The 144,179-nt window shown below is 39.0% G+C and overlaps 4 protein-coding genes across 4 annotated transcripts; 3 read left to right on the top strand and 1 right to left on the bottom strand.

Annotated features, from left to right (window-relative positions):
- The first annotated feature begins 13,618 nt into the window (after positions 1 to 13,618).
- Positions 13,619 to 18,312, top strand: GTF3A (general transcription factor IIIA). The gene is made up of 9 exons (XM_053456397.1): positions 13,619 to 13,852; positions 14,436 to 14,536; positions 14,969 to 15,065; positions 15,560 to 15,648; positions 15,943 to 16,016; positions 16,703 to 16,786; positions 17,243 to 17,472; positions 17,649 to 17,702; positions 17,901 to 18,312. The coding sequence occupies exons 1-9, from the start codon at positions 13,619 to 13,621 to the stop codon at positions 18,075 to 18,077; spliced, it is 1,140 nt and encodes a 379-aa protein (XP_053312372.1). The 3' UTR covers positions 18,078 to 18,312.
- A 24,146-nt stretch (positions 18,313 to 42,458) lies between these two features.
- On the bottom strand, positions 42,459 to 81,855 carry LNX2 (ligand of numb-protein X 2). The gene is made up of 10 exons (XM_053456396.1): positions 81,719 to 81,855; positions 59,996 to 60,479; positions 57,219 to 57,466; positions 51,731 to 51,930; positions 50,828 to 51,196; positions 48,642 to 48,779; positions 46,484 to 46,661; positions 46,000 to 46,228; positions 44,870 to 45,028; positions 42,459 to 43,599 (listed from the first exon to the last, which is right to left on the bottom strand). Exons 2-10 carry the CDS (start codon positions 60,394 to 60,396, stop codon positions 43,464 to 43,466), a joined length of 2,058 nt encoding a protein of 685 aa, XP_053312371.1. The 5' UTR covers positions 60,397 to 60,479; positions 81,719 to 81,855; the 3' UTR covers positions 42,459 to 43,463.
- Positions 81,856 to 97,918: 16,063 nt separating this feature from the next.
- POLR1D (RNA polymerase I and III subunit D) lies at positions 97,919 to 101,242 on the top strand. Its single transcript, XM_053456402.1, has 3 exons — positions 97,919 to 98,043; positions 99,703 to 99,777; positions 100,801 to 101,242. Exons 1-3 carry the CDS (start codon positions 97,961 to 97,963, stop codon positions 101,051 to 101,053), a joined length of 411 nt encoding a protein of 136 aa, XP_053312377.1. The 5' UTR covers positions 97,919 to 97,960; the 3' UTR covers positions 101,054 to 101,242.
- A 36,648-nt stretch (positions 101,243 to 137,890) lies between these two features.
- GSX1 (GS homeobox 1) lies at positions 137,891 to 139,309 on the top strand. The gene is made up of 2 exons (XM_053456400.1): positions 137,891 to 138,318; positions 138,790 to 139,309. The coding sequence occupies exons 1-2, from the start codon at positions 137,937 to 137,939 to the stop codon at positions 139,137 to 139,139; spliced, it is 732 nt and encodes a 243-aa protein (XP_053312375.1). The 5' UTR covers positions 137,891 to 137,936; the 3' UTR covers positions 139,140 to 139,309.
- Positions 139,310 to 144,179: the final 4,870 nt, after the last annotated feature.

Genomic DNA, 144,179 nt, shown 5'->3' with positions numbered 1-144,179 from the left:
CCTCAAAATATTGTTTTCTTTTTTTAAAACAACTCTAATTTGTTCTAGATGTGTTCTAGCTCTGTTCTCATAATCCAATCTACTAGACAAACACAATACAACGACCCAGTGTGAAATCACCCAGATGGACACTCTGACTAATAAAACTCTCTGGAAGAACGGACAGCACCCTATTTTATGTTTCATTTTTTTTATGTGACTTTTCTCTTAAAGCCTGCTAAACCGAGGCACACTGCCATACTGTAAAGTCATATATGTCCCTCTTTTACGAGATTGGTGTTTTATAAGCACTGATAAAATGTACAGTTTGCAGATGCGTCACAAACTTCAATTTATTTTTATACATAATGTCTGGTCAAAGTATGTACTTTACTCTCTTTGACAGATTTGGAGAGAAACCTCTGTGAAAAACACACTCTTGATGAACTATCAGTGGGGGAGGCGACACACATTTTTTCTTAATGAGGAACACAATGTTTTCTAAAAAAAAAAAAAAAAAAAGTTTTGGTTCTATAAACAAACATGCATTTCAAGAGCCTTAACTTTAAAAATAACTTTTCCTTCCATAATACACATTACTGGAAACACAGAAATTATCCTCTTTCCACTTACAATAAGGCCAACGTAAGAGAAGAGAGACATCTAGTGTACTCTGCGAGAAGCAAGTTTACTTAAGATGTAGTTTTGGCAGGGACGGTTCTAAACAACAGTGTCTCGATCTGCCAGGATTCTGGGCTTGCTGGCGCATGTTCTTATTCTGGACACAACCTGCCTATTTTTTTGCAGACGTATTCTGTTCTCTGGCCATTCCCTCGCTTTCTTTTGTCTCCAGCGGCTCAGCTGCCGGTTATTGCTTAATGAGCCCTTGGGTTATATAAACCTCATCGTCCCAAAGAGAAATCACTCATATAAGAGGTGGCACCATATGGCATCGGAAGGCACGACTACTTTGGGAACATCTTGATGTTAACTGACTAGATAGTACGTGTAACAGGGTTACCCATCTTCTTCTGTTGCTTAATAGTTTTGTTAACAATAAAAAGATGGCACTCCATACCAGACAAGCAGAGAATCAGTTAGGAACAAATCATACATACATACATACATACACATAGAAAACACATACATATATCTGTGCGCATGCAGGACTATCTACCTCTGAATCAGCTACAAAGAAAAATATACTACCATGTTTGTATTTACACAACTGCAGTGCATATAATGTCCACTAGATGTCACCATCCAATAAGATAAAAGTGTTAAGGTTCCTGTAATTGATCATAAAAAAACCTCAAACTTTCCTCTGTAACAAAATATTAACTTTTGCATTGTGTCAAAAAATATAGTTACTTAATTTTTATTATTAGACATCAGCTATAAAATAATGCAACTCATTCTGCTTTCTATACATTGAAAGCATTATTATATAATTACCTTATACCCAGGGTGTGACATCCTCAAACTTAACAATACTTAAGGTAAAGAAAACAAATGCTGGTGCTGCTATGGCTTTTACAAATCAAGATTATTACATAAGTAATCATTACCAATGCTCAATTCTACAGGATATCTTTAGAACTCCAGCGTGCTCAACGCTGTAACGTCAGTTATTATACTAAAATGCATAAATAAAAAACATAAAAAAGCAAATGTGTCAGAAATATAAAAGGGATGGCTCTGTTTAAGATGCTCCCTGAACTTTATTTTAAATGAGTTCAGATATTTTAGAACCTCTTGACAAAATAATGATATATTTTTTTTATCAGCAACAGTTGTTACATGCGTGACACAACCACCCTGTGTTATAGGACTTTCATTGTTTATATGTCTCTCTGTGTCATATAGAACTTTCCATAGACCAACCCTAATGATTTTCACCGAGACAAGCTGCCGTCTCTCGTATCTTGAACAAATCAAATCCCCAACTTAATACAAGCAAAAAGGCTCCAATCTTTCTTTTTTTTTTTAAAAAAAATCAATATAAAAGTAGTCAGCAGAAAGGCGTTTAATAATTAATGACCAGTTGGCCGACTAATAGTATTTACATAAGCTTTCAATAATCGTTTTCAACACAAACATCAACTTGTTTGCAGGTGTATGAAGACATCATAACTTAAGACACAATATGATTTCTTGCTGCCTTTGTCCCTGATTTTACCCAAAAATAATCACATGATGTAGCAGCAGCCTGCTTGAAGCGACAGCAGGTTATAAATGTTTGTAGAATTTAAAAGACATGTAGAAATGGCGGGAGTACTCCATGTACATGAAGCTATTCTAAAGAATTAAAATCAAAATGTATTCAAAAAGGGCAGACCAATTGGTTGTTTCCATTATCTATGCACCATATTGAAAAGATTATTTGAAAATACTGCTGCAACCACACAAAAAAATCTTAGTCATTGTATCCCAAACTCTTTAATGAATTACCCTCATTTGGTTTCCAGTGTTGCCAATCCGTGCACATATCGACATATTATCTCCATTATTCTCATGCTCGGAGTTACAGAGGTGAGCTCAGGTCAGTCATCGCTGTGCATCTCGATGGCCACAGGTAACCGTCATACAGCAGAGTGCAACGAAGGCTAAGAGCAGGTGCAATAAAATGGGAACGACCGGCCATTAAAATTATTTCACATGAGCAATTACTAGCGGATTGGTGCTTTTCAGAATCCATCTTATCTAGACAAGTGAACCATGATAAGACGTCCATAACATTTCATAAATGACATCCTACGCCTTGTGCTTCTACACACATGGACCACTGGGCCACACGAAAAGAGACACCTGCCCCAGCAAGACCACTAGATCCGGGATCATGATGGGTACAGGTTGCCCTGGGATGCAGCGCTGGAGCTGCAGCCCCTGTGAGTTATGTACTGATGTCACTGTCAATGGTTGTACATGGCATTACTTTTAATGCAAGAGACATGACATCACATGACAAAGTAAAACAAGTTAGTTGACTCGGTATATGTTAATGGATTTCAAATCTATTGTTTTTTTGCATACTGTGTATTGAAGTGTGCACCACCTGACCACAATTATCTCTTTCCATGTACAGTAATCATACCAATATTTGCCCAAATTACAGCTAGTTTACTGTGCAAACTGATCTTTCCTTGGCAGGCGCAGGACATCTGTGAGCGTCCGGACTGAGAAAAGGCTCCTGTTTGCACAGACATTTGTAGGTAAATATACCACCCTAAGCAAGCCACTCACCTGCACTTTACACGGCTGATACCGAAGCTGCGGGCTCGAGCTGACGCCTCCTCTGCTTCGAGATTTCATTAACAAGACATGAGCTCAACTTGGCGCCAGTCTAGTTACAAGCGTAATCAATTATGTCAACGATTTAAATTGTGAATTGCAAATACCAAGATAAAAGATTATTAATTCCGGTTTGTTACAAAAAAATAAAAAAAAAACGACAGAAGCTGCGATTGTGTAAATCTCTCACAAGTTATAAATCTGTAGATCATCATATTTGCCAATAAGTGACATAGCAAATTCCCCACACCTAGAGAGGCACAAAGAATAAGATGACAGAATACCGCCCGTAAAATGATGTCACTGCGTTTGTTTTATAAAACCGGGATTAGCGGAATGATAATATCCAGACAGATTATAGCGATACCTTTTATTGCACTAGCATTCACAAAACTTCCATGACCTCAGAAGTCCCCTCCTCAGATGAGATCTGAATTGGTTAATAGGTTCACTGTCTTTTTAATTCAAGTAGCGATGGGTCTTATTAAATATTTTTTTTGTTAGGAGGTATAAGGTTGGAGAAATGAAGGGCTGCACGGCACAGACATTGAGCGGTAACATATTGACATATATCATAAATATTAAACCATGACATGGAGGAGCTATATATTCTGCTATAAGAAGTCAATCCGCCAGCTCAAGTCCCAAAATAAATGAAGTTATCGGGGTTCTTCAACGCCAGTAGGACTCAGTTCCAGATCCCAGCGAAAGACTTTATAAATATACAGTGTAGCACCAGCTGACACCAGATGAACACAAGGCGACGTCCACGTAAAAAAGGAACAACTTTATTTTAATCCAGACAGTCAGCACACAGACCCCAGATTAGATGCTTGAAACATTTTGCACAAATGTGCTTATTCCTTAACAGTCCCAGCCCCAGGCTGCCTAGGAATAAGCACAATTCTTTTTTTTTTTTTTTTTTTTACTTTTTAATTTTTTTTTTTAACAAAACATAAAACACATAAAATACATTCTTAATTCATCTTAATAGAATTAGAATTATTGCAGTACAAACATGACCCACAAACATAAAACATAAAGGGAGGAAAGAGAAAAAAAAAAAAATCGAAAAAAAAAAATAAAAAAAATTAAAAATGAATAAATAAATAAATGTGGTCTGTGGGGAATTTGGTCGGATGCTTCTTTCTTTTATAGGTATTTTTATATGGATCACAATATTATTTTTTTAATATCCTTTTACATTATGTACGGGTTTGGTTTGAATAAGTACAATTCTGTGCAAAAAAAGGTCAAACTTCTAGCCTGGGGTCAGTGTGCCGAGTGTCTCTCAATGCTTTTATTTTGGTCTATGGGCTGCATTAATGTTTTTGGCTGGACGTCCTATTGTGTTTATCTGCTGTCAGCTGGGGCTACATTGTACTTTTATCCCATTTATTCTACTACCCATTTTTTTCTTGTAGTTGTTTTCCCTACTTGGCTGCTCATGTATGTAAGGGTATGAAATGGCCAGCAGGTGGCACTGTGTAACTACTAATGCAGGAGGGGTCAAAATGTTTTTAACTGCTTCATTATTAAGGGTATTTTCAAAAAGTTTTTTCTTCATTTTTACCATGTGTTTGTTCAGCCATGATTCCTCTTTTTCGTTTTTAGTGTATTCACAGAAATGTTATATTGTTTTTTTCAAAAAGGAATAGGGCTTTCTTTCAATACCATTCAATACCATACTATTAGATGTTTAGTCCAACATTTATTATGAATAAAAAATTCAATTATTTGGAGAAAAAAAGCATTAAAAATGTTATTTGGATTGTATCCAGAAAACTTATATATATGACTTTCTTTTAATTCCATTATTTGATATATAGTCCAACATAAACATTTATTTATGACTTTATAAAATGTATGATTTGTGGGGAAAAGAAACACTTACATTTGTTATTATATCTGTTTTATTTTGATATCAATATATATGTAACATTTAGTATGACTATATTTAAAAGATGAAAATGTTAGAAAATAAAAGCATTTATTTATATAAACTATATGATTTGGGGGGAAAAGAAACATTTACATTTTTTATTACATAAAAATTTTTACAATTTTATTTTTAGTGTAGCAACACAAATTATATATTTTTTTCCAAGGACAGATAGGGCTTTCTTATGATACTATTTTTAAATGTATAACAAATATACCGTAAATTCTATATTGAAAAACTAATAAAAACATAGCAAATTTCCACACATCTGGAGAGGCACAAAGAATAAGATGGCATTTTTGAGTTATTTTGTGGTCGCTAAATATTTTAAATATTAGTACTTAGAAATATTGTGTTATATGTGTTAACACGATGGAGGACAATTAAAAGAAAAGAAAAAAAAAACACACTTATAATGACTATTATGGTTCTGTAATTAAATAGGTAAATTAGGTTTTTTTACACTTCCCAAATTTGTTACTTCTTTATGGATGAGAGCCCAGGTTTTATCATTTCCTATTATAATATTATTTTCTTATTACATACATATAACACATTGGAAAACAAACATAGGATCTAGAGAAACTAAAACACAAATCTGATTTTTTTATGTAATTCCAAATACAGATGAAATAAAATATGATAGATTTGCTGTTTATTTCCTCTGCATATTTCAGAGCACAATTATTGTTTTGTCCAAAAGGAACAGCAAGTTTATTGTGTAGGAAATGCTGTGGAAACAAATGTATTATTCTCACACTATATTATATCAAAATGGTGCATGTACTAACTGGACTTAACCCTTTGCGCCGAAATTGGTATCAAACATGAGGCTAATGGGACCTCAAGCCAATATTTGCTGGTATTCTGCATTATGCAGGGTCAATCATCACGAGCTTTTACTTCTGTAAGGGCTCAGCCGCCCCTCGAAAAAGGATGGTTAATGAGGAACTATATCCTGAAAGAAATCTTAAAGCTTTTCTATGCATAGAACAAAGTAACCCAACAAACCCCTGGTGCTATATTGTTGGCTCAAGCATCAAAAGGAGGTTGTCTATAAATTACACTATACACCGCTAGCAGGGGCGGGCTGGGCAATTCACCTTTCACCCCTCACGCTGCTCCCATCACTATGCGGCCATCAGATTGTTAGAAATCGAATCTAAACGTCCGCTGGGTGCTGATGCCACCGGCCGGAGCTACTTTAATACTTTATTTATTTATTTTTAATATGGCAAGCCGATCTGGCGTATTAAATAAATAAAAAAGGATTAAAGTAGCTCCGGCCGGTAGCATCAGCACATAGCGGCCGTTTAGATAAGTTTTCCAGCAGTCTGATGGCCGCATAGTGATGGGAGCAGCGTGAGGGGTGAAAGGTGAGTGCGAGGGGGCGGAGCCACTTCACTTGACTTGCCCCCCAGGCCTTAGGCTGCCAGCCCTCCCCTGACTGCTAGACACTCTTACAACTAGGAAGGACTGATAACAATCAGAATACTGAGCAAAAACCCAGTAATTTAGATGCCAAATAGACATTTAAATGATAGCACACCCAATATACCACCACCACGGGAAGGCAAAGGGGAAGCATGACCTGGCAGAGGGTGAGGTCTTTACCATACGAGAATTAATAATGGGACAAAAAGGACAGTTGCCCCGGGGCCTCTGGTGTCAAGGGTCCCCCACTTGCTGCAGTGCAAATTTGTTGTGTATAAGAGTATAACTGAGGTTAGCAGTGACTCTGAGGCCAGGGGATTTGGTTATAATTCAAAACAATGGTAAATGTTTGCTTTTTATGTTATTTATAAAAAAGAGAAGGGGCTCCACGGCCCAGGGAGCTATAAAACCAATGGAGGCTGAGTGCTGCGAGGGGACACGTTGGGTAAGGTGGGTGGTTGGCCATGCTTTCGGGAAGCCTCCTACTCATATATATGGCTGACCATGGAGTCATCTAATGTAATTGGACTACACAAGTCTTGAATAGCAGCCATAGGCATCTGCAGGAGGGGTCTCTTACCCCTTGTCCCGAGAAATTCCTTGATTCCATTGCACCATATTCTCCAAATGCCCCCAACCCCTTGGATAGGGCTAAGATTTTACAGAGGACAGGGAAGAAGAGAGACCTCAATTATAAAAGAGAAATAGGGAATCATGTAAAGCCTGTGTGTTTATCGTTTATTAAAAGTGCTTCAGAGGGTTGGCAGACTTATTTAACCAGTCAATATTGACAGGACTAGTTCCATAAGATAGGAAGTTGGCATTTATAATACCACTCCACAAAAAAGGTAGCAGGGAAGACTCAGCCAAACATAGACCAGTAAGTCTTAAGTAGTCGAGAAGTTAATAGGAACCGTGGCTTGTGATTATTATATATCTCTATTTTGCTTGTTTACCATATCTTTTAATTTCACTCAATTCAATTTGAAAGCAGAAATGTGATAAAATATTTGTTAAATCCCTGTAATTTTTGTATGTGCACTTTATTATTATTATTTTTATATTTATATTATATAGAGCCAAGAATTTCCACAGCACTTCTTACAGTACATATATCCAAAGGGTATGACAAAACTAGAATAGACAGATGAAGGCAAACTGATACATTAGGTAAAGAGGGTCTTGCTCAGAAACTTTTCAAACTTGCACGACTATCATGTCTTATAAATAACCCCTATTGAGTTGATGTAACTAGTTATTTTGGGAATTTTTTACTGTTATTATTCTACGTAACAGCTGACAAGCTTTACAGTATTTCCAGTTTCTAATTTATAAACCTATGACATAAGGTTATATATATAATATATATATAATATATATATATATATATATATATACACATATATATATATACCCATCTTAGTACCTTCAATATTTTTAAAATGTCAACTGACTATTTTCAGAAATTGATACTTTTTAGCCTCTTAAATGACAACTTTATAGCATTTTGTTCATTGTATAGTATACTTAGCATAAAATATAAACAATAATCAATTTCTACAATACTATTCTGTCAGGATCTTTTAGCTCTCTGTTGGATTTTTTTACACTTGCTAGTAAAACGACTCGCATTATCTAGAAATGCTGGTATTTTAAGTTAATGTGAAGAGACACCGAGTAATTGGTATTAACCACTAATCTTTCATTTCCTAAATAGACTCCATTTAAAGTCTGAATAATCACATTTAAAATGTGAATACAGTTATTGATGATATTCAGCTAGCAACGCAAAGGTCATCACTTCCCTGGGGATATAATCACTTAATTATTCCATCTACATTATGCACTGAAATCTATTTACATGGCTTTATTACTTATATTAATGGCACCGTAGTCTTTGTAGCAGGCATTTGAAGTCAGACTGTTGCAGCAATAATTAGAAGGCATTACTGCAGATTAGTGCCATTCCTCTAACACATGCCCGCCAAGTTGTAAATTAATCTGAGCCAGTGTATTAGGTTATAATAGTTTAGTGGCACAGAGAGCTTGTTGATATAATTGCTGGTGCCACACAAACACTGGTAATTACCATATTGGATTAATAACTTAATTTTACCTGTTGATAATGTCTCTTCTTCTCAGTTTGCTAAAGCCTGTAACTCGCCTTGATTATTTTAATTTACTGTTTTTTTTGTAATGTCAGATATTAAACATGGCTTACATTGATGATCTGATTAGCATATTAGATATTCTGCACAGGACAGGGCATTAATCTTTTCTTAAAGTCTCTTGTGACATTTAGGCCCGCGGAACTCTGTAGTACACTTGTACTCAACAAACCTTCTAGGAAATGGAGATATCAGGAGAGGCGGAATGGGATTTGGGCTCTGAGGAATGGTCCTCCTAAACAGAGACACTTTGGAGGTGTGGGTTATTTCTTTTATCAGCAAACATGTATAGAGGAGGGTGATAGAAAAAGCAAGTAGCTCTAGGGGTGGCACCAGTTATCAGTAACTTTAATTGTACCTGGGAATTGTAGATTAGAAAAGGGCTTGTTTAGGTCTACCCAAGTGGAACAAGAGATGTACAGTGGTGGAAGATGTCCACGTCATGATTCCTAATACAACTATACTAAGAACAAAAGAGATGAGTCTGTGTTGGCAGAGGTCTCTTTAGCACATATATGTGGTTATGTGTTGCCTCAGGATGCCCTCAGTCTTTTACTCCTGAGTAAGAATAAGTGAATAGTGCTTCTAAAAGCCAACTGTGGAACAGAGCTTTTGTTACCTTCAGTAGACCAAACTCAACAAGCAGGAAAAGCCACCAACTTGCCAGGCAAGGTTTGCAAGTGGGGACAGTAAGATCATTTTCATGGGTTAAGGGCCAGGGAGAAGAGGGAGAGGGGTGAAGGGGCATAGAGAAGTGAAAGAGAGAAAAGGGGAGAGGATGGGAAAGGCATAATTTGGCCACGTCATTTCAATGACTGGCACCTACCCAATTGTAATTATATATTGCATTCTAAATACATGGACATTAATATGGGGTTTATAGCCTTTTGCAGCTTCCACTCTTCTGGGAAGGCATTGCTGAAGATTTTTTTTCTACCCATTCATCCATTAGGGCATTTGTAAGGTCAGGCACTGATGTTGGAGGAGAAGGCATGGCTCAAAATCCCTGTTCCAGTTCATCCCAAAGGTGTTTGATGGGGTTGAGGTCAGGGCTCTGTGAGGGCCAGTCAATTTCTTCCACACCAAACTCAGCCAACCATGATTTTAATGGCCTTGCTTTGTGCACCACTATATGGACAAAAGTATTGGAACACACCTCTTCATTATTGAGATCAGGGTTTGGGCTAGGCCCAGGGAACACATAACCTTATCTTTCATGGGAAGGGCCGCTATCTTTAAAATGAGAAGTTTCCCAAGACTACTATACCGGGAAAACCCCTTAGTCCACCTTCCACTACCAACTTCCTGGGTTCACCCATCAACATCTAATCTTTTCTCCATAATCAGACACAGCATAGATTTTGAATCACTCTGTACCGGCCCTAAACATTGGCGAGCCCTAGACCCCGCTCTCACCACAAGACATACAAAGGCCCATCTAAAAATCCCTAAAACTATCCCGTCCTCTTTTTACGGTGAAATGTTCTGCAGAACCTTCCATGCCTCATACATTTCTCAGACACAAAGCTATAAAATGGGCATCTCTGAGCAGCGGCGTGAGGTCACCAGCCAGGTCTCTCAGTTGCTTTGACCTTACAAAAGTTATTGGCAGATTCTTCTGTACGAATCTGTTAAAGAGAAGATGGCATTCATGACCTCTGAGGGTCTACTCTTTATCAATATACTGTGTTGCCATTTGGTTAGCATGGGGCCCCTGTTACCTTCCAAAGATTAGTGAATATGCTGTTAAAACCCCATGCTGCAATTGCCTCTGCTAATCTAGATCTAGTCATCTACAGCCAGGATTGGAAATCCCACTTAGACAAGGTGGAAGCTGTGTTGGATACACTGAGGGTTGCTGATCTTGCTGTTAACCCTGCCAACTGTATACTAGCGAGTCCGGAGGTTAAGTATTTGGGATATGCTATAGGATGGGGCATGCTCAAACCCCTATATAATAACGTAGCTGCCATTGAAAACTGGAGAAAAAAGACAGATTAGGGCTTTTCATGGTATCGGATACTATAGGTTTATACCACATTTTGTTACCCGAGCTGTCCCCCTAACAGAGTTGACAAGAGCATGGGGACCAGATAGTATTCAGTGGAGTCAGGAAGCCGAGGTGGCATTTACTGACTTGAGGACAGGCCTATGCTGTCACCTGGTCTCGATAGCCCCGATTGTCCCAGGTTGTGAGGTGAGGAACATCCTGTACTCTATCTTAGCCACAGACTGCTGCCTAGGGAGCGGAAATATGCTGTGGTAGGAAAAGATTGCCTGGCCATCAAGTGGGCTGTAGAGTCTTTGCTCATTAGCAATGGATGCAGAGGACCAAAGAAAAAAAATGCAAAGATCATCAGATGGTTCCTTTCCCTGTAGCCTTATACGTTTACAGTGACGGACCAAGCTGGTCTCTTGCATGCTAATGCAGATGCATTATTTAGAGTGCATAGTCTCCACGCAGCGCCTGCTGCACTCTGTTGTGTTCCACCGGGGGGAAGGATCCGTGGCAGCGTGAGTGAGCAGTGCTATACTTTTAGTACTCCCTGACTAGAGGGAGTTAACGATCAGGCTGCTCTTATAGCACTAATCTAAATGTATATAAACCCCTGTTCTGGTGCCACTATCTCTTCCATTTCTCATTATCTCCTCATTCTCGTGTTGGGAGCACAAGGTTGGTTGCCTCGTCGTGGTGCACATGGCTTCGGTGCTGAGCGCTGGGAGATCCAGGTGCTCAGCATCAATAGCTGGCATACTTCGCAAGGGAGGAGCGAAACCAGACGAGTTCTACATAGACTGTGTGCTCCCTTTTATTTAAGGGCGATTTAAAAAAAATTAACCTGTCAGTCGCCAACCAGGCCGCAAGCCACAGCAGAAGCCTTGGCATGCCGTTGAGGCACACGTGCCATAGACACGCTATCAGTGCTATAAGATAAACAAGATAAATGAGACATAAAAAGTGACGGAGCAGTAGGGTCATGGCTAATGATTTAGGAGAGGGACAAATTTTTTTTTATTAAACGTGTAACCATAGCACAGGAAAGCTTCTCGCTGAGACGCATACCGGGGAATTGTACCCTGGGAAAATGGTTTTGCTCTCAGTGATTTCACATGATTAGCGTTGCTCTTTTTGCAGGTTTAACAAGATTAGCGTTGCTTTGCTCCCTTTGCTTTCTTTCTTTCTCTGGCTACCTCCTTAGTCTCCTCCTCAGTAATGTGATTAGCAGAGAGCCAATGTCACAAAGACCTCCGGCTACATTACTTTATCAGGCTGCCCAGTAACTGTGGTTTGAAGGCGGCTGAGGGTGACAGGAGTTACAATCTGACAAACCATGGAAACATGCAGGGTAATAAGAGGGATTGTTATGTTTTATTACCCTGCCCATAAAATTACTTCACAGAGATGCGTTTTCCCTTAAACACTAGAGATCTTCTATTCTTTCCAGCGGGTAATTACATTTTCTGCTTTGTTTGCTAATATTTTTCCAAGGCCGTAATTCCAAGCGGGAAATCTTCTTTGTCTGACTTTTGCAGTTACGGAATTCTGTGATTTGTGACTGAAGACACCGTACAATTTACAAGAAGCTCTTTTTGAAACATGGCATTTTCTAGATGTTTGAAGTAGTTTGCGGTAAATACCGATTCTATCAGTTCTCCGACGATGCTACGCGATGCTTTTTGTGATCCGTTATAACGTTAGCTCCATTTCCAGGAGTAGCGGCTGCACTCCTCATTCTGCAGCTAGATCCATCACCATAGAAGCCTAAGTGGCACACATCCGCACCCGGGGTAGCACCCATCCGCACCCGGCATCGCACCCAGCGAAGCACCCGGCATTGCACCCAGCGTTGCACGCACTGCCAGAAACATTGCAAAGTCCCCAGTGCCAGGATCTACTACAAACACACTTCCGCTGGTCTGCGGAATAATCACCCCACCTTTCTCTACTTTGAACCTGTCACCGCCATGCGACGGGGGGGGGGGATATTACCACTATTACTCATAGTATCACAGAATTTGGGGCAGATCAGACCCATTCGCTCCATCTAGTCTGCCTGTATTCACCGATGTAAAGACTCGGACCTTAATCAGTCATTGATCTTGTCTTTATGCCTATACCATACATTATTATCTCACTGTATTAGCCTCTGTCCCCTTCTGTTGGGATGCTGTTCTAGTTATCGACTACCTTCTCGCTTAAGTAAACTTTCATTACATTACATCTCGGTCTCTGATAACTCCTTTGTAACAGCTCTCTAGCAAACTATTTACGTTCTACGTAACTTTTACAATGACTGATAGCCCGGCCATTATCGCAGAGCATTGCACAGATGCAAACCCCCTTCACTCTACTAAAGAAAAACCGCTAATCAACTTTCCCTTTACAGTCGATCACGTGACCTCGCCCCGACCATCAAAAGATGAGGGAAGTTGATACTAACTACTTACATGTTCAACAACAGCTCACATTTTTGTTTTAATTTACAAACCGATACGAAATATTTCAACAAAAGAGCCTCGTAAAACTATTCGGCTCTGGGTAGCTGTGTTCGGTTTAAAGGGAGCAAATATGTAGCCACCCCCTCCCCTTAATGGTTCATTCTGTCGGGTTGTTGGATTTCTTCCTCTCGCAGGGGTGTACATTTTGTCGTCAATACAATTTATTGTCACAGTGCAGGTTTATACATAGCTCTACATATTATATTTGGATATAATTAATAAATAGTGAGATTAAATCCATATATTATATGTCGTTTGTGAGTTGCAGGCGGCTGTGAGTTCTTACAGCCAACCCCCCCCCCGTATGTGCTTATTCATCCCTTCCAGGACGATAAAGTTGCACATGGCGGCGCTTATGGCTCCCTGGGTTTGCCAGGTTGGTGTAGGAGTCTCTGGAGCCGTTGATTCCGCGCTTGTGATGGGTGAGACTACGGTGCCTCCCGTGTACAATAAGTTTATCTGCTCTTTCCCGGACTGCAACAAGTCCTTCAACAAGGACTGGAAGCTGCAGGTGCACCTGTGTAAGCACACGGGGCAGGTAAGACGGGCTCGGTAGGGCTCATGTGTCCCGGCGCGGGTGGGTGACAGGTGGGTGTCCCAGGGGCACGGGGGACGGTTTAATAGCATGTATTTAATGGCTCCCGCGTGTTTAATGTGTCAGCCAAGTTTAACCTCATTGGTGAGGCTCGGGATAGGCGTGTCGGGGCATGTTTTGGGGTCATGTTTGATTGGTGCATCACACTTTGTCCTTAAGTGGCAGATTGGCTAAGTACGGTGTCGGACACATACACACATACACCCATACATACATACACACACATGCATACATACTTCTGGCCATACAAAAATGCCTTTGTAGGTGACAATTATTACAGGACCTATTTTATTAAGGGTAGTGCATGTTGGTATTTGGGGGGGGGGGGTGTTGATGAAATCAGTATGTACGTTGCGTCGGGCACCCTCTTATGGCTGTACAGCTGATATTCTAGTTTTAATGGTGTGTGTGTGTGTGTATATATATATATATATATATATATATATATATATATATATATATATATAATTAGCACTTAAAGAGGACCTTTGCGTGTGAAGTGCTAACAAACCCTTTATTGTCACAGAAACCTTTTCGCTGTGAATATGAAGGATGTGATAAAGGCTTTGCCACAATGTATCACTTGAGTCGTCATACAGTAACACATACTGGAGAGAAGAACTACAAGTAAGTGGATGTGAGCGATGCTCTTCGAACAGGTAGCAAAGAATGGCACCCTAGAGAAGATCTCCTGATTTAGGAGATCAGGAAGACACAATGTCACCTGTGTGTTGATGGGAGGTGGGGTGTCTGGGCCGTGGGAGAAGATGCTTGGTCCCATTTCTGATGGCTGCTGTTCCAAACTTCGTAAAGAGTTGTGCCGTGAGCCATAGAACAAGATAAAGCAAACTTGTTAAAATGGTACATTTACTGGCTGACTGGCGTGTAATGGCCAATAAAGGCTTAATCTTTACCAAATCTGACTCTAAATCTTGGAATGCTCTGCACTGTGCATGTAACACTGCGGTACTTCCATTATCTGAGAAAATATACTCGTCGGAGGTAAAGCGTTCGAATGGTAAACGGACTCCAGTCTGTTAACCTGCATTATCCTTGCAGGTGTGAATCAGAGGAATGCGACCTGAAGTTCTCTACAAAAGCTAACATGAAGAAGCACTTCAATCGGGTTCATATGGATCACGGTCAGACGTATGTGGTAAGTTCATGGTGACTTTGTAAAATAAGCCTGAGGTGCTTGGTGGATACTGCGCTACACTGGTGGCAGTTTGTGTATCAGTTGCGAGTTCATGTGTAACTTGAATGGTTTTTGAAGGGGTACCCTTTGGGCTAATATCGGTTTTAGTCAAGTCCACCTCTAAAGCATGCTATTTTCATGGCCTTCACGACATATTCTGCTAATCTCGGTCTGTTTAATGCTGTCAGATGAATTTTATGGCTAGTGATTTTTTTTTCCATTTTGGAACAGTTTGAGACCTTTATTAAAAACATAATGACCCCATAAAACCTGGTGCAGAGTAACGTCTGTGATGGGGAAGCTATCTCTGCCTTTACTGAAGCCTAGTCTTCAAAGGGTAGGAATAACTAAATAGAGGGACGCCATTCCTGATGTGCAAATGTTTAATTTTGTATTTTAACGCAATTACATTTAGTATAAGTAACTGTATACTGATGCTAATCTACCCTTTTCAGTGTGAGTTTGCTGACTGTGGCAAAAAGTTCAAGAAACACAACCAACTGAAGGTCCATATGTGCGTGCATACAAACGAGCTGCCGTTCAAGTAAGTAAGTGTGCAGTTAAGCTGCATATACTATTGATATATCAGCCAAGTGAATAAAAGTGCATATTGCTAGCACGGTACCTTAAATGCAGGTAAAACTGGAAAATGCTTTCTAAACTACTGTTAAAACTGTAACCTGGAGACTAATACAGAGCAATGTGTAGCTGACTCGTGACTTCTGCTCTTGTAAAATGTTGTGATAGGCTCTTGGTTAAAGTGATCCTTAGTACTTGTCTTACTAAAAGACCTTCCGTCTGGTGCTTTCTGTACTGACTTCTGGTTTCAATCTCCCAGGTGCACTTTTGAAGGATGTGACAAGAGCTTTTGTGTGCCTTCCAGGCTAAAACGTCATCAGAAAGTACATGCAGGTACTTCAAATACAGCTTAAAATGTCTCAAATTAGTGAAGGCTCCCTTTTTGTAGATGTAATACGGTTTCTAGTTCACTTCCAGTAGCCTTGACTCATATCCTGCCATACTTGGACAGGCGAAAACTCCTGAAACCTCCCCTCTTCCGTCTTTTGTTCTTGCTCTATCCTGGGTAGGAACTTCTGTTATCTATGGGGCTTGTGGGAGAGCCTGGCTCAACTAGCAGGTGAGACTATCTTTGGTGTCTGCCTCGACTGAGTACGTCGACACTGGGGTGATGCACAACACCGCTTAAGTAGTCCAATCTTTATTTACCACTAGCCCATGGCCAGGTAGATGGAGGTGCCAATAGTTTGTGCATACATTGGGCTCCATGGACTGACGAGAGCAGCAAGATAGAGGTGCCCATAGTTCTTTCTGCATGCTTCCGTTAAGAATGTAAAGTCCTTCCTGGGATATAAATTTGCTTCTGACTGGTGCTACTCCCTGGCAAGACTGTCCTGCTAGTGAGTTTAACGTCATCCAGGAGAGCCTACAAGGCAGCTGGAGGAAAAACTCCCCAGGGAAGTACAGGTCACTCCACAAGGTGTTTTGGAGGATGCTAAATTTAGAAGGTAGTATGATGAAATAAACAATGTCTCCCTTATTAATGAATTTCTAACAGTTTTGTCACATGTCCATTACAGGTTATCCATGCAAAATAAGCACATGTGAGTTTGTAGGGAAGACTTGGTCTGACTACCTGAAACATGAATCTTCTACCCATAAAGGTGAGCTCCATTTCCTCTAGAAAGTCACTGCCTCGGGTCATCTACTGAACTTTTCGCTTTGTTACTGCCTTAAAGGCAAACCTACTTTAACAGTTTTTAAATGCATTGTGATTAGATCAAACTAAGGGATCATCAGACTGAATCAATGTTCTTGCTGATCTAGGCAAATACCTATGAGCCCTCAGGGCAAATGACGACAATTTTTTTTTGTTCTAAAATTTGATATTCATGGAAATCCCTATCCATTAAACCCCAAAAATTATGGGTTTGTAGTTTTCTGGGGACATAGTGTTAAAAAATGTTGTGCTTGGAGGCTGTGGCCAGAAGGTTGGTATTTTTGCTGTGGTTTTTGTTTTTAGGGGCATCAACATAGAAAGTTGCATAATATTTGAGAACCATAGGTCTCCAAATATTGACAATGACTGAGTCTCTATAAATCTATTTCATTCCCGTCAGAACCTTCTGTCTGTGATGTATGCAACAGAAAATTCAAGACTAAAGCCTACCTGAAAGAACACCAGGTGGTCCATTCTGAAGAGCGAAAAGTGTATAACTGTCCTAGGGAAGGCTGTGACAGAACATATACCACGCTGTTCAATCTCAAAAGCCATATCCTTACGTTTCATGAGGAGCAGAGGCCTTTTGTCTGTGAACATGCTGGTTGTGGCAAGACATTTGCTTTGAAAGTAAGTTTCAAATTTGTATGCTATACCTGAATATTTTACATGCATTCACACTGCAGATTTTTAGGTCTTGGTTTGTTTTGGTTTTTTGATCTCTAGCCATTCTAGAACTTCTGCAGACTTAAGCAGTCGATGTCTTATGTTGGGATGATTTTAAATTATTTTTTTTCTTTAAATAGTTAAGTCTGGAAAGGCATGGTGTTGTCCATGATCCAGCACAGAAAAAGAAGCAAGTAAGTATCTTCTAAACTGTCTGTACATGCAATACTATTCCCAAATAGTTCCTCACTTTTTAGTGGACCACTGTTATAAATTTAGGACTTTATGGGACCAGTATAGCAATATACCCCCCCCCCAACCCAAGTTAAGTGGTTTTTGTAATGGCTATCTAGCAGAATGTGAAATGGCTTAACTTCGTTTTCAACCCACAGAAGGTGAGAACTCGTCAAAGAAGGAGTCTTGCTTCACGTCTTTCTGGGTACAAGCCTTCAAAGAATGATTTGGCTGCGCTTGCGCCTACAGTATGTGACACTGAAGCTGCACCTGAGAATAAGCCACAGGAGTCTGAAACAACTCACGCTCTGCTGGACCAATTAAGCCTTAAATAAGATTAAATTATGCAAAGCACATCTTTCATGTTATGTCAAATTACCAAAGTATAGGTAGTCTATTTTTGTTTTTTAAGTATATTGTTTTGAAAGCAATTTGATTTGGCACAGATGTATTACTGTGTACTTTATTTTATGTATTATGTGCTATGGTAACTGTAAAAGGAATATGATACAGGTTTTGGGGAGTGGCATCATTACCTAAAGTAATGATTAAAGATGGAGTCACAGGCAATCAATTTTGGTCTAGTTGTATCACTCTTACAGCACACAAACTCTTCCATGTGGGGTGATAAATATTTTCTTTACCAGGAAGAATGGGATAATCCTTACAAATATCAAACGCCTATCTATGGCAGTGTCTTGGATGGATTTGACTTCTGCCATGGCTCTACATCATATAGAACACAGGCTTGAGAGTATCACAATTTAGCATATGGGACAGACAAGCACACACCATGCATACAAGTGTACTGTTAATCAAAAACAGGAAACTGGTGAGTTCCATATTACATGATTACCAAAATCAAATGGTCACAGGTTGTTCCTGGTACCTTTACAAATAGCCAAGTCTCATCCTTGTCCTCTATAATGCGAATCAAGTAATCCTGATTGCCAAGCTGTGAGCAGTGAACAAGAAAAGGGTCCAATGCAACCATCATATGCATCCTGTATAAGTCACTGGGTCATGAGCTCTATGCTTCCAGAAAAAAAAATCCTGTTTGTTAAATATCCATCTACAAGATTTTTGGTAAACGTTCTCACCTTGGGCTCTAAGTTTGGCCCTAAGCAAAAGCCAACAGACTTCATCAAACAACTAGAAAATGTTTGCAATATCCAGCGGGTTGGGTTGTAAACTAAAATATATTTTCAGACCCTCCATGGCTTCAGCAGAAAGAGGTGCGTGAATAGGCTGGGTGCTCGGGTTAACTATTTGGCCCATTGTGTAATACCTACCTAAACGGGAGCCTTGTGAGTCTGAAATTAAAGGAACCGCATATCCTTTCTGTGTACCTCAAGGCAATATCAATGGAGTCTGAATGTTATAGAGCGCTTCAATGCAGTCTGATACTTCAGTTACAATTATTGCATATTAACAAGCCCTGGGTTTTGGTATTATTGGCAAAAATAATTTGATCTGTACATCAGGTTTCCCATTCTACTGGCAATTCATATATCACTTAAAATACAAAAGGGCCCAAATGATCTTCTAGGCTGACGTATAGTAGTCGGCATGAATTAAATTTTTCGGCCTGTTGCCATTTATCTAGACAAGATCATGCAAAAATATGTTCCCCTGCAAATGTCCTTCACTAAGGATTCCAGTTTTCCATGAATTTTAGATGGTTGTGGGTCCAATGTTCCTAAAGAAGAGATATTGGTCACTTGACGTCCAGTCCCTGTACACCTCAAAAGCCCCTGAGGTTGGTATTGAGGCAGTGAAATGGCTAATAAGAGATGGCAAAGAAATATATAATATGGCTTTTAAGGATTGTACTGGAACATATATTTTCCCGGCGTATAGTGGCAGTACCGATGGGTTTGCTCTCTTCCCCGGGACAAACACTAAAAAAGATAGAAGGGGTTAAGCTCCACCCCCCCCTTACCCTATAACTGCACGTACCGGCGACCAGCAGTCAGTTCTTTTTTGTCCCGCAGGGACGAGCACTGGGGATTCTGCTCCATTCTTCTGCCTCGGCAGCTTGGATCCGGATCGGCCGGCACACGGGTTGTGTCCGGCGAAAGGGGGTTCCTGCAAGTCCGTTCGCTCCCCGGGTGGGAACTCGGCTTATCTTTGCAGCACTGCGTTACAGAGTGAATCTGTAGCGGTGATTTGTTTCAAGCAGGGGAGGAGCATGCGCAGTACAGTGGAACGCACGCCCGGGTGGCTATGCGTTCCACTGATGATCCGGCCGTGCTACAGCGCATGCGCGGCTCGGATCATCCGATTTTGGCGCCAAATTCAAAATTGGCTGCCTATTTTATGCTGTGCAAACCTGTCTGACCACAAGAGTGTGTGTCAGGACAGGTTTCCGTGTTGTCTGAACCCCCCACACGGTTTTTGGTGATCTTTTTATTGATACGCCAAAAAATATGTTAACTTCATCTCCAGAGAAGGATAAAATGCCTTCGGCTCCTCCCTAAAAGGCTTCATGCATGTCTAAACAGTTGGCTTGCCTTGAATGTAACTCCTCTCCCAAACGGCTACAGGAGGAGATGTGCCAGCAGTGTTTAGCAGATATCCGGGCAAAAGAGAAACAGAAGGATATGCTGTCCTTTCTATCCTGGTTCCAGGATAATTTGTCTCAAACATTTCAAGCATTTAAGGAGGCTGCCAAACCAAGGGTGCACGACAAGCGAAGTTCATCCACATCAGAGTTGTCATCTGGGGAATGTTCGCGTTCATCTATGGATGTGTCCAGTTCTGAAGGTTCAGAGTCGGAATCCGGTTTTCCTTCGCAAAAACTGGGGAAATTTGTTACAGGAGTAAACCAGATATGGTTGAATCCAGAAGCTAAGAAAAAGGGTTTTCTAATTTTGCCTCGCCTAATGGAATTTGCACAGCGTGAGTGGACACATCCAAGTGATGTGTGTTTGTTTCTAGAACACTTTTAAACATATTTACAGCTTTAAGATGACATCATGTGGGGAGAGCTTCCTAAGGATGATGTCCAGATTGCTCAGTTGTCTAAGGAAACTACGTTGCCGATCGGAGAGGTTTCCGGCCTAAAAGATACCTTGGACATAGGAGCTGAGACCGCTAATAGAAGAATCTTCCAAGGTCATCAAAGCAAAGCAACATCAGCTGGAGCAGCAATAGCGAGAGCTCAAGGCTTATGGCTCCAGAAATTGGAAGACCACATTCTGGAGGATGCAGATAAGGATCTTTTTCACAACTTTTGGAGAATTTGAAGCTTTGTAATGAATTCTTGATGTCTAGCCTACATGGATCCGCAGGTATCCCTATTATAGGCAGAGATATTCCACGGCAGCGTTATCCTCACCGTAGGATAGATCTTTCTTTCAGAAACATAAAGATTCCAGATTTTACCCTTAACAGCTAGACAAGATAGGGCAAGACGGTTCTGTCAAATTGGGAGGTCGCCTTCAGACTACCAGCAACCCATGGATCCGTCAGATTATATCAGAAGGCTACACCATAAAATTTTGCAGGTCTCCACGCAATTGTTTCCTAGTATCCTCTTACCCAGCGTTGAACAAGTATGCAGCGTTTATTATAGCAGCATCTACACTCCTCGAGAGGGAGTTATAGAAAACGTTTCAAAGATACAGGTTCCTGGTCCCATAGCCGGGGCACTCTTCATCCTGTACCGGATCTGAAGTCCATCAACCAATATATTCCATATCAACACTTCCGTGTGGAAACCATCTCTTCGGTTACTCAAATGATTCAGAGAGAAGATTATGTGGCTTCCCTAGACCTACAGGACGCTTACCTGCAGGTGCCAATAGCAGTAGAGTCAAGGAGATTTCTGAGATTTGCAGTGAAGACAAGCAAAGGTTTCCATCATTCGGTTCAAGGCGCTACCCTTCGGCCTATCAATTGCTCCAAGAGTCTTCACCAAGATTCTCACTCCGTTGGCGACAGAACTGAGATTGAGGGGAATAGCTGTGGTTCCATATCTGGACGACTGGCTGATAAAAGCTTCATCCGCTGCACAACTTTTAACAGCTCTTCAAGTGATGATCACTCTTCTCAAACACGGCTGGCTTCTGAATGTAGCCAATTCACGCTTGACCCGACCACAGAGATCAAGTTTCTGGGGTTTCAGGTAAACTCAAGATCTCTACGCCTCTATCTTCCAATAGTCAAGGCCATACGCATTCGGCTAAGTGTCGCCGAGCTACAAGCGTATCCTCTCTGCTCTATCAGAAGGGTAATGAGCAGCTTGGGAGTTATGACTTCCACCATGCCGGCGATAGCCTGGGCACAGGCAAGAATGAGGCCTCTGCTATGGCACGTTCTGTCACACTGGTCCGGGACCGACGAGGATCTAGACAAGTACATTCTGATATCTCAGGATGTACTTCAACAACTAGAGTGGTGGAAGGTCAAAAGAAATTTGACAAGCGGACTGTCCTTCCAGCCCAAGCAGTGGCTGATAGTTACCATGGACGCATCCCAGACTGGTTGGGGAGCTCATTTCCAATTTCCCACAGCACAAGGGACGTGGTCAGTGCAGGAAGCGCGTCAATCGACAAACTTCAGGGAACTAAATGCCGTCTTCAAGGCTTAAGTACTCTTCAAACCATGGATATTGAGCATCCCAGTGAAGATTCAATCCGACAACGCCACAACACTAGCCTATATTAACAGACAAGGAGGTATGAGAGTAACCAGTCTCCAAAGTTTGTGCACAAATATCATGCTATGGGCACATGAAAATCTAGAAGCTATCTCGGCGGTCCACATCAGAAGTCAGAACAATGTACTGGCAGAAACAGATGTCCTCAAGCAGATTGGTCCCTTCATCCGCCTATTTTTCAAGGGTTGGTGGCAATAGTAGACCTGCCGGAAGTGGATCTCATGGCGACAAGACTGAATCGGAAAGTCCCTCTTTTTGCCTCTCTATACAGAATGGTTTTCCCTCCTTTTTTTGGATGGTCTGGAGATCAAGTGGCGATTCAACCTGGCATACATCTTTCCTCCGGTGTCTATGATTCCTCGAGTCTTGCTCAAAGTCAAGATGGACAAGAGTACTGGCAGTTATCCCGTTCTGGCCAAACCGGAGCTGGTTTCCCACCTTTGCCAGCTTTCGGTAACATATGGGGACCTTCCGTTGTCCACAGACGTTTTGGAGACGAAGGGAATTCCACTCCACATCCTTCAAATGTTCAGATTGACGGCTTGGTTGCTGCAAGGCTGATCATGAAATATCAAGGTATAGACCCAGTTATGACTACTCTCCCCTTGGGGTCAGTAAATCTCTCTACATCAAGATTTTATCTATGAACCTGGAGGAAATTTCTTGAATGGTGTCAGTCTCAAGGCCTGCAGTCTTCTCCTCCACCCATTCCGGTCATTCTGCGTGTTTTACATGTGGGATTTAAAGCGGGCCTCAAAGTTGCAACATTTAAAAGGGCAGATGTCTGCTCTTCGTCATTTTCTGCTACTCAATCTGGCGTCGGATCATTTCATTCGGAGTTTTTTTAAGGCCATCACGATTAGAGACCTCCTGTTGCATCGTTTTTTCCACCGTGAGATCTTACCGTTCTGCTCAAGGCTCCATGCTCGACTCCGTTTGAGCCTCTCCAAGAGGTTTCACTTATATTCCTCTCCCTGAAGACCGCATTTTTAGTAGCTGTCACATCGGTACGACGGATTGAGGAACTCCAGGCTCTCTCAGCCTCAAAAGGTTTTTTCTCCTCTTTCATCAGGACGACGTACTTATGTATCCTAGGCCGTCATTCCTGCCTAAAGTCTTATCTCAAGCTAATATTAGCCAACCTATAGTCCTGCCAACGTTTTCTCCAAACCCTATGACACCAGAAGAAAGGGACTGGCACTGTCTAGATGTTAAGAGAGCTCTTACCATATATTTGGGGCGTACCGCTTCCATTTCGCTCATCTGACCATCTGTTCCTTTAGTTCCATGTAAGATCTTCAGGTCAAGCTGTATCTAAATCTACCCTGGCCAGATGGCTCCCATGCCATCCGGCTGGCATATGACTCCTGTGGTGCGACTATTCCTCCTCCGATTAAGGCTCACTCCACACGATCCTTCTCTGTCTCTTGGGCCTCCAGGTCTTCAGTCTCTCCGGAGGAGATTTGTGAAGCAGCAGCGTGATCCTCATGGAACACTTTCATTAAACATTACAGACTGGACATTTCCTCTGCTTCGGCAGCTGAGTTTGGACGTCAAGTCCTGCACGCTGTTAAGATCTAACTCCCTCCCTTTTTGGGGGGGATCTTGCTATATCCCATCGGTACTGCCACTATACGCCGGGAAAAACAGTAATTTTACTCACCGTAAATTCTCTTTTCCCAAGTATAGTGGCAGTACAGGTTTCCCTCCCTAATTTCGTTATAAGATAATGTTTTTCCATCCTTTGGTCCTCTTGTTATTAACTGACTGCTGGTCGCCGGTACGTGCAGTTATAGGGTAAGGGGGGGGTGGAGCTTAACCCCTTCTATCTTTTTTAGTGTTTGTCCCGGGGAAGAGAGCAAACCCATCGGTACTGCCACTATACTTGGGAAAAGAGAATTTACGGTGAGTAAAATTACTGTTTTTTAATTTCAAAATCAATTTTATTTCTCAAAGTATGGGAATGGGTTCAAATGTTTCACACACACACACCAACATTTACATGAATAAATTGGAAATGGAATCGATTTTTCCCGCTTTTTATGCATTGTATTATCTGGCAAAGGTATAGTCGTGTGAAAAAATTCATTTTTGAATTCTATGGCTTTCAAAAAGTTTATTTTTATGAGCAAGTGCTAAAATTAATGCTTTAACTTCCCAAAAATCCTGGCATAGAATACATTAAAATACTAGCATTTCAATTGTGGGTTGTCTAGCTTTAAAAAAATAAATAAATTATGGTTTGATGGGGTAAGTCGAATATGCCAGGCTCAAGGATGTCCCAATTAGGACACGGGTGCAGACTGACCAGATGTCAAAATGAAAAAACAATGTGCGTCTCCCAAAAGTGGCCTTCTAGCCCCAAACAACAAACCTATGAATGACTTTAGTCAGGAGATGTCAGTTAAATTTACCCCATGAAACTATATATTTTGGAAAACTAAACACCCTAGAGTATTTCAAATTGTGGTATTTTAACTTTCCATGCACTAATTCTACCACCAGCCTTTATCAAAGTTTGTTGTAGTTATTTTTAAGTTTTTTTTTTTTTCCAAATTGTAGTTTAGGTGTGAATTTACAGCCCTTTGTATATATCACTGTCAATCAACACCCCAAAGATTAGAGCAGAAGAGAGAAAATAGATGGAACAATTGGTTTCTGGTGTATAGCCGGACTCAGCACAGACAGGGGTCACGTGTATTAGGTAATTTAGAGTTCTTTTTATCAATAGTAATGTTACCATTTTGATATTGTTCTTGTGTTTAAACATCTGGATGTTACATCACTACTTGTTACGCATTCAAAGTATTGAAAACAAACTGACAGCAGAAGCAAAAGGATAATAAAACCGTAACATTTATTCAAACATCTTGGATATCTCACACATTTCTGTGTCACATTTCTGCTAGAAGTCTCTTGGGTATATTTTCACAGCTGGCATGAATTAATGCAACCACTTATCAGGTTTTGACACAAGCGTTATCTCTTAAGGGAACTCGGGGCTCTACAACAGACCACTAAATTAATCTTATCATCTTATCATTTTTGGAAATTCAATTTATACCTTTCCCTACCTATTTTTTTTTCACAATATTACGTTTTATCCACTTCCTAGAAACATTTGAAGTGCTAACTACCCTTATAATATAACATCTCACAAATATATCTTATATCACTATTTATGTTTTTATATAAAGAATGTAACATATAAAAATAAAATGCTCGTTAACATTTGTTCTAAGTGGATGATTTGAAATTATTAATAAAAACATCTTAAACAAAAGGCATTACAGAGAAATCCAGGAATAAAAACAGATGTTTATACCATAGAACACTCAATTCCCTCTGATCCGTCCATGATGCACCAAATAATATGCATTCTATGTTTTTTTTTATTGTACCAATATAACCTCCCATCTAGTGCTACATTGTTAGAAATAAGAGCATTTAGTATGTTCAAACTCTTTGACATACAGTCTCATTTTGGATGAAAAGGGTAAAAAAATCATAATTATATGAAGTAATTTTCTGGGTTGCTGAATTCCAAGCCCCATGGTGCTTTAAAGATGTGCACAATGATACACAGCGGAGGTAGAAAAGAACCAGCTGACCCATCTAGTTTGCCATTTTTTTAATCTCCTTGTAGTTATTAATTCCACAGAGAATTTGATAAGCTTGATGATTAATTCTTTAAACAATATACAGTTATTCACCTTTTAAAAATAACTAAATGAGTATTAAAATAAAAAAATTGTGAACTCTATTATTCATATAGGACTGGCACTTCATTTTTAATAAAAAATTAAAAATTTCCTATCAGTGCTTGCTTCAATGCTTTGTCCAAATCAATCTTGAATATAGGTAGCAGGTGAAGTTGACCAGGCCCAGACAATGCCCCATACTCATTCACGCCAGCGCAAGACATATTTAGTCGTCAGCAGCACGTACAAGCATTAAATGGCCGGAATGGGGATGATGAGGTGGCCCGCTTCATCATCCTCAGTCTGGCCCTGCTCACTGGCGTAACTACAGGGGTACCCCGAGACCCCTTGTTCCTGTCTACTCATACCAATTCAAAATTGTTTAGAAAGGACCCCTCTAACCTGGACTGGACCACTCCAGGTCGGAAAAGGGCCCTTTCTAAACTATTTTGAACCGGCACGGGGAGACAGGAGTGTATCAGGGTCACGTGACATCACATGACCCTGCAGTGAAACCGAGGCTGCTCCCACAGAGTTTGAGCAGCCGCAGAGGAAGCTGCAGGAGCAGTGAGAAGTAAGCGGGGCAGGGGTCGGGAGGTGGGATATATATATATATATGTGTATATGTATGTATGCATGGAGGTGTACATGAATGTGTACTTGTGTGTGTGTGTGTGAGCATGGATGTATACTTGTGTGTGAGCATGAATGCGTAGGCATTTGTGAGCATGTTTGTGTAAGTGGGGTTAGATGGAGTATGTGTTAGTGAGTATGAGTAAGTGTTTGTAATTTATGTAAGTGTGTTTACATTTTTTGTATGTTGGAAGGGGGCAAGGGTCAAAGAAGGTACAGACAAGTTGTTTGGGGGCAATGATGGCACTGAGTAGCTGTTGAAGTAGGGGGGCCCAGGGACAATTTTCGCATCTATAAACCATGTAACCTTTCTATGTACAATGTATATTGTGCATTATATCAACATATTATTATTCAGTAAGCCATATATTCACCAGCCTCTTAAATATAATTTAGCCAAAAATGGTTATAACAAATATAGTTCGCATTAATATTTATTATAGTTAACCTTATTCCATATATCTGGAGCCATTCATTTGAATTAACAAAATCCCATCCTTTTTTCCTTTCTAATGGGAAGAAAGGAGTTGTTTACTGAGCACAACTAAGGCACGGATTTCCCATGAAGACGGACACTGGCTGTGTACACGACAATGCAAGCGTAATACTGTGTGTTCTGTGATAGTGGCGCCATACAATTAAAGTTACAACTCCCTGGTGGTTAATGTTATTTTAAAAATGGGTAACTCCCGGCACTGCCCCGGCAGGGGGGAACACAATTTCACCGCAACACTGAAACGCTGGATGCCTGCCTCTACAACTTATCAACTTCAGCTGCGGAGTTTATAAGAAGCGGCTTTGTGTAGCCACCCAGGACATATCTATGACCTTATTAAAGGAAGGAGACTCTTTTTTGCAACAGTAATTCTACTGATTTTACAGTCAGTTGAACAGCAATAGATGAAGCTGTTGAAAGTCTTCCGCACAAAGAAAATCAGCCCGATCCTGTTTTGATTGCCCTAAACCACATTTAGATAGTCCGGGGAAAAGAAACTATTACAAGAAGCTCTAGAATAGGGTACACGATCTCCATCACCTGCTTTTAAGCACAGGTGCTGACCCTACCGCCTATTGCGGGCTTCCTGTCATAGTATAGGCCAAGACAGTCTTTTGTGTGGCGCATACAATACTTTTCCAATGACTGCCATGCATGGTTTCAGCAAACGTGGCAAATGAATGAATGAAATGAAACGTGAAGCAGAGGATAAGGGCCAACTCAAGGTCAGAATGGGTTAAATTTAGTTAACATCAGAGGTTGTAGCTTTTAACGAGTAACAAGGGAGCCGTCTCTAAAAGATGCCATTTGTTTCTTCTTTGTCGGCTATTATGGTTTTCTCGTTCTATTGATGGTGGCAGTTTTAACAACGTTTTTATACGTTGGGGTCCTTTTCCCTTTTCAGCCTAAAGAAAAGTGATTTTAAAAAGAGATGCAGGTGGGAAGATACATGATTTTTACATTGAAAGTTGAGAACTGGCCTCCTGCCAAGATAGATAAAAATAAATTGTTGGGGTTACTGCACTGCAATCCCCCAACGCCACCGACTGATAAATGCATTCAGGTTCTAAGTGGATCCTTTGTGTTGCTTTACGTTAAGCAAATGTATTTCCATTTTGGCAGCCTACGCCACAAAACCCTACGTTCTAATCACACACGCTACATAGTAATAATTGTACTCACCTATGTACCAGTTTTACTCTTTATTTACTAAATGATGATGGTAAATAATAACTAATTATAATAAAAGATTTATGCCTAATAGAATTTAAGAAACAAAGATATATTGTACAGGACTCTGAGATATAATGACGGTGTATAAAATAATAAATAATATGTAATAATAACTGTACAGCACTGTGAGATATGATGACAGTGTATAAAATAATACATAATAAATAATATGTAATAATAATTGTACAGCACTGTGAGATATGATGACTATAAAATAATACATAATAATAAATATGTAATAATAACTGTACAGCACTGTGGGATATGATGATGCTGTTTAAAATAATACATAATAATAAATAATATATAATAATTGTACAGTACTGTGAGATATGATGACTGTATAAAATAATACAGAATAATAAATAATATGTAATAATAACTGTAATAATACATAATAAATAATATATAATAATTGTACAACACTGTGAGATATGATGACGGTGTATAAAATAATACATAATAATAATAATATATATTACTAATTGTACAGCACTGTGAGATATGAAGACAGTATATAAACTAATACATAATAAATAATATGTAATAATAATTGTACAACACTGTGAGATATGATGACGGTGTATAAAATAATACATAATAATAAATAATATATAATAATTGTACAACACTGTGAGATATGATGACGGTGTATAAAATAATACATAATAATAATAATAGTATATATTACTAATTGTACAGCACTGTGAGATATGAAGACAGTATATAAAATAATACATAATAAATAATATGTAATAATTGTACAGCACTGTGAGATATGATGATGGTGTATAAAATAATACATAATAATAAATATGTAATAATAATTGTACAGCACTGTGAGATATGATGATGGTGTATAAAATAATACATAATAATAAATATGTAATAATAATTGTACAGCACTGTGAGATATGATGACGCTGAATAAAATGATACATAATAATAAATATAATAATAATGATAATCATTAATAATCTGTTATATGTAAATATATATTGTCCATTTAAATGTATTTCCTTTGTTTTTAGTCTTCATTATTCACATATTCATTTTGCATGGCTTTTGCTGGGGTTACACGTGTCAGTAATTAGATAAATTTACTAATGATGTCCTGAAGGGAAAACACAGACTGGTCATTTAGGGGTTGAATTTCATTTTAATAAATGCTTGTGCATGTTTCCAATGCAGATGGCCCTATTCTGACAGACGGCGTAGATCCACTTTATGTTTGAAGTGGCAGGGAAGTGGTTCTGTGTAAACCCTTCATGGAACTGTTTAGAAAAAAAATAGACCTGTGTGTTCCTGAATTATTCATTTTCAGTAACTGAGAAAAAGCTTGAAATCCTTACATGAATGCTAAATATATTAGGAATATTAAAGGGACGCTGGCCGTCATATGCACATTAGTTTACACGGTGTTCCTACACAGAGGAGGTGGGGAGCTGCAGCTTCTACCTAAGGTAAGTATTTTTTTATTAAATGCATTTTAAAAAATTGTAAGCATTTAATGTATTTTATTTTACATAAGTTTACACTTTTTGCTTTGTTCAACTATAATGTCCCCCCCCCACACAAACCATATATTGTTTTTTATTCAGGACAAGTAGCTTTCTTCTAAAAACATTCTACTTTATGTACGCTATCATTTAATATTAAAAAACAAACAAAAAAAACACATTTCTTTTCAGTATCGCAGTGGATTTCTCAAATGTTATTTGCATCCAGAACATTCCCCGGATAAGTCCATTTTTACCCATTGATTTAAAGGCTCCATGTCTCATTTTGGGCAATGTGGTGGCCCCAAACTTTAAGTTAAGCCAAGAAATATATATATATTAAAACAGCATCTTCGAAAGTTGTAAAAAACCGCATTTTTCTCAATTTTTTATTTTTTTATTTTACCAGTTTCTTCTCTAACCCTCACAATTTGCATTTGGCTACATCCTCTAAAGTTCAGCAATGTCCAACATGCTCAGGTTTAGGATTTGGCCGTTTATGCAGCCCAACTAACAAAGAATGCATATTAAAGTACTTTATACATACTTTAATTTGCATTGTTTACATGGAAAAAAAATTAAATTCAATCGAGGCTCTTTCTGTGCACGTCTTGTTAGACCCCTCGCCACTACCGCGTGAGCCAGAGAGTCGGCTGGCGGTGGGTATAACGTGAGCATGCGCTGACAAGCAGGGGGTCTGTTGGCCGAATGCATCTCCTGCAAGCCAGGGAATGGATTCTAATGAATTCCTCCAGGCATCTGCAATGGGGGGGGGGATGATAATTTAACAGGACACTTAGCTATTATATGTATGCAATTATATCGGATGGCTGGAATGCCCCTTCTAAAGTGCACATGATGGCCGGAGAGTACATTTAATGAGCTACATAAATGATACATAAGTGAAAAGACTTGAACCGTGCCTTATTGCACTATGCAGTACAGCGAGGGGCATCAGCGGTTCTGCCACGTTACAGATCTCTGGTGGGACCTCACATAGAATATTGGGTGCAGCGCTGGAGACCCCCATCTTCAGTGGGATATTGACGTTCTGAAAGAGTTCAGAGGAGGGCTACAAAAATGGTGAATGGTTTGCAGGATCAAAATTATTAGCAAAGACTAAGAGAACTCAGTATGTATGGCTTGGAGGAAAGAAGAGAACGAGGAGATGTGATGGAAACATTTAAATACTTACAGGGATTTAACTCCAATATCTCCTTACCTCCTCCCCATTGTCTACCTTTGTTGGCTCAGAAGAGGGGTTTCCTGGTGGGAAGCAAATATTAGTTACCCCTTAATAGGAATAATGATATGATCACGGTTGTAGTAGCTACAGACCATCGTGTACCTGGGTAACGTGGTTGCGCAACTTTAGTTTGCAATAGCTGGGTAGTAAAGATTAGCCACAACTACCCAGTATAGATCACAAGAGCGGGGCCCTCTTCTCCTTTTGTACCAGTTTGTTTTTGTGTGTGATTTGTGTGTGTTTTTGCTGGTGCTTTATAATAAATGTAACCACAACCCCAGTCTATAATCCCCATGAAGTCCAGCCAGAAATATAGCTGCAGAATATAATTGTAGAAGCATTCACCAAATGTTAGTGTTTGTACTGAAGACTTTGTACCCCCCCTGCCATGCCCAAGTTACAGTTACAGCTACTATTCCTACTATTGCTGGCTCAACATCATGGGAGTTGCAGTCAGGAAAAAATAATGTTGTGTAGTGTAGTGTGGCATTCTAAAGTATTACAAAAAGGAGAGTAGTAAATAAAGGAAAATAAAGGCTTGGAACCAAAATAGGTAGTTTGGTAGTTTTGATACTTAACATACCAGATTGGCTGAGAGTCATGGAAGCTGGAGTATTAACTAACCCTAGCAATAAATTTGTGAAATAAAACTACCTTGCGTCTGCAGCCAGCAAACTGTGTCTTTGAGGAAGCAGTTACAGTACCAGGGTGCCGGGCAGCAGACCAGCTAGAGGGAGAGGAGGAGAGCACAGCAGAGGGGTGTACAGAATTAAACGTTTTTTTGACCACTACCCGATATTTTTTCTGCCTCTATTATAGTTAACCGTCTCTAACCAGCCCACTGTATCTCCTCCTCCGCAGGTTACTCCAGTGGGCCTCTTTGAATTTACACAGAGGGCGCAACTGCCTCCTCTTATCCCCCCCCCTCCGGAAGCCCATGCTTACACCTAATTTCTGTAATATTCAGCAGACCATTGATAGAGGGCCTTATTCCATAAACACTGTGCTTGCGTTATATTTGGGGTGAACTGACAGTAATGGTAAATATGGAGGTTCCCCCCCAGGATACCTGAAAAAGTGGTTTTACAGTACAACATAATCAAATCCGGAACTTGAACGCTGAATCATCGCAATGTCACGTCCGGGTTCCCCGCAATGTCATTTTTGGGTCAACATCTAAACAAGCAGACTGCAGCGATGTTGTGGAAGAGAGAGGTGTTGGTTATAAAGCTAATGCCCCCTCCGCAACTACAGGCTAATTAAATTAGCCTTAAAATTTGTCACAGTGTTCAATATACTCTTGCCTCTTATCTCCATGCCTCTGTGTCTGTGTCTTTATTTTAATATAATTGAATGACCATATTGACATTGCAGCTGTCAAGGAAAGTCAGTGGGAGTTCTTCAATATCATCTCACCAATTTAACCCCTTAATGACAGGGCTCAAAATGCATTGTTTTCAATGGGTTTAGGGACTGCCCATTGTCCTTAAGGGGTTAACTATGCCTTAAATTTCACCTTTGAATCCTAGGCGTTGGGGGGGGCTAATGATCTACAGCAGACTGCTCTACACCAATAAGAGGCAAATGTGTGGGCATCTTCTTTTTCAGCCATCCTAACTACAGTATAAGTGTGTGTGAGCATGCATATGTAAGTGTGTGTGAGCATGGATATATAAGTGTGTGAGCATGGATATCTAAGTGTGTGTGAGCATGGATATGTAAGTGTGTGTGAGCATAGATATCTAAGTGTGTGTGAGCATGGATATGTAAGTGTGTGTGAGCATAGATATCTAAGTGTGTGTGAGCATGGATATGTAAGTGTGTGTGAGCATGGATATGTAAGTGTGTGTGAGCATGGATATGTAAGTGTGTGTGAGCATGGATATAAAAGTGTGTGTGAGCATGGATATAAAACTGTGTGTGAGCATGGATATGTAAGTGTGTGTGAGCATGGATATAAAAGTGTGTGTGAGCATGGATATAAAAGTGTGTGAGCATGGATATGTAAGTGTGTGTGAGCATGGATATAAAAGTGTGTGTGAGCATGGATATAAAAGTGTGTGTGAGCATGGATATGTAAGTGTGTGTGAGCATGGATGTAAAAGTGTGTGTGAGCATGGATATAAAAGTGTGTGTGAGCATGGATATGTAAGTGTGTGTGAGCATGGATGTAAAAGTGTGTGTGAGCATGGATATAAAAGTGTGTGTGAGCATGGATATGTAAGTGTGTGTGAGCATGGATATGTAAGTGTGTGTGAGCATGGATATGTAAGTGTGTGTGAGCATGGATATAAAAGTGTGTGTGAGCATGCATATATAAGTGTGTGTGAGCATGGATATAAAAGTGTGTGTGAGCATGGATATAAAAGTGTGTGAGCATGGATATAAAAGTGTGTGAGAGCATGGATATAAAAGTGTGTGTGAGCATGGATGTGTAAGTGGTATGAGATGGAGTGTGTGTTAGTATGAGTGGTGTGAGAATGAATGTGTGTATGTTAGTAAGTATAAGTGTGTGTTTTAGAATGTGTAAATTGGTGTTTGTTTATATATGTATGCCAGAGTGTATGTTGTGCCGGAGAATGCTCAAACAAGCCATTTGCCGTATGGACATATGAAGTTCTTAATGATAGAATTCTGCAGAGGGCAGTAACCACTAAGAAGACTTTTCCCAGACTTCAATCAATAGATCCAGCCAGAATTCACTTACATCCTTAAGAACTATTTCTTACTCTAAAGACCAGAGCGTTCTGCCACTACATGTTTGTTCATAATTTTCCTCTTTCTAATATACCGTATCCACACAAATGAAATATGTTTTTAGAACAAGTAGGGTACCTCTGCACCAGGATTAAGCATCCTGCAGCCCCTATGGCCACATGTTTATTGAATGATGTTTATGGACCAGTATTTTCAGGAGCCATAGAACATCCTGATGCAAGAGGTTAAACAGAGATGGATAAGATAAGGGGCAAATAAATGTCTGTTAACCCCTTATCCACAAGGTGCCTCTGTGTATGGACAGACTGCAGCACTGGGAAAATGCCAAGTTATTTTTTTTGCGGTTTACACAGATTTTTAGAAGACATCCATGTGCCTCAAACCCTTCGCCAGACTTCTGATTTACTTCACTGCCCTCTGTATCATAATCCAGAAAGCATTTCGACATCGAACAGTCTCTTCACTGCACGGCGGTTCATCTTTACCCCCCCAGCTCTCTTGAGGACTAAAAAAATCCGAAACCCGCTTCCTAATTGACCAATTAGCGCTAATGCTGCATAGTGTTGACTGTTTCGTTACAGCATATTGTGTACAGAACTAATTGTGGTGAAAGCAAATGAACGGGCATGAGACAAACAAGCTACTAGAAAATAATTATCTGGAGTGTCTCTTTCTAGTGCCTGTACTGTCTGTTTTATTTTAGTCAATAGCCTGTGGTGCATGAAGAAAAAGTGGTATTTGTCATTTTCATAGAAACTTGATAATGACATTAATTTATCTTAATGGTCCGATCTATTGTTATAAATAGTAAAATTAGCTCAAATTGTCTTGCTTTTGCTGGTTTTAGATGGCTCCAAAGGGCCCCACATCAGCAGATGAGTAGATAATTTGGTGTGCTTGACAGATTTCCAATAATTTGTTATGTGGAACATGAGTAATGCGAGTACCATTAATGTTCATTTTCCTCTAAATTCATTACTGCCCTTTTCCCTTTTATCTTTTTTAATGCCGAGGCCATTTTTCTATGTTTCAAGTGGAACCACAAAGCCTATTCATATATTCAGCCGGCTATTAACATTCTGCACATAGTGAACTTTTTGTGGAAAAACATCTCTTTATGGTATGATTAGGTTGGTGGCTGTTTATTACGGAGAGTGGATGAGACGGTTTTGCTTACAGGTATTACAGCATTTAGTTTAGCATTAAATAGGCAGACGCAACTTAAACTAAATTTAAATATTTTCACCGCAGGGAAGCTAATCACTTCCTATTCAGAATAATTCAATTCAGTATCGTGCTCCCCAAAAATAAATCTTCAGGATTTTCAGATTTGGCAGAAGATGCCCATCACAAAATCCTGCTTAGTTAGGACAGTGACGTTCTTGGCGACCCACAAAAAAACATTATTTAGTAGACCTGCCCAGTCTAAACCCAAACTTTCCACCAAGCTTCACACATCTCCTCCTCCTGTCTCTTGTATACTCTGAAGTGGGGCATTAGGATTGTGTAGCATGTTCAAGGAACTCAGGGAAGAGAAATAACGACTAACGGGACTCGGTTGTAAGATTCGGGTGGCATGGTCCTGTTCGCAGTGCCGGGGTACACTGTGGAGATATTTTGACAGCTTTGTGTCAGTCTTGAAAAGTCTCCCTTTTTTTCTACCCTCAGCTGACTAGAACTAGAACTAGAAGTGGATCCTGGTTACTTCCCAGGTTTGCGGTTGGAGCGCCCCCTCTATTAAGAGGGTTGGAAACATATGTAATATTTTTTCAGTGGGGGCAGTAAAGGAAAGAAAAATGTTTTTTATTTAGCCAATTGAATTTATAAACCTGTTTTCTTGTATTTCTATACACTTTATTGTAAACTTTAGGGCCACAGAACACAGAGATACACTCATACACTCCTTGAAAGGAGGGACATCAGAGGAGGAAAGATGAAGATTGGGAGACGTTAGTGCGGGTTCCACCTTCCCTCCTTTTTTAGTGCACCCCCCCCCGAGACTGGAAGTGGCGGGACCTCATCCAGGAAAGTGGTGCGATGCGTGAGATACAGAGAAAAGTGGAGCAAGTAAAAAAATAATATGGTTTCAGGGATGCTCCTAGGAAGGTGCACCTGGTGTGCAATGGGGCACCTGAGTGTGATGCACCTGCCTCAGCGGGGTAATTACCACCAGTCTTAACTATACTTAGTGCATCTAAAAACATGCTTCTTTGCCCCGTGTCATACTGCCCCTGTCTCCGGCACGCAGCAGCAGGGTAAAAGCAGCTCAGGCAGCAACAGCAATGAAGAGGAAGACTTGGGGTGTCAGGGGTTTCTGTTAATTAAGAATTAGCTCCTCAACTTCTGCTATATGAAAAGAGCAAAAGTAGGGCAAACATAGGGACAGAGATGAGCCTAGGGCCACGTGTGTCTGGGCGCAGTATTTTGTTAACCCATGCACCTATTTGGCACACCGTATAATCCGTTTCCATGATTTATTTTTATTTGATTTCACACTTCACTATTTCTAGTAAGCCCATGTTGTTTCCACGTGAAAATAAGATTCAGAGTGTTTTAATAAAATGTTTTTATTATACCATGGTGCACTTTAGGCAAAAGTCAGATTTTTTGTTGCTTTTTTTCTGTCGTTTTCCTGTTGGATAGAACGGCTCTGGACGATAGATGAATGGGACACAATAACCCCACATTATTTGGACGGACTCCCTGTCCTAACCAGTTGCCTGCCAGCCAGCCTCTATATCTTATATCTGGTCCTTCTCTCTGTTATACACAAATCCTGTTTAATAAACTCGTTTTAAATATATTCACAAATGTCTTTCTCTATCGTTATATCAAAAAAAGAAAAAAAGAGAGGCATAGCATTAGGAACATTATTTTTCTATTTCAAACAGAGATTATCTTTCAAACTGCTCTAAAAAGCTGTATTGCACTAAAGTATCCTGTTTTGTTCAATTAACTGCACTCTGAGTCAACTAGGCTACATCTGTTATTAATTTCAGTGGGAAAATGAAATGCAGTTCATCATCTGTAATTGCTGGGTGACTACCTGAAGAAACAGTAAAAGCTTTTAATCTAACGTATTCTCTGATAGATTTGATCAGAAATACATTTAATTTCTTATGAAGGTAACCAATCACCAAAATATATAAACTATATAAAGACATATCAGTGAACACAATCTCTGAATACTTTAAAGAATGAAACATATACATAATATAATACGGCGCATTGTTATTTCACTGGTAGGGAAGGTATATGGATCAGATACTAATGGTGCATAGATAAAGTATTACATATTAGGGATTTTTAATAATATTTTATTTATTGTGAATTAAAAATAAAACCCCCAGGTGAATTTCATTTTTATATCCTGAATTATAGCATATATTTTATTATTTTGCCTTTTTATCTTCTTCTCTAAATGAGACTCCCAGGTTTAAATAAATAGAGAAACAGAATTTGATGGCAGATAAAAAAAAACTATTTGGCCTATCTACTATTAGTACTAAATCTTCACAGCAGGAAAAATGTTAGTAGATAGTACTAAAAAACGAATTCATGGAGCGTATAGCGGGGAGAAGAAAGAAAGAAGACAGAAGCACAGGAAGAGGCACGGCAGGAAGCAGAACTGAAGTAAGGGAGACCGGACACAGAATCGGTTAGTGGACATGCTAGGGAGACCCTGACAGAGAGCTTGAGAGAGAGTGAGAGTGAAAAAAACAACAAAAACTCAGAGATTTCTGCTTTGTTTTTGTTGGTTCCGTTGGGGATCCCTTATTTTTGGACATTTGTAGGAAATGTGCCTATTTTTTGCCCAATTCGGTGAAAATTAAAATATGTACGAATCGAAATGCACAAGTCTACTAGTGAAATTAAACTGTAGATGGTGCCTCTGAAGAAGACTAAAGTGGCAGCAAACAGCTGTCAGCATCCAGGTGCACCGACTCCTGCCTGCCCCACGCAGGGTTCTGATCCCGAACCTGAACTCTGAATGCAGGGACTCCTACCAGACCCGGTACCTGAAGTCGTGACAGTGCCACTTTGTAGCCGGTAGTATTTCACCTACATTGTGGTAGCCAATTGGCTAGGAAATATACATGAGAAACAATATTTGAAATTTTAAATATTCCCAACCCATTACCTTTTATAAAAGCTGACATCGGGGGAAAAATGGGCGGGGAGCAGGGTGTGTCCAGAACAGGAGATTGCTGGTCAAACCCAGAGAGTTCCCAGGTATGGTCATAGAATGCTGTGCTCGGCCTCATGTGTACAGAAATGAGCAAGAGGCAGTCTGGCTGAGAACACATAGCACCTAGACAGCAATATTGGGAACCAGCATTGACAGTGTGCATCTGTACAAGATTTTATATATAAATTTGATAGTGACTTAGCTAGCACAATGTATAAATAATGTGTTATGCTTACCTGCCGTGGACTACAGATTTCTGGATGACAGGTCCACCCTAAAACACCAGAAAGCGCAAGGTACCGGTCCCTAGACGGTTATTCCTTTTCACCCTATGTTATGGACTTATGTCAGAGTTCCTGACTGTTCAGTGGAGTTAAGGGTTAAGTGAAAAGTGACAACTGAAGGAAGGCTCAGACCTCAAGCTGTCCTCACCCCACATCCCATTAAGGTGGGGGGTGTGTAGGGGGGGTTAAAATCATCTAAATGCCCTTTGGTGAGACATCTTAAAGATGTCCCCTCAAGGGGTGGTTAATTTTAACCCCCATCCTACCAGGAACAGAATGAGGTGCTTGGGGTCTATGCCTCCTTTCAGTTCTTTTTTTTAGATATTTTTAACCCTCCCATCTCCATTAGCAGAGGGCCGTGCACAGGTTGCCTAAGCGGAGGGGGCCTTGGTTAATATTAAAAGGGGCTCCATTTTCTTTAAATGTAATTATTTTCATTTTCTTTACTGTGGCGGAGGTTGGGAGAAGTCACCTTGCAACCCTCTGCGTTTAAAGTCACATCTTTTTTTTTTCAACTCGTGTACACTTTCATCTCCTGCATGCCAGCGTATCCAAGTTGTTTTTTAATAATAATTTACAAGTGCTAATGTAGGCCGGCTATAGTAAGTTTGCGAGTTGGACTTTAGTTTTACTGAACGGACCGCTGTGGGATGCTGCACCTGGGGTTGTGGCCATGTTGCTGCAAGTGTTTATTTTAGTACAATGAAAGGAGAGGCAAAAGAAAAATAAGAGAAGAAAAGTAAAAAGAAAAACAGAAGAGAAAATAGACAAAAGAGAGAAGGGACAGAAGAGAGAAAGTAGATCGCAAAAAATGAGTCAAAAACGGTGAGAAAAGAAAGAAAATAGATTGGTAGAGAGTTGGAAGAAAAGAGCAAAAGGATAGAACATAAGGAAAGAAAAGGGAGAGGAAAGTATTTTACTTGCTGACATTTCTGCCCCCAGCAGCTGCACCAGAAAAATAGAAATGTATCTATTATTTATTTATTATCCAGACAATGCCAGCCATCATCTTCTTTCCACAGGATCTGCATTGACCGGACTGTGGACCATCTTCTCAGCTTACAAATCTCCAGCGCATGCACACATCATTCACCATTACCCTCCTCTCACATGAATGCATTGAGCATCAGTAGGGATATTGCCCTCTTAATTATACCTGGACATTACACATGGGTACATAAATGTTTAGACAGTGATTTGGATACCACAATTTTCATGATTATGGCTTAGTACAACACTGCAATGTATTTGAAATGAAAAATCCAGCTTTAATGTAAGGGTATTTACACCCAAATTGGGTTAATAGTTTAGGAATTACTGCAATTCTTATATGTAGTCCTCAATAGTAATTGTAGAATTGGCTTGAAGTGTGGGCTTTACCCTCATTATTGTATTTACACAGTAGTTAATGGAGTTGGTTCCAAATGTGGGATTCAGGGGGGCAAACAACTGGTAAGTCCCAAGAATCGGAAGGTAAAAGACTTTGCTAGAAAACTGCTTCCCCAGTCCTGAAACAATATTCTTTGGAACAGCGCATGAGCTGAAACATGGTGGAGACAGCGTTATGGCTGCTCAGTTGAGATTCAGGATGGAGATTCGTAGTACACATGGATAATAACCCGAAACATACTGTGAAAGCAACCAAAGAGCTTTTCAAGGCAAATAAGAGAAATATTTTTAATGGCTGAGTCGCCTGAATTCAACCCAAATAGAATATGCATTTCACCTGCTGAAGACAAAACTGAAGGCAGAAACAAACAAGCAGCAACTTAAGATGGTTGCATTAAAGGCCTGGCAAAGCATCACTAAAAGGGAAACCCAACATTTGGTTCCAGACATGAGAAAGGATTTGCAGCCAAGTATTAAGAAGTAGCATTTTTTAACGATTATGTTAGTTTGTCCAATTAATTTATGAAGGAAAGTTGCTTTAATTCCTAATTCATTGAATTAAAGATGAAAGTCTGCATGCCAATCCATTGTGGTGGTGTAGAGCCAAAATAATGAAGTGTCACTGTCCAAATATTATTATATTACCGTATTTGCTCGATTATAAGACGACCCTGATTATAAGACAACCCCCCAAATATGAATATTAATTTAGGAAAAAAAGAAAAAGCCTGAATATAAGACGACCCTATAGGAAAAAAGTTTTACCAGTAAATGTTAATTCATGTAAACTATTTTTTTTTTAATAAAAGCTATGATTGAGAAAAATATTTTGGTTTTATTTCCTTCTATTTTCCAACCTGCCCCCCCAGTTATGCACATCTGCCCCAGAAATGCCTTATACCCCCTATATGCCACTGTGCCCCATGATATGCCTTTTAACCCTCTAAATGCCACTGTGCCCCATGATATGCCTTTTAACCCTATTTGCCACTGTGCCCCATGATATGCCTTTTGACCCCCTATGTGCCACTCTGCCTCCAGAAATGCCTTATTATGGGGCAGAGTGGCAACAGAGAGAATTCCCCGCACCGGTGCCAGGGAACTCTGATCTCTGACAGCCGGGGAAGGTCTGCGCGATGGACGCAGACAACCCCCGCTGCTAGCCACACCTCCTTCCGGCTGTAGCGTAAGTTGTCTACACGAATCGCGTAGACATCTACACACTGCCCCGGCTGCACATCGGGGAAGCACCGGTAAGTGGGACGGGGGGGGCGGGGGATGGTACAGGAGGATCCAGGTCCCCTGCAGCTGCGGGGGATCTGGATCTTAGTTGTCTCATAGTCAGACCTATTTGAGGTCTGATTATAAGACGACCCGACTATAAGACGAGGGGTATTTTTCAGAGCATTTACTCTGAAAAAAACCTTGTCTTATAATCGAGCAAATACGGTAATATTTACTAATAAAACTTTTTTCTTATAGGGTGGTCTTATATTCAGGCTTTTTCATTTTTTAAATTAATATCATAATCAGGGTCATCTTATAATCGAGCAAATATGGTATATAAAGACTGGGCTTTGTAACTTATAAGTCAGTACTTGTTTAGCCACGCTTCTTATGACTAGTTGTCTATTTTATTTGGTGGGAAAAGCTGATATCAAGTCTCTGCAAAGGAGCTATATTACCTTCTCCACTACTAAATATCACTGTTTATACCCCTGAACAGGGTGCTTCTGCCTGGGTGCTTCATGGGATCTTTACTGAAGGACCTCAGAAGGACACTGGTAATGACCGCCAGGGATCACAGTTTAAGACCACTTGTGGAAGATCTAATGTGTCATTATTTGCAAAATAGGGGTCTCCAACAAGTATTCTATGAGCTACACTTCAGCGGCAGCTTACCACCTGCCCCAGAGTACAACTCACTACTACTACTACATGTCTGAAGAACGTGATGGCTACAAATCTATTCTAATGCAATTAACCCAAGAAGAAAATAAAAGTAGAATAGTAAATGCTTAAAATCCAATAAACCCTAAATCCCCAAATACTGTGTTTTAAATTTGTATTCTTCATGAGTATTTCCATTAATCATAAGAAAAAAACTGGAGACCCCTGTTGTAGAACCACTTGAATTCCTTTATTTTTGGTTTCTACAAAATGTGACAGTATCCACTGTTACCATTCCTAAGCAAAGCCCACTTTGTGTGAAAACATCTATGAGAAAGTCTTGGTATTAGTTCGCAGCACTGGGATGCTCCTCACGAAGCAGAATGAAAATCTAATTTGCTATATCTGGCCACTCTCACACTTTAAATTCTACCAATGCACGTTACTCATTTGGATCTCATCGCCACAGCATACACATGTCCATGCTTAAATAACGCTACAGGCAAATATTTAACCCTCTGGGTGCCAGTGATGTGATCAATACATAGGAAGCCAATGCTTTGATCACCCCAGGTCCTCAAAGTGTTAAAAAGACTAACCGAACTGTTTTGCAATGATAATCTGTAAATCGTACTTTTTTACTTAAACACACATTACTACTGGATACCGTGTTACTTCGTGGTCTGAAAATGGAATTAATTATTCAATTATACCACCAGCTGACTAAGAAAAACACATTTTGATATGGTTTGTAATAAATCGCTATTACTTGTCCTGCAAGAAATGTCACTACAAGCTAGCACAATTTATTAGCGAAATAGTAAAATTCTGCAGTAAAAATATCAAAAGTTGTTTACAATAACAAAACATTCATCAGGAAGGTAAGCCTACACCGCATAGGAAAAAAAATCCCTGTCTTTGTACAGTCTATATTCGTTATTATTAGTGACAAAAAAAAAGCAATTATTGCATGGTACAAAAACCTATTTACTAAGATTTAGCTTTGGCCCCTTGTATTGTGTGGAATTCACAAATATAATGTAGGATGGCTGATATCTTTCCTTAGAATGTTGCTTATTGGCAACATTCTTGAGAGGTAAACCAATATGATCCTTATAGCAGCACGACATTTAAACACACTGGAGGCCAGGAAAAGTAATCCACGCTTATACACAACCGGATGAAATATGCAAGTTGTTAAATTATTCATTACTGCCAGAGATGCAGAGGCCAGCTACGGCATACCAAGGCGGCACGGAAAACCCAAGCACAACATGGGTTAACAGAGTCTTAGCGGTGAAACTTTATTCACGTATGAGGCATATGCAGCATATTGTACACAATCTGTAGAATGTATGTTTGATGATGTAAGCAAACGGGTGTCGCTGTTGATGGGTCGAGGTTAACCAAGGGTTTGGAGTGGAGTGTTGAATCAAGTCCTTGCACTTTAGACAGTTTTCTTGAGGAAGAGCGAACAAGCCTTATCCCACTTGGTTTTGTGGAAGTAAAACCCACATCAGTCACGCCAGTTAAGGTAGTTGTAGTCCAGATCAAAGCAGAATGCTGAAGTCCGTAGAGGTGTGATCCAGTCTCGTGCTCCGTAGGTGATTATGCAATGATACCAGCAGAGTATGGGCAAGATCTGAAATCATGACGCCGGTATGGCAAGTATTAAAAGTATGATGAGTATTGAAATGAGCACTGTAGTATTTTGGCCCAGTTTTTAACCAGCTATTAACAGCAGCATTGAGATATCAAGGAGGATCTCATAAAGAAGGGGTTAAACTAGGCTTCCAGGCCAAGAGATAACACTGAGAGTAACTTTGCTTCTCTGCTCTTTAAGCATCGGCACTAGTGCAGAATGGCTCATTCCCACGGTGGAGAGCCCGTTTACAGCAACGATCATATCTCCACACCTGGAAATACATTAATGCATGATTATTAAACAGTATCATTCCATTGTGTAACCCTCCCAAAGCAAGATACTTTTTCATGCTTATGAAGCAATTTTACATTATATCGTACACATTTCAGGAATTATGAGTAGGAATCAATACCAAATGTTTATTCTACAAGGGCAAAGATGACCCAAGAATGAGACAGCAACACATTTTTTACAACTTTTAAGTCTGGGCAGTTTCTATAGCATGTTGAGTACTGCAGGTAAAGTCATAACCAAGGATATGTTCATCGGGCTACGCATGAACAGAACTCACTCAACCAATGGCAAAATGCCTGAAGCTGGTAAGTTGGGTCAGCTCTCGATCGCGCTTTTACCAAGGTTGTGAAGCATGGTCCTCCTAATGGCTTTCATGGCTCTATCGCAGATCGACTCTGCCTTGTAACTAGGAACCGATCAGCAGCCCAGTGCATCATAGCCTTTTATGCAAGTAGTTTTAGTTATGACAGAGATCTGACCTACTGCAATGCAGGGCTGCCATCCCCTAGACCTGCCTTTTTAGAAAAGTATAGGCATAGGTATTGTCGGGTCTAGGCCAGAATATGAATCATCTTCTCAAGATATTGAAGCATTGGTATTCTTCATTAAATTTTGCTATCATTGAAGTCTATTGATTTTATGTACATATGGAATAAGTAGATGGCTAAATGGGGAGGCCATAAAAAGCTCTCTATGGTGCAGTGAGGCTGTCGCTTGTTTGCTCCTCAATAGCCACACAAACTATCATCAGCTGAAGCCTAACTCTCTTTGTGGCTAGACTTCACAAATATGATATGGAGCAGAGCCAGCGTAATAACATTAGCCCTTTTGGCATTTGTTGGATGAGTCTTGTTTGCATGCAGCTCGATGAGCTTATCTGGAGGTATCGTTCACATTTACTTCCTTGTAACTGACCTGTTAACACTATGGAGCCCTAAAAAGGTACAACCTACATATTACTTCTTCCTGTGTCCTCCTGAGGCAGAGCACTAGGATATGATATCATATTCAGGCGATCTGCACAAAGGATGCGTGGCACAAGAGACCCTCCTCAAGGCGATTCTAGAAGGTGGCTGTGGATGGTACCCTAGGGCAGTGATCCTATAATGAAACCACATTCATGCTCCCAATACTATTCACATAAAGTGGGTTTCTTATTTAGATATTATTAAGTAGAATGAACACTAAAATGCAATATATGATGAAACCATGAGAAATAGTTTTTTTGTGCTCTGGTTATAACTTACTTCAGTCGTCCATCGTAATAGGCAGGAGTCCCGAGTACAATCGTTTTAATGAAGAATGGTTGGTTTGTGTGATTTTCCTCATAACCACCAACAATACTGAAGCCCCAACTCCCCAAACTACTTCTCCGAAGGATTACATCATGGCAACTATGAAGACAGCTGAAACAATAAAAGAATAAAGTGAACACTAGGTTAATGTTATAAAAAAAAAAAGCACAAATGTTTTTCACGGTATTGTGCAAGATTTCTTAAAATTGTTTATAATGTGTGTATTTATAAGTATGAACTTGTGAATTAAATGTATAATTAAACTGGTCACATTATCATACCGCCATCAATACAGGTATCTAAATAAGGATACCTGTGTTGGGGGTGTGGTTAGAGGTGGGAAGGGGTGTGACTGTCCCCAGGAGGGGGTGTGGTCAGAACCACCCATCCATCATACCAAAGAGCCTACTCAGCCGCACAGCATCACAAGGTGACCACATGGGAGCTGCGACAGCACAGACCTCCATTGATTCTACAACCCCATACTCTGCATTTATAAATCCAAAGGAATACAGATAAGATGCAATTTATGTAAATGTTTACTGTGTGCCTAAACAGGACCCTTACGTAACGCGTAACGAGTCTCCTATTAGTTCAACCCTGACCCCAATTTTTTTCTGCTGCTTAGTAATGCTGCCACGGATATCTTTCATGACAGTAATGTGGCTAGTTGCCCTGTCATAGCTGCCTCCAGATGCCCACAACACAAGATGATTCCTCCCTTCCTCTCCTTTGTGTAGTAAACCGACAATGAACATGTCTTGTGGGACAAATTACAAAATTTTTGTTGAGAGATCCAAGGAAAAGCTGCTATGCTCTCAGGTAAGCCTGGGGGCCTGGAGGAGCTTCCATGTTTACCCTGCATTAAAAATGAACCCAAATACTTAAAAGGTGGCAGAATAAAATATAGGGAGTCATTATTGTGCATGTTCCCCGTCCTCATTTCAAATCCAAGGGGTCTGTTAGTGGTCAAAGTGTGTTTAATTATGATGCAAAAATGTTGCAAGCTCTGACATCCGTTACATCTAGGATGCAATATATCATGGGGTGTATAAAAGTCCCCCACATTAGAAAATACCAACCTGGGAAGTCCCAGCCACATGACCCATGATGGAGACCAGCTGGCATCATACTCATTTTCACTGATTGTGCTCATTTCTTCATTGGTTTGTGATTGTTCTTCAACAACTTCCACCTCCAGGGCTTTCAGTGTGATTACTGAGGAGGTCGCACTGGCTTTCAGCATGGTCACCGCCTCACTGTGGCTGAGATTGGTCAGGTCGATACCATTAATACTCAGTAGGACATCCCCTATTAAAAAAAGGTTTCAGTCATTGTATTAATATGATATCCAAAAACTGTTATAAAAGTATGGAGACATGGTTTACCTAGAAGCTACAAAACATAGAGACACTCCTGAAAAAAAACCTATTTTTTTCATTAATGTGCACCCAATTTCCGGCATCCTCAATGAATTCAAATTTAGGACTAGAATGAATGGGATACACAAGAACTTGTAAAGTAAGTTAATTACTGCAGTTAACTATTTTAAGATAGGTCTCAAACCTCGTTTGATTCTGCTGTCTCGTGCAAGGCATCCATGAGGCTGCACACTCGTCACAAAGATTGGTAGCTCCCCACTCTTACTTCCTCGGCCCCCAGCCACAGTCATTCCCAATGACTCCATGGGTGCTTTCTTTACAGTAATATGCTTCTCCTGGCATGTAACACACTGGGAAAGATCCTACAAATTAAAACAACATTACTTGTTGGGTTTCTAAAGGTAGTTTTCATAAATATTTAGAGGCTGTAATAATGATCGTTATGTATTACATATATATGCATACACATTCCAACGCCCATATAATCGAATTGTTTACAATTTTGACATTTTGTAATGTTTCTGTTCCAACTGCCTTAAGTTTAATACTGAGAATTTTACCATTTCTCTACCTATCAAACTGCTAAAGTGACTTGGTACATTATATTTATTATTATTACATTTTATTTATACAGGGCCAACACTAGAGCTGCAATAACTAATCGACTAATCGATTTGTTCAAAGATAAGATGAGGTTTTTTTTAAGAGGTTGAACTATAAGAGTAAGATCCAGATCCCCCACAGCGCTGCAGGGAACTTGGATCCTCCTCTCTGCCGGTAGATGTCTGCACGATGCCTGAAGACAACCTCCGCTGCTGCCGGCACTTCCTCAGGGGCTTCTATGATGGAGTGCCAGCGTGACATGACCTTCTGGAGCTCTGTCTCAGAAGCCCTGGCAGAAACGGCGGGCAGCAGCAGAGGTTTTGTATGTGCATCGCGCAGACGCCCACCGGCTGCCCCCACTAGACACCTGGGGGTATAATGCATATCTGGGGGTATAAGGCATATCTGGTGGTATAAGGCATTTCAGGGCAGGTTAGCAAATAAAAGGAAATACAAACAAGAAATGCATTTTTCTCGATTGTAGTTTTTTATTAAGTATGAAAAACTAGTTTACATGTGGATTAATATTTACTAGTAAAACTTTTTTAGGTATTAAAACCTAGTTTGAGAAATATTGTGTTTGGGTTTTTGTACCCTTATTAATGAGCTTAGTGTTATTAATAAGCCATTCGGGGTACCAAAATCCATGAAACTTCTAGGATAGGTCTGGGAGTTTAAAAACTCAAAAGGCTGTGCAAAGTTTCAAGATAATTGAGTGATGTGTGTGCACATTATACTGTTCACATTAAAGGGTTAAAAAATGTAGCTTATCATTATGTCAGTAAAATAAGAAGGCGATTAGAGAAACGCCATTGTGATAGAGATAAAAGTGTTGTGTGTTGAGTACGACACAGGTGTATGTACATAAAAAAAAAATCTGCTGTTTGTAACACCCAGTTTGTTCATTAAATTATTTAAAATAAATTACAAATTTGCATATTATTTTTTGCCCAAAAAATAATCGGTTAATCGTTAATAATAATCGTTAGTTGCAGCCCTAGCCAACGCACTGTGCAGCATTGATACATTAGGTAAAGAGGGCCCTGTTCAAAAGCTTACAATGGGGTATATTACAATTATCTCTAAAGAATCAGCAAATTCCATATAGCTGTTACAATATGAGACATTTAAATGTTTAAAAAAGGCTATTTATAGTTCTCTATAGGTATCCAATGTATAGGTTTACAGGTAGACGGTACATTTGGGTAACAGTTAGTGTCACCTGAGCTGGTCTACCATTGGTGTTCCAGTGAGTCTTCTCTCCTGGTCCAAAGTACAGACACAAAGCCCAGATTTCCCTGCTATTTGCAAATAATGTACGGCAATTTCAGTGTCAGGAAGAGAGGTGGTTCTGCCACGTTACAGATCTCTAGTCAGACCTCACCTAGATTGTTGTGTGCCGTTCTGGAGACCCCCAGCTCCAGAAGGACATTGACATTTTGGAGAGAGTTCACAGGAGAGCAACTAATATCAAAAGGGAGCTCAATATGTATGACTTGGAAGATAGAAGCGAGAGAGGAAATCTCATACAAAACCTTATATTTTTAATTAAAATCTGATCCAATTGTAAAGAAAACACATTGTAGACAGATTAATGTATAATCCAAACCTAGCATGAAGGAGCCTATTTTTCATTAAGATATACTTAGAATATCAAGCTGTAATTCATACCTTATTTTGCAACAAAGTAGTCTATATTGCATTTAAAACATATTTAAACAATGTTTTATAAGACTCACCTTATGCGCACTGGGTCTGTGATGATAGAATTGCTGCATGTGATGGTGAGACTGACCATTACTCGTTTCCCTAGTAATGCTGCCGCTCTGATGCTTTCCATGTCGGAATACAGTCATATGAACACGTTCTCCACTACCCTTTAAAAAATAATAATACAAAAAAGGTAGACAGCAGTACCATGAGATTGTCCATCAGCTGTAGCATATTTTACTTCAATTTAATAATTGAAAAAAGGGACACTCCAGTACTTTAAAATGCATTTTTAAACCAATACTTACCTTTCAGTAGAAACTCCAGCACTGAAGTTCTCCAGCTCCTCCATTAACCGACAATTTGGGCTATAAAGAAGGACAACTCTCCCACTGAAATCAACGGGAATGCTTTCTGAGTGTCTACACGGAGGGGCTCGTTAGATCCCCCCACAACGCTAGAGCTGACTGACGACAAGTATACCGTGTGTCAGGAGATGTGTCCTGCTGAAAACGTCTCCCGTACGGTCGCAGAATCCCTCCATGCATTTGCAAGGGGGACACCACATACACTTAAAGGGACAACTATATATGGCTGAAATGTACTTGGTTCACAAATCTCTTATAATAAATATTCTTGCCCTGGAGCCAGAGGATAGGTAGAGGTTTTGCTTTTTTGGGGTGGCATTCATGTAAAACAACAATTCTGTTAGGTATTATATCATTGTCCCTGTAAATCACCACTTCTGTTCTAGTATAAAGTCTTTAGATACACGCACCCCTTCTAACCTTTGAGACCGCCAAATGCTGACGGTCTTCATGAGGTTTCCCATTGCTTAGAGTTCCAAAACACCTACCATGCAAGTGACCTGTCGGTTACAGGCTGGAAATTAAGCTATAAATTCATACTGTCTCGTTGCTCACTCAAGGTACTTCATCTGCATTGATCGTATCTGGCGTTTATTCGCATAAAGTGACATTTTAGTTTCTCACTGTTTAGAACGGATAAAGCCTTGACAATAGAAGCAGTCATCCATTCATTGTTGCAGAGATGAGATGACAAATTGTGGCTTCTCTTGACAGCTGTAACTTGAAACAAAGGCTTAGCTTTAAATCGTCTTCTGATAAGAAGTGTCATGGGGACCACAAATCATATTTCTCCTATATTATAACTATACAAATGTATTTTCATGGGGAAAAAAAAATTGCATTTAGAACAGAATATTTGCGTGGGTGTATAAAATTGATTTTTTTTCCCCAGCTCAAATAAAGTCTTATACAAAAGTTGGTGAGATCAGATTATTTAGTAGACCCATCTGTCACAAAGATTAATTTCTGTATTCACTGTATTATTTAATCTACTGTATGCTTATGAACCCATATTTCATGATTTATTAATGAATCAAGTGGTAGATTGCCCAAAAGGCTGAAAAACAGAAGCGCGAGAAACCAACGCGATTCCAAATAAATAAATACGGTGTATTATCATTTAGAAATAGGAGCTTTTTCTGGTTTGGTTAACATTTTTTGGGGGTAAGCCTATAAAAATTTAGATCAAACATGGCGCTGTCATAGGATTCCACCTGTGCCAGAAGTCAGTCGGTGACATTTTTGCCCTAGTAGATTTGCCCCAGCGGAGGCATCTAAGAGCCACAAATCAGTAGACCACGCACACTCAGATAAATTGTATCTGGAAGCAAAATCAGGGCAGGCACTGTGTGTTGGGCGCTTCATGAAATGGGTTTCCATGGCCGGGCAGCTGCATACAAGCTGAAGATCACAATGTGAAATGCCAAGAGTCGGCTGAAGCGGTGTAAAGCACATCCCCACCGGGCTCTGGATCGGTGTAAAGCACATCCCCACCGGGCTCTGGAGCGGTGTAAATGCGTTGTCTGGAGTGATGAATCACGCTTCACTATCTGTAAGTGAGCCAGGCCTTCTCCTACAACATCATTATCTGGCCTTAAAGATGCTGTTTTGGTTGAATGGGCAGACATGCCCGCAAACACACTCTTAAACCTTGTGTAGAGCCTTTCCATAGGAGTGGAGGCTGTTGTAGCCCCAAAGAGCGGGGGGAACCCTTTTTTAATGCCCATGGCACATACTTCCTTACTGTATACGATTTCAATACAAACAGCTGTCTTAGACCAAATGACATACCAGACGAGAATACTCTGACACCACCCTACCCCATTTTTTATTTTATGGATAAATACCTGAATAATCTGAGCAGCAAGTTCAGGGGTTCCGTGTTTCAAGTCAAGCCCGTTGATAGCTAGAACTCTGTCATTGCTGTGAAGTCTCCCGTCCTGAGCAGCCAATCCTCCTTCCAAGAGGTCCAGAATAAAAACTCCCGATTCATCCGTCCTACGGACAAGCTTAATACCGAGCTGTTCGTTGGAGCCTCTCTTGTTCAGGGTGACGTGAAAACTCTCATCTCGTTGTGAATTACTGTCCACGTGGCCATGTGTCCTGTTCCCAAACCTCCGCTCCCGCAGGACAGTGAGATGCAACAAAGAACATGGTTGCGAAAGGACCATCCTAGCATAGTTATGAGACACATTGCTGATATCAACATTATTAACCTAGGGAAAAAACCCAATACATTTAGACATCAACATGTTTTTATGTACCAAGAACATTTATTGCACTATAATAACAAACACAACAAAGAGAAAGAATTTAAAAAACCCTCTAGACATTGTAATGCCATGTAGACCTGGTGTGAGCATGCGCAGAAACACCTCCAGAGACTTTCAATGACTTCCACTGATTGGCTGCTTTAAGCAAAAAAATGGGGCCACAGAGGGTAGTGTTCTGTAGCTCTGCAGCTGCAGCTTCTTCTGAAGATAAGTGCTTTATTCCTATTTAACATGTTGCTGAATGCATATGACATTACTTTCATTTAATTAATTTACTTTAGTGTGCATTTCTTCATTGGTGACACTGCAAGGGACACTGGGATATCTCTTAAATCTGACCTGAACAACAACTCGGGACTCTCTTAGTAATACATTTCTTTTGCGTGCCGTGATACCGGCCCCCGGAACAAGACACTGATAAGTATGGGCCTTTCTGGATGAAATGTAGTATACTACGGCAAGATTCGATTATCTTACTTGAAGGACTTGGTCGCCAGCAAGAAGTCTTCCATCCCGAGCGATGATGCCGTCTCGATATATCTCTTGGATGACAATATTTATTAAAGGAGTCTCGTTGCCACCAACTATGCTGATTCCCAATTCTATGTAAGGATTGGAGCGGTGAATTTCTATCGCAGTGATTTCCCCCTCGGGCAGGGTCGGCGGTAGATGCGTAGCTGTCAAGAGAAAACACACAACAGTGCCAATAGCATGTTTACGGTTCTGTGGATTTCCAGATCAATACTTTGCAGAGATCAATACCATTCTACATCCAGCAGCACAACAACATTATTTATTAAAAGATGTTCCAAAGGCCCGTTACCGAGAGCGTACGTGACCAGCAGCCATCTGTTCAAGGCAGAAACAAGCTGCACCAAAAAGTGCGCATTTATTTTAAGCCTGAAAAAGAGTCCTGAAGAAAACCTACGTTGGATCGCAGACAACATAGAATAGAAGGACATTCGCAAAGTAACCAGGGCAACGGTGAAATAAAATGTGTTGAGCGCAATTATTACTGTCAAGAGAAAACGTATGTTCGTGTCACTCATTGTGCTGTCACGTACAATTTAATAACATATACAAAGATTATAAAACCTAGAAAGAGTTGGAAGAAAATGAGGGGGTGAAGCTGGGATCTCGGGTGTCTTAGTTTTGTGCCGACTGTTGACTGGTTGGATAGGATAGGATTTGAGTCTCCTCTTCCAATTCATATCACCTTGCTTGGTACCCAATAGCAAATCACTCAATGAAACACCAAATGAGGGATATATATATATATATATATATATATATATATATATATATATATATATATATATATATATATATATATATATATATATATATACATACATACATACATACATACATACACACACACATACCCACACACGTATCTACACTACCATCCAGAAGTTTAGCTGTTTTCATGGAAAACAAGAACATTCCTAGCTGTTACATACTTGCAAAAACGTGGTTATTAATGATCAATTAGACTTTTAAACTTAAACTTGGATTACCGATAGGATAGGAGTGATAAAGGTCCACTGTACACCTATTCATTTTTTTTTTTATTCCATTAAAAATCAGCTGTTTCCAGCTACAATAATTATTCCCCCCAAAAAACAGTTGACCCCAAACCTTTGAAAAGCTGCATTTATGGTAGTAGTAGTGTATATATTTTAAAATCCCAATGGTTTAATGAAATTGATTCAATCTAAACAGCTTTTGGAGTATGTTGGCACACACAACAATAATATATAATATCAATATAATATAGGAGTGCCAAAGGTCACAACAGCCTGATAACAAATTTATGCACCAACTTGTTTTGGCTCTCATCTGAGTTACAACCTTGACTACATTGTGACCTGTGATACGAAAAATACAATCTCACAAGCTCAGTAAAAGTCTATGGAATATTTATTAGACCCTAAATGAAACCCCACACATTTTGAAAACCTGTTATATTAATAATAATAATATTTTACACATTATATTTGCACAAAACATAAAAAATGTAAAAAGAAAGCAAAACTTCTGAAAAAAAAAGTACATTCTTGCACTTTCCTTTGACAGTGCGTGTCGGGGATATCATAGTATCTCAGCTGAACATGGATGGAAAAGCTGCTTTTATGCATATTTTAATAACTTAGTGTCAGAATATAAAGGGCTTTAAATGAAATATCATTAAACACAGCAATACCAATTCGTTCCACATCAATTGCACTTTACAAATGTATTATTTTGTTTTAGACAGTGTGGCACCGCCTGTGGGATTCAGTGGAATTGTCAGATTGAGTAAATAAATGGGATTGGGAGGGTTTAGGCCATGGCACCTGAGAAGCTGAGAAATGGCAGAGGGAGAGGAGACGCACTCAACAATACCAAGGAGAAAACCCACAAGGGGAAGGGGACAAAGGACCAGAGATGTGCCAGTTGTGCTCGAGGGAAGAAGGAGATGGCAGTAGGTCTGGGTGAGGGTGAACTCACAACAGGCAGAGCAGATAAGGTCTCAGTGTCTTAACCCACCTCATGACAGAATGTTGTGAAACAAGAGACGGACAATGAAGACTGCAATGCAGATGATGAGAGGCTGGAGAGAACATGGAGAACATCCAGCTTCATGAACAAGTCTCCTTCCATGGGACAAGGGTGCAAGTGCTCAGAAGAGACAGACTAGTGGTGGTGCTTGTTCTTGCCTTACATACAGAATAGCCTAGTGCCTATTCCATGCAAGCTTAAAGTTGTATTTGTATGTGCTATTTCCATCTCCATATAAATAAAACCCATAATCTGCTATAATACAAGAAAGATTGCATTTTTATGTGTCCTTTGTGGAAAACAGATGGGACAACTAGAATAAAGCGGAATATAATTTTGGAATTGTCTGAACACACAAGCAGTAATAAGTCAGTCGAGGTAAAACTAGACTGCAGTCAGACACTTCATAAAATCAATCAGAGGCATGTGTCTTCCCTACATACGTGTTGTATTGTCTGTAAATATATCATGGCTATGAAAACATTATTTTCACTGCTTCCTATAATCCGCATAATTAAGACAGATGTGCATAATCAGTCTTATTATTGATTTCGTAGATGGGAGAAGCTAGTAGGTTATGCAGTGAATCCAAGGAATAAAGGTTGCTACAAGCGAGAATCCTTAAATATAAGCAGAGATTATACAGACAAAAAGGCACTTAAATCTACATTTACATTACATTACATGCAACATTCTAGCTGTAACATAACACTGAAATGATTATATATAGTTTAGATCTTTTGTAGATAAAGGGAAGGTGGGTTATGATGATCAAGTTTTAGCTTTTATTATTGCTGCCACCATACATAAAACAAATGTAGTTTTTACATATGTTTATATATATAAAAAAAAATAACTACACCAAAATAATTTGCAGTCTATTGGGCATTAATCACATCAGATTAACCAGAAAGACATGTATGGCTGTGTGTGAAATGCTGGTTTTCTTGCACAGGGGACAATGATCCTGGTTTGGACTTTAAAGTCATCTATTAGGAAAGCTTCCCGTATATTATATCCCTGATCGCTTCATCTCTACTGACCTGTCCCCCAACTATTCATACCTCTCTCTCTACCCCAACTTTTCATACTTGAAATGTTCTTTAAGAACCCAACTTTGCCACTTTTCATCTTTCTAACCACTGCTAGAATTACAATCAAGTAGAGCATTCAAGAACCCCCGTCATGCCCAGGTGTCTCTGTCTCCTCTCACCCGGCGTGGAGATGGGTTAGGAGATGAATGGCTGTGCTAGACCACTAGAAATTGGTAGGAAAGAAAGGTGTAAACAACCTCAAGCTCCTTGTAATGCCACTACGATCTGGTACAGTCCTCCATATTTTTCTTCCACACGTCCTTTAAAAGTAGGGCGCCAGGATTTGACGTCATATCCGGACGCTCAGAGATGCTGCCTTGAGTTAGGCCTTGGGGTGTACCGAACATAAATACATCACTGCTTAGGAGTAATGTCCAGTGTCCCAGCTACATTCAATAACATGCCTATTTCATAAGATGAGTTCTGTACATTAGCAATGTTGTAAACCTTTTGATCACACTTCTATCCTATTCTATTTTTTTAACCCCTTCTGTACCGGTGACGTACCAGGTACGTCATTGATGATGCGCGATCCAGCATTGCTATGGATGCTGGGATCGCGAGGGGCGGCTGCTACTGACGGCTGGGTGTCCCCAGTGATCCGTAGCGGCCACCCCCCCTCAATTCTGTGCACGTGATCGCGTTGAAGCGAATCACAAGCACGGAATTAAAATATTTAAATAAAACTGCGGCCTTCAAGGGAAGACGCAGTACGAGAACGCCGGTCGTGAAGGGGTTAACTAACTAGTTTGAACCACCATTACAAAGACTGCCAGAACCAATCAACACTAATAGGCTTAACAATAGGAAAGAGATAACATAACCGGGATAAATAATCCATCAGATCCTTAAAAAAAAGAAAGTTAAGACGGTTGTCCTCTAGGTGGGTTTTAATATTAGCTCTTATTCTGTAACTATCATTAGATAGATTTATTTAATCTACTGCAATAAGCCGAATTTGGGAAATGTGAAAGATCCACACTATCATGCTTCTCCTCATACAAGCTCTTTGCTTGGTCACCTGCTACAACCCAACGTAAATGTAAAACTGCAAAGGAAACAGAGTTGACCTTGCAGCTTGTAACACATGGTCCCATAATTTAACCCCTTAATGACGAAATGCATTGTTTTCAATGGGTTTAGGGACCGCCCATTGTCCTTAAGGGGTTAAGGGACTGAGAACCGCCCTTACAACTTCATCTTACTTATCACGTATCACAGAAACAATGCAATCAAGTAGAACCATTACTACAAAAGGATACTACATAAAGGATACTGCTTAATCACAGGTTCCCAGGGCAGGGGAGGAAAAGGAAGAGGGACACATTCCTTCCTATTCTTATCTGCATTCTCCTTACTAAACTCCTGGTTAATTGGTCCCTGGACTATTTACTTTGTACTGATACATTTGGGAGCTATTCCGATGCTTTTAGATCAAAAGCAAGAAATGAAACTGGAAAGTTTATAAGGAAGTATTTAGAGCAACTAATGTTTAGTTTGTATCAGTTGAAGCTTCTGTTCAATAATTAACCATCTTAGCCAAAATGACCCTACTAACAGGGGGCAAAAGAAATCAGGATATGTTCAGGACTGCCATGGGGCCTAAATATTCACCAGTAGACAATACAAAAGGTGAGGTCAAAAAAAGTAAGGACCTAGATCTATGAAATAAGTGTAGAAAGAAATGAAAAGGTAAAAATTGCACTGATGCTTTGAACCAGTGGTATATCACGGCCTAGGCCGACTAGGTAAAGGCCTAAGGCGGGAGGTCCGGGGGGGGCAGGAGTCCGTCTGGTGCAAAACCGGGGGCAGATGATCAAGCCCCCCCAGTGTCCCACAAAACTGTGGGCCAGTTACAAGGGAGATCTTTGATGTCCCCAATCCACTTATTTCAACTATGGAGGCTGTGCCAGCTCGTTAAAAAGGTGCTCCACCCTCGTGCCCCATTTCCCAAAGACACACAACTTAAATATAACACTTCCAGCATTATTTTCCTCCACTGGAATCCTCCGAACACATGTGCCAGTAGGACTACCTACTTTAACAACCACATAAGGATTTCTGCCATCTTCCTTGCTTACTGGAATGCATTGCATGATATTCTTTGATTACTGAAATCATGATGCCCAAATATTACTATTAGAAGATGTCAGTCCTGTACATTCAATAATAAGATCCCCTAACCTTACTATGAATTTATTATATGACTGAAATTACATTTTCAGATACTTGGGGCTATAGACATCATTTCCATAATAGACAAATAGAGGTTGCATTTGCAATGCCACATTTATATCCCTTGGAAACAAGATAATTGAAACACGTACTGTCGGCCACTGAGCCCTCCTCAAAGTCAGGGTTTTCGAAGCCTTGGTCTTCGGAACACATGGGAAGTACAGTTGGGGTTGAGTTCCTCTCCAAGAGCGCTGGCACAGTTCCTGCTTTTTCTACATCTGGTGATACAGCTCCTGGTTGGTCAATCACAGAAGGGCCAGTTTCACCTTCAATATCTATCTGCAAATTGGTTGCCCTCTGCTGGTGCAGTACTTCTCTACGGTGGGATGCTCCGGGACACCTAGAAAAAAGGTTAATGTCATCTAATGATTTATATAGCACCATCATATTCTGCAGCGCAGTACAATACAGCATCGATGGACTCTACTTTTAACCAGGTTCCGCTTAGATTTACATGTTTTCATCAGTTTTAACCGGATAGTCTTTTCTTCAGAGGTACTGACCGGTTGCTATAGTGTTGATTTTCTAATCATCCAGAAATGAAATAATACAGTTAAAACGTGAAACCAATCAGCCCAAGAAGGAAACATTTGAAAGTACATAAGAAATAGTAAAAGTGTGTGGAATTGTGCATGTAGAAGGCTGAAACAATGTTTCTAGGTTATCGGGACACTAAATCGGTAATATGGTCCTGGTGTAAAGTTCATGACCATGGTTTTTAGGGGTCAGTTTTGGTTTTTAACTGCCAGGTCAGCAATTCTTAAGATGACATGTATCTTTATTTCCTTACTACTAATCACTCCTTGTAAGTTATTAATTGGACAATCGGTGAGTGGATGGACAATGTAATGTCCCCCAGCATGGATAGTAATTTGATTCATTCTACCATACCAATCCACCTTGAATACTTCTGGCACACTCCTCTGCTCTTTATCTCCTGTCCTGGTAGAATGTCCTGGTCTGCTGGCTCCCCATACCAACCACACTCCTGACCCTAATTCACAATCCATAACAACATTCTCTTTGCTCTCATCACCGACTATGCTACTAAGCACCCTCCGGTCTCTTTCCATGCCTTCATCTTTACTTTCGTCACCTCTTCCCGCTAATGTCCTGAGCACCGGCGGAATTCTTTACTTTGTTCTGTCAGACTTTCACCCCGTTCATTTCTAAATGTTCTGTGATCTCCAGGAAGCCTCTTCACTCTGCCCACAGCCTTACCCTTCCCAACATGACCTTCTTCTGTTTATGTCACCAGTACTTTTCTTATGACAGGTCCAATGGAATATATCTTTCTGTCAGACCTTTCAAACCTGCTTCTAACCTTTCCACGTAATACTCCACAATCTGCATTCCACAAGGAGACCAACTATTTCAGGCGTCAGTCATCTACTTTACCACTTGAGCTTCATTACAATCAATGTCTCCATGCTTAAGTAGCACTTCTTGCCCTCCCATCTTCTAATAGCATGAGCCAGGTCCTCGGGGTCATTTGTTCCAGTATGTGATACGTTTATGATGTTAATGTTGTTTTGTATTTCCCTTGATTGTAATGCTATGGAACATGTTAGCACTTAGTATATAAAATAATATATACATATATATATATATATATATATATATATATATATATATATATATATATATATATACTTCCAACGCAACCTGGATGTTTTGCAATTACTTTACATTGCTCAGTTATTTATTTATTATTTGTGTTATTTTTCTCTTCTCTCACATATGCCTCACTTCTGTATTCTCGTTGAATTTGATGGAAAACATGATGATTTCTCAATAAATGGACACGTATTATAGTGATCGGCTAATTAAAACAATTCTTATTTGGATGCAGACTATAAAAACACCCAGAACGTGGTCATTTACCCTGTTTGCTCTGCGTTATATAACCGGACAATCAGCCAGTGAAGACCCGACACATTCCCTTATGTATCAGGATTAGAATTCAATCAAACCTCAGCTTTATAACAGCAGCTTGTCTGATTAGGAACCCGGACAGGCAAGCTCCGGCACTCCAGCTGTTTCAAACTTTCGCTCACAAACAGTCTCTGGATGACTTGATGGAAACACAGAATTTGACGGCAGATGAGTACCCATCGGCCCATCTATGTCTGCCCCATACATGCTCAAACATCTTAAAATAATAAAGTGACAGACCTGCCAAAGTGTATTTCTTAACATGGTACAGAGCAGCAAGTGGAACAGCAGTTTTAAATCACTGGTCCCAGCAAAATGTATTATATGTAATTGTGCAACCATCATAACATAGACACGGAATCTTCTAGACCAGTTTGAAATCATAAAAAATAGGATATAGCACCAAAGGATATAACATCAAGGAGCCCTTTGTATTCATACAGCAGCAACGCTCATAAATACAGGGTGCACTGCATTTCAATATTTTCCTAAAAAATGGTAAAGCAGCTCTACAAGTCTCTTTTGTTATTTCATGATTTGGAGCAGCACCACAAAGATACTTGAACATGGCCATCAGGATAATACAGGACACAAAAACATTCTCGTTACAGCTTTTAGCTTTGTACTTAATTTAAGCTATTTTATAGGCTATTTTATATGGGTTTTTGTATTTCTTTTTGATTGCAAATGGAATGGAGTAGGGAAATATTCATAGACGGGGATCACAAATCATAGTATAAGTTTGCTACTTTGTTATCATTTTTACATTGCTCATTAACAATGCATGATTTGTGATTGGGTCATTTTACGTCTTATAAAAATAGCAATAGTTGGTGTGTTATATATATATATATATATATTTATATATATATATATTATATATATTATGCCATTCATATTACTATGGTTTATCTGGACAAGCAGTAAATCTCACCTGTTTTTAAGGTGCGCTTCCACATCACACCTCTGCATGGTATCTTTGCATGTGGTGGAGAAAGGGCAAGAAACGACAAGCTTGTCCAGCAGCTTGTGCACCAAGATACTGGATTTCTTGCAAAACTTGAAGTGCAAACGTTTGCGGTCCAGGGGGCAGAAGTCCTTCTCCTGTAGGAAGTTTCTGAGGCACTTATAGCAGAACGTGTGACCGCATGGCGTGTCTAAAGGCTGCAGCAGTGGTTGTAGGCAAATGTGGCAAACCAGGTCATCGTCCACTTCATTCTGATAATTGTACAGATGGTTCTCTCTTGTCCAGTGCTGCTGACCGCACTCGAAACACAGAGGGTCCAAGGTGGAGTCATCCTCTATCACTACCAGTTCCTCAGTTGCTGTACCCATGCTGTAAACTCAGGTGCCCCTCAACAGCTTGGCTTCCGTGTGGTCACTGATAGTACGGCCATACTGGATCCACTGCCATTTATCTATTAAAAAAATGAGTTATAGTTAGGAAAGCTGACATATTGCATCTTGTTTCCGTGTTTATATGTACTTTAACTTCTTAGAACACAGTCATATAATATCTATAAATAATACAGTGGTAATGGAAAGAATGTGTGACCTAAAATGACATGTTGGCCCATATAGTATGCACATTTTGTTCTTGCTTTAAAACCCTTTTGTTCTTTATCATATTTTCAGGATAGTATTGTAATTATGTTTAAATTCCCTAACCCTAACATTATTTATTTCTCTTCAATATATAACACAGCAAATAATAAAAGTAGGTACAATAAAGATCATAATAATTCAGCACCTGCCACTCATTTTGTTATAAAAGTATTTTTTTAAAAATTGTAAATTTTAAAAAGCACTGCTTTCCTTTCATGAACTCCTCAAGGAAGCGATTTATGAGTTGCGTAATTAAATTGTTAGTTATAAGATTAGAAATGTAGATTACATATTAGTATTGAGTTGTCATTTAACACTGTTAAAAATTCAATAGGCAAATAAGTGACGCGGTGACCACTAATACCCTCAGGTCTTACCCGTTCCATTACTCTCTGAGGACCTGCCTGGCAAAAATACATTGTGTGTGTGTGTGTGTATATATATTATATACACACACACACACACCGATCAGCCACAACATTATGACCACTGACAGGTAAAGGGAATAACACTGATAATCTTGTTATCATGGCACCTGTCAGTGGGTCGGATATATTAGGCAGCAAGTAAACATTTCGTCCTCAAAGTTGATGTGTAAGAAGCAGGAAAAATGGGCAAGCGTAAGGATCTGAGCGACTTTGACAAGGGCCAAATTGTGATGGCTAGACAACTGGGTCAGAGCATCTCCAAAACTGTAGCTCTTGTGGGGGTTCCCGGTCTGTAGTGGTCATTATCAAAAGTGGTCCAAGGAAGGAAAATCAACGAACCGACGATAGGGTCATGGACGGCCAAGGATCATTGATGCACGTAGGGGACAAAGGCTGGCCAGTGTGGTCAAAGTAAACAGATGAGCTACTGTTGCTCATATTGCTGACAAAGTGAATGCCGGTTCTGGTAGAAAGGTGTCAGATCACACAGTGCATCGCAGTTTGCTGCGTATGGGGCTGAGTATGGCGCCCATGCTGACCCGTCTGCTGAAAGCGCCTACAAAGGGCACGTGAGCATAAGAACTGGACCACGGAGCAATGGAAGAAGGTGGCTGGTTATATAAATCACGTCATCAGGAGCACAAACGTGAGTGAGGCATGTAGGTCTGGCGTGTTAAAACTTTACTCAATAAAGCCTCTCATCACCATATTCATATAATGGGAAGTTGGCAGGCATGCAAATATCTACAAACTAATGTCGAGAATCCGTGTTATTTGCTTGAGCTTTAATATATAACAGGAAAGACACAAGAGATTCAATCAGTACGATATTATGATAAAATAATAATTGCAAGGCAAATGGAAATCTCAGGCGTGTTACTGTGCACACACAGACACAGGTGAGCTGGAATGTTTTTTATTTCTCTCCCTTTGTTTTAAACGATTCCACACTAAATTACAAATGAAAATCTAGTGCTACTGGTTTCTGCAAATGTTACTCACACTTCCCTTGTTACTCAGTCTCACTGCATCCAATTAAAATTTCCATGCCAATGAGTTAAAAAAAACTATCCTTATAAAAATAAAAAAAAGGTTTAACCAAAAAAGCTGATGTTGATATTGAAACTGATGTTCGCTCAACAAAATATTAAGAGTCACATTTGTAAAGGATACCTACGGAGGGCAGAGCCTGGTTTTAGGAGAAAAGGTAGTCAATGTTGTTGGTGGAACCAGCCATGATTAGATAGGGAAAAGATTAAACTAGATTCATGGAGATAAAAACAGCCAACAACTGTGCCTGGAACTATGACATGCAAACTGTGGGAGAACCTCATGGAGCAATTCTGATCAATGGACCCTGTGGTTCAATCTGGTTGACCAACCTCATTGACCTAGGTATGGTAATGGCTATTTACTAACTGTGGATTGACTGTAGTCTCATTCACACTAGAAGGGTCAGGACATTTGCTAAAACATCAGTTATACCTGGAAACAGTGAGAGCAGTGAAGTCAGGAACTGTCTTCTTCACAAGTTTTAGCTTACACTAATTTATCAAAACACTATGGAATAGGCATATAGCTATCCCGGATCTAAAAAGAAACCAACGACTGACTAAGGTTTTGGTCTTTACATTGGAAGACTAAATGGGTAGAATGTGTCATATCCGTCATGAAATTCCACAGGTCAGTATATAGTCAATCATCTTTTTTGAAGATCTTAGAAACTAAAATATCAAAACAACATCCTGTCCCAAAGGTTTCTCTCTTTGTCTCATTCACCCTTACAAAGGCTGCTTCTACCAATCAGCATGAATCAGCAACATCCCAAACTTAATGGAGATAACTGATCATGTAGATTCGTAGGACAGCAACTTCGAAATGGCTGCACTCCTTGGTCTTTTATTTTAAATGTCCATGGCATTATTTAACAGACACAATCTACTATAATTTAGGTTATTGGATATTCCTCTGAAATGATATATTGGGTATAATTCAGTGTTACTGCGTAAAACCTTGAAGACTTTTACAGAGAACACCAGCTGCGTTTCGCATACTTATTCTGAATAAGAGCTCAAACGCTGTGTTGTTTTCCTGGTGTGCGGAAGGAAATAAGTCGAAACATCGCAAGATTTCACAGCAAACACAATTAGTCCGCTTATAAACAATATAATCCATTACATGAACTGTCCAATAAAATTTTGCATTTTCAAACTCTTTTTATTACATTGCTGACCTCTCTACCGTCCGGATGATCGGCAGTGGAAAGTTAATTACTTCTCGGAAACACGCAAGAGGTACGGGAGGCTGCTTGAGAAAAAATGCTTCATTTAGGAAAACTCTTGACAAAAAGCAATACACAGTACAAACTCTATTTACATGTAAACATTAACAATATTAAGATCATCTATTTTTAATTTAACAGCTTTGATGTTGAAAAAATTAAATACATTTTGCTCAATTTAGGTCTATATGTATATGGGTAAACGCTTTATTAGGTCACAATATAATCAAATTTTATTGCAGAATGATAAATTAGTACCATTGGTAAAGGTTCATTTTGCAGCTACTCTACTGCAATATATGCGTGGTGGCGGTTGGAAAGGAGTTGTCAAAAAATAAGTTTAGTTACAACAGAAAATAGCTGAATGTTTAATTATTACTTCTGAATTTTATGTCTGATCGGAATTTAAGGAGAGATGAGAACCATTCGGCCATCTAATTTGCCCATTTTCCCTGATGTTAAGACTCAGATCTCGACTCTGTCCTTGATTCAGAGTAGCTTTATGCCTATCCCATGCATGTTTAAACTCTCTCATTGTATTAGCCCTACCATTCCACTCCAAAATCTTTTGGAAAGCCACCGCAGAAGAGCTGGAGCTGTCATAGCGGCAAATGGGGGACCAACCATATATTAAAGTCTATGTATTTAGAATGCGATGTCATAAAAGTCCCTGTTGGTGTAATGGTCACGTGTCCCAATACTTTTGTCCATATAGCGTATGATCTTATGAATATAAAAACAGTGCTTGTCAACCTTGTGTCTGAGAACAAAAGTGCAATGGATCATTGAGTGGGTATGTTGTAAATAACCACAATACAACAATTACAATGCCCCAGAAAGGGGGGGGGGTGTAAACATACCACTCATTGAGCTAGAAACTGCTTTCACTTCTATGGGGATTATTCACTCAATAGTAATTGTTGAATGAAACATTTAATCTTGTATTTGACTATGTAGGGTGGAAATCTGTGGGCGCTCTCTTTTATCGTGCCTGATTACATAGATACCCCATGCGTAATAATGAGGCATTTAACGAAACCTTAGCCACAAAAATACAGCCTCCAAGTCTGGGAAGGGAAGTTACCCAGGCACCAACTTTGTATCTTATCTTAAGGTTCAATATCAAACTGCAATGACTTTTTTTAGTGAGTTAGTGAAGCGTTCCCTACTTTCAAGGAGTTCACTAATCATACGCAGCATTTCCCGTAATTTCAAGGTCTTTGCTTTCCTAACAAGTAAATCTGTTCTGCGGTTCATCCGATGGCTTTGTTGTTAGCTGTGGTCTTGCATTCTATTAGAATATTTAAGTGTGCGTAAAGGTGTATCTAAAAATAGAGAAAATATGTGCAAAAGCTACTTACAGGATAGTAATATTTTAAAAATGGCATTTCGCTCACATCTACTTTGTATTTGGCTGATGGATTCCTTCTGGATTCCAAGGTCACTTGTTGAATTTCACATCTGATAAGTCACACACGATGACTTAGAACATGAATAATGATTTTGTTTTCGATACGAAGGTCATTGGTTTGAAAGTTACAATAATCCACAGACTACTACGCTATCACATGGCACCAAAGGCTTATTTATATGCTATATGCAACCTGTTGTCAGAACGTCCTAGACACTTCCAAATCACTATGTAGGACACAACTGTTGCAAAGGATTGTGGCAGTGGCTAAGTGGATAAACCACCTGATGTAATGACTTATTTTAATGGTTTCTTATATGAAATACAGGCCTGAAATTAAATGGTGTCCTTCTGAGGACCTTATGGAAGGTCAGAATTAAATCTGGATATTTCTTGAGACAGAAAATAATTATCCTAACATGAATATTGATATTAACAGAATTAAACTCATGTTACGTTAAAAGAAAATAATATTTCATTGTGACATCTACTGCTTCTCAATGGCTCCTTTACCAGGTCATGGCTTTCTCTTTGCGATTCTGACCTTGAAGAGAAATTGCCAGGATTCATGGTGTTTTGTTGTCATCACCATACCTGGGAACTTGTCAGGGTAGGTTGGCCAGAGTTCTCCACTTCCTGGTCAATGGCTTCATAAAACGGCAGATATAGGAGATTTTAGTGCCCCTTCTTTTAGACAGAAAAAAAAAGGAAACCGACATGGAGAAGCGGGGCTTCGCCTGGAGTTCCCAAGTACGGTCATGTTATAAGACAATTTTAAACAGGATGTAGTGGTGGCCTAAACAATATATAATCATATAGTATAACCAAATCCCAAATGTTTTCATATGAGCTAGGTCTTTTGAAACATCACCTATAGGATTCGCAGTATGGATTTACTGGGTGGGCACTATTTTTTTTTCATGATTTATCATCATACATTTTATGAGACGTCAATGCTCTGTATGCTAAAGAATCAATAAAGAGGTGTTTTAAATTGTATTTTTGGAATTTAATTGCCAGCATAAACAGTTAACTTTGTTTTGGATCCTGTATCTGCTATGATTGTGCATCTGAGGAACCTTACATGTTAACCAACTGTGGAAGCTGGGGGCACGGTTCTAGATACAAACACGAAATCACATCTATTCCCTGCTAACCGTCACGGCTATTAGCCTCTGAGAACCACGTTAGTTCCAAGAAATGTTGTAATTACCGCCATCCTTATTTTGATTTTGTCACATTATCGAGGATGACACTACCGTCTCTGTACCCCTGGTTCCCTTCTTTTCCAGTGATCAGGATGTTTGGTGGGCGCTGCTGCGCACTCACAATAAAAATAATAAAAACTTACAATTTTCAACCTTAAAAATATACGATAAACACGGGTCTCAAATTGCACAGATAAAATGTTACTACATTTTAAGTGATGCTGTTGCAGATCTATTAGGAGGTCGAGAGGGAATTAGACAGAAGGTGAGGGACTGTTAGGGTTTGGTGTTCAATACATTTGTTACACTTACTCTTAAAGGGATCCTCCAGTGTCCCCTGCGGGACGCTCAACAAAGAATGAGGATTCAAGTACCGTGTCTTGATGTTTCACGGCATGCGCACGGTCAGGAGATGTGTTCACCGGGACACATCTCCATCATGGCAAGTAGCTGGGGTTGGGGAAAGGGGCTAATGCACAACCCCTTCACACGGAAATGTATGAATGTGATGGCTGGAGTGTAATTCTTTAAAAATAGAAGTCTTGTATATATCATACAATAGTGTTTTACCTAGAAAATACTCTTTTTTTAAAAAAATATTTCATTATCTCTTACAAGCCAAAACAGACCTCATGTTGAAACCTAATTTATCACACGCATTTCTTTGTTCACCTACTGCTTCTAAGAATAAAGAATCTACTGTGATAACTGTCTTCACTTAAAACCCTGTTCCAAAGCAGTTCATCAACATTGAAGAATGTTCCCAGGACCAGAAAAAAAACTGAACACAAATAATCGCTGCTAAGAATCATCAGGATTATATACTGGAATAGAAGGACTGACATCTACTCGCTCAAGGATTTTGTAGACCAAAAGTAATGCACCTTTGATTAATGTCAAGCAGATTACACATTACATGAAAAATAGAGATACGATTAGTAAAGGCTTTGAGATCAAGACTCAGATTAACTACTACAAGGATTTCAATAAATAAAAGACTTGAACAGAGTAAGAAAATATAGCTGGTCTGTACCAAGAAGGGCTCGTAAACCTTAAGAAGTCAACCCAAAGATGGTCAGCCACCAACATTCCAGGGGGTGTAGACTTTCACTCAAAATAAACACAACACAGCCCAAATCATCTTTTTTCATCCCATTTTTAAGTGAATAACAATACACACAGAATTTCATTCTGCGTAGAGTTCTGGTGTTGGCCCTGCCCAGTCTTGAAAATGGTTAATTACATTTGCCCAATAATATATATCTCCCTATATTATTACATGTTCTGTGTGAAGTCTGTGTAACATATTTTACCACAGCAGAAAAAAAACTAATTTTTAGGAATTCCACAAGTATGTAAAGCTAAATTCTCCCGGTCCCCCCCAAGTGGAAAGACCCCATGCAGAAGCTCCCCTCTTTTGCGGAAGTGCTCCAGGAGGGCTGGTTAACAGAGGGGATACCAGGGAGAAGCCGGCAAAGAAAGAAAACAGAAGTACAAGAAGAGGCAAGAGAAGAGGCAGAGCTACGGAAAAGGAGAAGGGGAGATGTAAGAGGTCGGAAGAGAAGGTAGGGAGACATTGACAGAGATCATGAGCAAGAGTAAAAACGCAACAAAACGCAAGCGACAATTCAGAGCGCTCTGCTTTGTTTTCATTTGATTTCTTGGGGGTCTCTCCTCGTTTTCAGACATTCATATGAATGAATGAAATTCGTGAATTTTGTTAAAATTAAAATTTGTACAAATTCGAATGTGCAAGGTTATGGCTCTGCTTTAAATATTTTATATGGTATGAACATTCTTTTAAGCATATTTTAGAACATTAAACAGAACATTCTTTTATTTTCGCATCCTTATATATGATTCTACTGCACAAAAATATGCTGTTTTGCTGCTTGTCACATTTTGTTCATTTTGGCAGTTCCACATTAGTCTTGATTCATTCTGTAGCCAGATGTCTACATAAATTGCTTCCAAGTTGATTACATAACAACTAATTCCACTTTCACGACACACTTTACAGGCAAATAAATCCTTAAATACTCGCGCAAGTGTCTACATTGTAATACTACAAAAGACACAGGATTTTGGTTTCCGAGTTGGAATTGAATCCACTTGTGACTGGTTTCCAAGTGCAAGCATTACTTCTTAGTCTATTTGGATAAGCCTCCATAACACAATATACAACCAGATTAAAAATAGAAATTAGTCTCCCCCTCCCCCGAATATATATATGACAGTCTCCTGATTCAAATAATTGAATCGCGTGAAAAGGAGTCCCACTAGCAACAGATTGTGTCAATCAAGTACTCCTAGAACCAGCCTTTTGCCAGCAAGCACATCAATAACATCCATGCATTAAAGAGACACCAAAGAAGAATGCATATTAAAGTGCTGTGTAAATTCCTTAATATGCATTCTTAACCCCTTAAGGACAATGGGCGGTCCCTAAACCCATTGAATACAATGCATTTTGTCATTAAGGAGTTAAAAACGGTAAGTTGGTAGAAATTGCATCTCCCCATGTCCTCCATGATCTGATAGTTCTTGCGACTGCTTCAAGCAGCCAGTGAGTGGCAGTAAATCGCTCCCATTGGGATCACTTTCTATGCATGCGTAGAGGGGGGTCTCATTAGAGCCCCCCCCTGCAATGTTCACCAAGCTAGCACTTGAGGTGACCGGTGATAAGCAGATCATGTGTCTGTAGATGTCTTGCGCTGAACACATCTCCTGCGCGGGAAATAGCTGGGGGACACCACACAAATTTAAAGGGACCTCACAGCCATTAAAGTGCATTTGATAGTTGGAGTGTCTCTTTAATATGTGAAACTGAACTATGAATACTTAAAAAGCTTCCCGTAAGGGTAGAAACTGGATTTTTATTGAATGGATTGGATCAAAGCAAAATCAAGGCTTTTCTAATGAAACTGCCAAAATTAAATGTCCCAACTATACTAATATGCAGTGTGATGTTAGATAGAAGACATACTCATTCTTGGTTCATAAAATCATCAGACTGTGTCGCTCAAAAACGCTACAGAAGAGAACCACATTTTATTATATATATATATATTGGTAAAAAAAAACCATGACAATGTACTTTAACGTATTGTAGCAATATTTCAGTTTTGATGTTGTAATTTGGGAATATAATATTGAAATCTAGGAAGTGGTTAAGTATTTCATGGCAATGTAGACATGCGCATACCGATAAAAAAAAACATCTGTATGAATAAATTAGCAAACACTGGAACAGTTAGCTGAGTTTATTTGGTTTGAATGAATATGAAACACACCAGCCAGACATGTTTCACTGCAAGATTTTACTTAGCAGGTTTCTTTCATTACCATATCGGAGTTAAATCGCACTTCGTTAAAATGTGAAAGAATACAGTTATCAGATATCGCTTTTTTTCCTGCATCCATATAATTACCTGCTAATATCAACCTCTCCAAAGTCTCTCCGAAGCTATTGGTCGTAAAAGTTAAAAATCGGTTGAGACAAGAATTACATGCGCTACTTTTTTATATGTGATCATCCAATTATAATACCCCCCAGGAATAAGAAAAAAAACGGTACTTCTTCTCTGCAAATCCCAACAGCATAGTTAGAAAGGAATTGCCTTTTTTGCATAATCAGAACCATTTTCATCTGATGCATTTAATGGAAAAATGAGGTTAAAAAAGATTAGATGTAATGCAAGGATGTTTTACTTTACAGAGAGGGGGGTGGATACGTGGAACAGCCTCCCATTAGAAGTGGTAGAGGCTAATACCGCAAAGAAATTTCAACATGTATACGTGCTGCTGAATCAAAGACAAGGACAGATTAAGGTGCAAGTCCTGATATCATGGAAAATGAGCAGAGTAGATAGACCGAATGGATCTTATCAACCAACAAATTCTATGTTTCTATTAGACAGGTGCAAACTTCAGCAAGCAAGGTGGAAAATACATTTCCAAAGATGGAGGAAAGAATAGAACGGCGGGAAAAAAAGCAGTAAATCCAGAGAAGGGGCCCATCCTGGGTAATTACTCCAGGGGCCAAATCTCATTAATCTGGCCTTGATCACATAACGCCTGCTCTGCCACTCTGAGCCACAAATCGCAGCTTCTATAAAGTGAGCATTTAAACTAAACATCGCTGAAAGAATCGCACTCATTGACAAAAAGCGCAAGCTTAGCTTTTAATAGTTGGATTTAGTTATGCTAGTTGATAGTTCACATTCCAGAAGACTATTTATAGGTTTTAACCCAAAAGAGAGACAATTAAAATTACAAATTGGTTTCCCAACAGCAGGTTTTATGGGCACAGACTAAATAACATCTAAAATTAGATTACAATACTCGCAATTGGGCAGGCAGTATTTCAGCTCTTATAAATCCAGAGAAAATCTGATTGGCACGGGAGAGGAGAAGGATATATATATATATATATTTTTAAATGGAATTAGCGTCAATAGGTTACTATTGTGTTGTTTTTTTCTGGTTGAGTAAGAGTATTTTGTAAAACTTAACTGTGTGGTGTGATTACAGTCCAGCAGATCAATGCACCGGTTGACTGTAACTAATAAATTGATTGGGAAGATCAATGTTGTTTTTGATCTGGAGTGACGCCAACCGTCAGAACGTATACGCTGGTAAGGTAGACATCATTAAATGAATTACAAAATGTTACGTGTGATTACATGCCTGCTGCTGCGAAACCGAAATAGCTTAGATAATTGCTCTGTTAGTAAAAAAAAGTTTGCACAGCAGTGTTCTCTCTAAGATGATCAATCTAGAATGTTAACCGCTAAATGAAAACTCCCAATAAAAAAACAAATCACAGGTATTTACCCAAAATAACGTTGCTAATTATTTCAGACCCAGATTGGGCACCTTAGAGGGGGACATTTCATTGCAACAATATTCTGATTTGGTTGATCCACCGCTTGACACACAGGAGATACATAATCATATCCCACACTAAAAAGATATTTAACATTCTCTGAGCTGCTTCTTACTCGTGGTCTTTTTTGTACTTCATTGGGAATTGTGGATGCGATAAAATGCTAAATGTACGTCTTCTCAGCAGGCGTCGAGCTAGACATTTATTTTTCTCCTAGCACTCTCTTTGTTTCACGATCTTCTGCTTAGGTCAGTAAAAATGCTTTAGATATCATTTATATACATTATTCCACTTTACATTATTATGCCACAAAATGTGCATAAAGCATTTTTTATGCTTAGATTTTGAAATATAAGAAGTTCCAGTAACCTATATTACCTTCTGCCAAATACTTCACAAGGGTGCCTACTGTTAAATAAGGCAGATTTTAGCCTGCACTCATTTCTTTAGCATCCGAGGTGGCGAGTCCGAAGTTACATTTACATGCCAGAAGGGGGTATATCAATAGTCATAAATATAACAGAAGAAACATTGTAGGGCACCGCAGGGTACAGCGTAGGATCCCTGTCTGCTTGACACAATATCTAAAGCAGTCCTACGATAAATCAGGAATCCTATATACTGTGGACCTAAAATAGCAATAACTAACTTTCCCATGACCCAATTCTCAGTGTATTTATATTATATTATATATATATATTATATATATATATATATATATATATATATATATTATACGCACACTACTGTGAAAACGTTTTTAGGTAGTAAAAATGCTGTAAACTAAGACTGCTTTCAAAACCATACATGTTAATAGTTTGTTTTTAGAATTTAAAAAAAATGCAAATAATCAATGTTTCAATAATCAATATTCCCTTCAAAACAACAACATCAATTCTTCTAGGTACACTTAAAAATAAAACTATTAACATGTCTATTTTTGAAAGCATTCTTACTTTTCACACCTGCCTAAAACTTTTGCACAGTACTGTAATTACACACAGTCCAAAGGGACCAGTGCACTCACATCAAACAGGTTTCACATTCTCAAAGTCTTCATTAGGGTTACTTAAAAACACCTTTTCAAGATAACAAAATCAGAGATTTAGTCATATTATACAACCATATTATGATAAGCCCACCACTACACCAAAGCACTCCAATAAAGGAGGGTCCTAACACTAAGTATATATATATATATATATATATATATATATATACACACACACACACATTATATATATATATATATATATATATATATATATATATATATATATATATATATATATATATATATATATATATATATATACACACATTATATATACCGTATTGGCTCGGATATAGGCCGCCCCCGTATATAGGCCGCACCCTAAAAGTTTGGTGCTTTTTTAAAGAAAAAGTTTTTTTTCTTTAAAAAAGCACCAAAGAAAACATGCTGCCACTCTGCCCCCCCTCCCCGAGATACGCTGCCACTGTCCTCCCTCCCCGAGATATGCTACCACTGTCCTCCCTCCCCGAGATATGCTGCCACTGTCCTCCCTCCCCGAGATACGCTGCCGCTGTCCTCCCTCCCCGAGATCCGCTGCCGCTGTCCTCCCCGCGATACGCTGCCGCTGTCCTCCCTCCCCGAGATACGCTGCCGCTGTCCTCCCTCCCCGCGATACGCTGCCGCTGTCCTCCCTCCCCGCGATACGCTGCCGCTGTCCTCCCTCCCCGCGATACGCTGCCGCTGTCCTCCCTCCCCGAGATACGCTGCCGCTGTCCTTATCTGCCCCCCCCTCCTCGACTTACCGGAGCAGACTCCCGGGTGTCTTGCGGGGCCGGCGAGGGACATCTACGCAATACGCGTATGCAACTTCCGGTACCGGTACCGGAAGTTGCATACGCGTATTGCGTAGATGTCTCCCGCCGGTCCCGCAAGACACCCGGGAGTCTGCTCCGGTAAGTCTAAAACGCTTAGATAACCTCCTGTGCCGGCACCCCCCCCCCGTGGGAAGTGCTGGCAGGGGAGGCTGTCTGAGCGTATCGAGGAGTAGGATACAGGTCCCCTGCACCGCTGCGGGGGATCTGTATCTTAACCCCGCTGCCTGCCCGGCGCCCGGGACTGCATGTCCCGGGCGTCGGGCGCTAGACCCCGAATATAGGCCGCACCCCCACTTTAAAAACTTTAAGTGGGGGAAAAAAGTGCGGCCTATATTCGAGCCAATACGGTATATATCCTACCAGAATTTCTTGCAGAACACTGACGGCATACCAGTAGACATGTACATTAATGCTATTGCATTTAGAATGCTATATACGTCAAGAAGCCACAATAGAGGTTATGTATAAAAAAGGAATTCTGATTAGAAATTGTAGCACAATGAGTAGAAACTGTTTCTATGGTAATGGCTTTAATGACCACTAACCACAATGTCTCTTTTTTGACAGTATGGAAAGAAAGGTAGAGGAACAGAACATAGATACGTAGTGATTTCAAAACAGTACATTGAAAAGACTTATTCGCTCAGATCCCTGTACTTGAAAAACCCTGCTGAAGGTAGTTTAGTTCAGTAGCATCACTTCCTGTAGAAGAATCAGCTGTTTCTATGGCAACCCAAAACCTGTACTAATGCCCAAAAATAGGAAGGTGCCAGAGAAGGATACCTCATAATGTAGCATTTTTCGTGTAGTGTAAAAAGTTTTGAAATTATTGGGGAGCCTAGTCCTGCTTAAATGTGTGTGTATGGTGGGTTTTTATTTTTTTTGCAGAAGTTCACACCGGGTTGTGTCTGCGGACGAATATAGCAGATTGAAGAAGATGCGGAAGCGAAAGTGGTTGGCAGAGAAGGTCGGGAAACATTTACAGAGCGTGAGAGTGAATGAGAGTGTGAGACAGTGAGTGAGAGTGAATGAGGGCACCGACAATGAATTTAGTTCCCAAATTAAAAATGCCCCTGAAGTTTCGGCCGAACGGAATGGGCAGGGGATGTAATTCTTTGCCCGAAAACAAATGGGACAAAAACAAACAATATGTACAAAACGTTTTTGGCGCATCTGACCGGTATTTAGTTGGGGGTGGGGAACGAGGTGATTCTGCATAATCCTCCATGCATTTGCAAAACGGACCACACGGATACTTAAAGGGACCAGCAGCTGTTACTTACATTAAAGTCAATGTATTGGCTGGAGTGCCCCTTTAACCTAACATGCCATCGTATGATATTGCATTTGCACTAAAGAAAAAAAGTTTGCTCTGCCGTCTGATGAAATATTCTGCTATCAAGAAATAACGACAACCCAATTGTTCATTCAATCGCTGCAGCTCATTTGTACGATCTAATATGGCTAAAAGGTCAGCCACGGAGAGGTACATTAAAATAAATCTCTGTATAATCTGTTATGAATCCCTGGTTCTAGGTCACAGGTTGAGATGGTTCAGTAATTGATCTCCAGATCAGAAGTGTTGTCCTGGAGTGCACTAACTGTAAATCACGTGACGCACAGAACGTCTCTCAAAAAGTGTGCCCTCAGCAAAACATTATTGCTGCAAAAGCACTGGAATGACAGGGCATTGACACACGGCCCCTGCTCTTTACTGGGTTTCATTAGCCGATGGGAATCAATAATAGTTTGGCAGATTATTCTCTGCATTTTTTTTCATTTGATAATCCATACTATCTGGCATAGCCTGCGAGAAGCCAGGGATGAACATTCGCATCACTGAGGAAGGACGCACAGCTTAGTTTAGACAAAATATAATTAACTCACTTGCATTATGCCACGAAACACTTAAAATAAGTCTACAGCTGTGATTTGTTTTGGGGAAGTATACTGTAATTACCAAGCTTAAGGTAGTAGCAATGTACGGATAACCGCATGTCATTTTAAGACGTACTTGATTGGCAAAGGCATTTTCACAACAGGTTAAGAACACAATCTAAAATATGTTAGGGTGCTATTTTGCAAAAGAAACAAAAAGCAAAAAAAAACAACAACCCATTCCATTCAGCATTGGTGGGTGGGGTGGTGGGCAATGACAGCCAGTAATGAGCTAGCCCAGGGCACGTTGTTAATCTAGACAGCCTGGTGGCAGTATGTTGAACTACAAGTAAAAGCCAAACTAAAGCTTCAGTCAGTGGACCAGAATCTTTAAAGCTGAGCAGGCCAAGGAAGAATCTCATAACCCCCATTCCACCTGCCTCATGCACGGGGGCTAAAATAATACTGTGTGCGCTCCTGGGTGTCCTTGATAAAAGCAAGGTTTTACAATAGGTCAGTGCACACTGTCTACATTGGCAGACTGTCTAGCCAAGACATGTACAACATTGTTAGGACCCCCTTTACTAAACCTGCGGTACCCATTACCCAGACATGTTAATTTCCACACAGGTAACACAGTAAGCCAACACTTAGAGCATAAATTACTAGTAGCGTGTACCTTTTACCAGGGTTGCCCCAGTGGCTTGGCACCCTCGGTAGTCACCTCTTGGCGACCAATACATTTAAACTCAGACAAATGCTCCAGACTTCTGGAAACACACCAATATTTTTACCCAACCTGGAATCTGAAAGATTTTTCACAAGCAACATTAGCAACTCCCTCCATGTGTCAATACATTTAAAAGGGACTAATAAAGACTTTGTACTATTTGATTACGCACAATATGATGTAATAGGCCATTTAATAAAACTGTAAAATATTTGCTTTTCAGCATACTTTCATGTTTTACAATATACAGTATATACAATATAAAGTATTTTTACTTATTTTAAAGTAATTAAATGGCTAAAAAAAAAGTCTATGTTTTATTATTTAGCAAGATGGAAAGTGAGTATACAGAGGAAAAATCTAAATTAAATTAAACAGCATCAATTCTTCTAAGTACACTTGAACAAAGTCAATCTGTAGAAATATAGTTAGGTGTATCATTAAACAGTTATATCAAACAGGTGCGAATGATCACAAATTTAATAAGTAGATTGAAACACATTACCCGCAACAGAAAGCTGTGTATGATGAATAAAACTCGTTGAGGAACAGCTAAACTTACTAACAAGGTGAGGTTGTTGAAGACAGTTTAATGTCAAAAGTCATACACCATAGCAAGACTGAGCAGTGTAAAAAGACACAAGGTAGTTATACCGCCTCAGAAAGCTTTCTCCTAGGCAGAAATCTTAAGACAGACAGGGGTTATCCAGATGTTTTTGTCCAAGCTCTTTTGAAGAAGAACAAACAAATAGGCAATGTTCAGGCTGCAGTTGGTCAAGGAAACTTACGAGATGAAAGACATATCATGTTTACTTCCCTTCGTAATCAGGAAGAGGTCCTGGAGTTCCATCAGCTCAGCATCGGCAGAAAACAGTGGGAGATCCTGGTACACCCATCTACAGCCCAGAGAACTCTTATCAGAAGTGGTCTTCATGGAAGATGTGGGGCCACAAAGCCTTACATCTGTTCTGGAAACAATGCCAAGCGACTTAACCATTTACAAAAAACACAGGAGCAAAAAATGGCACCTGGTGCTCCGGACTGATGAGTCAAAATATGAAATATTTGGCTGTAGAAGAAGAAAGTTTGTTTGCCGAAGGGCTGGAGAGGGGGACAAGAAAGAGTGTTTGCAGGCAATAGCGAGGCATGGAGGCAAGTTTAGGCTGCATTTCTGCAAACAGAGTTGGGGATTTGGAAAAAATGAATGGTCTCCTCAATGTTGAGAAGTACAGGCAGATATTTATCCATCATGCAATACCATCACGGAGGCCCCAAATGTATTCTGCAACACAACAACAACCCCAAACACAACCAAAGTCATTAGGAACTATCTTCAGATTAAAGAAGAAGGAGTCCTGAAAAGGATGTTGTTGCCCCCCCAGAGCCCTGATCTTAACATCGAGTCTGTCTGGGATTACATAAAGAGAGAGCGGCAACTGAGGATACCTAAAGGCACACAATAACTATGATTAGTTCTCTAAGATGTTTGGAACAACCTACCTGCCATGTTGGTCGCACCATATATTAATTTGATTTACATTTTTCTCCTGTTCACACATTTTGCTAAATGATTAAAATAACGTACTAACATGTCTATTTTTGAAAGCATTCCTGCTTTACACCTGCCTAAAACTTTTGCACAGTACTGTATATGAATAGTCAAAATATTGCATCAGTGGTTCTTACACCTAGTCACCCGCATCAGGTGTCATTTCCATGTTAACACGCATGATCCCCAATTCTAGTCCTTACACGTGTCTTTTCCACGTGTGCACCAGCCATTCATTTCCAAAACACATTTACAGAAAGTAAATTTGTTCGTAAAACCACTTGTCAAACTATCTTGTATGCGTAGTGCTTTTCTCCCCTCTATAAAATGTGAAAACACAATTTAAACATAAAAACAGCAGAAATCCACGGTGTGCTGGTTTTCCCTCTGAGAAATGAATCCATACAAACTACTGCTGTATTGTTAACTGATGCTACTGCCCATGTTAACTCTCGTAATCATACCTAAGGACGAATAAGCACCATCGTTGTTGTGCTTGTATTATAATAGCATATTATTTGACTAAAAGAACATGTATCTCCATGTTCTACTTTGTCTTGAAGAAACGTTGGGTTGGACACCGGGATGTTTCTTTGTTATTCTCACTTGAGATGTTGGTACTCAAAGCTTGCCCGAGGACAGAGATTTGTAGAAGACCTGTTATGCTTCATTGCTCTGTACCAGGACACACTCAATTCCGTCTCCTACGCTCTATTTCTTGATTTCACTCTATCTATACCATGTTTCCAGGCTGTATACCTTGTTTACAACTCCAATACGTTGTCGGGACTTTAATTACAGGAGAGCCAGATGCATCTGCTACTAATCTGCCATTGGAAACGTAATCGATAAAAAGAGTTTCGCCCAAGTTACTCAGAGAGATTACTGCCTGGGACTTTTTAGAGATGCATTTTGTTTGAAAACAAACATCTTTTCATAATTTGGCGAGTAAATGTTTATACTGTCTACAACAAGCATTTATCACTTCAAATCATCTAAACATAGTTTAAGAAGCATTTTAACGCGTTGACAGCATACGAGATGCGCATCTGTCGGCCAAATGCTTTTGGGTTGTTTCCTGGAAACAAAAACAAAATCCATACGTCATGCAAGCAAATGCATAGATTGTGAGAAAATTGACTTTTGGATTATTGATTACACACTGACGTCCTACTTAAGCATCGAATGCGCCAAAGTGTATCTCAAGTCCGTATAATCTATACGGCAAAACATTGCAGAAGTACGTGGGCCATGAATTTAATATCAATTTAGCTCATGGTTTATAGATATAAAGGCAATTAAAATAATAATTTACTTTTTAAGGTTTGTTCTACTAACTTGCTCAACAATGTATGGATGAATCCGAGAGAAACGACCATTCAATCTTTTCAGTCTACCAAAGAGATGTCGGAGAACCATGAAGTTACCAACAAGTGGCCAACAAAAGATGAACATTTAATCTGTACGGTATGATAGGGAATTACGGCATCCATTGTAAAGTACATCATGATCATGGGGGTCCGAATGAAACATAGAGATGCAATTCTTTAACCCCTTAATGACAAAGCCCGTACATGTACGGGCTCAAAATGCATTGTTTTCAATGGGTTTAGGGACCGCCCATTGTCCCTAAGGGGTTAATAAAGTTCTTTCACCAGCTCTACCCTAATCGGATGCAAATCTCACAGACCCCTCTTAAACAGGCTATGGCAACAATGATGATGTCAAAAGTGACTGATCTGGAGACTATAGATACATAGTACTTTTTTACTGCACGTGTACAAGAAAGCTTTGGATGATTGTTTGATATTATTGTAAAACTAAAAATTTAGGTGACTGCTCCCCAGCGGGGTAGTGAAGCAAATCTATGAAACTTTAATTAGAAAATGACGATAATTAAAAAAAATAAAATGAATAAAAAAATAATTTTCCAGTGTTTCTACAAGCTTTCACCAGCCATAATGGTTGCAAGGAATCAGTCTTTCGTCATAAGCCCAAATCAGGAATATTCACCAAGCGGAGAGGTCGTTATACCTACTGGGCTTTCCGTCCCGACGACAGATCATTATATATATATTTGGCATACACACTTTACAATTCCCTCTGACACAGTAATGGTTAAACACAAACATGAACAATGCTGCCTTTAAAGCTAAACTATATAACATATTCAAGCTTTAGTTGTGCGAGCCAGTTGGTGCTTTTCAACACGTTAAATTGTGGGTGTTGTGGAGGGTATGGTGCAAAAAAAATGTTCCCGTTCCAGGAACCAGGCAGCTGTTCTTTCACTCGAGCGAACGCCGACAACCACCCCCTCTTTGATATCAGCCGCTAAGGTGTCTGAATTAACCAGGCAGTGTCCCAGACTGCAGCTCTTCTGATATTTGTGTTACTGGATCCGGTCTGTGTTGCTAGGGAAGGAAAGGGATGTTGCTCTCTAGGGTGTATTTTAGTACAATGAACAATAGTATTGAGGTCATGGCTAAAACCACCTAGTTCACCGTTAAGTGTTACGTAGAATAATAATCAGCATTTACACACATACAGATTTATAGCTTCAGCGGAGAGAAAGACTGATCTCTCTAGATTTGTGTGCCTCCAATTAATCTAAAGAGATGCACGAGATCTGTGAAAGATGGAAGAATTTAAAATGCAATAGTTTACATATGTCATTATCTCTGGATAACGACCCTATCGCTTGGGCATCACCCCAATGCCAAAACTTAATCATGTCTTGGATGAACATATATACATATATATATTTTAGTGAGAGAGTGAGGCGAGAGAGTGAGAGATATTCACTTTTTAAGGACGTGTTGTGTCAGGTGGATGGAAACTATGGAGGGCAGCAGTCTTCCACAGTGTTGACTGGCCTGTGGCGTTACAGGGAGCCTGGGCACCCAATAGGGGATTGGCTACTGGTTAGGTGACAGAGGGGCTCACCCCCATAAATATTGCCCTAGGCTTATCACGCCCCGGCTCAAGATGCTTTATCAAACTAGAGGCACAGTTCGGGATTAAACCAAAAAGGCCATCAATTCAAAAGGAAGTGTACCCCCATCATATGGGTTCATATGAACTCCCATCTGAGCAAGGAGTCTGCCAGTACTCAAAGACACATTAACAGTGCTTTTTTGGCATGACTATTCTGGTACAAGAAGACAACTTAAGCAAAGCTTAGAGTTCAGTAAGCAACTTGCGTATCACTGACCCACAAACCACAACATTGTCCACGTCAAGGTTTGTGAAGTCCACGATGCACATGGGACATTTGGTCAAAGGCTGATATTGGATGCTTGTACACCTTGAAGCATGAACTAGTGAGCAATGGAAAAGAAATATGCCCCATTGTATGATTTGGTAAGAGAAACTGTAAAAGTAAAGAAAATAATGCATTTTTTATATGGCTATAGTGAAGGTTCTTCAGTCTATGTGGAACAGCATCTTTAACGGTAACCCAATAAATGATAACAATATAACAGAACAGTATTTCTTCAAGAAAGTTTGGCAAGCACAATCCTGATCTAATCTATTCCCAAATAATTTACAAATGAAGAGGTGCATGCGCAACTCATTGTAAGGGTTAAGTGAGTGTATGCTTCATACAGATTGCTGGCCAGTTTAAGCGTCTCCATAGATGTGAGGACATCCTCCGGCAGAAGTCTACCACTGACCTGCGGTGGGGCAAATCCACTGTAGGAATTAAGGCTCCTGTATAACAGCAGCAGCCAGATCTCAATTTACATCAGCAAGGAGAAAGCGGATGCTTTAAATAGGCTTCACACTTGCTAAGATCTCTTTCCTGAAGAGTATATTAACCCCGTGTTTCCCAGTTCTTTGCACATCCCCCATCCGCTGTTCACCTGTCCTCCAGTAAAAAGGTTATATATACTATCTATTTCCCGATAGCCCGGCAGGCTGTTATCAGCACATCTTTGCACTATGATCTGCATTAAAATGTTCAATTAGGGTTGTTTCTGCTCATTTGCGGTGTGGTGATAACTCAGGGGCGGTAAACGGTATTAACCGCTAACACTCCAAGCGCTGATGATAATACAGTAGTGGCGATGTTCTGCAGGTATGTATCTCATCAGAGAGAACACAGGAGCCACCGCTCACAGACCACAACAAAAGAATTCAATTAAGCCTGACTGATTCCCAATGCACTGGCAGCAAGGCTCAGACAGCGCTGCTTCTAAATGAATGATTTCCAAGGCTTCTTCTACTGTATACACAGCGAACTGCTCCGAGCCCAGGCTTGCTTAGTCTTGTGGAACATTTATATATATATATATATATATATATATATATATATATATATATATATATATACACATATGCACACATAGCTCAATCTTTCAATACCCATCTCAATGAGAGTGCATTGTAGGATGACCTCTGGTAAGTCAGCTCCCATTATGCTCATCCAGCCACTATAAACAGACATTACAACACCTGGAGTGCCAGAGATCGCCTGTCTTGTGAATAAGAATAAATAGAAAGGAGTCTTCTTGATTCCTATGGAACAGCGAACTTTCCCTCTGTACCAAGTGGAAAATTAACACATTGCCTGCCTTTCCACTTTCACCCCAATGAAAGTTCATTCTCACCAATTAAACTGATTGGCGTCCATGCACCTCTTTAATGTCAGTGTCAGTGTCAGTGTCATGGCACAACGCGGACGAACAGAACTGCTGGTAGTTAGAGAGTACTGGAGCCAAACACCACACACACCCCTGCATGAGGTATGTACCTCCAGCCTCCCTCCCACCTCTCTATCCCCCCCATAATAAAATGAAAGTTATCTCACCCTTAGCTGTGATGTCCTCCCACAGCAAACACTCAGCATCTGTGTCTGCACCGGCAGTGTCCTCGCCTCCCGGTATTCGTTGAATGGTAGAGGTGACGGCCAGGCTTCACTCCCACCTCCCCACTCCTCCACTGCTGATGCTGCTGCTGACACTCTACTGCCAATGCTCCGCTGCAGCTCAGCCCAGACTACGGTTACCATGGAAACCTCCGTACCTGCCCCTTCCCAGTACACACAGAAAGCCCTGCACTAGATTGGCACTTGCCCTCAGCCAATAGGCGCAGACGTGTGACCTGGAATTCTTCATGCAGTTGCCATAGCCTGGCCAGAGCGTGTTTGTGGAGTTGTGTGATGTCACGTGTCACAGTCACCAGCCTTTTTTATGGGAAAATACAAAATTAAATATTTTCAGTGCAAAGGATACACAGTTTACGCATTTTTCCAAATATTGCTCTTAAAAGCGTAATCATTATCGCTTATTTGTCACATAGACAAGAGATAATACACCACAAAGACCACACTAATGGTGTTGTACCGCACTGCGGAATAGGATGGTGCTATATAAATCAGTAAATAATGATGCAAGGGTATTTACATATGTATTTGGTGCTGCAAAATAGTAAATACTATAAAGGCGTATTACCTAGGAAGAAGGGATGAGCAAATCCAATCAGGATCCAATTAGAATCCAATCAAATGTCCCGAGTTACTTGAGACACTTCTGCTTATAAAAGTACTTTGTATAAGCAGTGTGTGTAGATATCTGGTCATTTACACAGTTTATATTATTGCATCATCAGCAATAATATAGTAACATAATGCACTACATAGACCGCACCAGAAGAGGACTGACATAATCCACGGCTCCTGTGTGGGCATATTTATCCTGTGATATCCCACTAGGCTCTGACACTATATATTGAGTCGTAGCCACGCAGGGGTCTGTTGATGTCCAAGCAGCTTAATCCCCCTCCAGTGACCATCCTGTCTGTGACTGAGGAGCCAACCACTCGATCGATTTTGTTTAAAAAACACATTCCAGTCTCGTGCCAACTGGTATAGAATAACAAGATCTCCCAACATTTTATATGGACAAAAAGGGCCATGTGTTTTGGGAGTATGGCTTGGTCAAGGCTTTAGCGACGTTCTTTTACTTTGGCTTTGTGAGCTGTTTAAGTAAATAACGTATGCTACCTATATAGTGATGTTCCCCCTGGAAGTTGTTGAGTAGGTATACTGTACAAAAGAAGTGCACTTCATGCTTTGGGGCTGTTTTTCTTCAGCTAGAACTGGGCCTTAGTCAGGGTGGAGGGAATTATGAACAGTTCCAAATACCAGGCAATTTTGGCACAAAACCTTCAGGTGTTCGTTAGGAAACTGAAGAGGAAGTTCACCTTTTAGCACGACAACGACCCAAAGCACACATCTAAATCCACAAAAGCATGGCTTCACCAGAAGAAGATTAACGGAATGGCCCAGCCAGAGCCCAGACCTGAATCCAATTGAACATCTGTGGGGTGATCTGAAGAGGGCTGTGCACAGGAGATGTCCTCGCAATCTGACAGATTTGGAGTGCTTTTGCAAAGGAGAGTGGGCAAATACTGCCGCGTCAAGATGTGCCATGCTAATAGACTCCTACCCAACAAGACTGATTGCTGTAACACAATCAAAAGGTGCTTCAACAAAGTATTAGTTTAAGGGTGTGCACTTATGCAACCAGGTTATTGTGAGGTTTAGTCCCCCCCCCCAAAGATTTCAGTTTGATTTGCAATTGAATTGTTCACATTATAGGTCACATTAAAGGTGGAAAACGTTCTGACATGATTTATCTTTGTCTCATTCTTTAACATCACAAGAACCTGGCATTTTAACAGCGGTGTGTAGACTTTTTATATCCACTGTATGTAAAGTATAGTGAATGTCATGATCAGGGCTGGCTTTAGGTGTTCAGGTGCCCTGTGTGGCGCAGCCCCATCACCATCCCCAGAGTACTTTTGTCCTCTCCTTCACTGTACCACACCTCTTTTTTCCTCCCTCATGTGAACAACACCCCAAAGGACAGCCTCGGCACACAGATTGCATCCACAGGACCTGCCCAGCACCCAGATTGGACGCATAGTACTTGCCATCTTTTCCCCAAACATCATGCCTACCTGTGCCATCTTTGCTCCAAACAGCCTACCTGTACCACCTTTGCACCTATCCAGTCTGCCTGTGACATATTTGCTCTCAATCAGCCTACCTGTGTCAGCTTTGCCCCCAGTCTGCCTTTGCCATATTTGCCCCCAAACAGCCTGCCCTTGCCATCTTTTCCCCAGTCTGCCTGTTCTATTTTTTCCCCCCAAACAACCAGCCCTTGCAATATTTGTGCCCAGTCTGCCTGTTCTATCTTTGCCTCAAACAACCTGTCTGTGCCATCTTTACCCCCAAACCTTGATGTGTCATCTTTCCCCCCAACCAACCTGCCTGTGCCATATCCCCATTTACACATCCAGTCACAGATACACATACATACATAAACAGGTGATCACTGTTAACCTTATTTGCACATACCTACCTAGAATCCCTTGCAGTGGTGGTAGCTCTGCAAGATTTATGTGAGTAAAGCAAGTCTTCTGGTTTGCCTGTTGGGTAAAGATGAGTTTTTAATAATGCCCCCTTTTCCAACCATGTAAGAGCTACATGATAATACCTAAGCAAGAGGGTCCTAGTGTTGCCAACGGACCATCCTGACCAAGCTGAAAGATCATCTGGTTGCTGTTTGAATATCCTAATCACAGGAAAATGGGGATTCTAACAGCCATGTCTGTACATGACAGCCGACATATGGAGCACTGCTACATTTACAAGGAATACAGGGAAAAGCCATCCACCCTTTGTTAGTAAAAAAAAAAACCATCAATGTGTGTCTTGTGTAGATTCAATTTTCAATGTTGGAGGTTAACAATTGCATGTGTGTATTTAATGTGCGTTAGTGGGCGTTGCCCATGGGAAATGGGCGGGGAGAGAGGCGTGTCAAAACCCTGCTCCCATGACCTGGAGGATTCGGGTGTTGACCTGGGGAGTTCCCAGGAATGTTAATATTTGCTGTACATTTTCGGTAGGAAGTAGGAAGTAAAATAGTGCTGCTCTCTTATTGCTATATTCAGCCTTTTTTGATGTTAGTAGGTAAATTGGGATTGTAGAAATTTACAGTATTTATTTTAATTTGTTGGCGCTTTAGGATTTTTCTATTAACAGGAGATAAGGATCTTTAAGGTGTGGAGGCACGCATTCTGTCAGGTTGTGCTTCATGACAAGTGAGAAGTAATGTCCTGGCAAAAGAGAGAGTAAAAAACATCTTGAAAAAATACTCAATTTGTAAAAATATCCAGCTTCAAGAATTTATTGTCTGTTATAAACATTAAATATAAACATTTGCTTGTGCAGCTCCTTCTTTAGACGTGGATAAGCTGCTACATTCTGTATGTATGCATACATACATATGCATAGAAATGCAACACAACAAATTCTGCAAGAACATAGTATAGTAGCATTGATACGTGCTGTCCAGGTCACTCTATTTTCTATCCCTACAGTTATGTTGTATTACATTACAGACACAAATCAAGGTTAAGACTGAATCATAGCTTAGTTCTGGAAAATTGTTAAAACAAATGTAAATGCTGTGAATGCACCATAGTTGTATTTAGTACATTATGTTAAACTTTGGAGGAGAAATAACTCTTTTTAAATCTTGGGGCCCTCATCAGCCCCCCCATGTCCATTCAATAGTCGCACCCATCACTCCTCCTTCAGCACAGCTTAAGAGAGCAGGGGCGAGTCTAGGGTTAGTGGCGCCTAGGTGCAGTATTTTTTCTGGGCCCTCTATAATAAAACATGCATATATACTAACATGAAAAGTCACTTTAAAATCCACTCACTCTAACACCATACACTGTCTACTCTAACACCATATACATACACACAATTCTTTCTCTTGCTCCTACCAGGCGGCACTAACTGTAGGCTCACCCCTGACACTTGCACTTGCCATTGCATCCTCTCTGCACCCTCAGAATTTTCTATTGCACTCATATTGCAAAATGATGGGACTTGCCACTGCACCCACTTCACACCTCCTTAAATTGCACCTGCGCCCATTTGGCACCTAAAGAACTTGTTTCATTAATGTAATAATCTAAATATGTGCAGGCATATTTCTCTGTTAAACACGTTATACGGACAGAAATATTCCAGGCTGTTGCTTTATGGTAATTTGTTCAGTTATTTTGTTACATGTGAATAGCTGAGCGGATGAGTTTTACAGTAACTCAGAGGTTATTAGAGTTTAAAGAAACATTTTTTCCCTCCCACTACAGTTGTCCTGTCCATAGTCTTCTATGTGTTTATTTCTTGTTTACAAATTGTTTACAAATTAGCAGGAACAACAAAAAAAAACACAAAACGAAAAAAATCCAAATTATAGTAAAATATTTTTTAAAAAGGCATACCCTAAGATACCCAAAGTCTTCTTTGCCAATTTTTGCTTCCCCCACACCTGATATTTTCTATGCAGGAGATGTGTTTGACCAACACAATATACCGGCAAACGTTGTATACACACACTGCAAGCAGCCAATCAGTGGGAAATATTGTTAGACCATGGAAGATGTAGGCAGCTCTGTAGCTGCAGCTTCTCCTTAAGGTGTTTCATTCTTTATATATTTTTAACATATTAAACCTTTTTTTGATGTGATCATAATCATATTGTTTGTTTTTCTACAGCTCTAAAAAAAAAACAGGCAATGTCTTGAGATCAGTGAAAATTCAAGCAGTAGAATGAACCCCCACCCTATACAGGCAACTGTCATTTAATGATAATACATAATATTCTCAAATGTAGCAATCCTCCCACTCATTGACAGTGAAATCACAAAATTCGTATAATGAAAGCAATAGTCGTGAAATATGTATTTCCCAAAGAAAATATACTTGAAGCAGCGGTGGTTAATGACACTTGGAATAGGGGCACTTTATGCTGAGGAAAGCCTAATCTCTATCCCTTAATGCTTCATTATTTCATTTTATTTACTTCTGCTGGAAGGCAATTCCTGAGGTCCTAGGAAAGAGGGATATAAGGGTAAAGCGGGAAAGGGGGGTTTGGGTATCAAATAAGGACTGCACTTCCCAAAGAGGTACATTTGCACATAATAAGGACATATTCCAGAAATAAAAAGAACAGCGGCTCACAATGTCATCTGCATATAATTGCATTGCCATAGTTGAACCATCTTCATCCAAGTAAATGTGCACCCAGTAGAGTAACATGTTTACAATATTCAAACCCCTATGGCACAGAAATATAGTGACGGGTCATACGATGTGCATTACCTGACCTCACAGTAGTTAATGCAAGCTGCACAACGATAGGCTTCACGTGAGGTAAGAGGGAGAGATGGAGCATTGTGAGATGGGTGAGCTGGGAGAGGGAGAGATGTAAAGGGGAGAGTTGTACTAGGAGGGTCTAGGGTGAACTGGTAGAGAGGAAGAGATTGTTAGCTGTGAAAAGGAGGAGAGGGAGAGATGAAGAGCTGTGACAGGGGAAGAGGGAGAGCTATAAGAGATTGAAGCGATGGTGAGCTGTGCAACATAGCAATGCCCCTGATTAACTTTATTAAAGGGACTTCCAATGTTCCAGGCAGCCCCTGAACAATGATAACTAATGACAAAACAAACAGAATTCCCAAATCAATATCAGGAGAGTGTTCCTATTAAAATGGGGACATTTTCCATTCATGCACACCTCAGAAAACCCCCCACCCCAAGGATAAACACATCTCCTGCATGGCTTATTGCTGGGGTTGGGACAAATGTATATGGGGGCTTCTGCAGAATCTCCCCATGCATTTGAAAGGGGACACTACAACTTATTATATACACTAAAGGGCTGGAGTGTCCCTTTATGCTGCACAGTCTGATATAGGGAGCAGCAGACAAAGAGGTACAGACACTTACCCCACCGACAAGCATCAATTACTTCTGATGAAGTTATTTCCATATGTATTAATACATTTACATATTTTATATCTCTTTTCTCTCTCCTTTGTCCATATGGTTAATAACTTGCCAATATGACTTAAAGACTACTAAACTATGTTGTGCATGCCAAAGAACCGTATTAACTGCAATTTAATCAAATGTCTTGAGGTTATGGGGTGTGTTATCTAGGTATTATCATTTTGAGTTCTTTTGAATATCTGGTTAAATAATTACAAAATAATGATATTTTATAAGAATGTTTTGCATATCTTTCTAATGCTTACACATGTTTCTTGGGCGCCAAATGTTCAGGTATATAGGGTCAATGCAAAGCTGACATACTCGATTCTTAGCATTTTCTTAAATATTCCATACAAAGTAATTCAAGTGATATATTCATTGGTAGCCTACATGACAAATGAATTCATATTTTTTTTAATTTTGACTCTCAATAAATATTTATATAATTCAGTCTAACAAAATCCATTGGATTTACCAAGAGGAGCTTTCTTTCTGTTGTTAGGATTTTGGCTTTCAAGTTTAAAAAGTTTTTTAAAAAAGGCATATGGGCTAAATTACCTAATAAACGTATATCAACAATAGAATACCAATTCACCTACTGGCCTTGTAAAGCAAGTAAAATAATAATAATAAGTAACTCCACTATATGAACTTAAGGAGTTCTTGACACCTAACCAGTAATTTTTACACAACTGGGATTCCACAAAACATAATACATTTATTAGGTAATACACAGTACTGTATGTCACATCAAGCTGTCAACCTACAAACTGGAAAGGGTTCCAGTAAACAAAGATTGTGTAGCTTTTCTGCAACCCAGTTAAGATTCAAGTGTATTCATTAGTATGCATCAGCACTTAGCGTGCACGGGACATCAGTAAGCTAGCCGGGAGTGTAAGCCTGAACACTGAATGACCAACCAAAATCGGGTGGCCTATTACCTTTTGTTTTTGAAAATCCCCCCTGCAGAAATTGACATATTAAGTAGGGCCTAGTGTTCAGAAGCCATAAAACAGCATAGTCCCTATTTCTTTGATAACGTCAAGGCAAATTTTGCAGCCAGAAGCCTGATGCACAATCCCCTATTATACACGTGTGACTAGGGAAAAATATACCCATTCTGTGTGCCTAGTAATCTGCTATTATAGCAGACATTCATTCACATAAGAGAAGAGCTGTCCATTAATTTCCAGTCAGTTGACTTCTTAAGAATGGCTATAGAATGAAGTAGTACAATAGGACTGGGCCGACATTGATTTCCATTATGAAGTATTCTATTTTTAAAGTGTCTTGACCATAAATAGATCACAAAACCATTTACCTAAAAAATAATACTAATGCATCCACAAATAACATTTTACAGCCAATCTTTCAGTAAACAGCCAGAAAAAAAGAAAATATTAACAGTTTAAAACCAGTAACTCTTAGTTTTACCTGGCTCTCTGACTACATCCAATAACAGGAGCCATAGCTTCAAGACATGTACATTCTGCAATATATTTTTAATTGGTCTCTATAGAGGTATTAATTTCTACATTTGTTCAAATGGTTACTAACTTTTGCAAACATTTATCCTTATAGACCATCTTATCCTGTAGAGATGTGTATTCATATTCGAATATTCGCTATAAAACAAAATGGGATCCTTTGTTCAATTGCCTTGAATGTACTTTTAGTTGTGGTCTGGAGGCTAGGAGTGGATTGCAGAAGCTGCTCAGATTTGCAGCTGGACAGACTACTAGTTCATTTTATCATCCTACTGAGACTGTAGCACACAGCTGTATTTTCTTCTTCAACTTTTTGAATTTCATTCAAAATTACTTTATTTGAAAAAACTTTTTTATAGAGCACAAAATAAATATTGTGCACAAATTAGGTTGGCAGACAGGCCAAGGCAGGGGACTGTACACACACAGTGTATCCGAGTGGTAATCCAGCTGTACTCATGTGTCCTCAAGAGCCAGCTCTGCCATTAATCTCTTGGTGGCCACCAATGAGGCCATTTCTTCTAATACTGTTCATGGGTTGTGGTTTAGTAATACACTACCAGTAAAGCTTCATATTGTGTATATACATATATATATATATTTTTTTTACTCACAAAGTCCATTGCACACCATTCCAGATTTCCCAAGCCTGGTGCTAGTAACCAGCAGTTTCCGTATAAAGCACTTTCAAAAGATGGTCAGCACTCCAGGTCTTTAAATTAACAATTTCTCTTTATTCAAAGTCAAGTCGACGTTTCAGTCATTGCTGACTTTCCTCAGGACGTGAAATTGTTAATTTAAAGACCTGGAGTGCTGACCATCTTTTGAAAGTGCTATATATATATATATTTGTGCAGTTAATTATACAGGCAAAAGCTGTACTCTTGTGTCCACCAGAGCCAGCTCCATTACACACGCTCTGTGCGAGGTGAAGTCTCAGCCTTTTCTACGACCGGTTCCCAGTGACAACTGGGGCAGGCACATCCACAGCACCAGCCTACCTGTTTTATAGTCTTTACTCTGACATAAAAATAGTCCAATAAAGAGACACTCTATATTTTATCTCTGATCCTAGATTCTTGCAGATCACACCAAAATGTATAAGTCACAGTGAGATATTACACTACAAATATCTATATGATCCGTGCAGTACAAAATATAAAACAGAACAATCATCAAAACATGAAAATTATATCATGACATAGAATACAGTATATTATTGATCAGATTAATTACTGGCTTATTGATATAACACACCTACAATAATACGACACGTAAAACCTAACAATCTTACGCCTGTAAGACATGTCAGTAATGAAAATTTTACATTATGAAAGATTAATGAAAACACAATTACGGTATTAATGAACAAATCAACAGCAATTCTACTATGTGAAGACCAATCAACATGGTTGATGATGTTAGCATCTTGCTATAAACACCTGTATAGTGTGGTTAGGATTATGGCCAACTAAATATTTGAGGTTAGCATTGGAATATTACACTTTTGAAACTTTTTAACTTGAACTTCCCCTTCCCAAACATCAGTACTTACAGGATACAAGGTAACATTATCTATAGTGATACCTGAGTCCTGGTACCTTGATTAGTGACATTGGAGACAGTAAGGCCTTATTAGTCATTCGATCTTTCCGAAATACACTCAGCCACTTATCTGTCACTAAAATAATTAATCAATAAATAAATAATCAATAAAATAAATAATCAAAGCGTTTGTAGAGTCATATATGAAGGATTTCCTTCACACTGGAAGTTATTGTCCTTAAACTTGACACAATCTGTCAAAATAGGTATGGAATACCAATCTGGTACCCATGGTTGAAAAGCCAATGCATCTGGGGTTTGGGTTTTCACGTGAATATTGTCCTTCCATGTTCTGACATTATGTAGTTTTCAAAAGGAAAATGTTCTGTTGTCGGTCATAGGAAATTGATAATAGAAAGTATATCTCCATGTGTTCAGGGTCAATGTAAAGAAGAAGAACATATCTCATTTCATAGGCAAGATTCGGTTGCTTAAGTCCTACTTTTTCTCCATCAACATAAGTAATCATTTTATAGAAAATGTTGTTTAACACAAAATATTAATGTGTCCTCCAGTCTAATCGTCATTCCGGATTGCACCTTAGTTGTGTATAAACAAAAGTTCACATTTATTGTGACTTTGGTGCAAAGTAATATGGTCACGATGGTATCGTTCACCCTTACCTCAAGTCTCCTAAGTGCTCTTTTTGTCTTTCCATTTCACGATTTATTGCTCTGACTTTTCTTTTGAGTCCTTGAATTTCAGTCAACAAAATCTGGACAGAAACAGAGGCAGAAATGCCGGTTGCAACGGCCGCAGTTATGTCTGTACATACCAATACAACAATTAATGCGACAAGGGATGTTGTAGCTCAATTGCTTATCATAATGGAACTTGAAACACATGGTTTCCTGGCTTGCTCAATAATGTATTGAGCACGTCCCTTGTGCTCTTTCAAGATGCATCTTGCATCATGCCCTGAGTTCAGGGAGCTGCATGGATGCAACATTATACCCTTTTTCTATGGATACCTTTGGGTCCAAGCTGACAAATACACACTGGTAAGATTCTCCTTTTATGAATAATTCCCAGTCTCTTGGATCAGGATGCCAGAGGATGGCCTAGGCTCTGTGATCGGTTCCGTTCGTAGTTCATGACACAGGAGCAGGATGATCCAGATGATTCTCATCCTTCTTAGGCATCTTTGAACCTCAACAACAACTTAATTTGGAATCATTCTATTTAAAAGTTAAAGAAGAATACTGCATTTTGAGACTGATGTAATACAATTCATGTATATAGGTCCCAGGTGTGGAGCAATGGAGAGCAGGGAGGGCCAATGCTCCACTCCCCTTTCAAGTGCAAAATCCATGCCATCTATTGCAAGAGACGTAGATGTCTGCAGGATCCAGTCCAGGATTCCTATGAAGCCTGCATCAGGTACAGCATCTGGGCATTAAAACCCCTGGATCATGAGACTGTTGTGAGATATGGAAGTTCCCCTGTGCTCCCAAGGCAAGGAAACGCCCTGAAGATCACTGAGCCAAGTCTGGCAAACATGCCTGGACCCATGTGTACGTCCTAGGGAAGGTTTCCAGAGCCTGAATGGAACAAGGTCACTCCTTTCAAATTTTGGCACCAAATCTGAATTTAGTGTCTTTTCTGCTTCCTTGCCCTGGTGGGAGATATTGCACTTCCTAGTAGTTTTCAAATTATAATAGGTTTTAGCACTGGTTGTTGCTTTTTCTAGATGCTTTTGGGCAAAAGAAAATGCATGTTTGAGATGCTTATGCAAATTTCCAAAATATTGATGGTTTGTTTCACCATGAATCAATTTATGACCAGACGTATGGTATGACAAGTGTTGTGGTGAAACCATCATCTTACCTGCAATCAATTCAAAAGGCGATCTTTAGTAGCAGTGCTAGGTGTAGCTCACACTTACTGTACTAGAAAAGACACTGGTGCAGGGTATTACACTGTGTGAAGAAAGACATGTGAGCAATTAATGCATCTCCATACTCCAGCTGATGAAGTCCAATTAATATAAATATAATAGAGAGAAGACATTGGTTTTGTTATTTTTTTCAATAAACTTCATCAGTTTCTTAAGCTTATATAGGGCAATGAAGGAGAAAAGGCGCCAAATTCAGATTAAAATAGAGTGACGTCGTTAAGTTATCTTGTTTGTGGTGTGTGGGGAAGCCAGACCCAGAGAGAAGCAGCGCCCATTGGAGGATGCATGTGCAGAGGGATCCTTCGTACAGCGTAGGACACAGGAAGGTGGACGTCCATGTCGGAGAGGCGGAGGAGCAGACCCTACAGCAGCAGTGGAAGGTCTACCCAGGCGTCGGGCCAGTGTGTAGGTAACAAATAGCCATTAGAACTATGGGCAACTTAATGTCCCAGTCTTTATCAGACTATTTCACATACTTTTTGAGGATGCTAAATATTGACTGGTAGCCCTCCGCTAGAGGCTGCATGGTAGGCGATATGTAACTTGTGCTTAACACCTAGGATTTTCCACATTTTTTATCACTTCACTAGTGAAATACCTTCCACAATCTGAGCGGTTTCTACAGTAGTCTTCTTGCCTTCTATATAGCTATAAAAATTCTGCAGTGCCCATAATGTAGACAATAAAGCATTTTCCTAGCTGTTGACTTTAACAGGTGACAATGTTTTGCTAGCATATGCAATGACTTTGTTCATGATATATACCTACCCCCCTCTGCATATGCTAAGAAGTTTTGTCTTCAGCTCATCTACGGCTTGGTCCTGGGCTTCCCCCAAGCTCCATGTTACTTGTTTTTTTAAGCAGCTGTACAAGGGGTTTTGTTATTTCTGCATGATTATCAATAAACTTCTGGGAGTAGTTGGTCATTTATAGGAATGATCTTAATTAATTGACATTGGTGGAAGTTTTGTTGTTCAGCACGGCTTCAACTTTCTTCTTCTGTGAATTCAACCCTTTCAGGAAATTACCTTTGTAACAATTACAATTGCCTTGTGGAGAATGATATCTGATCTTTTAAACATTAGTGATCTGCTCTTGTTAATACAGCATAATTAGCAAGAGCATAAACTCTGGTTAAGGATCACATCCAGAAAAACATTTTGGATCATCTCCAAACTTTATTATTCTAAAGAAATATATCTTCATTCATATTCTTCTTGTTCACATAAGAACTTAGAATGTATCAACATTATTTGTCTTCCATATGTCAAAGAAATAGTTCCAACCTGTACTGATGTACACAGTGTTACCCCCATTTACCTAAAAAATAGGTAAATACAACCTCAAAACACATGACTTATTACACCATGTTATAATTCATTCAACCAAAATAAAGCCAAAATAGAGAAGCCATGTGTGAAAAACTAAGTACACGTTATGATTCGCTTTAGAATCACCTTTAGCAGCAATAAATTGAAGTAATCATTTTCTGCATAACTCAGTCTCTCACATCATTATGGAGGAATTTTGTCCTACTCTTCTTTACAACGTTGCTTCAGCTCATTGAGGTTTGCAATAATTAGTTTTTGCACAACTCTCTCAAGGTCCAAGGCATTTTAATCAAGTTGAGGTCTGGATTTTGACTGGACCATTGCAACACCTTGATTCTTTTCTTTTTCAGCCATTCTGTTGTAGATTTGCTGGTGTGCTTGGGATCATTGTCCTGTTGCATGACACAATTTCGCAAAAAAGAAATTGTACAGCGGCCAATGAAAAAAAGGGCAGATTTAAAATATAAAATGAAATAATAAAATATCAAGTGCCAAAAAAATGCTGCATATGGCACAAAAATAGGGCACAATCACCTATTAAAACAATACGACAGAAAATCAACTGAACCATGCGTAAAAACACTGGGACGAAACGTTTTGCTGTTGTATTGTTTTAATTATTGATTGTGATTCCATTTTGGCCAAGCTTTAACTGTCAGACAGATGCACTCACATTTGCCTCTAGAATACTTTGGTATACAGAGTTCAAAGTTCGACTCAATGACCGCAAGTTTCCCAGGTCCTGTGGCTGCAAAACAAACCCAAACCATGGCTAACTGGTCACATGGTATGAGGTGTTTGTACTGAAATGCTGTGTTTAGTTTTCACCAAACGTGGCACCGTGCATCATGGCCAAACATCTATCCAAAGGACATTGTTTCAGAAGTCTTGTGGTTAGTGCAGATGCAACTTTACAAACCTAAGCCATGCTGTCATGTTCCTTTTAGAAAGAAGGGGCTCTCTTCTGGCAACCCTTACAAACAACCCATACTTGTTCAATCATTTCCTAATTATACTGTCATGAACTTTAACATGCGGAGGGCTGTAACGTCTGAGATTTTTGCAATTTCTCATTACACTGCCTGACCTTGGGGTGAATTTGCGGGGACATCCACTCTTTGGAACTATCCTGAATGTTTTCCACTTTTGAATAGTCTTTCTCACTGTGGAAGTCTGGAAATGGCCTTATAAGCCTTCACAGATTGATGGCCAGAAACAATTACTTCTCTAAGATCATTGCCCATATCTTTCCTCCTTGGCATTTTGCTAACACACCTGTATGCTCCAGACCAGCAAACTATTAACACTTCTGCTTTTATAGAGGTGGTCACACTTGGTAATGATCAATTAATCAAGGGCATTTGATCAGCATCACATGTCTGCTTATGGAAGCAGTAAGGGTGTACTTAGTTTTTCACATTATGGCTTCTCCATTTTGGCTTTTTTTTGTTTTTGAATAAATCATGACACTGTGAAATATGTCATGTGATGTTCATCTGAGGTTGTATTTACCTGATTTTTAGACCTTCTAAGAAACAATTGATTATTATGATGTACTGATATGTAAAACCATAGAATTCAAAGAGGCTGTACTTTCTTTTTCACATGACTGTTTTTATCTAACTGCAATACAGAAGAAAGAGTTGCAGGCACGTTCCTCCTACTCCGGGGTGAAGGAACCACAAAGGTTTTACCATTATTAACACAATCACCTGTTAGATGGTGAGGATCTGGAAATAAAACAGGGTTAGAAATGACATAAAACGGGCCTTGTACTGTTTTTACTGCACTACGATCTATTGTGGCGGAGCTGGCACTGCAAATGTTCCTACCCCTAGAAAAGAATTAGCTGTAGCAAAAGTTTGACTCCACTTAGTCACTTGTTTCATTAAATTCTTTATTTAGTCACTCGTTCTAGGGACATGGTGACAAAAACTGTTTTCCCATTCCTATACTGCGTACTAGAATTAGAGTTGGATGGGTGGCTAAGACTGTTGGGAATTATCGTAATCAGATTGGCTAGATCTGTCCCTGTTAATCCTGTAAAACCTCCTGTTTGCGTGAGAATTCCTATTCCACTGGCAATTACCTTTCTTCTACTGGGGATTCTTTTTCCCTTGTATTCTAGTATTCCATATTAGAAGTTTTAGGCCTGACAGGTTAAGCTGTAGCCGATTCCTGCTAAAATATACTATGCATATTTTCTGGACTAAAATAAATAAATAAATAAGTAAATCTTGTTGAAATGTGAGTCCAGAAGGTGTCTGGGACCTCCCCATTCAAAATGTTAAACTGAATTTGGCTTTGACATGGAACAACCCTCTGAATTTCATCTAAATCAAAAGTCTAGGAAACAAAATGTGTTGTCTGCAAACAAATGTGCTAAAAAAACCCAAACATTTGTCCTCCACTAATCTATTATCTATTAACCTGATTGGAGTGAGAAATGCTTAAACCTTTGTAACACTTAAAAAAAAATATGTGATCTGCATCATTTTGTCATAAAATGTATCACCATGTGTATATAAACAGGAAATGTAAAATACATTACTAGTCTTCCAAATGCTTTGCTTACACACCTCTAAAACAAGTCTCTTCAACCTCTTCAAATGTTTGGGGTATGAATATCACATTCAGAGATGATAAAAAAATGCTACATATTATTTATGACTAACTACATCGCCTTTATTAAAGAGGATTCATATACATTTCACATATTGCTGACCAGTTTATAATGGGCTATCCTACAATTTGAGTCTAGCCAAGAGCAGGGCCCTCTTCTCCTTTTGTACCTGTGTGTTATTTAGAGTGATTTTCATTCCTCTGACTGTAACAGTTACAGACTCTGCGGGCGCTATATAAATAAAGCAATATTATATAGGCGTGCATGCGATACATTGCATGGTAGCCACAAATCCGAATTTATTGGAACAGTAATATGGAAGGTCAAACGGAGCAAGCACTAGTGTTTATTCTAGTTGTTTAATCATTGAACTATGAGTTTGATATCACTGTGATTTCTAGCGTGATCTCACTGGTTTAACCATGCATTGCGCATGTCTGCTCATGTCTCGCTGGTTTACAGACTAAACACCTTTGCTTCCCATTAGGCACGCAGTAATCCTGTTACTAACGCATTACCTGTTTGCTTTATACCGTTGTTATATTGGACATCCTATAGGAGAAAGCCTATTAACAGACAACGCTCCCAGACACTGACACGTGCCTTATCCGCCATTTTTCATGGACATCTAGAATTCTCACGAGCTGTCACCAACCACCTTTCAGAAGAAAACGGATTGCTTCAATCACATTTACACGTGCAAGGAAGCGCTTTATGTAGTGTTTGGCAACGTATAAAAATTTGATACATCCAGGCAAAATGGACAACATGGCAAAGCTAGCCGGATTGGGCTGCTGGGAGTCTGGTACCAGTCCAGGTAAAAATGCTAATTATTTCTTGCAAGTGTAAACCTTGATATTACTGGTGCCCAATATTTCAGGTTTAATAGAATTTGCAGTTTATTCAATTGTGCATAATTAGTTACCTAGAAATGTAATTAATAGCAATTATACTAATTAATAGCAAGCGACCTATTCCAAATCCCATATGAGGTAATCTATCGAAATGTATAACATTCTACTGTTTTTGACGCTGTTCTTAACGATTATCATTAGCGTGAGGCGATCAGGACCATGCATGACAAGACCAATGAGGCTCAACCAATCACAGGCCGGCTACCAAAGGCCCGATAAGATGTTCTTTTAACGCCCTTATTTCTGCTCTCGGAGCACGCTATTGGCGAAGCGTGAAATAACGTAGAACTGTCGTACGTTACCGGAAGTGGTCTATCTTTGGTTGGCGTCACGTTGCTAACCGATGGCTGGCGTGTCCGATAGTACTTCCGGGCCTTCTTCTGAGGCCACCGGTACCATGCAGGAGTCTGAGTCCGAGTTGGAGCGGTACGGAGTTTTGGTTTATAATGTGATTCCTTTATTGTTTCTGTATTTATTCCCGTGCGTGTGACAGGCAGCTTCGGGGCTGGTGACGGTTCCTTAGTCAGCAAAAATGAAGCTAGTTCGCACAGCATTATATTGTGTACCTGCTTCTAGAACTTGTAAATATTTCAGGGGTTTCTGCTTGCCTGCATTGATAATTGATATTAGAATCCTATTCGTGCTTAAAGATGAATTTTACAATCTTGGGTTAAAGAACCAGGTCGGCTACTAGCCAGTGTTACTAGCCGGCTTTAGGTAAAATACAGGGCCTTGTTAGGTCCAATTTAAAATGGTTCACTAGATCGCTTCACTCATAACTATTGGTTGCTAAGTCGGTGGGGTTTATTCACTAAATGGCGAGTTTACATTAGAGTTGTGTTTCAGCCTCTTTACGCTGCAAAGGACCAACCCTACTGTATTTCTGCTGGCGGAAGAGCTATGCTGGCCCTTTATAATGTATAGTTAAATGAATGCGACTTATTCAAAGTCCCCTCATGCGTTAATACATCTTACAGGGCCAGCTTAATTTTTCTTACTGGAGTAACCTGGCAGCGTTGGCCCTTCCTAATGAATAGTGATGTGAGGATGTTAAAAGCATTTTTTCCCCAGCCCTGTATACATGTAAATACCAAAAAAGGCTATACCATGGTGCGGTAAATGTTGTTTTTCGCAGGGCCAAATTATGTGTGGTGGGTGAATTTTGGTGTAATTTATTATTTTGCATGCTGGAAATGTTCTATTTTTTTTTCTTTTTCCGTGTATGTTTTAATTATCTTAAAATCCAAAGCGATGTACTTAACTTAATCAGTTTCCGTCTTTAATTTTTAGTGACGTGTGTCTGGTAGCTTTCTGTTTGCAAAAGGCACATATAGATGATTGTATGCCCTTTGTGGGCTACCCTTGTATCTGTTGAACAAGTATCGTGTGCTTTGTGTTTCTTTTTAATTGTGTTAAATGATGTGTTGAGGTAAGAGAAGCGTAAAAGTATTCTGAATGATTCCTGGAAGTGTTACTGCCCCCGTAGTAGTTTGGGTAATGTGTGTGTGTGTGTGTGTATATATATATATAATATATATATTATTGTGCATAAAGAGCAATTATAGTGCAAAATGTTGTAGGCATCAGGGACGTTCTATAATTAGCTTATTTTTTAGCATTAGTCCTGTGATGAGAATATGGATATAAAGATGCATTGCAGATAAATATTTACCGCTACTGCATGTTTAGTCCCTGTTTAAGTTCTGTGATCAGAATATCCGAATATAAAATTATGTCATGGTACAACAATTTAAGTGCTAAATATGCTGCCACGCACTCAAGTCTAATCTCATAACCATCGCTCTCCATCACATGGTGGTTCCTACTCCTTATAATAGTTGACTAAGGGGCAGTAGTAAATGGTAGAGTACGGTAACACGTTCACTATGACAGCCAGTTAATTTTATTGAATGGCAGACATTAAATATTTTACAATAATGAAATTGCAGCTTTAACGCGAAGAAATGTTTGACGTGGTTCAAATGGTCAGCTTCTTATTGGTATAGTTTTATTACAATGCAAAAACCATATTGCTTTTTTTTCTGAAAAGGCACCTGTTTTATTATTTATTTATTTTTTACACAGGGAAGCAGTAAAAGAACTTCTTAGTGAAGCAAAACGTGGAAAGATTCGATCTGAGACTATGGGTGCAATGGGCTGGTATGTTGACATCAATGTTCTTATATCTGTTTAGCGATATTTAGCACGCTATATTTATATGTATCCTTGTTATTAAATGGGTGAAGTTAAGTCCCACGTGACAGACCTTGTTAATATTACTATTTCTGTTCTATAGAAGTTACCCAAGATGATATTTCCTCAGGTACCTTCAACCGGCTGTGTTTCCTTACTCCCCTCAGAGGATCACAGATAGATCAATAGTTTAGAAACTATATTTGAAAGAATACCATAGAATAGATAATTTCAAAAATAATAAATATTTTCATGGGCCCCAAAACGTGTTGCTGCATGCAAATTTGCACATGCATTCTTTATTCCAAAATTAGAGTTGTGTCTTGTTTAAGTGTTCACATTGCCACCTCTACTGAAACCAGGAAACATTAGTATGCACACATTTTGTACATGGTCAACCGCACTCCCTTTAAAGTTATTGATGCAGTAGCCAATGCCAAATGTATGCTAGCAAAGCACCAGTGTTCAGATGACATACGTATGAGACCCACATTTGTTACAACAACAAGGTTTCAAATTAAGGGAAACAAAAGAAATGTACATGCGGCAATCTGAATGACTTGATATACATTTTGAATTAAACATAACTCAATTTAATTATGGTTAAATAAGTATAAATATATAATTATATTTTAATCTGGGGTATCGCAGTGCTTCCAAAAACATTTTTTGTTAGGGCTTGGGTGGAACTGTTATTTTTGCTTGTAATTACGACAAAATTTTTTAAACCCCACTATATATCTGGGAACAATCATCAAATTAACATACAGCTCTACTTCTACAATTCTTATTTCAGGGAAATGTTTTAATTTTATTTATTACAATATTTACTATTGCCTTTGGTCCAAATAAACCAGTGTCTGATTGGGCACGGCTCCCTTCCCAAATTGTACACTAGGTGGCGCACAATGAAAGCTCATTACCAAATTATTGGGAGATTTAGGACAATTGAAATTGAATTCTTTGCAATTTTGTATGATTTATCCGCAGGATGAAATGTCCACTCGCAAGCACCAACAAGCGATTTCTGATCAATACTATTAAGAATACAATGCCACTGTCAAAGGAACAAGATCCCGACAGCAAAAGGGACATAAATAAATCAGAGGAACATGGTAAGGAGAAAAGGGATTCGAGGACGGACAGAAGACATCCCTACAAAAGCCATGGGTATTCAAGAAGGGAGAGGAGTCCCTCTCCTTCACAGAATAACAAGAGAAAGGAGGAAAAAACACATAAATGACGTCAAACGCAGTTGGTCCTGGACGATCCACACAATCTGTAAACACTGGATTTGTGTACATTTTATCAGTAACACGTTTTATGCATTTACTATTGACACAGACTGTTATGTTGTACTTGTATTTAACCTATTCTTTGCCAGGTTGCCTATAAGGTTGTGATTATCTTGCAATAAAGTTGATCAACAATAACAATGTCCCTTAGCACTATTGACAGGTATAATAATTCTTCAAAATGCATTTTGTACCATAGTTGTGACTGATTTTTTTTTTTAATCTTCTTTTAGTGGTTAAAAAAAACAAACCTTGACAGTTCTATAAATAACTTTTTATTAGAAAAGGAATTTCTTTGAGGTTCTGTAAATTTGGTTGTAGTTCTGTCCAAGAGGTGCATGTAGATGATTTCTAGCTATTTTGGTTGTACAATGTCAAAAGCTACCATTTTTATGATATTTTACGTGTGCATGTTTCATATCTTGTTTAAACGTTACAACAGATCTCTAAGGTACAGTTATTGTGTGTTCATTTGTAGCCTTTCGAGGTGATGTTGGTCTGCCACTACTCAGTCCTGAGGCAGCATTTGATCGAAGCTAGTGAAAAATACTTAATATTGCCAGCCTATTATATATGAGATTGTCATGGAAGGGGTTAATGAAGCCTGTGGCTTGTCTTGTAATCTTTTCCACACACTATGTCTGCGTGATAGAACTCCAGTCCACTTAAATCAAATGCTTTGAAATTTCATTAAACAGTAAAGTACTTCTGTACGTAAATATATGCATTGATTTGAAAGCACTTCATCCAACTTTTAGTGAGCTATATTCTTGAACTGTGTTCTGTATGTGCTTCTATATCGATATTGTAATCCTTGAGTCCCCCTAGCTCACGAAAAAAAAACAACTTTCGTGTGTACTGGCGGCGATACGTAGAGCTTTATTCAGTTACGTAGGTTGAGGTTAAATGAAACTTTTGTCGTGTCTGAGTTAGTCAAATCTCATGTTTAACTCGCCATTTCTTTTATATCAGAATTTACCAGACTGAGATGGCAAAACGTTTAAGTAAAGCATAGCATGAGCCTGTTCCTTCAACAAAGGCAAACGCAACAAGGTTCGGTCTTCATATGGCCTCAAGTAGGAGAAATTCTTTTGGATCTCTCCTTCCTCTCACCCTTTAACCATTTGAGCGCCAGTCACACATTGGGTATGTGGTTGTGCACTGACCCAATACTCAATCACATGAAACGTTTTTTTTTTTTTTTTTTTTTACATGCAGCGTCTACCGGAAGACAACTAAAGTTCCCAATCTGTGCATATAATCTTCGGGGTGGGGTGGGGTGGGTTGGGGGTTTTATTGATAGTGCAACAGTCAATGTCTGCTGCTGAAGTGTTTTTAAAAATATATATATCTCACTCTTGGGCAGTGCATTACCTAAAATGTGTAAAAGGCATACACATTCAGATTACCAGGTTGCTGCTAGACTAATGAAGACCAATAAGTACACAACACAAGAATTCATTGCATACTCGGTGAATAACTTTCTAAGGCATGAATATTGGGGATTCTGGCCATGTATTGCTAAGCCAGCCACTATGTGAAGGTATCCCAAGCTACCTAATGTTTCATGGCTATATTGCTTACCAAGAAGCTGAATCAGTGGGACTGCATTGCATTTTAACACAAATTAGACTCTGGAGCAATCTAGTTCCGAAACTTATGGCCTTAAAACTTGGTAAAAAAAAAAAGCAAAATACATTTTGCAAAAAAATATAATCTGGTAGAATTAAGCAATGTGAAAATTGTCTAAAATAATAGCACCGTATAATGCATCATGTACACACATGAAAGGAAACTCACAAAACCTTATCACCTGAACTCTGCCCAGACTCACTGACTTTGGCTGGCTGTTCCTTCTCAGCAGCTGTTGGCTATGATGGGACAAGCTTAAAGTACAGCAGGGTGTGAGTATAATTTCAGATGCATCCTTCTCACTGCATGCTGGCATCAAAAAAAGGGCAGGTGCATGGGGCGTTTAAATCATGCGTGCTAATGCTAAGCTAAATTCATTATGTTCTAATGCATTGTATCCAGACACAAGATTTAAACATGATATCGTTTTACCCATGCTTTGATCGAGTGGGTCTTGCAGATTAATGGGCAGGGATCATTAACTTTTGAGTGCCAGGTGGTGGATGAACAATGCTGAATTTACATGAAAAAAATGGCACGTTGGATGAAGAATGGTTGGTAAACCTTATTAAACTCCATTAAAGATGTGTTTTGGGATTTAGAAAAGGGAAAACATTGCTCCTCTGGGATGTTCTTTGGTGGAACCTGACAGTCCTCAGGGACAAGGAAGACTAACTTCAGGAACAAATCAAATGCTACCTAGTCCCAAGTCTTCTGGTCACCCTTCTCAAGGCTCTCTTACATCCGAGTACCGCTCTATCTTAATATCCCTTATTCTGCATGTATTGGAGCCCAAAATGTAGTTGCTTCTTTTCCCCTTTCTTATAGACAGTCTTGCCTAGTCCACATCTGCTTTCCAAGGCTGCGTGATATAGCAGAGGTTCACCTGGGTGTGCCTAAATCTAACCTGCCTAGGTAGAAAGAGACTTTAAGCTGTTTCCCAGAGGACCTTTGTATTATGTGTAGTAGCTGACAATCACTGTAATCTTGTCAATATATAGTGCTGTGAAAAAAGTAATTGTCCCTTCTGAATTCTTCTATCTTTGATTATTTGTCACGTTTAAATGTTTCAGGTCATCCAAATAATTCTAATATAACTTTTAAATGATCGTTTCATTTATTGAAGATAAAGAGTTCATCAAACTAATTGCCTAAACCTAATAACTGGTTGTGTCAACCTTGGTGGCAACAACTGCAATCAAACATTTGCCATAACTGCCAATGAGTCTAAAATGTCTGTGGAGAAATTTTGGCCACTCTTCTTGGCAGCATTGCTTAAGTTCATTAAGCTTCTTCTTTTCAGCCGTTTAGAGGTGGATTTGGATTTGTGCTTCGGATAATTGTCATGATGCATAACCCAACTGTGCTTAAGCTTTAGGTTACAAACTGATGGCTGGACATTTCCCTGAGGATTTTCTGGTAGAGAATTCATGGCTCCATCAGTTATGGCAAGTTGCCCAGGTCCCAGGCAGCAAACAACCACCACCACCACCACAGTGTTGGTATGATATTCTCTTTGCGGAATGCTCTGTTAGCTTTATGCTATATGTAACAGGGCCGATGTCTTCCAAAAAGTTCCACTTTTAACTAATTATTCCAAAAGTCTCAGTCGTCACCAAAATATTTTTAGGCAAATTTAAGATGAGCCTTTGTGTTCTTTTTAGGACAGCAGTGGTTTTTGCCTAAAAATTCTTTTTGTGGAATCATGAACACTGACTTTAACTGAGGCAAGTGATGCCTGCAGTTCTTTACATGTAAGTCTGGGTTCATTTGTGACCCGGTTGATTCGAGTTTTCTCCATTGGTGGATATGGTTCGCTGGAGTCCCTTTCCAGACCGATAGATGTCAATGACGTTTTATCATCTGTTCATCAATTTCTTTAAACCGCAGCGTTATGTGCTGCTTTTTTAAAAAAAAATACCACGTAACATCATAAGGTTAAACACTCATCTGCTTCCTCTTGCTTTTGTATATGGTCATTATAACTCTAAAAAATAAGTAATATGCAGGTCCTCCCTCAGAGTGAGTAGACTAATTATTAAAGAGACAGGCTTACCCATTGCACAGCGATATATAATATGATGGCGCTATATAAAACAGTAAATAATAATACTAACAATGATTGGATATTAACTTACTTGAGTACTTTGGTACACATTCTTTACCTACAATTTAAACAAACTTACTGAAGACATGGCAGCTCTGGAGTCCCCTCCACTACACTAGTTTCTTATTTAAATTATTGAGAGTGTTTTCTAATCCCTCTATCCATTTGCTTGCAACAGGAAAATATAAGGTCACACTATTGTATGCATTAACGTGTATATGATGGCTGGACTGACCCTTTAAGCTATGTCTGCTGGTCTTCTGTGGTTCAAGAAAATGCCTAGTTTGTCTTATGTGGATTCCATCCCTGACATGACTGCCACCGCTAATGCTTTTCTTTACGTTGCATGGCAGCAGGTGCTGGTGGTATGTAATAGAATTATTTAAAACGTAAAATAAACTTTGGTTTTAAGAACATGTTCCTTTCATATACTACTTAAATTAAAATATTTTAAGGATCCTACATTAAAAGCATTTGAATACATGAAATAAAGGAAATTCTCTGTAATATAAGATTTATTTATGTTTTCTGTAATTTGATCTTTACTGAATGGCTTGTTTAATCTATGATCAACATAACAGTTACAAAAAATTCTGGATCGCTTTAAACAGTATAATATTCCTTAACAGATTCAGAAGAGAACGTGTAGCATTCTACTGAGTGTACTCTGTAAGCATCTTATTGTCTCAATTTGATATTTGTTGAGAAAAAATATGATCGGTATTGATGTAGAATAGATTGGTGACAAGTTGATTTATGAGAGTCTGCTTTTTTTTTTGTATACCCCATCCTATTAAAAGATGCTTTATAGCTGAGAAATAAATTGTTTGTGTATAGACCAGCTTGAAGTGGTGCAGATGTAATAGATTTGCACAGTGATTATGAAATTTCCACCGAAAATAGTCGACAAAGAAGATTTAAATGTTTTTAGATCAATAGAATAATGTAACCAGAGGGGGTTCCTTTTTTGAGCACAAACAGAGCAGGTTTTTTTGTATTTGGTCTGACGGATACTGGGAAGCTCTGAAACCATTCCTCCATTTAAGATTGCCAGCTAATGATGATGCGTTTTCAGCTCATGAAAACACACAATACAAAACAGGTCTTTCTTGGACAATTAGCCACAAAACTGTCACAGCTACCATTCATAAATGTTTGGCTGTGAAAATTCGAGCCGCGGTCTCTGTTTAGTGTGTCTGCATCAACTGGCAAACTGAAAGTCTCATAGAATGTATGGAATAATGTTGGAGTTCCTAGGTTATCCAAAGGAGGCTCATAGGCAACCAAACATGGTTCATACCATAATTTACAGGAGACACGTAAAAACAAAAAACAAGTACTGTGTAAAATAAAAAAACACAAATATACATGAGCAAGCTGATATTTTTAGCATACGAGGTTGCAAGTTGTGCATAATAGATTAGTAATAGCCAAACAAGAAAATTTGACTTATCCAATTATTTGTTTAATGTACCTTGGTCTGCGAGTCCTATAAGCCTACAAGAGGGGTATAAAAATACGCAGTCATGTGGAAAAAACAATTCATTAACATAGCTAAGGCAGTCCAAAGCATGACCATAAAAAGGTAACAGGCATGGTAATGTCAACTAAAAGCTAGCTACATCTTATTTGATATATTCCATTGTGTCCATATGTGGAATTGCAATGAACAAATACCGTCTTTGCTCGATTATAAGACAAGGTTTTTTCAGAGCAATCGGGGTCATCTTATAATCAGACCTTAAATAGGTCTGACTATGAGACTAAGATCCAGATCCCCCGCAGCGCTGCAGGGGACCTGGATCCTCCTGTCTTATGCTCCCCATTTAACACCCCCCCCCAAACTTACCGGTGCGTCTGACTTCCTGGTGTGTGGTCGGGGCAGCAGGTAGACGTCTATGCGATTCGCGTAGGCAACTTCCGCTGCAGCCAGAAGGAGGTGTAGCGGAATTCAAGGTATTCTGGGTCCATGTAGCCTTAATTCAATTTGGGCAAATAAAAAAAACTTTCTGTAAAAATTAATAAAACATTCCCCACATTTTATACCACTGTGCAGCAGACTAACACATTTTGCACATAGGTACTGTATCGGAGACATATATTGCAGGGATTCACGTGGACTTAAAATCCAAGTCTTAAAGTGAAAACCCACCATATGCCATTTTAAGTGAAAAAAGAGAAAATAGAACATGTTTTTAAACACAAATGAAATGCTCCATGATGAAAACATACATATATTAATATTTAATGGCAGCACCATGTGAAAATAACCAATAAATCATTAAAGACTGCAAAATGTATTATTTCTCCTTTTGTATTAAAATCAGAGTATTGAAAACTCTTCTTAGATTTAGGTTCCTGGGGACTCTGGGGAGAAAAAAATCATCACACTGGGACCTAAATACTTACCTGTACTTACCTTTCTAATGATTTCAGACTCCTAGTAGCAATCTAGCCTTGATGCTAGAAGCAGTTTATGTCAAATATATTGTAAAAGAAAACTTGCTCTGGTGATGCTAAGAGTGAATGTTAGGTTGCAATGTAATATTCAATATATTTATATGTTTTTCCTGCATGGAATAGGCATATGACTATCTTAAATCTTGAATTGACCAAGGACTGATTAAGGCTTGAGTCTGGAAGGCAACACTACTAATGCTCAGTATCTGGGTACCCAATATATTTTATACATATTTGCCAAAATGTTACTGCTGAAATCCATAAAGGGAGCACAGACAGGACCCAGTCAGGGTGCAAAATCTGCTTTTTTTATTATTATACTTGACACCCCTCTGTCCACATAGAGTTGAATGTAAAAGAACCAAAAAAATATTTGGCTAGAAGCTGACTATCTTTAATGCTAAGCACCCTAGGAGGGAAAAGCCCTTCTACCCCCCTTGGTAGGCATCTTTCTGTGTGAAACATTAAACGTGTGTGCTGGAGTGGACACACACACACACAACAACCTGGTGGATGGGTTTGTGACCGATATAACCTTTTCTTCCTAATTGCTGACTTTATAATCATGCAGACATCTGACCAACGACACATCTATATGTTGATATATCTCTAGATGATTGCTTAACTGCATTTTTTTAAAATTTATATGTTTTCCTGGTAGTAATGCCACAGGATAGATCTGTGTTTGCAGCGTATGAACCTGAAACACTTACTGTTGTGCAGCCCCATAACACCACTGCAGGTTGGGTTTGACAAACGGTAAAGGTTTATGATTTATACAACCTGGTATTTAATCATACTAATTTTACACATCACACTCTGCTAACCACGGATGGGTTTGGCGCATGAAGACACTGCAAGCGAATATTAGGTGCAATGTTGCTGAGATTTCGGTATAATAATTCGTATAAACTAAATTAGCATTTTTATAGTGACTCAGTAATAACATTACACATGTGAGAAAAAAAACCCCAACCAATTTTTGTGAAACTTACCAATTCTGGTGATATACTGAGTGCATTTAAAGTATTTAATATAAGGACATAGTGATGGTAGATGATAGGTAGATAGACAGACAGACACATAGATAAAAAGAAATTAATCTGGATCCCTTTTTTAGATTTTCCCAGCAGGTGCTTGGTTCCACAGGCTGCATTCAGGGGATTTGTCTGTCTGGTATAAATATATCAGTTTAAAACAAATCAGCTGCTTCCAGAAACCCCCTAATCATCTAAACTTTACTATAAGGCAGATGCTGCTTTGAAAAATAGGTAAATATTTTTTTTTTGTCTAAACAGTTTGGTTTTTGCAAAAGTTCTGTGTTTTAGGATAAAGAGAAGAAGGAGAAGAGCTCTATTGCCGTCAAACTGTTGCCTGGAAATGCACTGTTTTTGGGCTAACTGGGTGGTCTTAAGTCCATAGCCACATTGGCTACATAGCTGATACCAATCAAGACCCCACAGCTGAGACCTTGGTTGACCTGTTTTTAGCAGCTTTTTTCAGACCCCTGCTCACTCATTTGTGTGGGGATGCTTTTCTACTGTCTTATTTATGGGATTACATAAACGAGCCATTAAAAATGTAAATCTTTCGAATAGTCGAATAATACAGATTTTTCAACAATAAGCTCATGGCGGTACAGTACAGAGGCTGAAGCTAAACCAACAGTGTGTCCGCCTTGTGGCTATGCAACAATAGAGTATAAAGACACACAAAAAAAATGAAATGTGTCAGAATTGTGGTTGTCACTTGCTCCAACGAAAGATTAGGCTCTATTTTAAGCAGTATTAGGAACAATAATGAAGATGTATCAATCTAACCCACAAAAGAGAGATGCCATCCCTCACATACTGCAGGTGCCAGAATAATCAGTAGGCTTTAAAAGGAAGGTTAACCCTTTCAGTGCACATCTTACAACAGAAGTGATGAACTTGTAAATTGAGTCAGTAATAGCAAGAAAGCTCTCCAGTGCCATATTAACGTCCCTCCTTTTTATTGTTCTATATAAAGATATAATATACCATATATATAATTAGTTTGAGATACACCTTAGCTTATAGGTTGATAAGTATACATCAACCTATATCTACATCAGTAACTACTTTATTCTTGTGATAAAAAAAAAAAGAATGGTGACATTAATTTTCTTAATGATAAATTATTTCTGCCTGACTTTCTGGGGTCGATATTATACTGATTTGTTTTCATTGATGCCATCTGCCTGCAGGGCCGGGGCTGGTGGAGCAGCACTGGGGACAGGCATCTAATGTTATTAATGTGGACCCCAGTGGCATAACAACCACGGTCTTAGGGGTCGCAACTGCAACTGTGCCCTCCACTCTAGGGTGCCCTGTCAACAGCTTGTCCACACACACATATGTCCTCAACTTACCCTTTTGGCACTCACGTGCTGTGTTAGCAACCTTCCTTTTACCACCCAAGTGAAGCAGGAAAGCAGCAGGGTCATGTTACGTGAAGTTGCTTGCACAGGGTGGGAGCACCACAGCAAAGCTGCAGGTGAGGTAAGGGGGTGTAGGAGGGGGATGAATGAGTGAGTGTATGAGTGAACAAATGGGTGAATGAATAAATGTATAAGTGTGTGTTAGCATGGATGTGGAAGTGCTTGGACAGAAATGGCAAAGGCAAGCTGTTTGGAGGGAAATGGTGGCACTGTGGTACATGTTGCTTGTGGGGACAGGGGTCTTTTCTCCAGAAACTTATTTGGGCCTGACTGCATTGGTCCAACTGTAAAATTTGGTGGCGGAGGGATAATGGACTGAGGCTTTTTTTTTTTTTTTACAGTTTGGGCCCCTTACTTCCAGTGAAGGGAAATCTTAATGCTTCAGCATACCATGGCATTTTGGACAATGCTATGCTTCCAGCTTTGTGGGAACAGTTTGTGGAAGACTCTTTTCTATTCCAGCTTGACTGTGGCCCAATGCAGCTTGACTGGTCCACACAGAGCCCTGACCTCAACCTCATCAAACACCCTTCGGGATGAACTGGAACAGAGATTGCAAGCCAGGCCTTCTCATCCAACATCAGTGCCTGATCTCACAAATACTCTAATGGATAAATGGGCAAAATATCCCACAGAAACTCTAAAATCTTATGGAAAACCTTCCCAGAAGAGTGAAAGCTGTTATAGCTGCAAGGGGGGGCCAACTTCATATTAATGTCTATGTATGTAGAATGCAATGTCATAAAAGTCCCTGTTGGTGTAATGGTCAAGTGTCCTAATACTTTTGTCCATATCGTGTATGTCTGTGAGAGTTTCCCAGTATGATGGGTTCCTGTTTGTCTTGCCAAGAGAGCTGTGTTTCTTAGAAAGCTTTATCAGTATAGAAGTGCTATTTGCCAGGTAATAAGTGTTTAATTTAATAAGTCAGTAATACATTACTAAGAAGATATTTTATGCACACAGCACAACACACCATAAAATAACACATTTGTGAGGATCATTACAGTCGAATTTGGTTGATTTCATTTTGGCAGGCATTTGTTTTACATAATATATCTTACTTGTTTTATCTGGAACATAGGAGCTTCTACTTAACTGCAGTAAGGTGTTGAAAAAAGCAAGCAGAGTGCTGGGTTCTATAGCTAGAGGCGTTAGCAGAAGGAAGAGGGAGGTGTTTCTGCCACTTTACAGATCTCACCTGGAGTATGATGTAGAGTAATATACATTATAAGGATAAAAATGATCATGAAGAATAAGGGATCTCAACATGTATAGCCTAAAGGAAAGAAGAGAGAGAGGAGATGTAATATACACATTTAAATACTTAACCCTTAAAGACCAAGGTTATTTTACCATAATCAGGGCATATTTTTTGCTATGTCTTTATTCAACTTTGACTTCTTACTAATTCATTTGGTAGTATTTTACTATTTTGTTATTTCACCATTTTGGTGCCAATCTGTGCCAAAAACTGCATTAAACTTTCTGTTGTTTTGTTTTCATTTTGTTAAGAAACATATTATATACAAACACACTATTTCTGTAAATTTCTTCCTCCGGGTACACACAAGTACTGGCAGACATTGTGGTATCAAAACTGCAACATGGACATTATCAAACAGTTTTGACAGATCTCTTTGCTAGGTCCATGTCTTATTTGAAACACAGTAGAGGTCCCATTTTTCAATTTAACTTTATAAATCTATATATTTTTTAAAAACTAGCACAGAGAATATTATTAGGGGCATATTCCACGCCAGCACCTTTCAAAGTTGGTGTAACAAAACAGATGAAAGTATTTTTAAATACCCTTTGCATTTTTTGGGGATATGTGAAAGAACAAAAAAGTTCTTGATTTCTATTTACCAACACCCCTCAAGTAAGTTATGTTTCTCAGATGTTGTGGATTCCAAATTGGAACATGCAAATTTCAGTTTTTAAACTTGGAATTTTATGAGACCACTTTACTGGGTCCACTTTACTGGGTTTGGGGCTAAATTTCCAAATGTGCTTTTAGTGTTCTAGATTGTAAATTCGTTTGAGCAGGGCCCTCCTCACCTTTGGTCTCTGTTAATCAATTTGTTATATTACATGCTACTTGTTATGTTAATAATTATATATATAAAAAAATGTTTTGAGTTTTTTAATTCATAATGTATGTGGGTTTTTTTAATTCATAATGTATGTGTTTTTTTTAATTCCCCCTCTAATTGCTGCTGAAGACTTTTAAAAAAAATGTTTTTATCTTTTAATGCTAAGAGCACAACATTGATTGAGATTTGTCATAGATACGATCATTGAACATTGTTAACGCTGCACGATCACGCTCATGGACGGATTGGGCAGCAGACAAGGGACTGGTGATTTATCCCTGAAGCTGCCTACGACCAGAATAATCCGGACAGATTAGTGGAGGAAGAAGGGTGCAGAAATGCTTCTTTTATTCTACGAACTTTCTTCATTATTCTGGCCTCTCAGGAGGAGCCAATGGGACAGCCTCTCCCCCCATTCCTCTAATTCGTAATGATAATGCATATCTGTGGATTATATAAACTGTGGGGGGCTGGCTGGAGTGTATTTGTCCTCTGGAATGTTCTGATTTGATGATTATGCTCTACATTCTTTTTTTACTTGAAAATAGAAAAAATAGTTTTAGGCAGCATGTACACTCTGACCAGATGAGTTGTGGATCCCTTTAATAATTTCTTATGAGGTTCTTCTTGGGGAAATGTGTATTGGACATGCCTGGATAGTGTAAATGTGTTTTATGTTTCTTTATTATTGGGTCACTTGGTGGGACTTGAAAGTTGGCAGTCCTTACTTGGCTACTACCACCCAGTGGTATTTCTGAGTAAAATAAGTGTTTGCTTCACTGAACCGGAGAAAAAAAAAAACTATGAAAGGTCTTGAAAGAAAAGATGTTCTGCCTCAAATAGTCATCTTCCCTTTCAGTTGGTCATCTAGGTAAGATGACTACTCAGATTTCTGCTACTTCAAACCTAACTTGTAGTTTAAAAACAGGCCAAAGGGTCCAGGCATGCTGGATTTAAGATAGGTCAAAACCAAAAAGACAATACTGAACCTTTGTTAATTGGTCAACTAGGCATGATATGGGGGATCACGGTGCCAGTAGAGATGCCCAACGAGAATGCCCTGCCTGCAAGTATTTGATGCAAAAACACAATCTTCTATGTAACAGTACAGCTTTTTTTTAACACTTCTAATTATCTAATAGGGGACACTAAACATGTGCCCCCAACTTCTGTAAGGCGCTTGGTGCTCTAATAGATAATGGCACTCTACTGTAGCCAGAATGGGATCAGTAGCATCACATAATGCCAGTGCAGCAACTTACACCACATAAAAGCAGGACAAGTGCGTAGAATTGAGATTTGTACATTTTGCTATTTTTTTCTGAACAGAGTACTCAGGAATTAAATTAGTGGGCGAAAAAATACATGCAATTAATAATCACAAGAAATACAAAAAATACAAATTAATTACTTTCTTCTACTTCCTCCCAAAAGGCGAAAAAAACTATTTTATGACTTAATACTTAGTAAAGCATTTCCCATGTATTGTATGCCTATTTTATAACCAACTAACCTAAGCACAATTGTGTTTGTTTATAGAACAGAAAAACATTATTATGACCCTGATACAGCTTGCAAAAGCAATCACAGTAAATAAATAAATATATGCATATATTTATTATTCATATGATTTTTCAAAGATTTCTCTCTCTATATCATCCACCAGCGAATGGACACATATAAATATGGCTTTCTATTATTTATATGAAAGGTTTTGGCATCACATTCTTACATTTACAATTATTCCGTAGCCAAGATAGCCCTTAAAAGGAGAATACTTAGATTTTAATATAACTATTTTTTTTAAAATAAATTCCCTGAGGTCCATCTTTTAGATCATATTTTAATTACAATCCCAAAGAGCAGCTATGTATTTGTCTTTGTATGTAATTATCCAAATTTAAATTTGAAACGGGCAGCTCCAAAAAAACCCCCCAAAAACGTAAAAATAAGTATTCTAAATGTAACACTGAAATGAATTGCTTCTACTCCATTCATAAATGTCATATAAGCCTTGGGCTGGAAAAAGCAAAAACGCTCAGCCCATGGACAGCAGCTGTTGTTATGTTGAACAAAATGGATACAAATGGGCATTATTTTAAAGTGAAATGGTTAATTTCAGTCCTAACAAGCACACTGTCCTCTCTGTAACCTTATGTCATGAAAGCCACGATCTCCAGTAGAGGGCTTGATTGCACAGGAAACCGAATTCACTGGCTGTGGCCTACCAAGTCCACAAAACGCACAGCAATGTTTGCGTTACTATGGTAATCGCAAAATAGGAAGGCCTTTTCTTTTTCCTCCGCTCTGCATGCAGCCAACAGGCTGTTTCTGAATAGGCTGCATCTGCAAGAAGTTTTAACACGGTACTCAGTTAAAGAAAGGATCCCAAAAAATGGGCATTGACCCGTCTCAAAAAAATGTTGCAAATTTTACATACAAGAATTGGGCAGCTTTGCCATTTTGCACAGGTTATGCCATAATGCGAACAAAAAGGGATAAAAGCAGACGAAAGGCTTTTGCTGTCAAAAACTGAGCGAAGGGAAAAAAAGCATACGTTAATGGCAGCTTTAATGCAGAATTAAAAGGAAAAGTCAAAGATGGGTGACAAAGTTAGCAGCTAATGAATGAGTGAAAATGAGAATGGACAAAAGAAGAAAATACAATAAATACTATTGAATTTGGGAGAGAAAAAAAACAGGCAAAAAATCCTACTTGTACTTGCATTTAAAAACAAGACATTGTTTAACCGTGTTTTGTTTACAATTATTACTTTTGATTGTAGCTTTTATTTTATGTAATTCTAATATTAGATTTTTACATTGGAAGTTGTTTTTTTTTAAATTAATTTAAATGTTCAGTAATGTGCAAAGGTTTTAAGCAGGCATGAAAAAAAATGTAAAGTAAGAATGCTTTAGAAAATAGACACATTAATAGTTTATTTTTACCATTTAACAAAAATGCAGTCATTAAACAGAAGAAAAAAATCCAATCAACCTGGTCTTCTTACCACGACTTCCAAGACTCCCTGGTCTTCTTTACGCTCAAGATAGTTCCTAATGACTAATGGCTGTATGTTTGGGGTCATTGTCATGCTGCAGGATAAATTTTGGGGTAAACAGGTGCCTCCTTGATGGTATTGCATGATGGCTAGATACTGCATCTTCCATGGAGGAGACAATAATTCCTGACCAACTCGATTTACAGAAATGCAGCACCAAACGTTAACCATTCTTCACTGTTGGCCGCAAACACTCATTCTTGTGCTACTCTCCACCCCTTCGGCGTGCAAACAGTTTTCTGTTACAGCCAAATATTAAAAATGTTGACTCATCAGACCAGAGCACTGCTGCCATTTTTCTGCCCTCCAGTTCCTGTGCTTTCATGAGTCGCTTGGCCTTATTTCCACATCGGAGGTATAGCTTTTGGACCACATCTGACCAGATTTCCCCAGACAGTAGATGGGTGTACCAGGGTCCCACTGATTTTTGCCAATGCTCAGGTGAAGGCAATGCTGGACATCTTCTGGTTGGGAAGTAAGGATGATGTGCCTTTTATCTCCTACATTAGGTTTCCTTCGCTCACTGTGTCTAAGGTCCTTAGCATTTCCTGTTTGTGGTTCTTCAAAAGAGCTTGGACAGAACAACTGAAATCCCGTGTCGGCCTTGAAATGTCTACCTCGGAGAACCTTGCTGATGGGAGAGACCCTGTGTCTTGTTGCTGTGCTGAATCTTGCCATGGTGCATTACTTTTAACATTAAACTGCCTTTAGCAACATCACCTTGTTATAGAGTTTGGCTGTTCCTCACTTAGTTTTATTCTTCCTACACAGCTCTTCCTGTTTCAGTTAATGATTGTGTCCGGTGATGATTAGCTGTCCAGTCTTAGAAAAAATGTCTGGCAAGACAAATGGCTTTTATGTCAGGAATTATTGTTGTTCTTTGCATTGGATGTGATAATCTGAGTATATTGTATGGTATGTAACGCATCTATTGTGCATACAAAAAACTGCAGATGTTTGGTTAAGGATGCAAAATCCAGGAAGGTAAAATTAATATTCCATTTTTTCCCTACTAAATAAAATAAGAATGACCATCACCAGATGCTACACAGCCATCTTCTGTTTACTCACTTTGCATTTTGTTAAATAATAAAAATAAACTATACTTTACAGCATTTTTGCACACCTGCCTAAAACATTTGCACTGTGTTGTACATTAAACAATAATTGAATAATTACATTTTATTATAGCGATAGGGTAGAGTGAAAGTTAATAGGAACATTAAAGCTGACAATAACATGAACTTAGATTCACGGGGGAGGGGGCAGATCCTAGGTAGGATGGCAGGTACTACTATGTTGCAGGTTATTCCATGAAAAGATCTTGCAACAGCACCACCAACATTCAGTGTGCGTTGTATTATGAGATGAGGGATTTGGCCCGCTGATACCCCAATATTTCAGGGGTTCCTGGATGCCTGCTTATCAGTCAATAGCCTTTTTAAAACGGTGAGCGTTTACAACAACCCAGCTGATAAGGGTAAAAAATAAGATGTAGGGTGGACCGAACGTTGTATTAAGTGGGTTCTAATTAGCCTGAGAAACAAGGAAGGGAGGGAGATACACATGCAAATGATTCTAAAGTTTATTTACTAAATAGACTTAACTGTCCATAATGAAGAACCAACTCTTGTGAGTTTTTTGAATAAGAAGGAGTAACTGGGCCTTATTTGTTGCATGTACACACATCCCTACCACGTTGAGTATATAAAATGCTACGTTCCTGTCCAGTCTGAGGGAATATCAGTCACCAGGCTAACTAACTAAGTTACAATAGCAAGAGAGGAACCCTTTCAAAGAGCGCAGCTTGTCCCCAGCGCACCGGTGAGCAGAACTTTTTCTGGGTAACCAATCAGAAATAAGGCTTGATTGGGACCAGTGGCCCTTATGTGATCTTCCAGACACATGGCTTGAGTTCATGTAAAAAGGGCCCTTTTTGCAATAGGTGAATGGGATATTCCACCAATCATACGCACTTTGGTTTCAATGGGAGCACTTTCCTGCCACTAATTGGCTGCTTTGTCAGACAATAGAGGAGGAGGGCAGCTGCAGGCTGCAGCTTCTACATCAGGTGTGTGCCTTATTTACTTGTTTGTAAATTGTAATAATGTATTCTTCTTGAGGGTTCTTGAGAGCTAATGGCATGCATCTAATTTGATTTACATTAATGCCTATTTTCCTTTGGCCAATGTTACCCAATGCCCATTTACCCAGGTATACCCAGGGTATCAAATGTTTCATTTTATTCCCCACTTTGATTCATCTCTAAATGTGAGTAAAATCAAGAAGAAGAACTCTACCCATTGCTCACCAAAATGTGAAAACTGCATGGCCGTAACCTCTATATCTCCTAATCTCAATTAAACAGTGTAGAATAATCCTTTATCAATGCAAACTAGATAAATAGCAAGACTTAATTCGACCACCAAACTTTAACAGTAACTATTAATTTACTATATATATATATATATATATATATATATATATATATATATATATATATATATATATATATCTATATTGTGGATAGTTAATTAAAAGCTTTAAGATATAAGGTCACATTTAGGGGGTGAAATAGAATAAACACCATCAGCAGCCCAGAAAATAAAACCATTTACAATATTGAAAGAGAGTGGGAGCCCAGTAAAACCGACACTACATTTCACATTCATTGGCTTGTCCTTTTTTGCAAGGCTTTTCGTATGAAGAGACCGAAAACAATGGAAGACAATAGTTCTGCCTTATCAAAGTTCAGTCATGCAGTTATTTCAGATACTTTTAACTGCTTGTCAATGACTCTTGCAAGACTCTGGGATTCTAAATGTTCTGTCACATTTGCGTACAGACCACTTAAATTTTTACTAAAGCCTTGTGACCTGGACTGACTTTTCTTTATCTGGGTCAAAATTCAATGAGAAGCCTTTGTGTTCCTCTGCCTTCATTAAATTCATTGATTTGACCTGCATTTGAAGACCAAGAAGTCAACTAAAAAAGGGACGTTAAAGCTTTGATTCCCATATAAAATGTATCAGAGGCACTGTTTTCATGTTCACAAAGGAAGGTTCCCAATACTGGTCGCTCCCATTAGGGATTGTTCTAGATGTTAGTTCACGTTTAAAATGAGTGTCCTCATGCTCTAAACCTTTGAAATTTGTATTCTTGTTTTTGTAAGGAAACAATATTGGGAAAAATATTGTGTATCGAGCTATTCTAATACATAAGAATTGGGTTTTATGAAAAAATACATCTATTTTTTTTTAAAGACACAGATTATATTTTATATAGAATATTGGGGATTATAGAGGTTTTCATGGCTAGAGATAACCTAGTATATTTAAAAATGTGGAGTTTTCTGATACTAATCCTTTTTTCCAAAAGTCTAATACAGCTCTATAATGTAAACATGTATGGGATAGACATAAAGATGTCCTTAATCTATAACAACACCAAGGACTGATTTGAAGTTTGAGTCTTTACTGCAGAAAAATACTGAGCTGACTAGATGGGCCAAACGGGCCAAATGGTTCTTATGAGCCGTTAAATTCTATGTTTCATTGGATCTAAGTTGGGAGTTGCAGTAATACTTGACAAAAATGTGGCGTGTAAATAATAATTTAATATATATAACAACTTCAGCATCTAGAAATGATCCAACAGGGTAGCATTGCTTTTGTGCCATGTGACATAGTTACAGACAATTTAAGAAGGAAGGAACTGGAAAAAGCCTCTTAAAAGCTCTGCTTTTTTGTTATAAAGTAATAATAAAATGACGGATCTGCTAAGCACACTAGAGGATGCAGTTAAAGTTAAGTCTAAGTGGTGCTGCATCTTTAATCCAATGGCCCACTTTTGACTCTTTATTTTAGTTTAAAACACTTAAACATCTCACCTTTTCTTTAATTGAAAAAATTATTGATATATATATAACCACAAATATTGTACGTAAATCTAAGGTAAGTTTTTATGACGTAAAACAGTTACATACATTTTTTAGAAACGAAAAAGCAGTTCTAAAATGCTAGGCATCAGAAATGGCTGTATCTTATAAGCTTTAGCCAAATGTGTGCTTTCATTTGAGAAAGCACTAAAAATGCTACTTTGATTAAAGAAGTGATTCTCTACTTATTTTTAATATTATCAAAAAATGAGTATTATCTTATTTTAACAAAGAAATAGCGTTTGACTTCATAAAGGCGGAAAACACAGAGGTGATGGGAAGGGTGCCACCAACAGGACATCTTTGGAACTGACATATTAGTACAATTCTTTTTGGAGAATGACACACTAGAGATTGCTAATAAGCGCACGTGGGTCTACATTATCATACGTGGGTTAATATTTAGCATGGACGGGGCCGGCTTTGGGGGGGTCTAAGTCTGTGACACTTAGACATTATATGGGAAAGGGCGTGAATAATATCACTGAAGCATACACTTTAGCATGCTTCTCACATGCAACTGGATATGAACAGAATTGTAATAACAAAAGGACAAGACAGCACATTATAGACATTATGATGTCCAACAAGCTGGCAAATGTGCAGATTACGTTGTATATTATTGTACATTTTCCAGCCTATATGTTCCAGATAAATGGTCTTTGCAAATATTGTACTTTGTGATTGTGTTATGTGTAGGGTCGGTTTTAGTACTAGGCACCCCAGGCTGCCTGCAGCCATGTTGACCAAAACCACCAATCTAATCTTTAATATTTGATTTTATAAGGGAGTTGAAAAGCTCTACCATTGCTTGTTGACTATGGAGAGAACCATCAGTGGAAAACCAGATGCCATAGGCGACATTGCTGGGCGTTGTGCTGAAGGATGAGAAACAATTTTTGCCACAAACTTCACAAAAAGGTATCTCTGATCTCATGCCATGTGTAGCATCTGGTGATGGTCATTCTTATTTTATTTAGTAGGGAAAAAATTGAAAATTAATTTTACCTTCCTGGATTTTGCATCCTTATCCAAACATCTGCAGTGTTTTGTATGCACAATAGATGCATTACATATCATACAATATACTCAGATTATCACATCCAATGCAAAGAACAACAATAATTCCTGACTTTGAAGACATAAAAGCCATTTGTCTTGCCAGACGTTTTTTTTCTAAGACTGGACAGCTAATAGCAGGAGATCAGGCTAACCACCATCAAGGAATGGTTTTGAAAGATTGGTGGTCCACACCTCTAAATTAATCCCTTGAGGATCAAATGATTCAATTTCCTATAAGCCTTACAGAAGTAAATCTAGTGGAAACTACACATTGAAAAAAACACAAACTAAAGAAAATCCTTTCGTCTGTGAAATACTTTTGTGAGCGCGTAGTACAGAGGAAAGCCCTGTAGATATCTTGTATTTTTGTACAATTATCCAGTCTTTTTAACACTGCTAAACTTTTAGCCGAACAAAAACCTTTTAATCTCATAAATAACACAAAACTATACACAATGAGATAATCTGAGCAAAAGAGACCTTTGTCTGCGATTTACTAAAATAAAAGCGCTCAGTCATTGATTTGGAAAGCCAATTATAAGGTGATACGTGCCACAATATAAACATGTTTACAAAAGATCATAAAGAAGTAATGTGATATGCCCATATAATAATGTCGGTAAAAGCTGCAAATCGCCTCCGTTCAACATATTTTGGACACAAAGATGTCCCTTTAGATGAAACGTTTGGCGTTACTCAATAAACTGTTGCTGTCCGTGGTGGAATGTCTGTGATGTCTTTGCTTAGATTCATTGAGGGTAATCTACAACACAAAGTATCAAAAAGGCCACTATTAAATGCTACTTTACTAAAAATAAGTCTTGTGAAAACCCAGCACAACCGTATCCATTAACCCTTCGGGTATTTGTTTTTATTTGTCTGATTTATAATGTGGCCTTTCTGTATTTTTGTTGTTGTTTTCTACTTGGATGAATCTTAAAAAAAACAGGCATTATATAATGTTATTTACTTAAAATCTGAACCTTAAAATTACACGTTGTCTACCTAATACTCTTTCGATCTTGCCTTAGATTCAGGGTAGCCATATGCCTGCCGCACAAATGTTTAAATTCCCTCACTGTATTATCCTTTACCACTTCTGCTTGATTTTGCCCCTGTAGCTACATTGACGGCCGGCGGTCACAGCCACACTTATAAATATTCTCACTTTGTGTGCCAGCACGACGCCGACTCACAGACCGCTGCGTTCTTGCTTCCACTGGGCCAGTCCAAAATTGTTGTTTGTGGTTAGTTTTGGACAGGCATTGGGAGGTAGGAAGGCAGCGGGATCACGTGAAATATATGTAATTATTATGTTACTGAAAGCCTATGAGGATGTAAGTGATTTACTGGAGTCGAACAGAGGAAATTCAAGACTGATATGTTGCTGATGGTATGTTGCTTCTATTTTATTATTTGCAGGCATTTATTAAATCAGCTTCATGTATGCCACTATATTATGTTGGATTTGGTTAGTTACTGTTTTTAAAAAATATTAAATATTTGGACACTCCTTTCTTAATTGACACACTATTTTTTAATGAATGTGAGGCCATTTAGCATATATAATATTCAGGTATTGTAACTTAGACTAAGATTGTTACTTTTGTACAGGCGTCATATGTAGAGAAGGGTACAACGAGTTACAAAAAGTTTCTTTGGTAGCTTAGTTGAGGATTGACCCCCACTGTGCACCATTGGTACCCCAGACAGACTTAAACATAGAAACATAAATTGACTAGATCTAGCCTGTTTCAATATAGAGCACTCCAACAAATAGATTTTAGGAACTTCACAGATAGCAAAGGTTCAAGGAAGCAAAGGAAATCGAAACATAGAATTTGACAGCAGATAAGAACCATTTAACGCATCTGGTCTGCCCATTTTCCTGCTGTAAAGACTCAAACCTAAATCAGTCTTGTCTTAGATTCAGGATAGCTTTATGCCTCTCCAATACATGTTTACATTTTCTCATTATTATAGCAGTGAATCCTTGAGGCACCAAGGTCCTCTTTGCTTATTCGGAAAGGCCATTCATATTGTAAATGTTAAAGGAGCATGGTCCAAACTAATGAGTCCTTCTTTGGCTTGAGTTATATTTTGTAGAGTTCCAGAGTCTATAAAAATATATTCTATTCTGTTATGGATCTTTTGAATTACATGAGTAATTTATATTTTCTGGGTGTTTGCATCTCCATATGTTGTGAAGTGCATACCGAGTGACTGTTAGGAACCAGATGGACACAAAACGTAAAGTGCAAAACACCTTTATTGCAGTCTCCAGCTTTCATATTTAGGGGGTGCAGATGAGGGGGCAGGGACCAAAGGTGTGTGTGGGGGCAATTATAAAATGCTACATATACACTATATATATATATATGCATTAGACATGCATTTTTAACTACATAATATGTACTTATCTCTTAGATGTAAAGACTGTGATTGAAATATGATTAAAAAATAACAGCTGAACTGGCAGTTCATTCTTTAATATTATCTCCTGCTGCCAATATATATTATTAGCCCCTGCTGCCAATATATATTAATATTAGACCCTGCTGCCAATATATAAAAAAATTAGACCCTGCTGCAATTTATATAAATATTAGTTGCCAATATATTTTATATTGAAAAAATTGGACCCTAGGAAAGCATTTCCTTGGGCCCGCTCCAAGCACCCTCCTTGTATCATCGTTGCCTTTCCACAAATCAATTATACACCTATGATACACACAAACACTTTTACAGTGACTCATTCACACAATTCATTCACACAATCATTTATTCTCTCACTTGTTCACTATTTTATTATTTATTTAATTATTTACACATATTCATTAATGCATTCTCACAAATTAATTAATACTCTTACTCATTCACACAAATTATTTACACATATTCATTAATGCATTCTCACAAATGTATTAATTCTCTCACTTATTCACAGAATTCATGCACATATTAATTTGTTTATTCTCTCACTCATTCACACAATGCATCCACACATTAATTCATTTATCTCACTCATTCTGACACTTTATTTCAATAGTCTTACTACCCTCTTTTCTCACTATCTATCCCCTCTCCCCTTCTCACTATCTACCCCTCTCCCCCTTTTCTCACTATCTACCCCCTCTCATTATCTACCCCTATCTCCCTCCTTCTCACTATCTACCCCTATCTCTCTCCTTCTCACTATCTATACCATTTCCCCCCTTTGTAGTTCACTTACCTTGTAGAAGTCCTGCGGTGGTATCACGAGGCCTCTGTCTCCCTGCTCTGCTACGGTGCACGCTGCTTCACTGCTTAGCGCCAGAATATCTCATCATATTCCGGCGCTCAGCATGAAATGCCAGCACCGCTACCAAGACACTGAAGACAGAGGCCTTGCGGAGGAGAGTGAGGGGTGCCGAGCGGCTGCTGAAAATTAATTCCTGAGCGACTGCTTGGCGCCCCTCTCTCTCTTCTACGTCAATCACGGCTGTACAAAAAAAAAGACGCTGTTTTAGTTGGGGGCCACGGGGGCCACGCCCCCCTGCGGATGCCACTGCTTTATTGTAATAACCAAGCAAACAAAGCCAAATCGTGATCCATGAGTATATACCAAAAGACTGGCCGGGGTTAGCAATCAAGATGGCTAGTCAGACAAGAAGATCAGGAACAAGCCAGGAATCAGGAGCCAGGAGGGATGTCAGGGAAAGCCAGGTCATGCACAGGTAATCAGAAACGCAGGAGATTGCACTTGCAGCCGGAAACAACATAACGTCAAGGAAGTGAACCTTTGCTGCTTAGATAGCCTAAAAGGGCTGGACAACGGGCTGGTCCAAAGGAGAGTAGCCGTGGGAACTCTGACAGGCTATTAATTGTAATGACAAGAAATTCAGCCAGACCATAACAATCATTAATTGTTAACAAAATGCCCATTCGAATGTTACTTTGACTTTCCTCATTTCAGAGAGCTAGAATCTCAGGAGTGGTCCATGGTTAGATTGAAAATCAGAAAAATGATTATTTTTGTATACCACAACATATATATATGTATACCTATGTACTATTTTACATAGTCACATAGTTCAACCCTTCCAAGTAACCATCTGCGGATCCAGGAGTCCAAAATAATCCAATATTTTCTCAGATGGGTAAAAAATCCTTCTTGAATGTACAGGCAGTCAGATGTTCCTTTGGGTCAACATTACCTAAGCTAAAGTTAAATTATTACAATCCTTAATGTATGTTTGCTAGAAGGGCAACCAAACATTTTTCAAAGTATAAGTATTTCAAATGAAATACACTCATGTCATTGTGGACATGTCTAAGAAGTGCACAAGGACAGAGAGTATGTAATTTTTTTGGCTTGTATATATCCACTATTTTAGACACAGGTTTAGAACGTGGCATGAGGTTGGAAATGCATGAGCCTGAGGATTCTAGGTACATACAGCTAAGTCCAACAAATCTGCTTGGTGGTGCATTCCACATCTCACCAGCCCTAACTGTAAACAACTAAGGGATCTCAATATCTATAGCTTGGAGGAAGGAAGAGAGAGACTAGATGTGATCAAGACATTTAAATACATAAATGGATTTATCAAAGGGGGGAAATATTAGAACAAGTGTCAACAGTCTAAAACTAGAAGGTGAAAAGCTTAGATTTAATGTGAGGTAATTTTACCGAGAGGCTGTTCAACGTATCCACCATCCTCTTGGTAGAAGTGATCGAATTTAATACAGTAAAGGGAATTTAACCATGCCTTGGATTGGCGTATCCTGACACTAGGACAAGATGAAGCACTGATTAATGTCTTTACATCAGGAAAATGGGAAGACTAGATAGGCCGAATGGTTCTTATCTGCCATCAAACCTTAGAGGATGCCCCTGTGTAAGGCCCTAAAATCTATCTCTTAGGGTGCTCATAAATATTTGGGGGCCACCTCTAACACAAGTTATTGATTCAGGTAGAAGTTATCTATTGCTACATTAAAATTAAATCAATTTATTTTAAAAAATAGAGGTCACAGTTCATTTAAAATTGCAAATAAGATGTTAGCAATCAAACAAGAACTAACATATTTTTGTGCCGAAAGATACTAGTATAACTAAGGGGTCCTTGGAACTGTTAGCTTATAATGGAAGCATTTTAAAAATAAACTCATATATTCTATTACATTTTTTGTCATTGCAGTTCTTAGTATGGTTATACCACTCGGCCTTATAGAAGCAAGCAAGTTCTCAGAGCAACTACATTAAATTTGAATTTAGCTAGTTTTGGATAAAGACGCCTTTCAGCGTCAATAAACACCCTGAATGTGGCCACGGCAGAGTTACAACTTAATGAGATTGAGGGGAAGTGCACAGGGTCAGGCCTCAGCTCTTGCCTCTATCATGCTAATGAGGTGGGCAGCCCGCAGCTGAAGAACTGCTGGAATTTTTATTTGCATTTCATTTACTTGGAAGGAAATTGACCCAGATGGTTCTTAAAGGCAAAGGAAGGCTGGCAAGCAAACCAGAACTACACACTTTTAGATTGTCTGCCCACCACTCTGTAAGGACTCAACATAAAAGATGAAAGGACCGGAAAGAAATTGATTTCATGATTTTTTAGATCATTTCTCCAAGATTTCAGAAAGAGTCCACTGACTAATTTAATCAGTATGGAGATCAGACTCAATTTGGGAGAAGAAAACCTAATATGAGAACAGAGGTAGAGGGATTTTTTTTCGGTTGCCGTGGGAACCTTTCTTAATTAGTAGAAAGTTTGAAAACAAAATGATGTTAATATAGACAAGCATGGAAACCTCCTGAAAAACTCACGCTTCCTTCATCCCGCTAGAAGATTGATAACCAAAGCAGTAAATCAACGTTAATTCTAATTGAATTAAATGTTTACTGTGTGTTTAAGGAAACATATGTGTCCATTGTCTTTAGATCATAGCAGCTTTACATCTGTTACAATAAAGAACTCAACCCTTCACTGATCTAGGAGTGTATAAATGCGTCTAACTCTTTGAAGTGACCAATAATCCTTTGTGAATGGATTACCATTGTTTACATTATTTTTGTTCTTTTTGTCTATTAGTTTATTATTGAAACACGCTATTGTTATCAGTGTTAGAAACGTTTTTTTTCTTGGATTTCTGTGGACATTCTGTTATAAATCTTTTTCTCTTTCTGAAAATGAATAATAATTTAATAAAAAAGCAGTATTCACATTCTAATGCTTTGGCATGTTTACCGACTGTATCAGGAATTGCAAGGTACTTTTAGTGAGAACGATGCACTACGTTTGTAGATGAGGGAGCAGGAGCGTTGTGATTTTAGCTCATTGCCTTTACCATGCAATATGAAGTTCCAACCCTGGCATGCATCTCATCTGAGAAGAACTGACCCTGTATAATGCATAGTGAGGTGACTTTTAAGAAGTCTCAGTTGATTTTAACTAGGTCCATTCAGCTCCTCGCAGGAGGTGCCTACTAGGGTCTGCCCTGCATCATGTATAGTGAAGGCAGTGAGTTGACTCCCACTTAGTGAATAAACCCTCTGTCTGTGCTCAAATAAACCATGACTCTGCAGGTGAGTTGTGATAAAACATTTCATCTCACTCATTTCACTATCCATTAAGATCCATCCCCGATGAGCTGCATGGCCATCTCACTGTTTCTTTCAAGAGAATCTCAGAAAGGTTTTCATACCTGAAAAATCAGACCTTAGTGAATATACTACAAGTGTAGTGTTTAAGCCAAAAATTAAAACATTGATCCATTTGCATCTATTGTCTTTTTTTTTAATAAATGGAGATAAACTATGGACTAAACAGATAAGCCTACCTATTTAAAAAATCTATGTACCTCAATTATACATACTCTGTAACATTTGAAATGGTAAGTTGTGGGTACATAGCTTTACTAGAGTTTTTTTGGCAGTGAAAGGATTATAGGGACACTGATATTGCAGAAATATTTAATGTATTAGCAAGTAATAGAAATCAGATTGTTGACAGGTTGCATTTAACAATAAAGAAAGAATGTGGCTACATGCTCACACCATCGGAATAATGTACGCGGAAAGCTTATTCATTTTTAGTATTTATTGCAAAACATAAATGGTTACGGAAAAACAACATTTATTTCTAAAAAGGATCATAAATGTAAACCGGACAGGCAGAAGAGAAAGGTCTATCAGTGGCATAACAATCTAGGTCAGATGGGATGCTTCTACCACCTGCTCTGTAGGTCCTGTAACATTGTCTCTAATGGTTCAGCATGGAGGATTGCTGAGGATAGTAACATAACTCGGAGCTTCCATTGTCCATATATCTGCTGAAAAAGGCACAGGTCTTCTTGGTCTACACTGCATACCTTCCAGGTGTTCCTCTTTGGTACTCAAATCTCTCTGCCCCTCTTCATTCTCTCTTTTTCTAGTAGTTCAGAATGATTGGTGAGAATGAAAATATCATAATGTTCTACACAGGCATGGAAACATCTCAGCAATTGCTGCTTGGAACCTCTTCTCTCCAGGAGGTGTGACAGTTATTGTGGGGTGACAATGCATAAGGGCATGGCTTGACCCAGCTACACTTTGCAGGGGTAGGAAAAAGGCAAGAGCAGGAAGGAAGGAAGTAGCAGTGGACAGAACTAGTCAAGGAGTGGGCATGATAAAACACAACTCCCCATGCACGAACACAGATTCTAACACTAAATACTAGCACATACACTAATATACACACACTTGAACACCATATGCTAACACACAGTAACACACACTCTAAAACCACAGAGTAACATGCACACAGAAGCTAGCACCCTACACAAACACCACAAAGTAACACACACTCTCTAACACCATACACTTACAAATACCCACAAACTTTCGAACAGTGTACTCGTACACATACTGTACATACATATATACCCCCTTTTTGAACGCAATTGTTTTACATATCAGAGCATAATAACAATCATCTGTTCCTTAGCAGGTCTAAAAATTAGGTCAATGCAGCCTCAGATAAACAACAACACATGACATATTACACCATGTCATGATGTATTCAACAAAAAAAAGGTAAAATGGAGAAGCCATGTGTGAAAAACTAAGTACACCTTATAATTCACTATTAACCACCTTTAGCAACAATAAATTGAAGTAGTCGTTTCTTGTATGACTTAATCAGTTTCTCACGTTGTTGATTCAGTTCATTAAAGTTTGCAAGCATATGTTTATGCACAGCTCTCTTAAGGTCCTGCCACAGCATTTCAATTAGATTGAGGTCCGGGCCATTGCAACACCTTGATTCTTTTCTTTTTCAGCCATTCTGTTGTGGATTTGCTGGTGTGCTTGGAATTATTGTCCTGTTGCATGACCCAAATGTACAATATATATATAAATATATATATATATATATATATATTGGGTTATTATATTTTATTAATACAATTCAATATATAAACATATTCCTGTAATTAATTATGACACTACTGTCACTTTTAAAACATTAAAAAACAAACTGTGATACACTCATACCCATGATGCGTACTGGTGGAAAACGGACATCAAGCGTGGACAGATGGATTTAAATCCTGTAGAAAAGCGGACACTTTGGGGGTTATGATGCATTGTTTATTCTAACTTGTACTAAACATTGGATAGTTTAGTTTACTGTACTGATCTGTAGAACACGGAATTCTATTAATTAATTAATTTCCACTTTAATATTTGATCAACAACAGAAAGAGCACGGAGTGAATTGAAGTATAGCAGCTAAGGAGGTATCTGTAGTTTTAAGACTGAGGTAATTGACAGGATACAATACAGCACTTCTACAGCAGCTGCTTCCTTAATACCTAGTCAGACCATCAGTGTTTGAAATGGAACAACTGCATAACCTTTGTTTATGCATTAAGTTACATTTTGTCCTTCTAAAGAGGTTTGTTTGAAAAGACACTAATTAATTAATTTTATGTTAATTGTTACTCAATTGGTAAAATACAGATCTTGATACTAATGTTGCTTGTTTAAGAATAGTATTAGGCTGATTTGATTGTGTTGTATTACAGTATATTGTATAAACAGTATAAACCAAGGGTCATAGCCTTTCAGAATCCAAAAGGTTACATTTTTACTTCGTACAGTTGCTTGTAATATCAATTTCAGTGAAGATACCGTAATATGAATTCTGTGTACCTATGTGTACCTGGCATTCACACTGTAACTTACTGTTATGTGCACAATGTTACCTCAGATACCTATAGATATGAGTTTTTATATAGTTTTTATTTTCTTATGAGATAAGGTACAACATTACAAAGGTACAACATTAATTAAATAACCCAGTAAAGGGAGTCTGTAAAAGTGAAACGTTGGTATACAGTTTTTGAGGGTGATTAGAGAGCAGGGGCGCAACTAGAAACCACAGGGCCCTGCTGTGGAAATTGCACCGGGGCCCCAATTTCAACAAGCAACATGTTCCACAGTGCCACCTTTGCCCCCAAACAGTTTGTGAGTACTGCCCCCTAGCAGCTTATCGATGCCATCCTAACCTTCAACACTCTGCCTGTGCCATCATTGCCCTCAAACAGCTTGTCTGTGCTATCATTGCTTCCAACCAGTTTGTTGTCCCATCCTTGACCCCAAACAGCTTGTCTGTACCTTCTTTGTCACTTGCAACATACACTCTGGCACACATTTAGATATGCTATGACACATACTCATGCTTACACTTACTCATTAACACTCCCTCTCACACAACTTATATATACACATACATGCTGACACACAAACACTTGCACACTCTTACTAACAGACACTCTAGCTCTGGGTTTATCAAGCCAATAAAATGTAGATTTTTAATCTATATAACCAGTTTTATTAAAAAAAAATTAGAAAATTGATCCTGAATGCTATGTAATTGGTGTCAGATAAGCCATGATTATGTCTGTACCCACTACCAAGACAGCAGCAAGACATGATACCAAACCATTTTCTCTTGGTTTAGTGACACTGTATTTCAATTAAGTCTCATCTCTAATGGGATGCCTTGAAGTTGTCAGGCCCCATTCAGGCTGCAGAGCTGCTTCTCTCTAGTTTCCCCTGTCTCGCTACAGGGTGAGTGCAGTCACCCTGCACCCGGCCCTGTCCGACTCTGCTACTGCGCAAGAATTCCTGAACATCCATCACTGGTCGCTCTGGGTCTTTACAGTCGTCTGTATGGACCAAGTCCCTAACAGAAGTGTCAGGGGAGATTATGAATTATGAAGTATGAATTGGTAGGTTTGGATCTGAGCAATGGTAATTAGTTATTCAAAGACCTTCAACTATCTTGAATTAAAGGAAGCTGTGATGCTGTTTTTTTTTACATCCATAACCGCTTGTTTTTACATAAATTGCATGTCTCCTGACAGACATATTATAAGATTATGAATATCATAAAAATGTTTTTATAAAAATTATATTTTAAATACCTGAAATTAAAGAACATCTTGGATTGTTTTTCTTTCATCAATAAGTACAGGTCTTGCGATATATATCCATAAGATGTTTAGTCCTGGTGGTCGATACTAAATCCAGTCTAATGGGTCCTCAAACAGCTGAGAATATTCTTTGGGTAAAAGAGTTATGAACACTAAAGACAATGAAAGACAATGGTCAGACTATCCATTCTATAACATTGTGGGGTAGACTGCAATACAAGTACATGCTTCTTAGTCAAGACTCAATGATGGCTCCATTAGCAAACAATTCATTCAATACATTTGGTCAGTAATGAATCATACACTTCAGAGCCTAAATCAGCAAAGGTTTCAGAAGAGATTGGGACCTGTTTTTAATAGACCATCTAAAAGCATTTGATGACATAAAAAGTAAATAACAATGTCATCAAGTAGATTACAACCAATAATGTGGCTCAAACTAATTCCCCAGACATATTGCCTTTGGAGGCTTTGTTTGATAATATCCCATGTGGTTCAGATACAAAATGTATCATAGAGCGCTATGCAGAACCACACTGTAATCAACACAAAAAGATTATTTGAGCATGTTGTATGTATGAAATTATTCAAAGCATCGATGAACTAGGTGGCTTAATTCTCATGAAGACTATTGGTTATGGTCAATGGCGTTCAGCCACTTTGTTTAAACACCTGATCTCCATGTACATGGCCCACCTTGATAGACAAGTATGGATGAAAGTATCTAATCACTAATTCAGTACATGCGATTTCATTTTGCGTTTTGGTTTCAGATTTGTTTCACTTCTTGCATACAGTGTGTAGTGCTTTTTTCTTCTTCAGGAGGGACCTCTATAGAAACATTTGGGGTATTCGTCTATAACTGCCTACTTTGGAGCTTAAATTGTCTGTTGGAATAATTTACCTTGCTGGTTCTTAACCTCCAAATGATATAAGCAACATAGTTCAACCCAGCTGGGCAAGCTTGGATGTGACAAGCACTGACACTGAAAAAAACACTAACCACTGAGGAAGAAGTCAAGGTATCTGACTGCAGGAGATCTTCTTGGTAGGCAGACACCATTGCTTCTCCCTGCTGCTGTTTTCCTTCAACAACCACCTAGCTGAGCAGGCATGTGGAGACAGCTGGCACTGCCGTGCTCATGATGAACACTAAGGCTCTCACCACCGAATGTATCGGTTTGTCTTAGTCTGTCAATTCTCGTCTTATCATACCCCTTGAATATATGTATTGTATGAAGCCCTGCGTAAACTGTTGGTGCTATGGGGGTGACAAACATAAGGCACAGAGAAAGGGTGAGAGGTAGTGTGGTGGTTGTATCAATGCCAGGGAAGTTCTACCAACAAAGATGGTCCGGCTTCTCTGAAAAAGTGGGTTTTTTCTTGAATGTTGGGAGGGTGAAAGCTGAAGGTTCGGTGGAAGTCAGTTCCAGAGGTATGACTGTTTGTAGTAACATAACACATACTGCTAGTGTCTGGAAACTTGGATCCTGAAAGAGTCAGGTTTGTGAGTTATCATTATAGTTTATCCTTCTTTCCTGCCTCGTCATAGAGATGATCTAACCAGCTGTGCCAACTGCACCTATTTTTTAAGTGCATTTGAGCCGGTCCTCCTCACATGTTCTTTCTGTAAGTCAAGTTGTTACATTATATACTACTTGTTATGTCTTGTCTACACATTGTACAGCGCTATGGAATTCAATAATCCTTTCTGCGTGTTTTGTATTTTCAGAAAGAAGAAAATATTAATGATCGTTTCTCAACAATTGGTATTTTTACATTTCTTTGTATTGAGCCATTTATGGCTTTTGATCAATATTTGGTGTCCTGTGTCCTAATTAGAGGTTACTACATTACTTATGACTTGGGATCATTAAAAATATTTTAAAATGAAAGTTTTTGCCTTCCCTTGTTGAAGCCATGTGGCTTTCGGGACGTAAGTGTACAAAATCTGCAGTGTGTAATGTTTTGTAGGCTATGATGACCACTAGAGGAGATATATATGAAATAGTTCTGCCGCCGGCATGATAATGTATTTTGTATGGCTGACAATTTTAAACCCTAGTAGTAAGCCCAACCAAAAAGCCAAATAATACCAAGGCTCCAAAACTCATTTGATGGACATTGCACAATATGCAGGCCATCGCAACTGTGACCGTTACACACACACACACAATTATTTTCTAAAGGAGCATAGAAAGAATCAGGTCTAGGTGTAAATGCTGCCTTCTACTTTTGTTTCGGCTGCCCCTTTTGCATCCTAGTGGTTTAACGCAGAATTTATACACTAAAGAGGTAATTTCCACCTTTGTCTCATGTTAGACCTCACCTACTAGCTATTAAATCTGAGGACAGTTTTTGCGGCCATATCAGATGTTTTCATGGATTATGTAGAGAAAAACAATTTTTGTTTCATTATTGTATGAGTTAAATGCATTGGATACATTTTAGTTAAAGAAAAACATGAAAGCCTATTTTAGATTTTGTATAAATGACGTGGTCCTCGTTAGATGTGTGCTTTAAACGGCATAGTCATACGTGCTTTAAACATAACATAGTCATATTATTTTTAAAGCCAGAATCCCATGCTCTAAACTAAACAGAAGTCTTTTAAAATGTATGATGTGTCCGTTAAACAGTTCATCTTGTAGAGGGAGGTTCTGGCTAAAACGTGGTTATCTTGCCCATTCTAAAGGAATAGAGCTGATAAAGCAGGTTAGCCCTTTTGTAGTCATTTTGTATTGATTATCTTTCAATGCTTTGTCCCTAACTAGCAGCCCATGCAAGTGGGTTGGGAAGAGGAGGCTCTGTTGTGAAGTATAGTGCACAAAAACAAAAGTGTGTGACAAATAAAAATGACAAGTTTGTGTTTCAGTATTGTGATGTTGTTAAATAAAAGCTGGAATCAGACAATATTGAAGCTGCTTTGTAGTTAAATGGATCCCGCAGGGTAACAGCTATCGAGTAAGTGCACCTGCTATGAATTCCCCATACTCTCATTTTTACTTTTCCAATGAGATTTGTGGATTTCACTTTGCGATCAACGGCCACACAGCCTCAGCAATCAAATAACAGTCCCACCTCGCACAATGACACAGATTTGTAACATTGCATGTGGCACAAAGTTGCACTGATATTTCTCCTAACAAACACTGATCAGGGCTTTGATGATAAAGAACCCTGTAAGGACTATCATGGGATCGGTTGTTCACAGCAGCACTCTTAGAGAGTGTAGCTGGCTGATCATCATAGGGATATTATTTCACAAGCTGGCATTCTGGAATGTCCGTGGGTGCCTAGCCATGTACGTTTAATCCGGCATTGTCGGACCACAACTCGTTGCATGCTTGATTTGTCATTCAAAGGCTGCTGATGGAGCTTATAGTGGACTGCAAATGCCAGTGGCAGGTCCAGACTGGCCACCAAGCACACCGGGCAAATGTCTTGTGAGCCATTGCGCAAAAAAGCCTTTTTAATATTGTAGTGTGTAGCCATATGAACAAACTGCATGTCTACACCTTGGCCTTTAAGATATTAGTACATTAGTAAGTGATTGATTGATTGACTGGTTTGATTATTTGCTGTGTTGCTGTAGATGCATTTAGCTAAATTTTTTTTTTGAAATACTTTACAACTTAAACTCACAGTTTTTTTAAGCAAGGAACATTCTTACAGTAGCATGAATTTGAAATGGAAATGTTTGGCAAAGCTATGTTTCACACAAGAGAGGGGATGCAGGGCATTACTGATAACTATAGATGAGTGTACCTATACTGGAGGTGGCCAACGTAGGCACTGCGTCTAATGCTCCCACCAGGCCTCTTAGAATATTACTTACTTGTAAACCTGAGCACAAGCCTGCTAACCCAAAGACTTCTATTTAACTTTTAGACATATTATGTTAAAGCCACTGCTGCTCAGACATGGTATACACAGTAGAATGAATTCAGTTATAAATGTGAGATGATTCAAAATAACATTGCAAAGGCTGGGCCACCAAAGCATCTTAATGTGACCTATTTTCCAATTGTGTTGCAGTGTAATAACATGTCCATTTTTATGACACTCAGTTTCTTCTTTTACTTTAAGAAACATATGTCCTAATAAATGTGTGTGTAAACATTTAATTTGTAAAAGCTTCGGAAATTTTGTAGTGAAACTCCATAGTTTATGGAATCTTGTCTGATAATTTGTGTATGAGGGAATGAGGCTCCAGGCTCCCCCTGCTGGTCATTACTTGTATTGCCTTAATTTTCTTTCCAGCTTTAAAGATGCACTGGCATAGATTGATAGTCAACTTCAAACGTAGCAGGGAATGTTATACAGTTGAGTTTAAGTCAAATAAGACATACGATATAAAATAGGAGCAGCTTTTGGTCAGCTGAATACAACGTAGGGTTGTTTGCATGAGATCATTGTTTTTTACCAGAGAGAAAGTGGCTGTACCTGGAGTCTGTATCCTGCATCTGTTGTATATTAGTGTTACAGTGCTTGTGAATTGCTTCTGTTTGTGCTATCATGCAGTGTGGGGTTTGTGGGGATAGAAATGCATTAGATTTGAGGATTTATAGCTGCATACTGCAGTTTTGATTTTGTATTTACTCTATACCCACTATGGATTTTTACTATTTTGAATAACAAATGCCAGGTTCTACTGCACCAGCAAAGCCTGTCTACACAGAGGAAATGTATTAACTAATAGTATAAGGTGCTACTACTTAATACAGAGATCAACACAAAATAAGAGAAAATTGAATATTTTGTCTACAGTTTATATGTTGTTTAAAACAATAAAAGGCAAATCCTCATGACGATGACAGGTAAAAAATATTCATTCTTAGTTAAGCAATCCATTACTGAAACAGTTAAAAAATGCACAAGCTCTCTCCCTCTCCTCCACTCTCTATTTATCTGTCTCGTTCTCCTCCTCTCTCTCTCTCTCTCTCTCTCTCTCTCTCCCTTCTTATCTCTTTTTCTCTTGTCCTCTCTCGCTTCCTCTCGTTACCTCTCTTCCTATCTCCTTCTCTCTCTATCTTCTTCTCAATCGTTCTCTCTCTCTCTCTCTCTCTCTCTCCACCCCTCTGTCTATCTCATGCTCTTCCTCTTCCTATCTATCTTTCTCTCAATATCTCTCTTTCTCTCAATCTTCTTTTCTTGCCCTCTTTCTCTGCCTCTCTATTTTCCTCTCCTTATCTATCTTCCTATCGTTTTCTCTCTCTATCTTCCTCTGTCTTAGTCTCTCTCCCTCTTACTTTCTCTCTACCTCACTACCTCTGTCTTGCTTTCTCTTTTTTCTCTCTCCATCTCTATCTTCATCTCATTTTCTCTCACTCTGCCCACCTTTACCTCTCTCTATTCACCTTCCTCTGCCATTCTCTCTCTTTCTGTATCCCTCTCTCTCCTGTATCTCTTCCTCTCTCTCATCCCTGCCTTTCTCTATACCTCTCTCTCGCTTCAAATAATATTTGTAATCAATCATATTTTAAAAAATCACTCTATAAGTTGTTTTAGTGCCTTTGAGTGGATGAGTGGATTATTTAAATGGTTAAGCTGGAAGAAGAGAAATGTTGAGATTATACGAGTTAAAAACACAGCAGTGACTTTAAGGGCCCCTTGTGAGATTTTTTACCAGGACTTAAAATTGTTTCACTCTTTATTTACAAAACAATCCCCCTGAATGACTCGGACACAGACCCTTCTATTGTCAGAGTCACACATTAGAAAGTGCTAACTCTTTGAAGTTTTTTCTCTCTAATGGTGGTAAAGTGAAAGAAAATGTTTTCCTATTACTTAATTCAATCATAGAGAAGAGGCTTGGTAAAAAGCCCACGGATTTTGCCCAAAGTGTGACAGAGTTCTCTTTGTGTCTCCTTATCCTTTGCTGTCACACACTTTAATGCGCTTCTCTTTAGCTCGCATTCAAAACTTTCTTCAATGACATTCAATAAGGTCGGCTGAAAAAAATGCTTTTTTTTTGGGGGGGGGGGATATTCTTCTCAGTTGCTTTGCCTGGGTGTCCATTCGGAAGGGGGTTAACTCTTTCCCCTCGGGCTACTCTGCTCCTGGTTAGCCCGAGGGCTGGGGGCTGCAGGTGCAGAGCTGCTTCTGCTCTCTGATACACATAATATCCCCATTTCAGCCTCTGTGTGCCGACTTATCTATCCTTACAGGATCAAATCATCAATTATGCAAACCAATGGGCTTCATGCGGCTTTAATATCCCATATCGCTATTAATATTCATCAACTACTTAAGTGATTTAAGTCACATGAATACTACCCACATTTACACAATGCATGTGGATGACACATTACATATCATTATGCCTTGCCAGGTTTTATGAAGGCAAAGCAAAGATTAGCTTCTGACATTTTATGATTTTTTCTCAGTGGAATGAATAGTATTTGTACATATATTCATACCTATAAATTAGGCATCTTTATGACACATATTAGTCCTCATAGTTTATAGATTGCAATAGCTAACACACACACACACACACACACACACACACACACACACACACACACACACACACACATATATATATATATATATATATTAGCTATTGAAACATATATGTTATAAGGTTATGGAGAGAATAATTATAGAGTATTAATTATAATATATGTAATCTATATATGTTGCAATCTACATATATATATATATACATATATATTAGATATTGAAATATATATGTATTATGTATATGTTTCAATGGCTAATATCGAATATGTATTATATTAGATATTGAAATATATATTGTCTATATATATTTCAATATCTAATATCGAATATATACAATATAACAAATATACGTAATATATATATATATATATATATATATATATATATTAAAATTGATACTCTATAATTATTCTCTCCACAATCTTATAACGCTATACTCATTTTTGTATTGTAAATATTTCAATCTATATATATATATTTATTAAGGAACTGTAAGATCTAGTTGATGTTCTGTGTGTGAATACCCAGGGAACACACTGCACACGGTATGGGGCTGAATGCAGCTGAGAGCACGGTACGTGGGTACGTGGAAAAGTAGTGACATTCTACAGGTGGCTGGATAAAGCAGAGAGGGGGTGACCCTAAGGAAGGATTAGATAATGGCGAACACTATATGCAGATAACGAGGATGGGGTAAAACCTGCTTATATTCAGCAAAGCAAAATGTAGAGAGATAAAAGAATATTAAATAGACAGGGAATGAGAAAATAAATCCGGAGAAGGGGAGCGGAGGGTGGGGGCCGCCGGTTACGGCGTGGGTGGGGCTGCCGATAATAGCCGACATTATGCAGTTCATTTAGTTAACAAGTGAAATAATGAGGAAGCGTGCAGAGGGAATGCCAAGAGAAAGGCCACAAAAAGGCTATTGAGTGCGCTCGCCGTCACACGCTGGGGACGCTATTTAAGCCGAGGCTGTCTGCTTTCAGCACCATACCGCTGGCCAGCACCCTGCGCGCTCTCAGGACTCCGAAGCTCCAGCTCCCTCAGGACTCGCACTCCACAGCCCGTGGGCACCAAGTAGCAGACATGCCGCGCTCATTCCTAGTGGATTCTCTCATCCTAAGGGAGACCAACGAGAAGAAGGACGAAAACAGCCCCCCACTCTTCCCATACACCGTCCACCCTTCTCACCCTTTGCATGGGCTGCCTGGTGGGACTTGCCACTCGAGGAAAGGGGGTCTGTTGTGCGTGTGCCCGATGTGTGTCACCGGCTCCCAGCTCCATCCACCGACCCCGGGCATCCCTCTCCTTAAGGCTTCGTTCTCCTCATTCAGCTCGCAGTACTGCCCAACAGCCCTGGGGAGACAGCATTCAGCATCCTCTGGGATCAGCTTGAGCCATGGCCCGGCTATCTACCAGGCGACATACCCCCTGCCGGACCCCAGGCAGTTCCACTGCATCTCTGTGGGTGAGTAGGACACCAACTGGGGTTTATGAACTGAATATCCAGATATTAACCATTTTAAAACTAGAAAAAGATTTACTTAACTTAAGATGGATTCTTCTTCTTCTTGATCCTTTGCTCATCTTCTTTCTTTTCTTCCTCTCTTTCTTATTCTCCTCCTCTTTCTTCTTAATCACCACTTGGTAGGGCTAGAGATGTCTAAAGAGACTGAATAACCTCTGTGTGATGAATTTCTATTCATATTTATTTTAGAATGATTGGATGTAATCACTCCTTTTACGCAGCAATTCTAGGATTCTAGGCAGACATTTCATTTTTACAGTTAATATTTAAAAGGTTAGAGGTCCACTATGAACTGTCCATGTGTTATTATGACTGATTGGAAGCCCCTCGTGTATCTGCTGCGTGCCGTGGGTTGCTGTGGGTTCTGTATTTGTTGTTATGTAGATCTGACCCCCGTGTTTCTTCCCACAGACACTTCAAGCAGCCAGTTACCCAGCAGCAAGCGGATGCGCACAGCCTTCACCAGCACCCAGCTCCTGGAGCTGGAGAGAGAGTTTGCCTCCAACATGTACCTGTCCAGACTCAGAAGAATTGAGATCGCCACATACCTTAACCTGTCCGAAAAGCAGGTCAAAATCTGGTTCCAAAACCGGAGGGTCAAACACAAGAAAGAAGGAAAAAGCAGTTCACACAGAGGAAGCCCCCATAACTGCAAGTGTGCCTCCTTATCATCCACAAAATGCCTGGAGGAGGACGATGATCTGCCAATGTCCCCATCATCCTCAGGAAAGGACGACAGGGACCTTTCTCCAAGCCCCTAATGATAACAAATAATCAAAGACATTGTACATATGATGTAACTTTATAAGAGTTCTTATGAAATGTTTTTAACACTTACTGATCCACAAAGCGATTCTCCGTTAAAGGCTGTACATAGCAGGGGCTGTAATCCTAACATCACCCATTACAGGCCGATCAAAACCATGTCTCTCCTGTCTGAGTGGCAGTGAAGGGGTTAACTAGAGTATTTTTAACAGTTCGAGTGCCAAACTCAAAGAGTTTAAATCTCAGTACTTGGATACAAATGCATAATATTTATAAACAAAAAATGTCTTTCCATGTCTTGTATGTAGAACGTTTCCCAGAAAAAAAAACCCCCAAAATTTTAAATTTACCCATTTCAATTTATCTGGCAATATGAAATTCAAGACTGTTGCGAATGCCCTGGTAAAATCCGTTTTCTGTATGGTGTATGTTTTGTTGTATTGTTCTTGTATATCAGAAAATATTTATTTATTTATGTAACAAAATAAACATTTTTTTTCTACAAAAATCTTTCTCTATTTCTGATTTTCTTGGGTGTTTTTGTTTTGCAGGCACCAAATTATGCGGGTTTTTTTTTTTTTTTTTTACCAAAAATCACATAGCTCGTTATAAATACTATGGTCATGGGTTTGCTACATTGTATATTTTGTTTGTAGGAAAATAATAAACTATTAGTATTAGGACATAATTAAAATAAAAAAACAAAAAGCCCCCAATTACTGATGCACATCCTATTCTAGGCTGATAAAAACCTGCAGAGTTTGGATATCATCCATCCATAATGTCTTAATTTTATGCTAGTAATTCACCATACACTTTTCTTGCATATTTTTTAAAACATGTAATTTATCCAAAAAAGACAAGCCCACAAGTTCCGTATGTAAAGTACAGAGTTGCAAAATTACGCACGTAAATTCAGTATATAAAGAAACCAAATTATTATTTCATTTCTCCAGCCAGGTGTTCCTTTTCGTTTAATTTTTGTAATGTATAAATCCACACATTTCTATTCAATTTGAGGAATTTGATAATTGTAACATTTCAATATAAAACACAAGTCTTATTTATATCGAGGCATACAGCCTGTATGTAATAAAATACGGATTTTATTCCATATTATTTACGGTGGAATTGATTTACCCGAAATGATCCAATCACTTTTTAAACTATTAATCGAAATTATGAAATTATTAATTTTATACATTAAAAACAATGTTTCTCAGTAATGATGATTTTAAAATTTGTATATTTGGATAATGATTAAAAACTGTCTGGGTATATTCTGATAATGGTCTCTGGAAATAAACACGTATCTTATTCTAAATAATAAGACAAGATACAGAACAGAAATCCAGATGGACATTTTAATCATTAAACCCAAATATACCTAATATACAGGTAATCGTTACATTTCATTGAAAGAAGAGAAATGTGTTGTCCAAATGCTCAGTTGTACGTTTTAATAAATACACTGGTATCTATTCAATGATAATACTTTTGCCACAAAAATCACTATTTTCTTTATTCTGGGCAGGTGAACTATACGTTAATAGTACCTGTTACCAGTCATTGTGCAATGTGTATATATATATCTATATATATATATATATATATATATATATATATATATATATATATCTATATATAAAACAAAATCCTTGTCCTCATTGACTTTAATGCCATTTCAGTTAATTAACTGTCCTCAGTGATTAGATTTACGGTACATAGATCATATAATGACAGATATACCGTCTGCAAACACACAGTTTCATATATACAGGGAGCAAAGATTGCATGATTTGGGCAATAATACTTTTATTTTATAATGAACCAACACCTCATGAACTTATTTTAAAAATATATGGAAAAGCAAAGGAGAGGGGTAAATCTGCACCTTTTATTATAGAGATCGGATTGCTCTGCAACAAACCGGTACAGTGGTGTCCGATTCCAGTCTCTGAAGTAGTACTCTAAGGTTTCAGCATAATGTTTGGCACATTAAAATCAATTAGAGAATCATAACTTGGTTACAGACACTCTGGATGTTTTGCTGAATAATGGCACAGAATGTGGGAATCCTTGCGCACAGACTGCGTCATTTTATGATATTATGCCCACCTCAAACTAGTGATTATTTTACTTTATTTTCTCTCACGTTAACACATCTGATGATGAACATAAATCACACGGCTAAATCCAGAATACTTGGATCCAGAACTGAAGTTAGTAAAGAAAGACAATTGCACCCAGACTGAGGATGTCTGCATTCTGCACCATTTGTGGACTGGTAGTAAGCCATAGCCATAGATGATTTTTTAAATATAATAATGATGTTGGATTATGATGTTGCTGTGAACCTTGTGGTCTCAGTCACAGTCAAAGCGCATGGTAGCCTGACTTATCCATGGAAAGACACAAAGTGCCATCAGGTGTCCTCCTGTCAGCCATGACGATGGACTGATCAACCACCCAGGGTCCACCCTCAATCTTAATCTTGATCAGACTATACACAATGTGCCCTATTGCAGGTGCAATATTTGTGTGTGACTCTGAATTTAATGTCAGTGTTTCTTTAGGTCTCTCTTTCTGGTTTAATACTCTCTGCTCCACTATCAATCTTCTCCTGCCATGACACTTCTGATTTCTGGTTTCTTTATTTTTACGTTTTATCCCTTCTGGAAACCCTGCACACCTTCAGCCTTCTGGTTAAGAAAGTTTTTTTTTTGCAATTCTAACTGTAAACCAATTTTCCTCCACTCAGGTAATAGTGGTTATTAACATTGGAATGATGCTTACAATTTCAGATGGATGGTCATTTTATAAAATCTTCTTCAGTTCTTATTTGGTAAAATGCAGTATTGCCCTTTCATGTTCTAAGAGTTATCCGAAAACCATTTTAGATTGTTATGTTTTTGTCATATTATCTCATTATTAATTTTTGTTCATATGATTGCAGGGAATACTGAAAAAGGTAATTTGGTGGAGACAAGAAGGAGGATATTATAAACATAAATTACGAAATGAAAATCTATACCAAAGGAGGAATAATGCTAGGACAGGGTTCAAAAACCAGAATGCCAGAGAGTAAATATCTGAAAAATGACTAGCCATGGAGGTTAATGTAATGAGAACATTTATGTATGCAGGTGATGCATGAGGCTAATGCTCGCCCTGAGCATGAGAAAAGACTAGGCTTTGAGATATTACAGATGATTGGAGGAAAATAGGCAGACTAGATGTATGGACTACATCAAATACACATATTGTACCTAGTTTTCTGTGTTTTTATTTAACCCATATAATGCTCTATATTTTCCTCTCATATATATATAAGTATTTACTTATTTTGCTCTCTTACCATTCAGATCCATTATCTCCTTTGTATCTTAGATTCCCAGATTTCCCATCAGTCCCATGACATTAAAGTACAATTCAATTTGAATTCTGAGCAGCCTCATAGCTAATCAGAGGAACAAGCACCTGAAAGCACAACAGAAAAACCCTGCAACTGTTGAACCGATTGAAAGTGGATTTTATATATATATCTATATATCTATATATATATATATATATATATAGATATATAGATATATATATATATGAGTAGCTGTAAGGTTTAGCGGAATGGAGCTTGTTGCTTCCAGAGTCAACATGGTTGGATTAGAGGTGTCCATCTCAGCATGGATTTCAATGCTGTCATAGCCTTCTTAGCCAACATTGATTTTATTGAGTAGTTGACTTAGCATTTACTACATTTATATATTTATGCTACTGTTCATACTCCACTGAATAGATAGAGATATTATATAGAGGTAACATATAATCATAGACAGGGATGAACAGTTTTGCTAGTGCTTTGGGTGTATTTTCCTTTGTGTGGTGTGGTATGTTGGGGATTTCAGCTGACATTTAGATTAGTAGGCACCCTGTAGCATTGAACAGATGTCAATTAGGTAACATTTGATTTATACATTGCAGACACTATTAAATTGAAATTGTCACCCACCAGTAGATGTGATTTTCACTCATTAGGTACCCAATATTGTAGGTTTCTTCACATCCTGAAATTGTGCCTGTTTATGAACTTGGCTAAAGCCATTACCATCCAACAAAACAGAGCACTGATCTACACTAATTAAACAGTCTTCAACATCCAGAGGTGGCAGGGTCCCTTTTAACAGATTAAAACGAATGATGTGTGAGTTATAATAAGAAAAGGCGAGTATATTTTGTATAGTTTTAACTCTTAATGGAAACGGTGGTGGCTGTGCAACCCATTATGCGCTACAAAACTACTGAGATTGCAAGCAGAGCATGGAGGGATAATGTATTCTTATAATTTAAGTTTATTGTGGCAGATGTTCTTTAAAGTTGTCCTTCAACCTTCTGAGCAACATGACAGGCTAAAGGTAAATTCTTCAGAGGATTTTAATCCTGCACTCCACTGTCTTCCACTGTCAACAATCTTTCTTGCCATTCAGAACCACATTCTTGTTGGTTTGGGTTTTAATAATCCTTTGGATCAAATGACAACATCTTCTGGCCAGAGTCATCTTCTCCTGAATTTAATAAAGATTCCTGCGTTTGGGTTTATAAAGTTAACCAGGAATTACATAACTAGTTCTCTCTAAACTGTACACAGTGACCAAACTTTGACAAACCATATGTGATTTAATATCCACCTCAGTTGTCACCTGTAGATGCGATCACAAACCACAGGAACCTATATACTTGACTGAATTAACTTGTGATGGAAAGGTTGTTTCTGGTTACCTATAGATACCAGATTATATATTTGGATTGCATTTTTCGGCATTTTATTTTATTTTGGTGTCCCCCTGCCTAAAGTTTTAACTTGCCGTTACTTTCAAGTTAAATGAAGATTCTGGACTTCAGATGTTGTGACTTGATAACCACCTGGCTCCTCAACCAGACAGATTTATAAAAGTGCAGGATGGAAGGCTGGATGAGAGTCTACCGAAATGGCTGCACACAAGGCTGCTCCTAGCCCAAATTGCCATCAAGGCAAGAATAGT

Source organism: Spea bombifrons, chromosome 2 (assembly GCF_027358695.1).
Source record: "Spea bombifrons isolate aSpeBom1 chromosome 2, aSpeBom1.2.pri, whole genome shotgun sequence".
Taxonomy (NCBI): domain Eukaryota; kingdom Metazoa; phylum Chordata; class Amphibia; order Anura; family Pelobatidae; genus Spea; species Spea bombifrons.
The sequence above is the reverse complement of the archived record's forward strand: the minus strand, read 5'-3'. Positions and strand labels throughout refer to the sequence as shown.

Coding starts and splice junctions, on each gene's coding strand:
- GSX1 (XM_053456400.1), top strand. CDS start 137,937: ATGCCGCGCTCATTCCTAGTGGATTCTCTCATCCTAAGGGAGACCAAC. Junction 138,319..138,789: donor GTTCCACTGCATCTCTGTGG/GTGAGTAGGACA, acceptor TTCTTCCCACAG/ACACTTCAAGCAGCCAGTTA.
- POLR1D (XM_053456402.1), top strand. CDS start 97,961: ATGGCTGGCGTGTCCGATAGTACTTCCGGGCCTTCTTCTGAGGCCACC. Junction 98,044..99,702: donor TCTGAGTCCGAGTTGGAGCG/GTACGGAGTTTT, acceptor TTTTTTACACAG/GGAAGCAGTAAAAGAACTTC. Junction 99,778..100,800: donor ACTATGGGTGCAATGGGCTG/GTATGTTGACAT, acceptor ATTTATCCGCAG/GATGAAATGTCCACTCGCAA.
- LNX2 (XM_053456396.1), bottom strand. CDS start 60,396: ATGGGTACAGCAACTGAGGAACTGGTAGTGATAGAGGATGACTCCACC. Junction 46,229..46,483: donor AGACAGCAGAATCAAACGAG/GTTTGAGACCTA, acceptor TTTTTTTAATAG/GGGATGTCCTACTGAGTATT. Junction 43,600..44,869: donor TATTACGATGGACGACTGAA/GTAAGTTATAAC, acceptor ATGTATTTCCAG/GTGTGGAGATATGATCGTTG.
- GTF3A (XM_053456397.1), top strand. CDS start 13,619: ATGTGCTTATTCATCCCTTCCAGGACGATAAAGTTGCACATGGCGGCG. Junction 13,853..14,435: donor TGTGTAAGCACACGGGGCAG/GTAAGACGGGCT, acceptor TTATTGTCACAG/AAACCTTTTCGCTGTGAATA. Junction 16,017..16,702: donor TCATCAGAAAGTACATGCAG/GTACTTCAAATA, acceptor TGTCCATTACAG/GTTATCCATGCAAAATAAGC.